This window comes from Heterocephalus glaber, unplaced genomic scaffold, assembly GCF_053883595.1.
Source record: "Heterocephalus glaber isolate CG9 unplaced genomic scaffold, H.glaber_assembly_v1.0 deba00001745, whole genome shotgun sequence".
In the NCBI taxonomy this organism is placed as follows: Eukaryota; Metazoa; Chordata; class Mammalia; order Rodentia; family Bathyergidae; genus Heterocephalus; species Heterocephalus glaber.
The window spans coordinates 1,495,845-1,617,727 of record NW_028258451.1 but is presented as its reverse complement, the minus strand read 5'-3'; the positions used below and the strand labels follow the sequence as shown (position 1 = coordinate 1,617,727).

General features: G+C 54.3%; 6 protein-coding genes and 1 non-coding gene across 30 annotated transcripts; 6 read left to right on the top strand and 1 right to left on the bottom strand.

Annotated features, from left to right (window-relative positions):
* The first annotated feature begins 424 nt into the window (after window positions 1-424).
* On the top strand, window positions 425-4,610 carry Tnni3 (troponin I3, cardiac type). 2 transcript variants are annotated; one of them, XM_004866670.4, is made up of 8 exons: window positions 425-566; window positions 950-962; window positions 1,098-1,184; window positions 1,492-1,533; window positions 1,748-1,879; window positions 2,280-2,369; window positions 2,795-2,971; window positions 4,473-4,610. In XM_004866670.4, exons 1-8 carry the CDS (start codon window positions 556-558, stop codon window positions 4,554-4,556), a joined length of 636 nt encoding a protein of 211 aa, XP_004866727.1. In that variant the 5' UTR covers window positions 425-555; the 3' UTR covers window positions 4,557-4,610. The 2 variants fall into 2 exon arrangements, with proteins under 2 accessions (XP_004866727.1, XP_004866728.1); XM_004866671.4 differs by lacking the exon at window positions 2,280-2,369.
* Window positions 4,611-5,711: 1,101 nt separating this feature from the next.
* Tnnt1 (troponin T1, slow skeletal type) lies at window positions 5,712-12,481 on the top strand. 5 transcript variants are annotated; one of them, XM_004866680.3, is made up of 14 exons: window positions 5,712-5,836; window positions 6,728-6,770; window positions 6,862-6,875; window positions 7,229-7,261; window positions 7,372-7,404; window positions 7,987-8,008; window positions 8,547-8,610; window positions 8,716-8,832; window positions 9,214-9,291; window positions 10,592-10,705; window positions 10,891-11,000; window positions 11,747-11,837; window positions 11,920-11,960; window positions 12,349-12,481. In XM_004866680.3, exons 2-14 carry the CDS (start codon window positions 6,739-6,741, stop codon window positions 12,392-12,394), a joined length of 795 nt encoding a protein of 264 aa, XP_004866737.1. In that variant the 5' UTR covers window positions 5,712-5,836; window positions 6,728-6,738; the 3' UTR covers window positions 12,395-12,481. The 5 variants fall into 5 exon arrangements, with proteins under 5 accessions (XP_004866737.1, XP_087057154.1, XP_087057155.1 ...); XM_087201028.1 differs by having other exon boundaries at window positions 5,713-5,836; window positions 6,728-6,771; window positions 6,854-6,875; XM_087201029.1 differs by lacking the exon at window positions 7,372-7,404 and having other exon boundaries at window positions 5,713-5,836; window positions 6,728-6,771; window positions 6,854-6,875.
* Window positions 12,482-16,830: 4,349 nt separating this feature from the next.
* Ppp1r12c (protein phosphatase 1 regulatory subunit 12C) lies at window positions 16,831-34,164 on the top strand. Of its 8 annotated transcripts, none has more exons than XM_087200970.1 (22): window positions 16,834-17,274; window positions 20,331-20,461; window positions 20,536-20,654; window positions 26,384-26,543; window positions 29,387-29,531; window positions 29,605-29,679; window positions 30,327-30,400; window positions 30,489-30,616; window positions 30,752-30,825; window positions 30,987-31,154; window positions 31,226-31,293; window positions 31,772-31,849; window positions 31,991-32,081; window positions 32,201-32,284; window positions 32,355-32,415; window positions 32,539-32,621; window positions 32,704-32,744; window positions 32,823-32,925; window positions 33,015-33,119; window positions 33,240-33,290; window positions 33,456-33,506; window positions 33,581-34,164. In XM_087200970.1, exons 1-22 carry the CDS (start codon window positions 16,927-16,929, stop codon window positions 33,665-33,667), a joined length of 2,325 nt encoding a protein of 774 aa, XP_087057096.1. In that variant the 5' UTR covers window positions 16,834-16,926; the 3' UTR covers window positions 33,668-34,164. The 8 variants fall into 8 exon arrangements, 7 of the variants coding, with proteins under 7 accessions (XP_087057097.1, XP_087057096.1, XP_021101786.1 ...); XM_021246127.2 differs by having other exon boundaries at window positions 32,536-32,621; XM_087200969.1 differs by having other exon boundaries at window positions 31,769-31,849.
* A 2,347-nt stretch (window positions 34,165-36,511) lies between these two features.
* Eps8l1 (EPS8 signaling adaptor L1) lies at window positions 36,512-50,224 on the bottom strand. Of its 8 annotated transcripts, none has more exons than XM_021246120.2 (20): window positions 49,876-50,222; window positions 45,687-45,836; window positions 44,440-44,480; window positions 44,175-44,233; window positions 43,679-43,840; window positions 43,318-43,470; window positions 43,050-43,132; window positions 42,543-42,819; window positions 42,150-42,276; window positions 41,859-41,947; window positions 41,699-41,773; window positions 41,465-41,613; window positions 40,427-40,517; window positions 40,319-40,347; window positions 38,545-38,779; window positions 38,324-38,455; window positions 37,944-38,055; window positions 37,402-37,576; window positions 36,918-37,050; window positions 36,512-36,833 (listed from the first exon to the last, which is right to left on the bottom strand). In XM_021246120.2, the coding sequence occupies exons 1-20, from the start codon at window positions 50,214-50,216 to the stop codon at window positions 36,747-36,749; spliced, it is 2,700 nt and encodes an 899-aa protein (XP_021101779.2). In that variant the 5' UTR covers window positions 50,217-50,222; the 3' UTR covers window positions 36,512-36,746. The 8 variants fall into 8 exon arrangements, 7 of the variants coding, with proteins under 7 accessions (XP_021101779.2, XP_087057082.1, XP_087057083.1 ...); XM_087200956.1 differs by having other exon boundaries at window positions 40,427-40,568; window positions 49,876-50,221; XM_087200957.1 differs by having other exon boundaries at window positions 38,545-38,659; window positions 49,876-50,221.
* A 3,477-nt stretch (window positions 50,225-53,701) lies between these two features.
* Rdh13 (retinol dehydrogenase 13) lies at window positions 53,702-70,842 on the top strand. 5 transcript variants are annotated; one of them, XM_087201036.1, is made up of 9 exons: window positions 53,704-53,891; window positions 54,088-54,195; window positions 54,317-55,098; window positions 57,639-57,757; window positions 59,138-59,293; window positions 65,158-65,262; window positions 67,891-68,103; window positions 68,880-68,981; window positions 69,819-70,842. In XM_087201036.1, the coding sequence occupies exons 3-9, from the start codon at window positions 55,019-55,021 to the stop codon at window positions 70,061-70,063; spliced, it is 1,020 nt and encodes a 339-aa protein (XP_087057162.1). In that variant the 5' UTR covers window positions 53,704-53,891; window positions 54,088-54,195; window positions 54,317-55,018; the 3' UTR covers window positions 70,064-70,842. The 5 variants fall into 5 exon arrangements, with proteins under 5 accessions (XP_004866744.2, XP_087057162.1, XP_087057163.1 ...); XM_087201037.1 differs by having other exon boundaries at window positions 53,732-53,891; window positions 54,085-54,195; XM_087201038.1 differs by having other exon boundaries at window positions 53,759-53,899.
* Trnak-cuu (transfer RNA lysine (anticodon CUU)) lies at window positions 59,998-60,070 on the top strand. The gene has a single exon. It is a non-coding gene; the product is annotated as a tRNA-Lys (tRNA).
* Window positions 70,843-74,646: 3,804 nt separating the features above from the next.
* Window positions 74,647-116,768, top strand: Gp6 (glycoprotein VI platelet). The gene is given in 18 exon segments (XM_087200911.1): window positions 74,647-74,995; window positions 75,218-75,253; window positions 76,644-76,928; window positions 77,307-77,594; window positions 88,816-88,915; window positions 89,633-89,718; window positions 91,646-91,734; window positions 96,697-97,126; window positions 97,500-97,787; window positions 99,854-99,961; window positions 100,041-100,074; window positions 100,260-100,297; window positions 100,490-100,542; window positions 100,619-100,761; window positions 100,991-101,118; window positions 109,773-110,030; window positions 111,659-112,033; window positions 116,520-116,768. Coding segments are annotated over 18 exon segments (2,931 nt in total). The 5' UTR covers window positions 74,647-74,961; the 3' UTR covers window positions 116,678-116,768.
* Window positions 116,769-121,883: the final 5,115 nt, after the last annotated feature.

The window sequence follows — 121,883 nt, the reverse complement described above, 5'->3', positions numbered from 1 at the left end:
TAAATAATAAATCACATGCATCAAGCAGCCCACATATTTGGGTGCTGAAGCTGACCCAACACGGTGGAAAAGATATGGTTCTAATCCTCATGAAGGGTTAAAACTAGCAAAGGGTCAGGAGGCCCAAACTCCTGGGTCTGAGGGGGAGGCTGGAGCCAGGCCCTGGGTCTGAGGGAGGAGGCTGGGCCTGGACCCTGGGTCTGAGGGGCAGGGCCCTGGATGCCCAGCCTGTTTCCCAGTCTGAAGGTAGAGGGTACCAGCACTCCAGGTCAGCGGGAGGAAGGGTCCGATCCCTGAAGGCCAAGGTGAGGGTGACCCGGCTGGCGCCCAGCCCGTCCCGCCCCACACGCGCCGTTATCTCCAGTCCCGTCCAGGAGGAGGGGACAGCAGTATATTTAGTCCCTGTCCTTGCCCTTTATCTCAGTGTCCTAGTCAGGCCTGAGCAACCCAGTAAACCGAAGGGGCTGAGACCTCCAAGGTCACCCCTGCACCCCGCACGGAGCCCCAGGAGACCCTGCCTGGTCTCTGCCTCCTACACCCCAGCCCGAGTCTTCTATGGCGGACGAGTGAGTGCCTCTTGGGGACCCTGCTGTCTGAGGCCCGGAGGGAGGGTTGGTGTGGATTTCCAGGGCTCCCGAGAGGTGGGAGCTGTGAGCTGGACATCTGGCCCAAAACGGGAGGTAGCGTGGGGATCTTGGGTAGAGATGAGGTAAGAATTTGGGAATCAAGCCGAGCTGGGGATGCTGAGGCAGGAGGATCTCAAGTTGGAGCCCAGCCTGGAGAACTGGGCTTAGGGAGACGCTGTCTCAAAATAAAAAAATAAAAGAATGTGGGATCAGACTCCTGGGACCTTAGCAAGGGCAGCTGGCGGCCCCATCCTCTAGTCCCTTTGGAGACAGACAGGACCCAGGTCCACCATTAATCCGCTTTCCCCGGTTTCTCTCTGCAGGAGCAGCGACGCGGTGAGACTGCGCAGAGGCGCGGGCAGGGACCCAGGGCCGGGTGGCGGCAGAGAGGGGTGGGGCGGAGGCTGCAGCCCTAGAGAGGCAGCTGGAAAAGGCGGGTCCCGGTGGTGATGCGCCGCCTCTTCTCCCCAGGCGGGGGAGCCGCGACCCGCGCCCGCCCCGGTCCGACGCCGCTCCTCTGCCAACTACCGCGCCTACGCCACGGAGCCGCACGCCAAGGTAGGGACGAGGGCGGGGCGGGGCTTCAGAAAGGGCCAGATTCTCATTGGTGGGAGTTGCCTGTAGGCGGAGTTCCCTTGTTCCCAGGGTTGCTTAGGGGATGAATGGGTGGTGCCTGGCTGAAGTCAGAGCCCGAGATTGGTGGATGGGGATGAGGGGGTGTGGCTTTCCCTGGACTCCCGAGGCCAAGTTGAAAGCGGTCCCAAATCTAGATCTACGGAAGAGGTAGGGGCTTCTTGAAGTCCTTTCCACCGCTCACCTTTGGATTCCTCTCCTTGATCTTTTCTTGCTCCACGCATCCTGGCAGAAAAAGTCTAAGATCTCCGCCTCCAGAAAGCTGCAGTTGAAGGTGAGGCCGAGCGTTCGGGTGGGCGTGGCCGGGGCGGGGCTTTGCCTGGGGCGCCCCTGAGGGGTGGGGCGTTTGGGGTGGGCGTGGCAGGGCGGGGCGTGTCCCCCCCCTCCGAGGGCCGGGCGGAGCTTTGGCGTGATGGGGTCCACCTGAGGGACCAGGTCTCCGAGGAGGAAGTTTTTCCCCCACCCTGGCGGCTCCGCACTTCCCGCAGACGCTGATGCTGCTGATCGGGAAGCAGGAGCTGGAGCGCGAGGCGGAGGAGCGGCGCGCAGAGAAGGGGCGCGCGCTGAGCACGCGGTGCCAGCCCCTGGAGCTGGCCGGGCTGGGCTCCGCCGAGCTGCAGGTACGGACACGGGGGCGCCCAGCCCGGGTCGGCTCCAGGTCTGTGTCCCTGCCTCGCGCGGGCTCGGGAGCACAGGCCTGTGCCCCTATGCCCAGGACCTCGGGTCCCGTACAGCAGCCCTTCCCCGTGGGATGCAGAGGCCCCATGGTAGCCGCCCGCGGCCCAGACCCAAGGTCAGGCCCTGCATGCCTAGATGTGCCAGAGTTCAGGACTCCGGGCTTCTGCCCACCCTTCCGTGCAGTTCTCTGGAGTCCAGGCTTCAGTCTACTCCTTCAGGACCAGGTCTTCGGGCCTCAGCCCTCCTCCCTCAGACCCGGGGTCCTGGCCCGGCCTCCTCCCTCAGACCTGGGGTCCGGGCCCAGCCCCTTCCCCGAACATACACACAGGACTTCTCCACCAGGACTTGTGCCGGCAGCTCCATGCCCTGGTGGACAAGGCAGATGAAGAGAGATATGACGTAGAGGCCAAAGTTACACAGAACATCACGGAGGTGGGAGCCCTGGGCCTTCACAGTGGTGTGAGATGCTGGCCTTGGTGTCCGAGCCTGGGAGCCCAGGCAGCTGTCCGAGGGGGTGGGGCAGAAGGATGAGTTTGACCTGGATCAGGAGTATGGTTCCCAACGGAGAGAAGAGCAGGCGCAAGGCCAGGGCGGAAGCACACCGCACACGCACGCCGTGGACATCGCGCTGGAGCGGAGTCTGGGCGAGGGTGGGAGTTGTAACTCTAGTGTTGCTGAAGAACAAGCTGTGGGAGGTTCTAGAGGGGAGGCTGGGCTCCTCAGGGCTCCAGGACTGAAGGCCTCTCCACAGGCTGAGCTGGGGGAAGAGGGCGCCAGGCCCCGGTACGGAGGGCAGGGAGCTGGGGGAGGGCTGAGGCAGAAGGGGCAGCGTCCACTGCCCATGCGGCTGCCCCCAGATCGCAGACCTGACCCAGAAGATCTTCGATCTCCGTGGCAAGTTTAAGCGGCCCACCCTGCGGAGAGTTCGGATCTCTGCAGATGCCATGATGCAGGCCCTGCTGGGAGCCCGGGCCAAGGAATCCTTGGATCTGCGGGCCCACCTCAAGCAGGTGAAGAAGGAAGACACCGAGAAGGTGAGTGTGAGGCAGGGCCAGGAAAGGGGGTGCTCAGGAAAGGGCCGAGGGGGACACTGAGCCTAGGTCTAGCCTGAGGCAGGTTGTGCTTGGGGTGGGGAGGAGCTGAGAAGGGGTCCTACTGAGAATTACAGGCGACAGGAGATGGGAGGGAAAGACAGGAAGCGGGAGAGGAAGACAGGGCTGGAAGAGGAGAGGAAGATACAGCTCAGGAGTACAGTCTTGTCTAGCATGTGTGAGGCCCTGGGTTTAATCCCCAACACCTTAATTAAAACAGACTGGGGAATCCAGGTGTGGTGGTGCACACCAGTAATTCCACCACTCAGGAGGCTGAGGCAGGAGGATCACTGCAAGTTTGAGGCCAGCCTGAACTACATAGCGAAACCCTGTCTCAAAAAACAAAACATAGGGCCGGGGATTTAGCTCAGTGGTTTCGCCACCTGCTGCGCAAGTGCAAGGACCCGAGTTCAACCCCCAGTACCAAAAAAACAAACAAGCAATCAAAAAACAAAAAGTAAACAAGAAAAAAATAAAAAAAGACCCAGAAAGACAGTGCCTTAGGGAAGAAGCCAGGAGCCTGGAGGAATCTGAGGGCTACAGGAAGTCCATGATGGAGAAAAGAAGTACATGAGGAAGGCAAGAAGAGAAACATAGGACTATACAATAAAGAGAAGTGTGTGTGGGAGACAGGAAGTGTGGGAGTGAGGAGCAGGAAGTACACGAGGGAGATAGGAAACTATGAGAGACAAGAAGTGTATGTGGGAGACCAAGATGTATGAGGGAAAGAGGAATTGTGTGAAGGAGACAGGGAGTATATGAGGGATGCAAGAAGGGAAGAGGAAGAGAAATAGGAAAGAAAGAATATCACAGAAGGCAGGAAATTTCCATACAGTATTTCCATACTGCCGGAAGTGTCCTGGAGTTCTAGGGGCCATTCTGCTCGCACCACATGGGTGACTGTTCTTGCCTGGGGGGGGGGTGACCTCGCCACGGGGTGGTCCAAGAGGCTCTTCTTTTCTGGAACTGGAACTGCTGAGATTGCAGGTTTGGAGACTTCAAGCCGTTGCTCCAGGGTGGCCTGGAACCAAACATCGTAAAAAGCTGGAATATTTTTTTCTTGAAGTATGGGGGATTGAACTCAGGGACTTTGGACTGAGCTACATCCCCAGCCCCATTTTGTTTTTTTATTTTATTTTATTTTATTTTATTCTGAGTCAGAGTCTTGCTAACTCTCTAAGTTGCCCAGGCTGGGATTGAACTTGCCATCCTCCTGCCTCTGCCTGCCCAGTGCTGGGATTGCAGGTGTGCAATCCCAATCTTTTATCCAACCTCACTGTTTCAGGGGGAGAAAAAGCAACTTCAAAGGGGCCTCATTACTACAGAGTGTCTGAGGGCACAAGAACTAGATTTTTGGGCAAATGCCCAGAGCCGAGCCCTTGGACAAGCTGGAGGGCGAAGGGCGATGGGGCCCAGAGCCCTGACCTCTGACCTTGCTCCTCAGGAGAACCGGGAGGTGGGCGACTGGCGCAAGAACATCGATGCCCTGAGTGGCATGGAGGGCCGGAAGAAGAAGTTTGAGGGTTGAGCCGCCCAGGCCCTCGGGAAACCAAAGCCCTGAGAAATAAAAGTTCTTCCTGCAGGAAGTGGTCACGTGTGCTCCCTGGGGCTCAGTCCTGGGAAAGAAGGCTGGGATGCAGGGCTTGGGTGGTCCCTGGTCATCTGCAATGGTGCCCCAAATACAAGGCTAAAAGAAAGGGGGAGGCAGAGATGGGGAAACTGAGGCAGAGGCCAAAGATCGAGGAAAGGAAAGGACCGATGTGTAGGAAGAAGGGCAAACAGTGGAAAGAGAGAAGCAGATTATCCAGAGGCACACAGATGAAGGAGACCCCCAGAGAAGAAACCCAGCCAGGGGGAGACCCTCTGGAAGGGCCAGGCAGCCCAGTGGTGGCATACGCCTATAATCCTCTGCATTCAGTAGGCTGAAGCAGGAAGATCACCAAGAGTTCAAGGTCACCCTAGAATACATTGCCAGACCTCTCAAAAACAAACTAAAAGTAGACAAGCTAAGGAGACACACCCAGAGACACAGAGGCAAAAAGAGGCAGGAACAGTGACAGAGACAGGGCCCAGATAGGGACCCCAATCGGACAAGTATGAAGGAGGCAGGTGCGAGGGACTCCAGAAATGCAGGCAAAACCCAGGGGGTCCTGTAAGGTCTAAGTTGGGCTGGAGGGGAGGAGGATACCAAAAAGAGCAGTGTCAGATGCAGGTGGGGGTTGGGAGCCTAAGGGACACCCCCTCCCCGCCCGCCACACCTGCTGCTCCACTTTAGCGCCTGTTGTCACCAGGGTGGAATCCGGTGGCAGACAAAGGGATGGGGGTGGGGAGGGGGATGCAGAGAGACGGGGGAGATGGGAGGTAGAGAAAGACTCAGAGCCGCCTTGGAGGTGGAGGCCAGGAGCTCGGAAAGTGGGTTTGGGAAAGGAGAGGTGGTGGCCAGAGGGATACAGGAAGAGGGGACAGGGAAGTGGAAGCAGGAAGCATCCCTTGTGCCCCTTCTGTCACTAAGCACTGTCCAAGACCCCACTGGGTTCCCAGCCAGGGCTCCAGGCTCAGAAGCTGTGTGCTACGAGCAACCCCTGCGTCTGCCCCTGCCCTGGCTCAGGTGGCACCTGCAGGGTGGGAGGGGTCTTGGAGCAGGACCAGGCGTTCGTTCCCTGAGTTGGGAGTCTGGGCCCTTGAGTTCTCTCCCTCCCCCTGCGTCACCTCCCTGGGGCGGGGCTGTGTCCCCCTATAAAGCCCAGGAAGCCGCAGTACCCAGGCCAGCCAGCCTTCACCTCCAGCTCTGCACACCCAGCCTTACAGGTAAGAGCACCGGGGCCTCCGTGGGTTTGGGGTTACTGAATCTAGGGTATCTCTTTAGGACTGCAGAGGTTGCAAGGCTGGGCGAGCGCAGAAATCTGTGCTGGGAGTCAAGACAGTCTGAATGTTAGGGTTTGGGGCTCAGACTCTGAGGGTATCAGAACTGGGGAGGGGCTCAGAAATGGGGTTTTAGGGATGGGGCCTCTGAGCTTGAGCTTGGGTATGGGGTTTATTGGTTTTTTTTTTTTTTTTTTTTTTTGTTGTTACTGGGGATCGAACTTGGGTCCTTGCGCTTTTGAGGCAGGCGCTGGAACCACGGAGCTAAATCCCCAGCCCTATTGGGGTTTCCTAACGTGAGGTTTTACAGTTTAGGAGGCATAGGACCTGAGGCCTGAGGATTTCCGGGCCCAGGCCTGGACCATCACGGACTGGGGTTGACAGGGATCGGGGCCTAAGTATTCAGGTTCAGGATGAGGCTGTTCTCCACGGTGCTCACCCGTCATGGATGGGGCGAAGGTGAAAAGGGGGAGCCCTGGGAGGAGAAGCAGCCGCGGGGAGAGCAGCAGAGGTTGGAAAGGGCCGGGTGACTGACTGTCCCCCAGGCCTTCTTAGGAAATGTCCTCTGTCCCACGTCTATGACATCGCCCCAAAATAGCACTGCAGTAGGGCAGCTATTGTATTCAGGCCACTGTCCCCATCCACGCCGCTAATCCCCAGGATCAGGTTCCCCCAGACCCGACAGAGGACAAAAGAGGACAGCTGTGCTGAGGGGCGGGGTGCACCTGCTGCTGCACTGGAGCCACAGGATCGTGTGACCCCGGCCTCCTCCCTCAGGGCCAGGGTCCTGGCCCGGCCCTCAAACTCTTCCCTCAAACTCTTCTCCGTCGCCCTCAGGTCCCAGCAGGATGTCGGACACCGAGGAGCAGGACTATGAGGAGTGAGCTGTGTTCCACAGGGACCGGGGTGGGTAGTGGAGCCCCGGAGGCCCTAGATGTCTAACTGTCCCCTTTCCTCTCCCGGGTCCCCAGGGAGCAGGCTGAAGGTGAGTGGATGGGGCAGCCTGGGCGAGGTCGCCCTGGCATCTGACACCGGGCTTGGGCGGAGAGGACACTGGGTCTGGAGTCGGCCCCTGGTCCCGCCCCCGGGGACCCCCATCTACACCCGGGCCTCCCCACCTCGCCTGGCCCCGCCCTTGGACTCCGCCCCTCCCCCTTCCCCATCTTGGCCCCGCCCCCGGGACCCCCTTCTCCACCGGCCCCGCCCACCTCCCCCCGCCCCGCCCTTGGACTCCGCCCGGCCCCGCCCCACACATTGTTCCCGCCCCCGCCCCGCCCCTCTCTCCCCGGGACCCTCTCGGCCCTGGCGCGGGCCCCCTGACGCGCCCTCCGCCTGCAGAGGAGGAGCCCGCCGAGGAGGAGGAGGAGGAAGGTGAGCCGCGGGAGGCGGGCGGCGGCGGGGTCCCGGCGACTGTCCTCTAACACTGTCCCTGTCTCCGCCCGCCTGGCCTCCCCGCTGTCCGTCCCGCTTCTCCCCGCCAGCCCCCGAGGAGCCGGAGCCGGAGGCAGAGCGAGGTGACCGCGGCGCTTCGTCTCCGGGAGTGACGTCGGGCCCGGTCGCCCCCGCCGGCCCTTTACGCCCCGGGCGCTGCGCCCCCTGGTGGCCGCGAAGGGAAAGGGTCCGCGTGGCTCAGCCCTTTCCCTTCCTAAAGGGACCGACACCCAAGCCTTCCACCGCGCCCGCCCGGGGCTCCAGCAAGGCTTGGGTGTTTGCGGAAGCGCCACCCCGTGCCTCCGCCATATACATTCAAAGGTTGGGGACAACTGGGGGTGGCCAGGTCCCAGAGGGGGAGGGGCTGGCACCTAGCCGAGAGGGACGGGAGTCCCTCGCCGCTGGGTCTGCCTTATACCTGCGGGCGGGTCTGGGGGTCTGGACGCTTGGGTTCCAGAAAGGGGGGGTCCCCATACCAGTGCTGAATGTATATCTGATGCGTGTGACCCTTCTCCTCCTCCTGTCTGTGCTCCCGACTTCCCTGACCCCTTCTCCCCATGCCCTGCCCCAGAACTGCACTTGGGGGTCTTTCCCTGGCTCCTGGGGCTGGGGGCTGCACCCCTAGACTCTTGCTAATGATCTCTTTGTATCCCCCTCACCAACAGAAGAGGAGCGCCCCAAACCAAGGTGAGAGCTTGGGGGTGGGGTCCCTAGCCCAGCCTCCTAGGTGTCCCCACCCCCGAGACAGGGTGCGACTGGAACAGGGGTTGCAAGTGAGGAGACGGCCGCCCGCCCTCCAGCCTTAACGAGCCTCTGGGGCCCCCTGCCGGCCGGCCAGGGCCACCCCAGGCAAGGCCAGACAGAACTTTGAGTCCTGCAGGGAGCAGGCGGCAGCTGGTGGGGCCGGATGAGGTCAGGGCCAGAGAGGCTGCGTGTGTGGTTCAGTGTGCGCAGGCAGGGGACAGTGAGACCCGGCCGCTCTGCTGTGAGCACCTTGAGCTGGAGGAGGTGCTACTGGGATAGGGCTTGGAAACAAGGAGACAGTCCAGGCACAGGGGGCCACAGGACTACAACTGCCCAGGCACATGCAAAGGCCCTGGATCGTGAAAGCTTGGGGCACCACCACTTGGAGGAGTGTTCGCTGGGGAAGTTGGTGGGCCCATGTGGGGAAGGTTTTCCCCCTGGTGGGGGTCCCCTGCTCATGGCCTCTGCCCTCTGCACGCAGCCGTCCAGTGGTGCCCCCGTTGATCCCCCCCAAGATCCCAGAAGGGGAGCGCGTGGACTTTGATGTAAGTAGAAGCACCACCCGGGCACCACACCTTAGTGGGCCCTGCCCCTGCTGGGTACCTGTGAGGCCAGTGCGGCAGCCCGGGCCATCCCTCGCTGTCCCCCAGGACATCCACCGCAAGCGCATGGAGAAGGACCTCCTGGAGCTGCAGACGCTCATCGACGTGCACTTTGAGCAGCGCAAGAAGGAGGAGGAGGAGCTGGTGGCGCTGAAGGATCGCATTGTAAGTGGGCCATCCAGGGCCTCAGGCCTGTCTCCTGGGTCTTGTCCATCCTGGGGATTGAACCTGGGGCCTCTGCACTGAGCTGTATCCCCAGCCCTTTTATTTTTTATTTTATGACTTTTTTTTCTTTTTTTGGTACCAGGGATCGAACTCGGTTCCTTGTGCTTGCGAGGCAGGCAGTGGCACCACTGAGCTAAATCTCCAGCTTATTTTTTATTTTAAGACAAGATCTCAATAAATTGCTAAATTCCCCAAGCTGGGCTCCAACTTGTGGTCCTCCTGCCTCAGCCTCCTGAGTGCTGGGATCACAGGTGTGACCCACCTGGAGAGGCTGGCTGGCTGGGGGCCGTCTCTGCATCCCTCACTCTCCTGTTTCCCCAGGAGCGGCGCCGGGCGGAGAGGGCTGAGCAGCAGCGCTTCAGGACTGAGAAGGAGCGCGAGCGGCAGGCCAAGCTGGCGGTGGGTGCCGCCCCTCCTGGGGAGGCCGATGTTACTTATTCTTCTAGGACTGTATTTCCTTTTCTGATCCTCTCTGTGCTTCTGAGAAAGCCCCTCTTCTGTGTGACCTAAGGATCTTTCTGTTAGAAGGGATGGAAACCCCAGCAAGGGGACTTCATTGCCTAATACATAAGGTCAAGGGCTAGCTTCAGGCATGGCTAGATCAAGGCACTCACAGGATGATGCAAAAACTGCACTTTTCTCCTAACATTTCGCCATTTCTGAGAATACCAGGCTGACCAGTTCCTCTTGGTCCAGCCCAGGAAATCCTGGGGATCTGCAGTGGCCACTTATCCTCGCTCCTCGGCCATTAGCCTGTCTCCTGTGCAGACCTGGGAGGTGCCACACCGTGTGGCAGCCTCATGGGGCTGGCGGGTGTGTGTGAGGAGCAATCCTCCTGTCTCAGCCTCCCAGAATGCTAGGATCACCAGTGTGTGCCACTAGGCCAGCAAAGACCTTGACATGGGGAGACTGCCCTGCATCATCCGGGTGCCCCAGGTCATCACAAGGCCCTCTGGATGGAGAGGCAGGAGGGGCAGAGCCAGGAGATTTGAAGATGGAAGATGGGGGAGGAGCCGCAGGCCCATCTTGCCCTCCTGTAGGGGACACAGGGGTGGAGTCTCCTCTGGAATCTGGGGAGGAGCCAGGAGGCCCCCAGTTCTGGCCTGCAGAACTGTGCAACAGCTTGCACCCCAGCCATCCTGGCACTCGAGGCTGAGACAGGAGGATGCTAAGTTGGACCTCAGCCTGGGCAACTTAGCCACTTAGTGACAAAATAAAAAAGGGTCTGGGATGTAGCTTAGTGCAAAGGCCCTGGGTTGACTGCCCACCACCACCCCCCAAAAAGAAAATCACATTATCTTTGGCCACCAAATGTGCAAAGTACAGTGATGATAAGAAAGTAATTACAGTAGGGGTGTGGGATGTGTAGGATACCGTGCCCCCACCTCCCGCCCCCGTGGGGACGGGAGCCAGTCGAGCCCTACAGCTTCTGAGCCTGGCACTGTGGCATCAGCCTCCTCTGCCCGCTGAGTCCCTGCTCTGACCTAAGAGGACAGGCATCATCATCTCCCCTGGCAAAGGGAGACTGAGGCCCAGAGACGTGCAGCGTCTGCATGGAGGTTACACAGCAGAGCTGCCTATTGCCACTGTGGGCTGGGGGACAGAATGAGTGGTCTCACGGGCCTGGCATTGCCCACTTTGCTCAGCCAGGCCTCTGCCCTCCGTCTGGAGGTGCCTGGCTGAGCCTCTGGTCCTGCAGGAGGAGAAGATGCGGAAGGAGGAGGAGGAGGCCAAGAAGCGAGCAGAGGACGATGCCAAGAAGAAGAAAGTGCTGTCCAACATGGGGGCCCACTTCGGGGGTTACCTGGTCAAGGTGAGTGCGGCTTGGGAAGCCTGAGGGTTGTGTTCGAGGGAGGAGTGAGGGAAGGCCTGGGCTTTGGGTTCTGGAGGGCGGAGGCCGAGGTGCAGACTCCTGTCTGGGGAGTGCTGTCCCGTCAGACAGCTGGGGAGCTGACCTGGGTGGCACCTGCAGGCTAAGTCCCCTGCCCCTCTTCTCAGGCAGAGCAGAAGCGGGGGAAGCGGCAGACTGGGCGGGAGATGAAGCTGCGGATCCTGTCTGAGCGGAAGAAGCCCCTGAACATCGACCACATGGGCGAGGAGCAGCTCAGGTCAGTGTGGAGGCTCAGTGTGGTCCTGGCCAGTGATAGGGAGCCCTGGTGCTGGGTGACTGGCCCATGGGCCCCGTGGGCCCTGCATCCTTGAGCACAGTCTCACCGGTGACACAGGTGAGGCTCCCAGACGTGGAGGACTCTGTTCCTTCACGATGTGCACAGTGCTCAGCACACGCCCTGTCTCTGAGGTAGCATTTTCCAGCTCCTGTCCCTTCTCTGTTCTGGGCCAGGACGGCCTCCTGTGAATCAGCAGGAGCCACCCAAGGCTTCTGCTTCAGGGGCTTCACTGTGTACTTTAGGGGTGGTGGCGCATAGTTGTGATCCCAGCACTCTGGGAAGCTGAGGCAGGAGGATCTTGGGTTCCAACCCAGCTTGTGCAGTAGTAAAAAAAAATGCTGAAAGCTGGGGACGTAGCTCAGTGCAAAGGCCCTGGGTTCAATGCCCCTACCATTTCCCATGGAGGGAAGGAAGGAAGGAAGGAAAGAAAGAAAAGGGAAGAAAAGGGAAGAAAGGGAAGAAAGGGAAGAAAGGAAAGAAAGGAAAGGAACGGAAAGAAAGAAAGAAAGAAAGAAAGATAGATCATCCTCCCAGGAGGAGGCTGCAGTACAGGCTCTGTCCCTCCTGTCCCTGTGACCAGCCCCGCGGGGCCCAGGACCCCAGTGCCTCTGGGCCTGGCCATACCCGGCTCCCCTCGTCCCTGCCCCATCCTCGGTCCTGTCCTCCGTCACTGCCCTGTGCTTCAGGGACAAGGCCCAGGAGCTGTCAGACTGGATCCACCAGCTGGAGTCTGAGAAGTTCGACTTGATGGCGAAGCTGAAGCAGCAGAAATACGAGGTGGGAGCCGCCTGTGCGGGCGCTGGGCCGGCGGGGTGGGCGCTGTGCCCGGGGCTGTCCCAGCCTGTCCCTCTGTCCCCAGATCAATGTGCTGTACAACCGCATCAGCCACGCTCAGAAGTTGTAAGTGTGACTGGGAGCCAGCGGCTCCACCCCACCCTCATCCCGGGAAAACCCTGGCTCCTGTGGCGGTGGAGATGGAGACCGTGGGCCCTGGGGACAGCTGGCAACGCCAGAGCAGCTTTGGCTGGAGGGAGGTGCTGGCAGCTAGTGGGCCGCTCAGTGCCCTGCCCCATCCCTACCCCTGGGGTGGCCCCCACCCCTTCCTCATGATGGGCTCAGCCCCGGGTGAGCCTGGAACTCACCACAGCTCTCCCCTGCCACGAAGCCAGCAGCCCCAGCCTGTGCCTCGCCTGGCGTGGCCACCTGCAGGCCTTTGCCATCTCCTGGGGGTGGGCTTTCTGGGACAGGGGCCTGCGGAGCCCCTTCTGACTTCGCGTCCTCCCCCCAGCCGGAAGGGTGCAGGAAAGGGCCGCGTCGGAGGCCGCTGGAAGTGAGGGCCCCTGGATGTGACCCCTGGGGCCACCGGGAGCTGTCAGAGTTTGTCTCATCAGTAGCTTGAAATAAACATTCTCCCTGCAGCACCTGCTGAGCGCTCTGACCTTGTTATTAATACGCAGCTGGCCACTCATGGCTGATTCATGATCACAAGTGGCTATCGCTTGGGAGAGTCATGAACAATCAGGAAAATGAAGCTGGGCATGGTGGTGCACACCTGCAATTCCACCACACAGGAGGCTGAGGCAGGAGGATCCCTGTGAGTTCAAGGCCAGCCTGGGCTCCATAGCAAGACCTTGTCTCAAATAAGCCAAACCAAACCAAACCAAACCAAACCAAGTGTCCTGGTGAAACCTCATGCACGCTGGTGGGAGCACCACATGGGCAGCGGTGGGCTCCTCCAGACGGAAGCAGACTTCACATAGGGCCCAGCAGTTCCTCTGCTTGGCAGCACCCATGGGAACTGAAAGCTTGTACACACGCAAAACCTGCCCTTCGCCGTTCACAGCCCCATCCTTTCCGGAGGTAGACCCAGCCCGAGTGCCTGTCACAGATGGAAGGGTGAACATGGCTTGTCCACCCCAAACTTCAGACTTGCTCCCTGTCTCACTGCCCTCACAGACACCTCGCCCTACTCAGGTGCAGGGGATGCTGGGAAGTGTAACTTATCCTAGGCGGCCTGCTGAACCCCACTTAAAGTCTGGGTTCCAGCTGGGTGTGCTGGTATAACACTGTAATCCTAGCACTCAGGGAGGCTGAGACAGAGGGATTGCAAGTTTGAGCCCAGCCTGGGCAAATTAGCAACTGGGTGAGGCTGTACCTCAGTGCAAAGGCCCTGGGTTCAGTCTCCAGTACTACACACATGCGCACACACACACACACACACGTGCACACACAAATCCAGGGCTCTGCTGCTGGGGCAGTCTCTCCCTTGGCGCCCGTCACTGAAACTACCGCTTCTCTGTCTGCTACAGGCAGCTTGTCTTGCAACACGATTGCCAGAGCTCCAGCAAGCACATACATTTGCCAGGAAGAAAGACTGGCAAAGGCAAGAGGCCAGAAATGTGCACCCTTCGGTGGAGTCAGTGCTGTGACAGAGCTGTCTCACTGTCCTCCTCTTGCTGTGGAGGAGACTGGGACACTGTCCTGACCTTTAGTTAGCTGGGGCTTTTCCATCCCAGGAAAATCGGCTCAGTCATTGAGGGAGGCGACACCAGGTCGGGGTCTGGAGGTAGCAGTCCTCTACCTGTCGCACTCAGGTGCACAGCGAAAGGACACAGGCCTGCACATGGAACTCAGACATTACCTCGGCATCGGGGGTCAGGGCAGACCTCTGTGCAGGCTTGGCTCTGTCTCTGGGTGGCCTCCCACCCTGCGCACAAACACATCAAACAGCTGCTCCCTGTGCCCTGAATCCACAGAGGGGAAGTGTGATAATAGCAATAAACACAAGTTGGGCATGGTGGTGCTCACCTGGAATCTCAGCACTTGGGAGGCTGAGGCAGGTGGATTGCTGTGAGTTCAAGGCCAGCCGGGGCTACATAGTTAGTTCAAGTACAGCTTGAACTACATAGTGAGACCCAGTCTCAACAAACAAACAAAACCTTGGAGCGGTCCTCCTGCCTCAGCCTCCCAAGTGCTGGGAATACAGGCGTGGGACATTGGGCCCAAGTGTGAAAATGTGGTTTTACACACTGGAATCCAATCCTTTTCTGCAATCGTGGTGGCCCTGGCCCTGCCTGGGGGAGGGCTTCTTTCTGTTCCCATATGGCACCTGGAGGTGACCACTGGGACAATGCCATTCTTAGGAAGACTAATTATGTCAAAGCCTCCTTCCTGGCTGTGTGTCTGGGGACTCAGTTTTAGGGTTCTGACAGCCATAGGCAGCTCCACCGTCTGTGTTTCTAAAGATAGAATTCCTTCCTCAAGTCAGACTGTTCCTTTGTCGAAGGACCTCTTCTGGGGACAGCTGTGAAATGACAGATCGGAGCAGGCTCATCCTGCTCGCTGTGTGTGCACGGACAGGCAGATGAGAGTTTCTGTGGCATCATGAGGGAAGAGGGAACACCCGCTTCTCAGCTTTCTGAGGTTATTTTCACCAGCAGGGGCCGTCTCCAGTTCTCAGGCTAAGCACTGAAATTCCACTGTTAGAGCTGAGAGGAAACAGCCGGCCAAAGAAGCGAATGAACCTTCACCATCAAAAAGAGAAGGACAAGCTGGTTGTGGTGGGGCACACCAGTAGTCCCAGCACTTGAGGGGCTGAGGCAGGAGAATCACTGAGTTCAAAGCCAGCCTGGGCTACACAGTAGTTCAAATCCAGCTGAACTACATGGTGAGATCCTGTCTCGAAAAACCCCAGCAACAACACAAAGAGAAAGACAGGAGACAGTCTTATCAAGTGGCAGGTGAAGGTTCCTGCACACAGCCACGGAGTCACCTGTGTGTCTGAGAGCTCATCTACACCATGTCTACAACTGTAGGAGGCTGAGATGGAGACTAGCCTCTGGTCCCAGGAAGTAGCAGAGATGAGTTTCAAACCCAAGATGGTGAAATACAGAGCAGGAATTCCTAACCACTGTAGTAGAATAGGAATCTAAAAATAGCAGGCAAGTTGGGTGTGGTAGTGCATGCCTTCGATCCCAGCACATGGGAGACTGAGGCAGGAGGATTGCTGAGAATTAGATGCCAGCCTGGGCTACATAGTGAGACTCTGTCTTATAAGACAAACAAGCAAACAAGCAAACAAATAAAGTCAAAGCCTAAACCTAGCGGTCAAACTAAAGATTCCTAAAAGTTTATGGTCAGAGCTCACCCCACAGATCAATAGGTGGTGTAGGTCAACCAGGTAACCTGTGTTATCTGCAAGTAATTGTAGTCATGAAAACATAAACATTCATAACACACATAGCCACAGACAGGATTGCAAATACACAATTATAACATGTCACAATTATTCTGGGCACAATAACACATGTAAGATTTAGTACCTGCACCTGAGGGAGGGTGTTGGTGTGCATGTGTGGAAAGTGTCTATTGAGGGGCCCCACAAGCCAAGAGCCACAGGAGTATCTCCTTATGACTAAGGCCAGCCCTCCCAGGACTCAAGGGATTTGTAATTTATTTTTCTGCACAAGCCCGAGGACTTCAGAGCGGATTGGCAACTCCAGTGTTCTTTTGGGGAAAACTTTGTTGTCTCCAGATTTTGGAAGCTTTTTTTGTGATTATTGTGGGGTTTTGTCCCAGAGTGTTTTTATCCTCCTTGTTTTGGGTTTAGGGGCAGGACACTTAAAGTCAGGGTCAAAGGGTGCTTATCTCTTCGTTCTATTATAAGAAGGCTGAGCTTCCAAACCTACTGGAGACCCTTGCTGTGCACTACAAATCCCAGCAGGTCATGAGAGTGTGCTAGAGCCTAGACTACACTTCCCAGGGTGCTCCATGGCCCGGGGTGGGCCAGGAGGGTACTGTCATTGAGAATTAGCCGCTTGGGTGCCTTTCCCCATTGTGAGTCAAGGAATGCCATTAGGGCCTTGGGCCTTCTCTTGCCTTGGACCCTGATTTCCTAAGGTGCTTTGGACCCCGCTCGGGACGAGGTGGGCCTTTGGGGCATAGCGTCGTGGACTACATTTTCGAGCGTGCACTAGGTTGTTGGAAGAGGGCCCGGAACTTTGCCCCACGCTGTATTTCCCAGCATGCCCCGGGCGGTCACGGAAGAGGTTGGGAGTGATGGTCTTTAACGACTTGCGCGTTAAAGACTCAATTTCCCACGGGGCTCTGGTTTTTCCCATGATCTAGGGAGTCCATTCATTCATTCATTCAAAAGTATTTTCCTTCCTATTCGTAAGCTTAGCCCGAGACAAGGACTAGGTAGTGGACACAGAAGTCAAAAATCCATGCCCTCTTGGAGGTTATTTCTAGTTGAAGGAGGCAGATAAAAGAACCAAAATAGCCTGTAGAAATTTGATAAGATGTAGGGAAAAGTTAGTTCTACAGTATACCTTTTTGGGCTCCTCCTTCTCCCTCCTATCTGGCCGTCATTCCCCACCAGGCCTTGTGTGTGTGTGTGTGGGGGGGGTCCTGTCTTGTGCCCTTTAAACGGGGGGACTACATTTCCCTGCAGGCCCCGGGGCCCCTCTTCTCCCTCTAGTGTTTGTTTCCCTGCGTTCCTCCGGGCGTGCCTTTACCCAGCCCGTTTCCATTTGACGCCTTAGAGTTTCAAACTTCCCAGAGTGCCTTGCGGGACAGCGAGTTTAAGTAACTTCCTGATAGACTCCATTTCCCAGCACGAATCGCTGTCGGCCTCCTGCCCCGCCCCTACCCTATTAGGCGACCGCCATTCCCTTCTCCACGATGCGGACTCCATTTCCCAGCGTGCCCTGGGGCGGCAGCGTGACGTCACGCCCCGGGCGGGGTCGCGACTCCCTGGGCGGGGTGGGGCAAACGGCAGTTCCCGGCGGCCCCAGGGGCGGGCGGTCGGCGGCGGCGCTTGTGGGGTTTGCTCGCTCGCTCGCTCGCTGGGCGAGCGGGCGGCGCGATGTCTGGGGAGGATGGCCCGGCAGGCGGTCCGGGGGCCTCGGCGGCAGCCCGCGAACGGCGGCAGGAGCAACTGCGACAGTGGGGGGCGCGGGCGGGCGCCGAGCCGGGCGCCGAGCCGGGCGCCGAGCCGGGCCTCAGGGAACGGCGCGCCCGCACGGTCCGCTTCGAGCGCGCCGCCGAGTTCCTGGCGGCCTGCGCGGGCGGAGACCTGGACGAGGCGCTGCTGATGTTGCGTGCGGCAGAGCCGGGCTCCTGCGCCGAGCCAGACCCAGACCCCGCCGCCCCGCCGCCCGCCCTCGCCGTGCTCGACTCCACCAACGCCGACGGCATCAGCGCCCTGCACCAGGTCAGCGTCCTGTGCTCCGAGGCCGCCGCTGCCCACCGTCGTGAGCCCCGCTCGCCATCCCTGGCCGACCCACTCCAGCTCTTCCCCTTCCTGTTTCTGCCCCTCTGCGCTGCCCTCCCCTGGGCCCGAGCTGTGGCTCGCTGTGGTCCACCATGCGTCCTGCTCGGTGCCGCTCCGCGCTGCCCTCTTCCAGACCCTGAGCGCCCTTTGCTCGCCTGTCTGTGCCGCCCCGATTGTGCCGTTTGATGCTGTCATCCTTTTCCCGGGCTTGTACCGCGTCCCTCTTACGCCCCCCTTGCCTCTTTCAAGGGAAGGGTGGCATCTCTCTCCGCCCTTGGCCGGTGCCCCCGCCCACCCGCAGTCTCTGGCCTGGGGCATCTCTGGTTAGAGCCCCTGTCACCTTTGGCCTCTCTTTTCCCAGGCCTGTGCTGTTTGTTGCTGCCTAAGGATGATCTTTCCCGAGTCACTTCCTTGTAGACTCTGTAGCACCGTGTTTCCTGAAGCAGATGCTTCCCGCGTTGGGTCACCTCCGTTAGTGCTCTTCCCCACCCCAGCCCCATGTCCTCTTAACTCAGATGCTTCTCCTCACCCTCCTTTGGGGAGCTGTGCCACCTCTTATCTCCCACCGTGGGCCTTCCCTAGGCATGCTTCTGTTCTCCACCTTCTCTTTTACCAGGCTAGGCCTTCGTCTTTGCCGTGTTTCTGGGCAACCTAAGGGCAACCCCTCTCCCTGGCTTCGGGCCGCTTCTCAGCCCTCTTGGCCATCTTACCCAGACACTGCTCCTTCTGTGGATTTGAGTCACCACTTTCTATTTGGGCAGCTTCTCTCTGTCCTGTCAGGCTGTCTTCCCAGGTGCCCCTCTCCAAACCCTCTGTTCCCTCCAGGACGCTCTGATTGCTGCCTTGAGTCATCTTGTGCCCTTCTTTCTTGCTAAAGCCCCTGACCTTTGGTTACTGACGAGGCCAGAGGGGACCCTGGAAAGAGAGCTTGGCTGGGGTGGAGAAGAAAATGCTCTTGACAGGGCCCAGTTTTCAAATTCTCAGGAAGAGGGACAACAGAGTGTTGAGACCCAGAGACCTGTCTCAAGTTCTGATGTCTGTCCCTTGGGTGTCCTTCCTCGATGTGCCTCTCGTTTCCACCTCAGAATGGGCCAGTAGTGAATCCCCCAGCGGGGCTTGGGGAAAGGAGGTTCACATGTGTGCTCTCAGAGAGGCGCTGCCCTGCCCTCCTCTCTTTTCCCAGCTCTGCCTGGGACACCCCCTCTACCCGGAGCAGGCCCTGCTTCCCTGAGCCCCCCCCAGGCCTACCATCCTCACGGCCAAGGAGAGGGCTCAGGCTGTGGTGTCTCCTCTCCTCCCCTTCCACCCTCCTGGCCCTTCCCCACAGGGCCTTCCAGCCCTGCTCTTCACACCACGCCCCTTCCTCAGGGTTCCCCGGAGGCCCAGACCATCCTTCTGGTCTGGACTCTGCAAGAGGCCTCTCTGGCCTTGCTGGCCGGGTGGGACTTCCTCCCACTGTGGTGGCTCTTGATGAATTCACTCAGGGCCTTCTGAAGACCTGAGGATTCAGGCCACTGAGGTTCAGAGAGGGAAGGTTCCTATCTCAGTCACAGGGCCAGCGAGAGGGGGGCAGGGTAATGAGCTAATGCTGTTTGCCTAGGACTGACCTGGTTTCAGCACTAAAAATCCTGGGATCCAGGAAAACCCTTGCTCCCAGAAAGTAGGGACAGTTGGGCTGAGGGACTCCAGACTTTCAGCTGGTTTCCCTCCCAGGGGCTGGTCCCCAACATCAGCCCTCTACTGTGGTGTGGTCCCTGGGTCCACCTGCCTCAGCCTCTACCTGAGGTGTTCATCTACCCTTGCAAGGCTGGTGGAGGACCCCCCATTGTCTTGCATATTAATGGCTGGCCTTTGGGTCAGGACTAGGATAGGAGGAACTGGGAGCCAAGATTGTGTGTGTGTGTGTTACTCGGGATTGAACCCAGAGCCTTTGCACTCAGCTGCATCCCTATCCCTTTTAATTTTGAGATAAGGTCTTGTTAAATTGTACAGCAGAGACTAAAACTTTTAGTCATCCTGCTGAAGCCTCTCAGATGCTGGGATTACAGGTATGTGCCATTGATTCCAGATTGTGAACCTGGATTCTTAGGTCTGAACTGGGAGAGACCAGGGCTCTAGACCCCAGGCTCAGATGGAGGACCAGGGCCTGGACTCCTGTGTTCCGGTGCCCAGGCCGCAGGCATCTTTCACATGGATGCCTGTGCTGGGCCAGGTCCTTGAAAGGGAAAGGCCTGGCTCCCTCCTTGCCCCCCCTCCCATCGCCATGACAACCAAGTGGAAATAAACGGAGCCCAGAGTTCATCCCGTTCCCAGGGCACGCGTGGCCCCCTCTGGCGGCCTGAGTTTCCATGACTTCATGCTCTTGGCCCTCATAGCTTCCTCCTCTCCAGATAGGTGGTTTTGGGGAGGTGAGGGAGTTGGAGGGTTAATTTACCCCGAGGACCCAGGAGCCCCCGTCAGACTGGGCTGAGGTCCCAGTGCCCACCTGGCCCCCAGGCTGACTGCTGTGTGCCGTGCCTGCCTGGGGAGGGCCTTGGTCTCCTGAGGGAGCGTTCCTAGAAGACGTGCCCGTGTCCCCTCATCCTGCACCCTGTGTGGAACAGCCCTCAGCCTGGCTCTGGGGCACAGCCTGCCCACCCCTCGGGTTTCACAAGCCCAGCACAATCCTGGCCTCCCCTCAGGGTCCGTCCCTGGAGTGAGTCTGCGGGTGTTTGCGGCCTGCCTCGTGGCTGGCCCTGCTGGGTCTGAGCGAGGAGAGGCTGAGCCTGGGCGACCTGTCCTGCAGGCTGTAACAGGGTTCTGGGTCCTTCAGGAGCCCAGCCAGGAGGAGAAGCCCTGTCTCTTCCCTGCCCGCTGTGGCCTGCTTTAAGCTCCCGATGCCAGCTGACCCTGCCCTGGGGTGGCAAGGCCACCATCACTCACACTGGGCCTTGGGATCTACCCTGCCGAGCCCTGTTGCTGGAGAGATGAGGGCTGACGCCTGTCCCCACCCCCAGGCCTGCATTGACGAGAACCTGGAGGTCGTCCGCTTCTTGGTGGAGCAGGGCGCCACCGTGAACCAGGCGGACAACGAGGGCTGGACGCCCCTGCACGTGGCCGCCTCCTGTGGCTACCTGGACATCGCCAGGTGAGGCGAGGGTGTGCAGGCGGTCCTGGAGTGGGTGCCGTTCCTGGACAGCAGCCCTGACCTCCCGTCCCCAGGTACCTCCTGAGCCATGGGGCCAACATCGCTGCTGTCAACAGTGACGGGGACCTGGCCCTGGACCTGGCCGAGTCGGATGCCATAGAGGGGCTGCTGCAGGCGGAGATCGCTCGCAGAGGTGGGCCTCTGGGTGTGCGGCCTGGGAGCCTTGGACTCTGGGGCCCTGGCTCGCAGGCGCAGTGGGTTTGCTGGGCTTCTTGGGTCCCCTGCCTCAGTGTCCTCCCGTGTGGAGTGGGACACGGAGGTGCTTACCCTAGGATCGCTCCAGGAAGTGGTGGGGGTGGGGTGGGGTGGGATAAGGAGCTGAACCAGAAGTCTGGTAGGAACCTCAGGAGGCGCTCACCAAGGGGAGGGGGAAACAGAGGGCTTTGGGACTGGTCCCCCGAGCTCTGAGGCTTTTCAGGGGGTTCCAGAACCCCCAAAGCTGTCTGGGCATTCACTTTTGTAGGTGGGGGAGGATGTGTTGATAAAGCGAGTTCTCCCTGGGGCTTGAGCCTGCCCCCCAGTGGATGCTGGAGCCTGGCTGGCGTGGCCAGGGGCTCTCAGCCCTGCCCTCCAGGGCCTAGAAGCAGGGGCCCGGGGAACAGTTGGGTGGGGAAGCTGAGCCCCCATGAGCCCTGGGGTAGAAATGTGGCTTCTGACACAACTCTGAGGCCAGCTCCCAGGGCTGCGGGTGACAGTCTAGCCGTGTCCCTAAAGCTCTGTTCCCTTGGGGTGATGAGCTATACAGCTCGGGGTGATGAGCCGCAGTGTGCTGGGCTCAGTGGGGGCTCAGTGGGCACAACAGCACCATGCCCGGGTGTCCTCTGCCCGGGAGAGGGAGGCGAGGATGACAGAGAACAGATCTGGAGGCCCTGCCCAGCTTTCTGGCGTGGTCCTTGGCGGCGGCGCCCGGGATGGAAAGGCATGAGGCTGGCGCCGGCATGCGGGTGTGCTGGGATCCGTTATGGAAAAGTTCTGTTGTGTGATGAGTGCCCTCGAGGCCTTTGTGGGACTCCCAGTGTTCATTTTTGGGAATTTTTATTAGGACATGTTTGCAGTAATAATGATTGCATTTGTGGGGCAGTTGGTCCATGTACATAGCACACCTTAATTTTTTACTTCTCTTTCCCCTTCCTCCCCCCAATAATATGTCCGCTTTTTGACATATTATTCATGTACCTTGTGCTCACCCAGTTAAAGCGGCTTGTAGCGTGGTTACAGTGTGCATTCGCCACTGCATTGCTTGTAAACCCGCGCCCAGCCCTGCACAGCTGCAGGTCAACCTTGCCTCAGACCCGCCCCCCGGCGGCATCTCCTGGGGAGGGTCACAGTCTGCGACTTTGCGTGTGGCTCACGATGGCCTGGCTCTTCCTCCTTTCCTCCCACACACAGCCTGGACACGATTAACTCTCTTCTCCTCCCCCCTCCCTCCCGCTTCCTGTGAGCTGCTGGAGGACGTCCTGACTCCCGCACCTGCAGCACTGTGCCTGACCTCAGCGCCCGGCTGCTGTGCCCTTGCGGGTGGCAATGTTGTCCGGCCCTGCCTGGGGGCTCGTGACCTTCGGGTGCCTTAGTTTTCCTCTGCCTGGACCGGCCCTCGCCTCCCCTTGTGTGCCTGGCTGGTGCTGCTGATAGAACGTCCTCCGCTTGGACCTGAGCATTTGCTCTGCAGGAGACTGAGCTCTGCTGTATTTTGGCCAGGGTCTGTGCTGGGGATGAACCCGGCCTGTGTGTGCTCGGAAGTGCTCACTGCGGAGCTGCACCCCCGCCCTCCCAGGCCTGGCCTCAGCCCGATGATCCTCTCAGAGCATGGTGTGGCCAGGACTGCTTACATTGCGTGGCAGCCTCTCGGGGTCTCTGGAATCCCCAGGGTGGCTTCCAGGTGACCCATGGACTCTGGCTCTCCGCTCTCCGCAGAAGTTGCCTGCAGCGATGAGGAGAAGGCTGTGCAGGGTGTATTGTTGGGGGTGCTGGCTTACAGGCTGTGCCGGAGCAGAGGCAGTGGTGCCTCCCAGGGCTCCGCTGTGAAGGCCGCTGCCCCGTCCCAGGCCGGCTGGGTCCGTTGCCACGATGCCTCCCCTCACTGGGCACCCTGGGGTCACTGGGCCAGACCCCTTGGGACATCGTCTTCAGGGGTGGCCAGTCCTTGGGGTGCTAGGCGTCTGCACAGGCTGTTCCCCCACTCTGCTGTTCCTGGGGAGGATCCGCCTCAGCCAGGTACCAGCCCCAGTGGCTCTGCAGAACCACGCGCCGCTCTTGCCCAGGACTAGGCGTTCACTCCAGCCTGCTGCTTCAGGCTGCAGAAGCAGTGTCTGCACCGTGTGTTCACGGAGGGAGGTAGAAGGAACCGAGATGCCCTTCGCCGCATGGGCAGGCAAATCGTGACACACACGTGACAGCGTTTTCAGCTGGGAGGGGAGAGGGCTCTGGGCCACGCTGCACAGGAGCTGGAGGACCCAGGCTGAGCAGTCACCTGGTGACAGGCAGGGTGTGGGCACCACTCAGGGAGATACTGGAGTCGTTGAAATTACGGAGACATAAAAAAGTCCAGAGCCAGTAGAATGGTGGTCGCCAGGGGCTGGGGAGAGGGAGTAGAGGTCATTTAAAGGGCGCAAGGTTTTGGCCTGGGTGTATTGGTCTGTGGCGATAGTCAGCAGTGTGACTGTACTTAATGCCACCAGGCTGCATGGCTACTGTGTGAATGATACATTTTATGTTTATTTTGCCACAGTTCATTTATTACTTATTATTTTTCTGTGTTACTAGGCATTGCTGCATCCCCAGCCCCTGTTTATTATTTTATTTATTTATTTTTTTGGTACTGGGGATCGAACTTGGGTCCTTGCGCTTGCACAGCAGGTGGTGAAACCACTGAGCTAAATCCCTGGCCCCCTGTTTACTGTTTAACTTGAGACAGGGTCGCACTAAGTTGCCCATGCTGGGCTTGAGCTTGTGGCCCTCATACCTCAGTCTCCCGGAGTGCTGGGATTACTGGCCTGCACCATCATGCCCAGCCACAATTTTTCATATGGCAATTTACAGACTTGTGTAACCAAAGTCCACAAGTTATGTGGATTTCAGGCATAGTTTGATCAGGGGCACAAGGGGAGTCAGAGCATCGCTTTGTCACCACTGTGTCGCAGCTTTGCTCGGCGAGGCCCAGGCGGTGGGGGCTGACACCCCAGCGGAAGGAGAACAGGAGTTGAGCTGCACTTCTGCCACATGCTCCTTGGCTGCCTGCGTCCCATGGCAACCCCTGTGCCCGTCACAGTGGCAGGGGCGGCCAGGCCTGGAGATGTGCCCCTCCCTGGAGCCAAGCTGTGGGCTCCATCAGCTTGGAACTGCTGGGGGTGAGCACCAAGCTGTGGTTTCAGGGAAGGGAGCAGGACATTGCCAGCAGATCTGCGGCACTGGGATGCCTTGTGGCCATGGCCCTTTCTGTGTCCCGATGGGAGGGGCCTAGGGTGGGCAAAGCCCAATGCTTTGGGAGGTGTGAAGCAGTCTCACTAGGAGTCCCAGCTCCCGGAAGTGTGGGTGAGGGTGTCACCCCAGGGCCTGGCAGCTGTGCCAGCCACGCAGCCCCTGTGCTGTCGAGGGGGAGCTGTGGGACTGTGTGTCTCAGCCCCTGTGGGTAGCCCTGGGCATTGGCGATGGTGGCTGAAGACCCGGTTCTCCCCTGGCCAGTCCTGGCCAGTCGGCTCCTGGGCCTCTTGGAGCGAGAGGATGGGCGGTGTGTGGCCAGGGAGGAGAACCAGCAAGCAGAGGGCCATGGGCCACCTGCTCAGGCAGGGTGGGGTGCGGCGTCCCTGCAGGACCACTGCCGTCCGAAGATGGCCAGGGGCAGGAACGGGCACAGGCAGATCCCAGAGACCGGAAGTGGATGGTGCTGCTGGGCCAGGAGGACAGTGTGGGCAGCAGCACCCAATGGGCATTTCATCTGGGGTGACAGATGCCCGGCAGTGAGACAGCATCCTGAGTGCCACGAGTCACGCACCTCAGGGCAAGGCGTTGGTGTGTTCACAGCATTTTACCAGCTACAGCCAAGAGTAAGGGTGGTCCCTGCTGTGACCCTAGCCGAGCGAGCCCGAGCCGAGCCGTCTAAACGGAAGACCAGCCTAGCTCCTGTCCTCCGGGAGAAGTTTGGCCTGGATCTGCCCTGTGGTGTCTTGCTTTAGGGATGTGGCCTGGGGGAGGGGGGGTGGTGTCCCGGTATTGCCCTCAGCCTCCAGGATCCACGCCCCAGGCGGGCTGTGAACCTCCCTCCCTCCCTTCATTTCCTTTCATTCCTGCCTGGGACTGACCTGAGTGCCGCCTGCCACCAGGGGGCGCCAAGCCGCAGCCCCAGCCGGGAGGACCTGCTGTGGCAGGGTGTTGCGGGCTGCCTGCCCCCGAGTTAAGGGTTGCGTTTCTTGGGTTGCATTCATGGTTTTCTGGCTGTGTAGTAAGCATGCAACGGCGGGCCGGAGATGGTGGCTGCCTTCAGTGAGGCAGCCGAGGGGCTCCTGTCGGTTCTGCCACACTTGGTTTTTAACCTGGGTAGAGAACATGAGGCTTCTGTGCCAGTGCTGTGTAAGCCACAGGACACACCTGTGATCCCAGTCCACAGGAGGCTGAGGCAGGAGGATCGCTGTGAGGCCAGCCTGAACTACATGGCGAGGCCCTGTCTCAAAAAAACAAAACCAAAAAAACTTTTTTCTGAGTTGATAGATTTAAAACAATAAAAGCAAACAGGTGAAATTAATTTTAATAATATGTCATATTTAGATGTGGGATGTGGCCCAGTGGTAGAATCCTTGCCTACCATGCCCTAGTTTGATCCCTAGCACTGTACAGAAACCCACACCCAGTAGTGATAATATATCTCAATCTGATATGCCCAAATATTGTCAGCATGCAGTTAATAAAAAACTACATGCAGGCTGGGCTGTATCGCTCAAGAGAGCGATAGGTAGAGCACTTGCCTGGTGTGCAGAGGCCTGGGTTTGATCCCCAGCACCTCAGCACACACACACACACACACACACACACACACACACACACCACACACACGTATACGCACATGTACAGCTGTTCACATGACTTTAACTCCTTTTCCTGAGCTTCGAGATCCAGCCTGCACCTCGAGGTCAGGGCGGGTCTCCCTTGGGCTCAGCTGCATTTCAGGTGCTCAGGGCTGCATGGAGGCTCAGCATGAGACAGCTGGCACTCTGCACCTCTTGGGGCAATGGGAAAAATTCCCCAACTGAGAAAATAACGGGCCACCGCCCCCATCCCGGGGAGAGGCACCTTCACCAGGAGAGAGCTCGTTGCCCTGCCTCAGTTAGGCACATGGGAAGGAACGTCCTCGAGGGCCCTGCAGAGTGACTAGGATGCCAGCCCACCAGGCCGCCCGCTTGGGTGAGGGTCCTGAGCTGACCTTTCAGCTATCACTTGCCTGGCCCGGGGGTCCTTTGTGAGGTCCTTTGTGAGGCCCTTTGCGAGGTTGGAGGTTGCTGTGGAGACGCAGGGACGCTGTGAGTGAGTGCCGGGCCTGGCCTGCGCTAGGGGATCGGGTGGCGGTTGTGACCCTGTGAGGGTGCCGGGCGGACTGTGTCGGTAGGGACGGGTCAGGTGAGTGGTCACCAGATGCAGGGTGTGCTTCGTGAGCTTAGGCTTCCTGATCGGGATGGGGAAGACCCCATCTCTGCCCTCCTGGCCGGTAGCGGTGACCTTGAGAAGCTCCGTGGCTGGGACTGCACAGCACATCTGGGCACCTGGGCGCTCCAGGCTCCTGAGCCCAGGCAGGGGCCCAGGCTGAGCTGCGGCTGGGGTGCAGCCCTGTACCCACCCAGGGGCGAGCCCGCCTCATCTGTTCTCCTCCCCCAGGTGTGGATGTGCAGGCAGCCAAGCGGGCGGAGGAGGAGCTGCTGCTTCATGACACGCGGTGCTGGCTGAATGGGGGCGCCATGCCCGAGGCCCGGCACCCACGCACGGGGGCCTCTGCCCTGCACGTGGCCGCCGCCAAGGGCTACATCGAGGTGATGAGGTGAGCGCCCCATCCTGTTTGCGCGTCTTGGCCTTTCCTTTGCAGGCTCTGCACCTGAGGCTGTCGCTCCCTGCAAGCACAGCCGGGCTGCCGCTTCCTTGTGTGGTCTCCTTCGTTGCGGTTCAGTGTAAAACATTCTCTAACTGATGGTCTGTCTTTCTTTTGTTTCCAGTGCTGGGAATTGAACCTAGGACCTTCACACTGAGCTCATCCCCAGCCCTGTTTGTTTGTTTTTTGCTTTTTTTGAGAGAGAGTCTGCTATGTATTTCCAACTAGCATTGAACTCACTGTGTAGTCCAGGCTGGCATGGAACTGTAGTGATCCTCCTGATTTAGCCTCCTGAGTGCTGGGATTACAGGCGTGCTCCACCACGCCTGGCTTTTATTGTTTATTTTGAGATAAGATCTCACTAAGTTGCTCTGGCTGGGATTGAATTTTTTTTTTGTTTTTGGTACTGGGGATGGAACTCCCAGCTTGGTCCTTGTGCCTGCACAGTAGGTGGCGAAACCACTGAGCTAAATCCCCCAGCCCCGGGGGCTTGAATTTTTGATCGTCCTGCCTCAGCCTCCTGAGTGCTGGGATTAACAGGTGTGCAGGACCGTGGCCAGCTCCATGAGCCTCTTCTGTGGCCTGTGGATTGTTTAGCAGTGTGTCCCTGACTCCCAGTTACTTCATTACCGATTCTCCGGCTTAATTGCAGTTGGATCAGACAACAGGGCCCGCATGGTTTGCTCTTGCTCAGTCTGCCCCGAGCACCTGTGCTGGGAAGGGCCGGTGTCGGGCAGTGTCCTCCCCGCCGTCCAGACCTTCCGGATCCTGGCAGCACCTGCCTGGCTGCTCCTGTTCGCTTCTCACTGTGGTGGTAGACTCGGCCTATTTCACCTGCTGGTTTTTTACACATTTGAAGTCTGGGCTGTCTGGGACATATGTACTTTAAATACCACAGTGCGCGTTCCTCTTCTGTCATCCTCCCACCATCTGGGGTCTTCCTTTGTCCCTCATCAGCTGTTCTCCCCTTTCCAGTGGTGTCAGGCGCCTCCACCTGTACTCCTGCCCGTGTGCACGTCTGATCCCCGCCAGCAGGAAGTGGGGAGGAGAAGGGGCAAATGTCTGTCCTTTTTTCTTTTGCAGTGCTAGAAGTTGAACCTAGGGCCTCGTGCCTGCTAAGCCAGCGCTCTCTTGCTGAACTGCACCCCAGCCCTTTTAACATTCTGCTTTGACACGGGTCTCACTAAGGTGCCCAGGCTGGCTTAGGACTTTTCATCCTCTTGCCTCAGCCTCCCAGGTAGCTGGGGTTACAGGAATACACCCCCACGCCCAGCTTGTCTGACCCTAAGAAGACAGCAGTGCCAAGGGGCGTGTCCCACTTCATTCAGGTGTCCCATTTACCAGGCCCTCATCACCTATGAGGGATGCTGGAGATTCCTCATTGGCTGAGTGACCATGACCATGTGTCCACCTAAAAATTACGTGTGGTTAATAGAGAGTTGACGTGTGTGTGTGGTGCTGAGGATTGAACTCAGGGCTTCATGCCTGCGAGGCGAGCAGTCTACCCCTGAGCTGTGCCCTCAGCCTGAGAGAGTTGATGTTTGCGAGCAGCCTCGATCTGTCACAGAACTGAAGCTTTGAGTGTAGAATGGCCAGGAGGCTCAGGCTTAGTGGTAGCACACGCACCCGGCATGTGTGAGGCTCTGGGTGTGATCTCAGCACGGGAAAAGTGAATCCCCGTTCTCTGTGGTTTTGTCACTGCTTATGGAGCTGAGCAGGGTCATGGAGAAGGTGAGAGGTGGGGAGGGACTGCGGGTGGTGACTGAGGGTTGCATCGGGAAGCTCAGAATCCCCACATGGCTGGAGCGGAGCGGCTGAGGTCCCCATGTGACAGCTGTCACTCTGTACGCACCCTGCTCCCCAAGAACAGCCGCATCTTCCCATGGTGGGTTTGGGGTTTTTTTGTTGTTTGTTCGTTTGTTTGTTTTTGGAACCAGGGATCGAACTCAGGACCTTCCACTTTCAAGGCAGGCGTCAGAACCAGTGAGCTAAATCCCCGGCCAGCCTGCTGGGTTTGGAAAGTTCCCTGGACTTCTTTTTTCTGTTTGAGATAGGGTCTCATTTGCTAAGTTGCCAAGGCTGGGCTCAAACTTGCGACCCTTCTGCCTCAGCCTCTGGGAGTGTTGGGATCGAAGGTCTGTGCCACCAGGGCTGGCAGTTCAGTGGACCTGTAAGCCTGCCTCTGCCCAGGCTGAGTGCCGACTACTGTTTCCTGGGAGCACTGGCTGGGCCAGGCTTCTCAGCCTGAGCATTGTGGACATTTGGGCTCAGGTCTTTCTGAGGTTGGAGGGCCTGTGGGTTGTTGACCCTTGTCCCTGCCCCCAGTCACTAGATGCCACTGGCTGCCACCCCAAGTTAGAACAGCCAGAGAGGTCCCCTGTGTCCTGGGGGGGGGCAGTGCCACACTCCTGAGAGCCACCTCCAGGAGCCAGCAGGGTCCCCACAGGCTGCAGCCTGGAGCCTGCACCTTGGGGTCTCATTGTCTTCCTAGGCCTGGAGCCGGGGGGAGGGGGTGCAGGACAGGAGGACAGCGTCCTTACAGCCACTCCCCCACAGGCTCCTGGGGCCCTGTGGGAAGGAGGACCCAGTTCCTATAGCCACCCCAGGCCAGGGTTGACTGGCTGCTGCCTGCTGGTCCCTGGAGGGTTGGAGGCTGGCGGGCCGCAGGGTCCCTGGGGAGAGCCCTGGTTTGGGGCCCTTGACCGTTGGCCAGGAGCATTTGCCTGTGTAAGGTTGGTGCTGTGGGAACCAGCTTCGACCCTGCTTCGGCCCTGACCCACCTCCCTGGCCCCCAGGCTCCTGCTGCAGGCCGGCTATGACCCGGAGCTCCGAGATGGGGATGGCTGGACCCCCCTGCACGCGGCAGCCCACTGGGGTGTGGAGGACGCGTGTCGCCTGCTGGCCGAGCATGGCGGGGGCATGGACTCGCTGACCCATGCGGTAGGGCCGGGCCCGGGTGCTGGGGAGGGGGAGCAGAACCCGTGCCCCTCTGTTACTCCCTCCCTCCCCCCAGGGGCAGCGGCCCTGTGACCTGGCAGATGAAGAGGTGCTGAGCCTGTTGGAGGAACTGGCTCAGAAGCAGGAGGACGTGAGTCTCGGGAGGGAGGGAGGACCCTCGTGCCCAACAGCTTCTGCCTCCAGGGCCCAGCCTGGTGGAGGGGCCCCGCTGGGCAGCCAAGGCAGGAGGCCCTGGGCACAGAGCTTTCTGTCGATGGTTGCTACCTGTGTCCACCTGGACCCAGCTGGGCTTCTCACCTGACGCCCCCATGCAGGCCCATTCCTGGGGGGTGCAGTGCAGGCTCCAGCTGGCCTGGCCGGGTTGGAGCCTCGGTGCCTGGTGAGGTGGCCCAGGTGTCACTGGAGCCCGCCTGGGCATGGGAGAACCCTCCTGGGGACATGTGTTCGCAGCAGCTTACTAGAAGAGGCAGGGGCAGTGCCATTTCTGGGGGCACCGCTGTGAGTCTCCTGGCTGGGCTGAGGAGGTGGCAGCCAGTGGCCGCCTGACTGTACCAGGGCGGCAGAGGGAGGGCCGGTCCTGGGCGTGCTGAGGAGTAGGTAGGGAGGCGTCAGACTCAAGATGTCCCTGTGTGTGGGAAGGCCCTGGGGCCAGGCTGGGCTCCTCACAGGTGGGGGCATGACACGGAAGGCCGCGGCACGGCTGTGTGTGGTGGCACCGCGCTGGGAGGGGCCCGGGACCCAGTGGTGAGTGCTCTAGCAGCCCTTCCCTTCACACAGCTTCGACACCAGAAGGAAGCTGGCCGGAGCAGAGGCCAGGAGCCCCAGGTTCCATCCAGCAGCAAGCACAGGCGGTAGGAAGGAGAGAGCCTGGCGGGGCGGGGCAGGGCGGGGATGACATGGACCCACGGACACGAACACCGACACCCGCTCCTTTCCCAGGAGCTCTGTGTGCCGCCTGAGCAGCCGCGAGAAGATCTCCCTGCAGGACCTGTCCAAGGAGCGCAGGCCAGGCGGGGCAGGGGGGCCGCCCATCCGGGACGAGGAGGAAGGGGAAGAGGGCCATCCCGGTAGGTAGGGGCCCGGGGGAGGCTTGTGACCTGAGGGAGGAGGCTGGGCCTGGACCCCGGGTCTGAGGGAGGAGGCTGGCTGTCCCGTCTCCAGAGACACCTGGCGTATTGTGGCACCTACACCTTGTCCCGTAGAGCCGCCCCCTGCAGAACCCAGAGCCCTCAATGGCGTGTCCTCCCCGCCCCTCGCCAGTCCCCCGAGCCCTGTGGTGAGTCTGTCCCTGTGAGGGCTGTGAGGCCGAGGCGGGCATGCGATACGGAAATCTGTTACCTCCGCTGCCTCTGCGCTGCTGGCAGCTGCAGCTGTCCGGCTCCCGCTCCAGGGACAGATGCTTCTCTGACGGAGACCGACCTCCCTCCCTCCCTCCAGCTGCCTGCCGCCGCCACTGCTGCACCCTGCTCTCAGCGTTTTGGCCTCCAGAAGACTGGGAGCTCTGGGGCTTTGGGGCCTACAGAGAGGCGGGGGGCCGAGGCAGCCACTGGGGCTGGGCTGCAGCGCTCGGCCTCCTCGTCCTGGCTGGAAGGGACCTTGGCGCAGGTGGGTGGCATGCAGTGGCCGGGCCAGGAGCTTGTCCCGATGGGGAGAAGACACATCCTCTCTCTCCACAGGCCAGGGAGCCCTGTCTTGCCGGGATTCCCCCCACTCTCTCCCGGAAGACCCCGGAGCCCTGTCCCCTGTGAGTCCTGGGCCTGGATGGCAGGTCTGGGGTCCTGTTCTTCCCTAACACGCTGCCTCAGTTTCCATTTGTTGAATCAAGGGAAAGCTCCCAGTGGGACTTCTGGGCCACAGTGACCGGGCCTCTTGGTTCCTCCACTGGATCTCTGCCCTCCTGCTTCCCTGCCTCCCTCAGGTCTCTGATCAGATGTCGTCCTCTGCCTGTGGCCCACTGAGACCACCACACTCCCGCCCCGAGTCCCGCACGCACACCTCTCGCCCGGCCTGGGGCCCTTCTTTAGTCCCGTGTCCCCATGTGCCTGGTCATGCCCTGAGAGGCCTGCGCTTGGTCGTCCCCATCTTCTCTGCTGGGGACCTAGCTCTGGGTTCTCGCCTGTGTCTCAGTGCCCGAGCGCTGTTTCCTGAATGAACGCATTCAACAGGTCTGGGGTTGCCAGGCCCCCACCCACCTTGTATAACTGCACTCCTCCCTCCAGCAGGGAGCTGGGGTCCCCAGCGAAGCCAAATGTCCCCCCAGCCTCCACCCCGGCCCCAGCGGACTCCCGTGACCGGCGGAGGTGAGGCGGCCAGGGAGGAAGTTGCCTGTCCAGTGGAGAGGAGTCACCAGGGCTCCTGAGGGAGCTGCTGCCTGCAGGGGATGGGGATAGGAGCTCAGGCCCTCCCTGAGTCCGGGTCCTTCACGCGGGTCCTTCACGCAGGTCCTACCAGATGCCTGCACGGGATGAGGAGTCCGAATCCCAGCGGAAAGCGCGCTCCCGCCTCATGCGCCAGTCTCGGAGGTCCACACAGGTGTGGGGTGGGTGGGTGCCGGCCCCCGGGTCTGATGGAGGAGGCTGAGCCTGGAGCCCTGGGTCTGGACTGTGTCCTCATAGAGCCTGGGCCCTGGCCCTGTCTCCTCTGCCTGGCAGGGCGTGACTCTGACAGACCTGAAGGAAGCAGAGAAGGTGGCAGGAAAGTCCACTGAGGCAGCGAAGCTGTCTCTGCGGGGCCTGGTGAGCAGGGTCAGATGAAGGGCGGCGGGTGGTGCCAGGCCCCTGGTCCTGACCGTCTCCTCCCTGGCAGGACCCTTCCCCGAGGCCCAGAGTCCCTGGAGTGGAGAACTCTGAGGGCCCTGCCCGGAGAGGTGAGGTTTCTCTGGAAGTCTCCTGTGCAGCCTTCCTGTGTCCTGGGGATAGGCCCTGGGACCCCACCCCTCAGGGAAGGTCCCTGAGGGCTGCCCAGGCTGATGGCTCCCCGTCCCCAGCAGAGGCGCCTGATGGGCAGGGCCAGGGACCACAGACTGCCAGGGAGCCCCGCAAGGCTGGCAGGGAGCGGTGGGGGCCTGCGGAGGTGAGCAGGGCCCTGGTGGCCGGGCTGGGAGAGGGCAGGATGCATCCTGGGGCTGAAACTCCTCTTCCTTCCGTCCTGGCAGGGGGAGGAGGCGGAGCCCGAGGAGCACAGCTCCGAGTGCAGGTAGGTGGGTGGGGAGCAGGGTCTGGGACAGGGCCTGGACCCAGCCCCCGACCCCACTGACAGTGCCCCTCTGCTCAGCAACCGTGTAGATGCCCTCGTGGCCCGGAGGCCTCGGCCGAAGCAGAACCTCACCCCAGAGCCCGAGCTGAAACCAGAGGAGCCAGACGGGGGCTTCAGGAAGGTGCAGGACCCCTGCTGGCCCAGTTGGTGGCCCGGCCTCCCCAGGCCCAGGTCTGCCCTGCCTGACCCCGTCCTCTCTGGTGCCCTCAGCTGTACTCGGAGCTGCGCAGGGAGAACGAGCGGCTTCGAGAGGCCCTGACCGAGACCACACTGCGGCTGGCACAGCTCAAGGTAGAGCTGGAGCGGGCCACACAGGTGAGGGCCCAGGGCATGAGGGGCCCAGCGGGCTCTGCTTTTCACAGGGTGGCCTGGGCCCGGAGCCTGGCCCCTCTCCCACTCTTCCCTCATGCCTGTGCCTTGCTCTGTCCTCGCCAGCGGCAGGAACGCTTCGCAGAGAGGCCCGCCCTCCTGGAGCTGGAGAGATTTGTGAGTCAGGGCCTCTGGGATGAGGGCCCCCGTTCCCAGCCTTCCCTGTGCCTTCCCCGTGCGGTACCGACCCACAGGCCCCACGCTGACTTGACCCTCCCCTGCCCCCGCCCACCACCCCCAGTTCTCCGCCCCACGGCTCTGACCTCGCTCCCTGCATTCCAGGAGCGCAGGGCCCTGGAGCACAAGGCTGCCGAGCTGGAGGAGGAGCTGAAGGTGGGTGCTTGGGGGGCCACCGAGGGCTGGTGCAGCCCGGCCAGGCCCCCTGCTGACCCCGCCCCGTGCCCCAGGCCCTGTCTGACCTCCGCGCTGATAACCAGCGGCTCAAGGATGAGAATGCAGCACTGATCCGAGTCATCAGCAAGCTGTCCAAGTGACGCTGGAGGACTCGCCCGCACCCATATTTATACAGCTGCTTTGCCACACGCACCCTTCCCACGGGAACACGAGTGACGGCTCTGGGGAAGCCGCCGAGAAGCCATGGACCCCATGAGGGACCCGAGGGAAGCACAGGTCCCCAGGGCCTGGGGTCCGCCAGAGGCTGGACGGAGGGGAGGCTGAGCCAGGTGGGGGGATGTCGCTGAGGGGCCAGGAAGGAAGCAAGGCCAGTAGCCGAGGACCAGAGGGGCCGCCCGGGGTCCCCGCCTCACGTGTGATGCCACCCCAGCACCCTCCCCTCCTGAGCAGGGTCCAGGAATGTGCCAGGAGTCCCGCCGGTCCCCAGGTGGGCCTTTATGTAGGGTCCATGTGCAATAGGAGGGACGTCTTCTATTTTTTGCTGCCCCCTCACTGACTGTTGTGTGAGGAGGGGGAGAAGGTATTTTCGAGACAAAGCACAGGCACCACAAATAAAAGTCGTGATGTTGCCACTCAAGGACTTGTCCCCAGCCAGGGGTGAGGGACAGGGCACTTGCTCCTGCTTCTGTCCCTGGGCTGTGTGCGCCTGTGAGTGGTGCCGGGCGGGGGGGTCGGTGTTTGCTGTGTGGGGAGAGGCCCCAGGCCTGGCTGACACAGTGGGACTCTGAGGAGGGAGGGAGGGAGGGCAGGGACGACCTTGGGGCCATGAACTTGGAGCTGAGGAGCCTGGGTTTGTTTAGGAGACAGGGTCTTGACTGCGTAGTCCAGGCTAGCCTTGAACTCTCTGTGTAGCCCGGGCTGGCCTCAGACTCATGGTGATCCTTGTGCCTCAGCCTTCTGATTGCTGGGATTAGGGATGTGCACCACCATGGCTGGCTCTAGGGAGCTGGGATTTGTGCCCCGCACCTTTGGAACAAATTAGAGCCAGTTGCCGGCATTTAAAATCTGGTTAACGCACATCCCAAACTGGAGTTTGGGCCTCCCTGGGAAAGTCGGAGGTGTGGCAGTACTCAGTTCCCAGTCCTGCCACAGTGGAGGTGGAGCCGAGCAGGAGCTGCCCCAGTCAGAGCTCGCTCATCCACTCAGTGATCCCTGGGCCTGTCCTGCCTGCCAGGCCTGGTGGTGTCTGCTGGGTACTGTAGTGAAGAAGACGGGCAGGGGTGGCAGCACATGCCTGAAATTCCACTACTCAGGAGGCTGAAGCAGGAAGGTTGAAAGTTTGAGGCCAGCTTGGGCAAGTTAGGCCCTGGCTTAAAATGGTAATCTTTAAAAAAGGCCAGGGATGTAGCTCTGCGCAGGATTGCTTGGGTGTGTGGGGTGGGGTTCAATCACCAGCACTGCAAAAAACCAAAAACCAAAGGTCTGATGCATTTTGGGAGAAGAGGGTGGACACCCAAGAACAGCCCAGGCAGAGGACAGGGAGATGTGTGCTGTGTGCAGGGTGATCTGGGAGGCCTCCAGGGAAAGGCACAGGTACACCCTCGAGGTGGCAGGGAGTGAGCGTGTGCCTGAGGGCTGTGCAGAGGCCCTGGGTGTGGGTGCAGGACAAAGCAGCTGTGGCTAGACAGGAGTAGGGGATGAGGTTATGCAGCAACATGGCACTGAGCGGGACCCGCTCTGAGGTCTTGCTGGCTTCTCACTGACAGACGGGCTGGGGCTTAGGGACAGGGGGACTGGCTGAGGTTGAAGTCCCAGCACATTCGGTGGTGGCTGGAACGGTGGTGAAGATGGTGACAGACGCAAGATCCAGGAGGCTGGAAGGCCTGGCCTCTGGATGTTTCCACAAGGCCCTGGTGTGTGCTTCCTGAAGGAATTTGATCCTCAGCCCCGGCTTGGACGGGTGGGATGTGGAGCTCGGGGACTGAGGCTCGGAGGCCTGGGGGACTGCTTGGTTCCTGTGAAATGTGTGGCAGAGCCCGTCAACACTTAGATAAAAGGCCCCGTGGTGGCAGGAAGAGGGTGACCCTGGCTGGCATGGGCCTTTGGCTACCGAGCTGGAGGGGGAGCCAAGGGAGGTGTCTGGGAAGGGGACAGGAGCAGGATGGTTGTGGGAAAGCGTCTTGGAGACTGGAAGTGGCCATTGTCCCAGAAGGAAACCAAGGCCAGAGCATGGAAGCGGGGCTAGAGGCGGCTCCTGGCCGTGCCCGCAGTCCCTGGCCCATCTGGTTTCAGGGCACCATCTGGTGGCTCAAGTGGGAACTGAGCCTCAGGAAGGCCGCCACAGGTCTAGAGGCCCGTGGGGAGCCTGGCAGTGGGTGCTCTGGGGACGCTTGGGAAGACCCACTCTCCATAGTCAGAGGGGTGTGCAGTCTGCCCAAGGGTGTGAGCCAGAGAAAACCACACCGATAGTGGGGCAACCTGCAGGCTCCCAAGGACAGCATGGCACGCTCCGGAGGCAGCCAACTCCCCAAGGCTGGACCCCTGGCAGAGACACGGATACTGGGAGACTAGCCAGGGGGTGCAGGGCAGGCTTCCCTAGAGTGGGCATTCGAGCTGGGCCAAGAAGGATGAATGAGTTCGCCAGAGAAAGGCTGTTGTGACCAGCAGAAAATCAAATGAAAGACGCCTGTGCTTGAAGGGGCCTGGGAGAGAGAAGGGCAGGATCAGCGTGCGTGGGGAATGAGGTGGGGTGGTGAAAGATGATGCCCGAGAGGGAGGAGGGAAATATATACTCGAGGGCACTGGGGGAGCCACAGAGGAATTCTGAGCGAGGGACAGGTGTTCAGAAGACGGGCGAGCTGGAAGACAGAGCGGGATCCCCGGGATGCAGGGGAGGGCCCTGGGAGGGAAATCTCAGAAGGGGGCCAGAGGCAGCTTCCCTGGCTCCCTGGTAGCCAAGCAGAGAGAGGACAGCGTAGACTCGGTAACTGAAAGGAGGCTGTTTATAGGCTAGGGTATACGTCACGAGGCACAGGGTTGCGGGGTGCCCGCTCCCAGGGAGGGCCCCTTGAGCGCTCGGCAGGCAGGGAGGCAGGACTCCAGCGGGGCCGTGCGTCTGCGCGGGCCCGGGCCAGCTCGGCGGTCCTCCGGGACTGGAGTCCGCGGTCCCGCGGGGCAGGCGCCCCGTCACGGTCACGTCGGCGAAGGGGCCGGCGAGGGTCAGATGACCTCCGCTTTCATCTCGCCTTCCACCTTCTTCTTCTGCTTCTCCATCACCGCCTCCAGCTCGGACACTTTCTCTTTGTCCTGCGGGGCGAGTGGGAGTCAGGCCGTGGCTGCCGAGCTCTCGGCGCTACCCGCCCGTCGGCCCCGGCGAGCGGCCGCCCTCACCTCTAGCAGCGCACGCTGCACCGTGAGCTGGCTGTGCACGCGCGCGCCTTCCTCCGGGCTCACCGCCCGCAGCTCCTCCTTCCGCAGCGAGAAGAGCTGCGCACCTGTCAGCACGCCCAGCGCGTCCACAGTCCTGCACCGGGCCGGGGCGGGCGGTCAGGCCTGTGGCCCAATCATAGCTCAAGCCCCCTCCAGCCTCGCCAAACACGTCAGGACTGCTTAGCCGCTTGTCCAATCAGAGCAGCGTCCCCACCTCTCAATCACAGCCCGCGGTCCTGGGGCGAAAGCGCGCCCTCTTCCGAGATGGGGCGGGATTTTCCTGGGGGCGCCAATCGGAATCTGGGAAATCTACTAGCGGTACACCCAGACTATAAATTTGGGCCAATCACTGCTCCCCGTGGGCTCCACGCCCCACTCCGAGCCATTCGGAACCTCCGCTCCCAGCGCCTGGCCTCTCCGCGCATGCGCCTGCGATCCCACTCACCCAACGCTAAACCCCTTGGCCTGTAGCCAGGCGCGGACCTCCGCGGCGTCGGAGCTCCGGCTGAGCTGCGGCTCCGGTGCGCGGGGTCCCGGGGCTACGCGGCTGGGAACCGAGCGGCCCTGGGCCAGGCGCGCCTGCAGCTCCTCGTTCACACTCAGCATCTGGGAGAATTTCTCTGCAGGCGAGGAGCCGGGAGGGATGCAGTACGCATAAAGGGCGAGGGAGTCTGGGCCGGGGCCTCTAGCGTCCCAAGGATGGGTCGATTGAGAATCCATTCTCATTCTTTCTCTGGAACCCAAGGTCTTCGCACTGAGCTACCCCCTACCCCCTTGCTTTTTAAAAAGTTTTGAGCCTGGATCTCGTTAATTTACTAAGTTACTGAGGTTGGGCTCGAGCTTGCGATCCTCCGGGCTCACCATCCCAGGGTGCTGGGATTACAGGCGTGCGCCATCAGGCCTGGCTTCATTTTCTCTTTCTAAGCCACCGTTCCCGGAAAAGAGAGGACAAGGACCGCTCCTCCGAGGGGCTGCCTCAACACTCACCCTTCTCGCTAGGCTCCAAGTTGCTGAGGCTGTCGCAGCTGTCCCAGTGGGGCTGAGCGGGAGCTGGGGCCCGGGCTGGAGCTGGGGGGTTAGGAGGAGGCGTGCTGTTCTCCTGGGGGCGAAAGAGGCTCCCTAGGTCAGGGGGAGGACTTCGAGTCCCGCTGCTCCCTCTGAACTTTTGTTTTTTGTACCAGGGATTGAACTCAGGACCTTGTGCTTGCAAGGCAGACTCGGTCCCACTGAGCCAAATCCCTGGCCCTCCCTCTGAACTTCTGGGCCCCCAGTCAGAACTCTTGACACTGGGTCCCCATGCCCTTCATTCTCAGAATCCAGGATCTGGCCCCCACCTCTCCCTCAGGATCCCAGTCTGCCTGGCTCACCGGGCTTCGCGCAGGGCTCTGGCTGTGGTCCGCTCGGGGTCCGGGATGGGGTGTCAGGATATTATAGGGTACATAACCCTCCCGGCCCTGTTGGTCCCGAACCTTCCACCACTTGCGCCTGTCATCCAGGACCTGGGTGGGGTAGGAAAAGCCTCAGGGCCTGGGGCTGCGGCTGAGCTGGGTTGTGCTGGCCAGTTCGACTGGAAGCCACGGTTCCTAACCTCCAGCACTGCTCGCTGCTTGATGGACAGTTCGCTGCTGTTGCGGGCCTGGAAGTCGTAATTACAGAGGACCCACTTTCCTGCTGGCTCTGGCCCTGGCTCCGGCTCTGGGTGACTGAGAGGAATTGGGAAGGTGGAGATGAAAAGGCAGCCAGCCCCACTGGTCTGGGCTGTGAGGTGCTGGTGCGAGTAGAGGTTAGAGCCAAGCTGGGGAGGGGGCCAGGTTAACTGGGATCTGAAATAGTAACAAAGATTTGCGTAGTTTGCTCCTTCCCTTTCCTGGCCTGGTGCTGGCCTATGATGTGGGTATTAGCAACACTTCCATTTATCGGGGAACGACAGAGTGCTCAGGAAAAATAGCTGCCATTTATTAAGCACCTGCTAGGGCCCCGGCTCATGTATTATGGTGATTCGTAGTAAAAGCAATAGCTGCAGCTATGTGTGTAGCAATACAGGCCCGGTACTGTTCAGAGTATGTAGATTAGCTGATTTGATCCCCCTGAGGACCCGTGGTAGAACCATCAATTTGGACCCCACTTCCTTCCTTCTGTGGACACCTCTTATCCGTTTTCACAGGCAAAGATGCTTTGGCACAGTAATGGAAAGGCCAGGGAGTGAGGAAGCGGCGTTGGGGGACTGGGTCCAGGCACTGAATGTCGCTGTCCCTCTGCCCTGCTTGTGTGCAGCTGATGGGAGCCCAAGTTCAGCCACGGCGTTGAGCTTCACCAGCCCCTGTTTCTGGGGCTTCCTGCGCTTCCCCAGACACTGCCATCCCCCGTTTCCTTTGTAAGCACTCAAGGCTCAGGGAAGTGAGTGGAAAGCTAGAGGGGTCCCAAGCCCAAGCTTTGGAAGCCCAGGGGTGCAGGGCTGGGGGGGGGGTTCTGCGACACTAGGCAGCTGAGGGGCCTCAGCCTGAATCAGGCCTACCTGTGCAGGGGAGAGGGGGGGTCTTCAGGGCTGCGGCACCCCCTGTGTGGGACTGGCAGCTGCCAGCATGCTGTCCTTGCAGAGCCCTCTGCCGGGGGCCCCCAGCCAGACCCCCATTCACCTCTGGTTCCTTCCCGTCTCAGGTTGGCTCCCTCTGATCTGCCCCTTGCTGGCCCAAGGACCCTAGACTTCTGGCTCTGTCTTCTTCTTCCTCCCAGAACCCAAGACCCTGAGTCCCCATAGTGTGGCAGAACCACGAGTTTGGATCCCTGGTTTTTTCTTTCCCAGGAGTCCAGGTCTCAAGCTTCAGTTTCCTCTTCCTTTCAGCTCCAAGTCTGGAGGGACTTGGAGTATTGCTTTAAAGCCTTTGGGAAACTGGAAGTCCCACTTCCCAGCTTCCCTGCCAGTGGCCCAGAGGCACTGTCAGGTCCCAACTCTACCAGCAACTTGACCCCAAGCCCTTGAAGCCCCAGCCTGCTCCTCCGAATCCCCAGTGCCAAATCTGAGTTTTTCAAAACACAAACATCCATCCCCAGCCTCGCCCTCTGACACCAGGACTCTGTCCCCGCAGGAACCCAGGCATGACGCGCCTTCCAGACTGTGCCCCTCGAGGACCCGGTCCAGCCTCCAGGACCACCCACTCCCTGCCCCAGGGACCTGCCCCCCCACCTTGCCCCTCCCCTTCCTCCAGCCCCTCCCCCACCCCTCCCCGCCCCTCCTGTCACCACCTCACCCACCTGTGAGCAGTGAGGAGACAAGAAAAAGACAGAAAAGGGGGCCGGGTCAGTGCCAGGAGCCGGGGATGCACCCCTCCTGAACACCCTGCCCACCTGGAGCGGACACTCACCCATTGACGGCGACTTGGGGTGCGCTTTGCTGCAGGGAGGGAGATAGCCTGGGTCAGGTGGAGTTCGTGCCCGACCCCCCTTGGGCCTGGGGAATTCCCCGGCCTCACCTGCTGGCGCTGCCGCTCGTGTTGGAGCTGCTTCTCCACCGAGTCCTCCCAGGCACGGCCCTGGGGATCGGTGGCCGGCGGCTCCCAGCCGCTGTAAAATTTGGGGCTGTAAGCGGGTCCCTCCTCTAGGGGCAGCTCCAGCCTGTGGTCCGGGACAGCGGTGGCTCAGAGATTCTGGTCCGCGAGGACACAGGCTCTCTCTAAGCACTGTCACGACTTCAGTTGTTTTTAGGTCAACTCCCTTCTGATGGCCCGCTCAACTTGTTTTGAGACAGGGTCTCGCTATGTAGCTCAGGGTGGCCTTGAACTGTGTATCCCTGGCTGACCTTGAACTTGAGGAGATCCTCCCGCCTCAGCCTCCTGAGTTCTGGGAGTACAGGTGTGCACCACCACCCCTGGTTCCTCTCAGCTTCTATCTCACCTCCCACCCCAAAGCAATTTTCTAGCTACTTTCATCCCTCCCTTTCACCCACGTCAGATCTCTTGTTCTGCTCCTACACTGAATCTCGAAGTTCAGGCTTGGTCTTATCCATTTTTTTTTTTTTTTTTTTTTTTTTTGGTATCGGGGATCAAACTCAGGACCTTGCGCTTGCGAGCTAGGGGGCGGCAAACTGAGCTAAATCCCCGGCCCCAAGTCCTACCCTGAAATCTACAGGAGGCACCTTCAAAAAAGCCCCGCCTCTTCAATATAGCGACGCCCACTCACCTAAGTCCCGCCCCTGCCACGCAGTCCTCTAGCTTTGCCTTTTTTGGGTAGTACTGGAGATTGAACCCTGAACCCTGAAATCCTCCTGCCTCAGCCACAGGCGTGCCCTAGTCCTTACCTTTTTCAGCAATCCGACTGATCGTCTGGTTAGATTTTAAACTTTTCCTTCATGCTAATTTCTAGCCTTTCCTCAATCGGATCCTGCATGTACCCTAAGCCCCGCCCCATCCTCAATGTCCTTATCCACACCCCCTAGCTAAGTCCCGCCTCTAGCCTGACCTGCCCAGCCCCTTTCCGGTTTCCACGCCCTCTGTGCTCCGCCGGTCCCTTACCCGGGGCGGGTCCAGGAGTCCCCGAGCGAGGTCCACAGCGCGTTTTCCCGAGGGGTGACATTGTCTCGCAGCAGCGTCACAGCCTCGGAGGTCAGGTGCGGCCGCCCTACGGCGCTGGCGAACTCAGGGCCACCGGATGTGTTCACGATCTGCAGGGCGGCAGGGGTCGGGATGGCATCAACCCCTCTGCTCTGCCCCGGCCTGCGGGGGACGCAGCGAGCAGCACCGGCTCACCATCTGCAGCGGTCCGAACAGAAAGTGCAGCAGCTCCGGGGAGGAGGGGTTGGCGATGTTGCCGCGCAGTCGGGCCTAGGCGGGGTGGCGCCGGGTTAGTGAGGGAAGGTAGGGGTCACCGCCCTCTGTCCCCGCGAGGCCCAGGGCCGCGCGTCCTCACCAGCAGGCTGAAGGCATACTTGATTTTCTGAAGCACGTCCGTATACTCGGATTCCGAGGGTGGCTTGGCCCGCAGCGTCAGCAGGCCCTCTGTGAGTGGCAGGCACGGTGGTGGGGCCCCGGGGCGACTGGTGACATCGCCAGAGAGGGGCGGGCACCCAGGGACACTCCGGGAGGACACCCGTTAGAAGCCAGGCCCCACCGGCGGAGGGGGAATGGAGATGCTGGAGGGGAGGAATCTTTGGGAGCGACCCAGGAATGGGCGCTCTGGATCCTTTGGGGCGTTCCTTACCCCCAGCCGCCCGGCGCCGGGTCCTTCGGCCACGCTCCCGGTGCTCCAACACGCGGGTGGCCTCCGCAGACTTCTGCAGCCTCGACACGAAGGTCTCTATGTCCTCAAACACGTGGTTCAGGATGTCCTGGGAACCAAGGGAGAGGGACCCTCATCACCTTCGACCTCGACCGCATAGACACGCCCCCGGGCCATGCCACGCCCCTGGTGGGACGCACGGGTGAGCACGCCCCCGGAGCACCGGCCAGGCCCGTGGAGCTGAGTGGCACTCAAAGGCCCAGCACCTCCACTCACGGACGAGCTAGAGACCAGTGCCATAGCCTCGACCCAGAAGGATGGCTTGACTGGCCCTGAACCCGACAGCCCCGCCCCAGGCCCTGCTCCGCCCCTCACCACTTCGCGCTCCGCCTGCAGACCGGCCAGCTCCGGGCCGCGCGGGCCCAGGTCCGGACTCGCGGGGTCTGCCCTGCTCGCTGCGGCGCTCGCCGGGCCGGGCTTCGCCTCCGCCTCCGTTTCCGCCTCCGCCTCGGGGATGCGCTGCACCGGGGGCGCCCAGCGCCCTGCGGTGGGCGCCGCTGAGCTGATCACCGCGCGGACAGACGGGCGGCGCTGCAGGGGCGGGGTCTGGGCGGCGGGCGCAGTCCCGCGCTGCAGCTCCTCCTCCGCTGCCCTGTGGAGAAGCGGGGGTAACTGAGGCCGGATCAGCGGAGAGGGCCAGCGAGGGAGAAACTCGTGGCTGGGGAGGAGGCCCTGAGATCGAAGGGGCCAGACGTAGGCTCGGTGATGGGCGGAAACTGAGGCCAGAGGGAGAACCCGAGGGCCAGGAGAGGGGGTCTTCTCGTCTGGGAGGGGCAGGAGACCCCTTCCCCTCCCCCTCCCCCTTCGGGTGCAGCCCCTCACCTAAGCGCCGCTGCCCTGCGCTCCCCACGTCCCGAGCGGTAACTATGCAGAGCCCCCTGGATGTCCTCTCGGATCAGCTCCGCCTGCCAATCACGGAGTCAAGCCCCGCCCACTGCCTTCAGACCACGCCTAGGCCAGACTCCACCCTGCCCACAAACCCTCCCCTCCAGAGCGGCTTCCCAGGCCACGCCCCTCCCTGTTTCCCAGACCCCGCCTTTGCCAGCAGGCTACGCCCCATTTCTGTCCAGGTGGGGACACAGCCTCTCACCCCTAGCCGTAGGCCCTGGAAGAAGTGCACGTCGGGCTGTGGGCGCTCGGGCTCCTGACACACCAGCAGCAGCAGCAGCGAGCGGCTCCGGCCCGGCAGCGTCACCGCGTCGCAGCGCACTATGGAGCCCAAGGGATAGGACTCCAGCTCCTCCTGGAGGCAGGATAGCAGGGTAAACTGAGGCACAGGCTGCTACTACTGCACCACGGCGACTGCAGTGCTCAGTGGGTTCAGGAGCGGGGCAGGGCGGCTCTCGTTTAATAGGAGCGGCTGGCGGGCTGGAAACGGACGCTTGCCACCCTGCGCTCAGCCCTCGGAGTCCTGGGTCAGAGCCCAGCCACTCCTCCGCTCACTTCCTCACCTTGGAGGCCGGGTCGAGCAGCGTGACATGGCCAGGGGACACGCGCAGCAGCATCTCCTGGGTCCAGACGCGGCCCTGGCTGTCCATGACAGCCAGCTTCCTGGATGCATCCTCCACTGTGTGCACGCCGTCCTCCTCGCCCAAGCAGAAGGTCACCAGGTGCTGGCACCGCAGAGACGGCAGTGAGTGGATGGGGCCCTGGGACACAGACTTCCCACCTGAGGCCCACCGCACCTGCTCCAGGAAGCCGCCCCATCACCTCTGGAGTCGGCCCCTCTGCCTGGGGCCCCTGTCCTGTTCTCCCTACCGATGGTGGGCACCCGACTGGGGAACAAGGGTCTGGATTACAACTACTTCCTCTCAGCGCCTCCTGAGACCCCAGGTCGCCTCTGGGCCGTGTCCCCCACAACCCCTGCCTCAGTGCAATTTGTCTCTGTTCAGCACCAAGCTGATACAGAAAAAGCAGACTCTCCCTGCAGGAGCAGACCAGACTCACATTGACCTGGTACTGGGACACATCGGCCATCACCACTGTGGAGTAACGCTTCCTCTGCTCTGTGTGGGAAGGAGGAGGCGCACAGCAGTCAAGCCCAGCCTTCTCCCTCAGACCCAGGGTCCCAGGCCAGGTCTCCTCGCTCAGAGCTGGGGTCCGGGCCCAGCCTCCTCCCTCAGACCTGGAGTCCAGCCCAGGCCCTCCTCCGACACCAGACTACAGGCCCAGGCTGCCTCGCCTGGCCCTGGATTCCAGGCCCCTCACTCACCATAGATAGACTTGGCACTTGGCTTTGGGGCAGCTTCTGGGCTGGTGAAAGAAAAGAGAGTGGGAGAGGTTGTGGGAATTTGGGGCAGAACCCACCGAGTGCCAGGCAGCACCACAAGGCCTTCACGGTGAGGGTGCTGGGAAGCCATGGAGGGCTTGGAGCAGGGAAGGCCAGGGCCATCCTGGTATTGGAGAAGATAGGTAAGCTGTGGTCATGAGTGAGGCCCCACTGGCATTCAGACCTGGGTTCAAATCCTCTGTGCTACTTCATTGCCATGAGCCTGGGCAGGAGACTCATTGTCTCTGCCTCAGTCTCCCTTGCTGTAAGATAGCATCCGGCTGCTGGGGCTGTCGGGCACATCAGTGTGATGATGCCTGTGCAGTCTCCTCGGCCTCCGTAAGTGTCACGACCCTTACTGGGAAGGCCTTAGCCCAAGCAGTTCCTCTGTAAGTGGGAACTGGCGCAGTAGCTTCCGGAGCACCTGCCACTGCCCCGGGTTCGCTTCCCTCCTCCTACCCTGCGCGCTCTTTCCAGTGAATCTCCCTCTGTCTTCCGCTCTCCCTGGCTGCTCTTCAAGGGCGCTGTCTATGAGAATCCATACATGCCCTTGTCCACGGAAATAAGAGGATCTCAGACCTCAGGGGAGGGGCGAGGAAGGCTGAGGAAACTGTAGCCAAAGCCCTGCTCTTCATGCTGCTCCTGCCATTTAGGGGTCACCACAATTTGATTACCTCTGATCTGGGAAGCTCACTACCTACCATGCAGCTCTTTAGATCCATCTCTCTCTGTCCTGCCTGCTCACCATAGCCTGGAGTCCTCATCCTTAACAGCCCTGATTTTCTAGCAGAAGGTCAATATTTAATGAGAAGATAACTTCAGGGGCCCAAGCAGTCCCACAGATGGAGTGCCTGCTAGGGACCTGCTGTGAAATCCCCTGGCCTGGTGCTCCCGGGTCAGGGGAGAGCCGGGCTGAGGGTGTGGGGCTCTCTCCGTGAACCTGGGCTGGTCCCTCTAACCACAGCGGGAGGGAGGAGGGTGCTGGGCTCCTGGTGTCCTGGCCTGGGTGCTGCAAACTGGCTCTGCAGGTGTGGGGGCTGGGCCCTGCTTCTCCTCCCTCAGACCCGGGGTCTGGGCCCTGCTTCTCCTCCCTCAGACCCGGGGTCTGGGCCCTGCTTCTCCTCCCTCAGACCCGGCGTCTATCCGGGCCCAGCCTCCTCCCTTAGACCCAGGAAGGCAGTATCACTTACCCAGGGGTGACAGAGGTGGCAGCTGTGGTGCTCATGGTGCCCTTCGTGGGAGCTCTTGACCACCTGGAGTCTCCGGAGACAGCAGAGAGGTGAGCACCTGCTTGTGGCTGCTGCCCAGCCTCCTCCCTCAGGCCTCTGGTGCAGACGGCCCTGTGAGGTGCAGAAGTCCTGCCGCTGCTGGCCTGGCTCAGCTCTGGGTCTGGCCCTGGCTCCTGTCCTCCCAGCCCCTCCTGGTCCCCTTGCTCCTCCCTCCCTGCTGGCCGCAGCCTCTGCATACCTGAGCTCACTTGCTCACTGCTCACCTGGCAAGCGCTGAGGTGGCCGGGTGGGGCTGGCAGCCTATGCTAAGCGGGGTGGGGGAGGCCTTAGGGGAAGCGGGAAACTGATTTGTGTTGGTGGTGAAGACAACAGAAGAGCAACAACAACAATCTGATGTCACCCTTGTTCACGGGGCAGAGTCACAGCCTGCGTGTGCGTGTGTGCGTGTGTGTGCATGTGTGTGTGTGCATGTGCGTGTGTATGTGTGCATGTGTGTGTGCGTGTGCGTGTGTGCGTGCGTGTGTGATACTGGGGTCTGAACTCAGCTCTAGCACTGAGCTCTACCCCCAGTCCCTTTTTATATTTTAATTTAAAACAAGGTCTTGCTCAGCTGCCCAGGATGGTCTTGGACTTGGGATTCTCCTGCCTCAGCCTCCCAGAGTATTGGGATTACAGGTGTGTGCCACCAAGGTTCAAAGCTCTGTCTTTGGCTTCTCCCAACACCTGCAGCGGGGTCCCCTGGCCCTGCACTGCCACCTCCTCCGAGGACCGTTTTGTCCACAGTTGGCCCTCAGCCTCCTGGCCTGGCCCTCACCTGTCTCCCCCTCTTCTTCAGAAAGCTCCCTCCTTAATCCTCTGCCCCCAGGCCCGGGATCTGGCTCAGTAGGTGCCCACAAGGCACACACGGGCCCAGCCCTTCCCTACAGCGCTTTCCCTTCTCCGGACTCCCCTGAGGGCCCTGCTGGCTCAAGAGCTCACCTCTGCCCCCAAGGCTGGCCAGTGTGGTTTCCTGGGCCTGGCCACCGTCCCTCACAGAGACCCCCTGTGTGCGCGACCCTGTCCCTGCCTGACCAGCTCCGCCCGCCAGGGCCTCCCGGGTCCCTGGACAAAGGGGGATCCGGCTCTGCCCCTGGGGTGAGGCTCGGATTTCCTGTCTCCTCAGGATGCGATCAACACGTGTGTGCAGGCATGGCCCTCACAGCACGCTATGAAATGGGTCCTGTTCTGTTTTCTAGATGGGGAAACTGAGGCACGCTCAGGCTGAGTGATAGGCCTGGTGTCGTGGGGACGTGGTTGAAGCCATGCTATAATATGCTGTAGACCTGAGTACTTCCATGCAACCCGGTGCGACACTTTTTTTTCTTCAATACTGGGAATTGAACCCAGGGCTTCACACTGGTCTGCATGCCCAGCCCTTTATAAAATATCTATCTTTATTTCTTGTGCAGAGTCTCACTAGGGTGCTGAGTCAGTCGACCAGGATGCGTCCAACTTTCGGTCCTCCTGCCTCAGACTCCCAGAGTGCCACGAGGCCCGCCCGGCTGTGAGGTTCACTTTGTCGCCCTGCCCTTTTTTGGCTGTGTGACCATGGGCAAGTCACTTAGCCTCCCTGGGCTGCAGGACCCCAACTGTCCAGGGAGGACAGCAAGGCCGGGAGGGTAGCACAGGACACTGCAAAGGAGACAGGTCGGGGTGAGTGGCGGCAGGGACCTGGGCTTCTCCCTGGTGCAGTGATGGGCACAGGGGTCACTGCTGGGGCCGGAGCTGCCAGGTCGGCACTGAGCCTTCGAGAAGGGGCGCTGAGCCCGCAGGGCCAGCCTGACAGGCAGGTGCCGGGAGGAGGCATGTCCGAGGGGGTGACACGGGAGGGACCACAGCTCCTGCGGCTCAGCCCCGGCCAGCTCTGTCACTCTGGGTCTCTGTCACCTCAGGCCAATAATGGTTTCTGAGCTCTGTCCTGTCTAGATCAGGGTTTGAGGGAGGATGGGAGCCCCGAGGCCTCAGTCCAGGCACAGGAACACAAAGGCTGCAGCGGGGAGGTGCATAGCCAGGGTCACTGCGAGGCTGGGCTGTGACACAGAGGCCTGACACACAGGCTCCGGTCTGGACGGGAAAGGAGTGACTCAGAGGCATAGGGTCTGAGGGGGAGGCCGGGCCCGGGCCCTCTCCTGGGGTCCCACAGGAGGCTCCACAGGCTGAGCCCACGCACACAGCTCGCCTGCCTGGAGTAGCAGTGGGGGAGCTGAGAGCACTGGGGCGCTCCCCCGCCCAGCTGCCTGTGCCCCAGGAAGCCGTGTCTCTCCTAGACCACGCCTGCCCCTCCTGCTCAGCCCGCCCTGTCCTTGGTCCCCTCAAGCCCCTGGGTGCCTCCTGCAGCTTCCTCTCCTCCCTGGGTCACCAGGTACCACATGCAGCTCTCCACAGGACTTGTTTAGGACTCCCCGCACGTCCTCCCTCCTCCATCACCTCTGGCCGGGTGACCACACAGAGAAAGGGGGCATTCACCAGCAGCGGGAGCCATGGCCCGTGGTAGGGCAGGGAGGGGTCACAGACTGATGTCTCCACCCGCACAGACATGTAATTTACTCATTCCACGCGTAGTTCCTGCGCCTAATTGTCACTTCCCATTTGCCCTCAGAGGAGAGTCTTACCCAAGAAGTGGACGGAATGGAGGTGGCATGCATGGCCATTATTCATGATGACACATGCAGTAATGGAGGCAGCACGGGACGTTGTGTATCCCAGGGAAACACTGCAGCCTGGCTGATGTGTGTGTATGGGGCAGGCAAAGGAGCGGTCTCTGGTTAAACGATAACTGGATGGGGTTTTGTAGGATGCATAGAAGTTCTCTAATGAAGACGAGGCCAGGAATAACATTCTGAGCATTGAGAGTGGGATATGCGGTCCTGAGGTCTTGTCATTGGCAATACTTAAGCTCCTCCTGCGTGCCAGGCCTGCCGTAAGTGCTGGGGACGGAGGAGGCAGGTGAGGTCCTACTCCACGATACTGTCATAGGTGGGTGGAGGCACGTGTCAATAGGGCTCCAGGTGTGGTGAGCACCCTGGAGGAAAGATGCAGGAGAAGAGGGGGTGTGGGGAGTGGCTGCTGATTGGACCTGGATTTGGAGGCTGAGGCAGGAATGTGGCTGGATTTCAGGCTGGGATTCCTGGGGCAGCAGGAGAGCCCTCACGGTGTGGCCCGCCTGGGCGGCCCAGCGGCAACAGTGACGAGTGACCTAGAGACAGCCACAGGGGCCGCCCAACCAAGCCTCAGGTCCCGAGCTGCCGGCAGCTTGGGGCGCCCCTGCTGCAGCGGGGGGCGGGGGGCCGGGGCGGGTCCGAGAGCCAGACCAGCCCGCCAGGGCAGGGTGAGAACCGGCCAGGCCGGAGTGGGGAGCGCGGGCGGGTGGGGCTGTGTGTTCTGGGCGGGACCGGCCTGGCCTTTCCCTCCCGAGTCAGGCCTGCGTCCAGGGCCCCGGAGGGCTGGCGGGGTCGCACGTGTCTGCGCACGCCTCCCATCCCAGCTCTCTGGGAGGTTGAGGCAGGAGGACCCAAGGTTCAAGCCCAGCCGGGGCAACTTGGCGACTTAGCGGGACCCTATCTCAAAATAAAAAATAAGACAGGTCTGGGGATGCAGCTCAGCGAAGGCCCGGTTATCCCCGCCCCAAAAGCCGGGGAGGTAGAGCTCAGTCGACGACGAAACAGAGGACAGAAAGCACGACTGCATCACCAAGGCGGCACCAAGGGACAAGGACGGCTGTGCGGTCAGAGCTCTGCCTCAGGGTCTGCTCGACACCCCAGCCCCCGATGCCTCAGTTTCCCCAGCCTACACATTCACTACCTCATTCTTTCCTCCAATCAGTGTTTACTGAGCATGTGCTCCGGCCAGGCTGGCGGGGACCCAGGCCAAGCACAGGCGCAGCGCTTGGGAGCACGACCTCCAGCCTGCTCCAGGACTCGCGCGGACCACAGGGTCAGGAACGGCGCCGCCACGGCCACGATCGCGCACGCGCAGTGCTTCGGGCGGCGCCCCACGCTTCGGGGCAGGGTCCGCAGCATGGGGCCTTGTGCCTGCCCCTCCTTCCCTTCCTCCCACCAGGCTGTACCTGTGTGGCAGGGGACAGGCGCACTGACTAAACAGAACAAAGCACCTGCTCCAGGCACTGCGGCCAGGTGTCAGATGATTCCAACCTCTCGTGGCTTCAAGCGTTTGTTTGAGCCGTGGATCTGCTGTGGATGCCACTGAGACTCCGTGTGACAGACAGGGATCCAAGCACGGAGGGCGGCAGCGGCCGAGCACAGCACACAGGCAGCAGGAGCAGAGCTGGGCCCTGGGTAGGAGCCGGGCCGTGGGCGCGGCCGCGGGCGTCACCTCAGTGCATCGGGCTCCTTCATGACGCTGGGCAGGCGGGAGCCTGTGACTCGGTGCATTGTTCTCTGTAATCACCTCAACAGTTGGCAGGCTCTGCTTCTCGTGGTTAGGCCTGGTCATGAGTTACTTCCTGTCCTCCTTCCATATTCTACAACATGGCTGCAAATGATGGCCTGCTGCTTGTTAATAAAGTTTTATTGGAACACAGCTGTGTTCACTTGCATGCTGACAGCACCGACTGCCTGGCTCTTTCTCTGAGATAGTTGCTACTAAAACCCCAGTTTCCAGAGGAGCAGAAAAGGCACTGATCAGGACAGTACCTTTTCAAGGTAGAGGGCGCCTGCTTATGAACTGAGTGCCTATGTTAGTGAATTTTTACTGTTTTACATGTGAGGGTCAAGTGCTCTACCATGTGCTACAAACCCAGCCCTTTTTTGTTTTAAAACAAGATCTAAATTGCTCAAGTTGTCTTGGAACTTGTGATCCTCCTGCTTCAGCCTCCTGAGTAGCTGGGGTTACAGGTGTGTGCCACCATGCCTAGCTTTTCTTTATTTTTAATTGTGATAAAAGACACAGAACATAAAATTTATCCTTATAGCCATTTTGAAGTGAATGGCTTGCTATTGTTAAGCACACTCCAATTGTGCAGCTGCCACCACTGTCTACCCTAGAACTCTTTTCTTTTCTCATTTAATTTTTTTTGAGACAGAGTCTTGCTCTGCAGTCCAGGCTGGCCTTGAACTTGCCACGATCCTCCTGTCTCAGCTCCAGAGTGCTGGGATTACAGGGTTGTACTAGTATGCCAGATCCAGAACTCTTCATTTTGAAAACCGAGTCTCTCCCCATACCACAAGGATTGTTCCTCTACTCCTGCTGGCCTGGCTCCCACCTGTCCTGCTTCGGTCTCTCTGGTTCCCCTCCTGTAGCCAGCTCACGTAGGGGGAATCACGCCGTATCTGTCACGTGCTGACTGGGTTATTCCACCCCACCAGTCCTCAGGGTCAGCCCCCTAGCACCGTGTCAGACTTCCTCCCTGCAAGGCCAGTGACGTCCCCTGCTCTGACGGTGTGTTTGGTGGACCCATCCGTCTGTAGCCCCCCTGTAGTTAACCCCGCAGCTTCCTGCTCTCACAGGACGAGTTACCCCGCAGCCAGCACCCGTGATCCGGGAACGCCGAGAAAGCGCAGAGGCGCACAGCATGAGGAAAGGGAACAAGGAAAGCACTCAGCACTCTGTCCAGCAGGGACCCCACACAGAATGTTCCCGTACCGCTTTTCTGCAGTCTGAAAAACACGTGAGTGCACAAACTTGAAAAAGAGAGGGTGGGTGCCCCTCAGCGGACTAGGTGAGGGCGTCACACATGTTCCTGGGCTTTTGTGCCTTGTGAAGCCGGGGCTCGTCTGTCCAGACCCACACAGCAGGGCAGGGACCCTTGTTCTTTTTTAGTACGATTTTTTCCTCTTTTCAAAAAATTACTGCATATTTGTCATACATAATGATCACATTCATGGTAGGGAATTTGCACCTGTACATAAAATATCTCAATTCTTCTTTTTTTCCCATTTCCCTCTCCTTCCTTCAACTCTTTTCCCTTCTCCATTTACAAGACAACTTTGTTTCCATTTTTTTCTTCCTTCTCTTTTTTCTTTTCCTTTCCTTCCTCCCCCTATTCTTCCCTTGTTCCCCTTCCCATTTGAACATGTTCTTCCTACTTCCCAGTGTCTATCCTCCATTACGTTTCTCATTTACCCTTTGAGTTTCTCATACAAGAGAAACAATGTGATATTTAAACTTGTATGTCTGATTTATTTGACTTAAGATTATGGTCTCGAGGTCCATCTAGTTACCTAAAGCCAACTCAAGTTTATCCTTTATGTCAGAGTAGTACTTCATTGTATAAAAAAAAATCACATTTTGGGCTGGGGATTTAGCTCAGTGGTTCCGCCGCCTGCCTCGCAAGTGCAAGGTCCTGAGTTCGATCTCCGGTACCAAAAAAAAAAAAGAAAATCACATTTTTTGGGGGGGGGTACCGGGGATTGAACTCGGGTCCTTATGCTTGTACAGCAGGCAGCTAAACCACTGAGCTAAATCCCTGGCCCCAAATCACATTTTCTTGGGCATCTGGGCTGTTTCCAAGATTTGGCTATTATAAATTGTGCTGCTATAAACGTGTGTGTGGATATAGCACTGTGGTATAATGCTTTTAACTCTTCTGCAAAGATACCTAGAAGAGACACAGCTGGGTCAATTGGAACCTTTAGTTTTAATTTTTTGAGGACTTTCCAACTTTCCAACTTCCTTCTTCCTTTTCCTTCCTTCCTCCCTCCCTCCCTCCTTTCTTTTCCTTCCTTCCTTCTTTCCTTTCTCTCTCTCTCTCTTCTCTCTCTCTCTCTCTCTCTCTCTCTCTCTCTCTCTCTCTCTCTCTCTCTCTTTCCAGAATCTCGCTATGTAGTCCAGGCGGCCCTTAAACTGGTGGCAATGCTCCTGGCTCGGCTTCCCGACTGCTGGGACCTTTTTCTTTTCTCTCTCTCTCTTTTTTTTCAGTGGTGGGGATCAAACCTCAGGCTCACGCACCCATGGCAAGGGCTTTGCCACTGAGCTACAATCCAGCCCTTGCTGTTAGTGTTGGGGGTCTGGAGGGCAAGGTCCTGTTGCTGAATTCCCAGGGTTCAGCTCAGTGTCTGGGACACAGCAGCTTCTAAATAACTGCCGAAGGCAGTGAGTGAGCCCTCGCCTACTCACTGACAGTGAGCTTGGTTCTACTCGGTTCTAGTATCTTGTGAGAGAGAGATGGGCGCTGGAGAATATTTTCCTATTATGTTTCTTTTGGAAAAATAACCACTCCCCGGCATGAGTTCTGATGGGAACGGCCGGGGCGCACACGCAGACATGTTGTCACAGAGGGCTCGGCTCTCAGGAGTGCTGTGCTCACTGGCACTCCTCCCAGCGGGGAGTCCCCAAATCCTGGCCAAGACCTCCTCTTAGCATTGTTTGCAATCCTGCCCATCAGATAAGCGACATATATCTGTAATCCGATAAGTGAGACAGAGGTGCCAATCACATAAGTAAGAAAATACCACCCCGTCAGCGTCTGAGTGAGCTGCCCAGGTTTGGCACATGCGCGGCAGGTGCTGCACCAGGGCTGTGTTTATATTTTTTGTTTTGTTTTGCTTTTTAGTGAAGTACTGGGATATACAGTGCACCTGTGTCAGTGAACATCATTCAACGCCCTCATGCCCAGAAGTCCAGTTCTCAGGCCCTCCTCCCTCAGACACGGGGGTCCAGATTCCCGAGTCTTCTTCGTTGTAACCCAAGTCTATTAGGTGTAGGTTTCATAGAAATCTCAAATTTCTCTATAAAATCTATGAAGAGGTACTGTTTTGTCTGGAACATGGAGCAGCAGGAATCAATCTCCGAGCTCACGCCAGAACTGGGAGGTGCGTTTTAGAGAGTTGGGTGTGACGTCATCCCACCTGGCACTAGGCCCCGCCCCTTGACTCGAGCCCGCCTCCGCTCCTGAGGTTCCCAGAGGTCATAGCGGTGGGGCCCCGTTCTCATTGGCTCTCCGATAGTCCCCGCCCCCGCGGCTCCCGAGCCACCCCGGGCCCCGCCCGCTTCCGGAGTCCCGGCGGACGGTACTTGCTTCTGCGTGTGGTTCCGGTCGCACTGTTGCTCGGTGCCACTCGTCGCTCTCTGCTGCCGCTCCGCCTGCACCCCGCTCCCCGGCGGCATGAACCGCTACTTGCTGCCGGTGTCCGTGGTGGGAACCGCGGTGGGCGGCGCGGTGCTGCTGAAGTGAGTAGGTGCGACCGGCGTGCGCGGAGGGCAGGCCCGACCTCCGAGTCCCCGGCCCACGGTCCCCGAGTCCCCGGGCTCAGCGCAGAGGCGGCGTCCGGCACCGGGGCGGGCGCGGGCCCAAGGTCACCCAGGAAGGGCGGCCGCGCCGGAGTCTTGGTCCTCCAGGACTGTAATTCAGTCGTTCACTTAGCAGATACTGTTGGTCACTTCCCGCTCGTACCTGTGGTTGGACCAAGGAAATGTGTGCACCTCTGCTGCACCCGAAACCGGGAGGGAATTGCACAACTCAGTAACCGACGAGGTCCGTTACGCTCGTAGATCTATATTGTCTTTTGTCTCTCTTCCTCCTCTGTCCTTTTCCTGTGAAATCGGGATTATATTGAATGTGCAGAATAGTAACTACTGTATCGTTCATTCTGCAGCCGGGGAGATGCCTTTCCGAGTGAACTCGGGCGGTGCAGGGGTCCCACGCGTGTCTGACTAGGAAACCAGTCTTTCCACGGCCCTGTGTGCTTTGAATCCTGTTCTGTTTCACCTTTGATTCCATGTTAGTGGGTGAGGTTGGTACGTGTTTTTGCAGACTGTCTTGGATGTAATAAAGTTTCATCCTGTGGCTACACTGTGCCCCATCTCTCCTTACTGATTCTTGGTTGGTGGTTTTCTTTTTGCAGTTAGACTTGGCAGTGAGTGAATGTAAATCGTGGATACATACTAGCGTCTATAGGAGTTGTGTAGAGGAGAAAACATTTGTAGTTGACACTTTGAGGCTGTCACCTTCTTTGGCTTGAGTGGCAGCTGCTGGTTTCTTACCCTAAACCCTAATCCTGGGCTTTATTATTTATGGTTTTTTTTTTTTGTACCGGGGATTGAACTCAGGACCTTGTGATTTCGAGGCAGCACCACAGAGGCCCATTCTTTATGTTTTCGGCAGTGCTGAGGATTGAACCTAGGGCCTTGCTTGTGCTAGGCAAATGCTCTACCACTGAGCTACACTCCAAGCTCAAATCATTATTATTGAAAAAAAATCCTTTTATCACTTCCCATGTGGAAGTGATCTCTTCCCTGTGATCAAAGGCAAAGAACAGCAGTTCCTAGGAGTATTCGTTTCTTTGGGTCCTGTGAAGATGACCACTCTTCATGTGCTCCTCTGCCACCCTGTTGCCCAGCCCCACCCGATGTGTGTGCAGCACCCTCGGGAACAGAGGTGAGCTCAGTGTGCCATGCCTGGCCGAGCTTCAGCAGGAGGATCTGACTGTGCTTTCGTGGCAACTCTCAAGACATTACAGTGAGGGGAAGGGAGGGCGCAGAGGGGGTGTGCGTGGAGGACGCTCACTATGAAGGTGTCCAGGTGTGGGCCCCTGGGGATGAGGCTCACGCGATGTCCTTAACATGATAAAAAGTTATGACTGAGGTCCTGGATTCACAGAGGCAGAAACCAGGGCTGGGAGGGTGGGGAGTTGGGATGGAGTCGGGAGCTGCTTCCTGGGGATGGCCTCAGCTATAGAAGATGAAGGAGTTCTGGAGGTGGGTTGTGCTGCTGCTTGTATCGTACCACGCATGTATTTAATAATATCTCGCTGTCTACTGAAATTGGTCGTGGTAGCCCGGTGTGGTGGCACGTGCCTGTAATCCTAGCCAGGTGGGTGGCTGAGGCAGGAGAGCCATGAGTTTGCACCCAGCCTCCGCTGCATAGTGAGGCACTGTCTCAAAAATCAAAACAAAACAAAAGTGGTTATGGTGGTGAGTTTTATATGCTCTGTATTTTCATAATACAAAACTCAGAAAATATAAAAGTAAAGGTGGTGAGAAAAAACTATTTGAAACCTGACAGTGTAAATTGGCTGTAGAGAGGAAGGTCGGTTAACTGGAAGGAAGATTTGAGACCTAGCGTTTTGATCTATATAAATGTATTTCTACAAAATAAATACCTGAATGTATTGTACAACACACTAAGTGTAGTTAATGATATATTCTTTTTTTTTTTTCCAGTACTGGGGATTGAACTCAGGACCTTGTTCTTGCAAGACAGGTGTAGCACCACTGAGCTAAATCCCTGGCCCTTAGTAATATATTCTTAAAAATCACTGAGAATACTCTCACAGTACTGGAATTGAACCCAGAGCCTTCACACAGTGCTACATCCCCAGCCCTTTTTATTTTTCACTTTGAGTCAGAGTCTTGCTAAGTTGCTGAGTTGCCTAGGTTGGGGTTGAAGTTGTGATCCTCCTGCCTCAGCCTCCCAGAGTGCTGGGATGACAGGTGTGCACCACCATACCGGGCTGAGAGAAGCTTTAAGTGTACTCAGCACAAAAATAACTACTATGTAATATAATGTATAGATTGGCTCATTTTAGCCTTTCCACAGTGTTTATATATTTCAAAATATGTTGTAGAGATAAATGTATAGTTTTTGTCAATTAAAAATATATCCAATACAAACTGGGAGAGGTGGCACCCGCCTGTAATCCCAGGACCGAGGAGGCTGAGGCAGGAGGATTGCTGTGAGTTCAAAGCCAGTCTGAACTACCCAGCGAGACCTTGTTAGTATATAAAAAATAAAACTACAAGGAGTGAATGTGTGGAACTGCTGTAAGACAGTTGTATAATAATGAGCTGTGGTTGATTGGCCTAAGGCATAGACCAGCAGCCCTGACAGCAGCCCTGACAGTGGCTCTCGGCTCTTGGCTCTCAGCTCTCGCTGGGTCCCAGCACTGTGGCCCACCCTTCAGCTTCAGGCAGAGCCCTTAGGTAGAGACTGTGATGTCCCGAGCTCAGCCATGTGCAGGGCCACCTTGTGGCTGCTCCCTGGGTCCTCCCTGAGCCTTGGGAGCTGTCCTTGCCCAGTGTCACTCAGTTTGTGCAGCGTCTTCTTCTAAGCAAACTGTGGCTCCTGGGGTAAGCCTGACCCTCCACCTGTTGTACTAAATAAAGTTTTATTGGCACACAGCTGTGTCTATTTGTTTATTTACTATGTGATCCTTTACTGAAAACTTTTACTGAACCCTGGACACGTCACTTTATTTTTTTTATTTTTTATTTCTTTTTGGCTTTTGAGTCAGGGTCTCACTATGCAATTCAGGCTGGCCTTGAACTCACTGGACACCTCACTTTAAAACAAAACCAACAGCAAACAAGCTATCTGGAACTACAGCAGCTCCATGCAGTAGAACTTCCTGTGGTGAAAGGAGTGAGCCATCCTATGCTGTCCACTAGCATAGCCCTGACCACATAAACATAATTAATTTAAATTTAAAATGACTCTCAAGCTGGGCGCTTGTCACCCCAGCACTCACTGTGTAGCCCAGGGTGGCCTCAAATTCATGGTGATCCTCCTGCCTCAGCCTCCAGAGTGCAGGTGCGCACCACCACACCCAGCATGAATTTGTGTGGTTTTACCATTCTGTTTGTGGCCCTCAGTTACAGCAGCTGTAGGAATAGTCACTCGTATGCAGTGGGTGTTTATTTATTATTTATTTTGGTACTGGGGATTGAACTCGAGACCTTGCAACGGGTGTTTATAAAGTAAAGATTGTCCCCTCATGGGAGCCTCACGCATGGCAGGCCCCAGGCTGAGCCCTCTGCAGAGGCTGTGGCAGGGCTTCCCAGTCCCCTCCGTGTGACCTGACTCCTCCATCTTCTGGTTGGGGCCTGGGAGCCCCGTGGCGTCGTTTGCCCCAGATCACACAGGGTGGGGGGCACACAGGCAGAGTGGACAGAACTGACAGAGCTCTTTCTCACCACCAGGGACCATGTCACTGGTGGCACTTGTCCCAGCAAGGCCACCATACCCGGGAAGACTGTCATCGTGACGGGAGCCAACACGGGCATTGGGAAGCAGACTGCCTTGGAACTGGCCAGAAGAGGTAAAATCCCCTGCCTTGTGTTGGGAAGAGTTACTTGTGCACTGTGTTGGCAGCAGCGGTGATCAATCACAGTGACCCAAAGGTGGGAACAGAGCACGCATCTGTCCCCAGATGAAGGGACCAGCAAGATGCCACCTGCCACAGAGTGGGCAATTACTCAGCTCTGTAAAGGAGGGGCATTCTGACCCAGGATGGACCCAAGGGTGTGGGGCTCAGTGAGACAGCTGGACACCAGGGCAATTCCACTGAGTTGTGGCCCCTGGAGTTCGGGTGCAGACAGACAGGAAGTGGAGTGGTGGGTGCTGGGGCTGGGAGGGGAGCAGGGGGCCTGTGTTAAGGGGTGTGGGGTTTCTGTTGGGGAAGATGAAAATGTTCTGGAGGTGCGTAGGGTGATGGAGCAGTGGTGGTAGATGCGTGATGGTGGTGGAGCAGTGGGAATGTCCTCAGCGCCACCATGCTGGACCCCGTCTTGGTCACCTTCTCAGTGCAGGGACACAGTACCAGGCACTGTAACTTAAAGGAGCAGAGGTTATTTTGGCTCTGCTTTTCAGTCCATGGTTGGCAGCTCCAAGGCAGAAACAGGATGGGAGCAGGGCATGGAGGAGGGAAAGGTGCTCAACCCATGGCAGCCAGGAGCAGGAAGTGAAGGGAGGAGCAGTTCTGGCTGGCCTTGAACCCACTAAGTAGCTTAAGCTGACCCCGAACTCATGGTGAGCCTCCTGCCTCAGCCTCCTCAGTGCTGGGATTGCAGGGATGGGCCACCACTCCTGGTTTAATTAGATATTTTTTTTTCTTTTTTGAGGCAGGGTCTCACTATATAGTTCAGGCTGGCCTTGAACTTACTGTGTAGCCCACGCTGGCCTTGAACTCATGGTGATCCTCCTGCCTCAGCCTCCTGGGTGGTGGGATTACAGGAGTTCGCCACCAAGCCCGGCCTCTGAGCATGTTTGAGGTGGAGGAGGCCCAGCTAGGATGCTTGGAAGGTGTACTCAGTGTGTTTTCAACTTCGACGTTTTCGGTTTCTCCCCCACGGTGAGCTAAGGAGCTCCTGATCCACAGCCACTCGGCTGCTTCTGTGCCTGTGCTTTTCCGTGGCAGGCGTCACACAGTCAATCTTAGAACATTTTCATCCCCCCAGGGGGCGCCGGGTCCCTCTGTCCTGCCCGCCGCCCGCCAGGCCCACGCGGACTCCCGCCTGCGTGGCTGCTGTGTCCTGGGTTGCAGTGTCCAGGGCCGTGGCGCCTGGTGAGGATCGCGGTCCGGACTGACAGCGTCTGGCCGGCCCTTTGTGCAGCCGAGACAGCGGGTGGAGCTTTGTGTGGATGGAGGTTTCCCTTTGCCCAGTGGCTCCACTTGCGCTCTCTTGTTTTGGTTTTGCAGGAGGCCACATCATCCTGGCCTGCCGAGACCTGGAGAAGTGTGAGGCGGCGGCCAAGGACATCCGCGGGGAGACCCTCAACCTCCATGTGCACGCGCGCCGGCTGGACCTGGCTTCCCTCAGGTCCGTGCGGGAGTTTGCTGCCAGGATCGTCAAAGGTAGGGCAGGGCGAGGTCTGCGGGCAGCCGAGACAGCAGGTTCTCCAAGTTCTTGCCAGAGGGACACCTGCTGCCTGGTTTTAAAAATTCAATTTATTTTTTTTATAGCAGTGGGGACAAAACCCAGGGCCTTCACACTGGGCTTTATTCCCAGCCCCGTTTTCATTTCTTATTTTGAAGCAGGGTCTCACTGAGTTGCCCAGGGTGGGCTTGAACTTGAGGTCCTTCTGCCTTGGCCTCCCAGAGTGCTGGGATTACAGGCCTGCTGCACTGTGCTGGGCTCCTTCCTAACATGTTTGTGCATCTATTTATGTATTTATTATTTATTTATTTATTTTGTGTGTGTGTTTTGTGTGCATCTATTTATGTATTTTTATACAGAACTGGACTATACTCTGTACTTTTCTGTTTTTACACATCTTTAAATGGACTCGAGAACATAATTTTAAAACATGTTTATTTTTAAATTGACAGAAGAAAATTGTATTAGTGATGTACAACATGAAGTTTTGAAATACGTGTATGTTGTGAAATGGCTAAATTGACCCAATCGATACATACGTGTTGCCTTACATAACCTTTCCATTTTTTGTTGTGAGGACATTTGAAATGTACTGTCTTAGTGATTTTATTTATTTTTTTGGTACCAGGGATTGCCGCAGACCAGCTGCAGTCGATGCAGGGTAGGAAGGGGAGAGGTCTCAGCCCGGCTAGCTCAGTCGGTAGAGCATGAGACTCTTAATCTCAGGGTCGTGGGTTCGAGCCCCACGTTGGGCGCCACCTGCCACAGACCAGCTGCAGTCGATGCAGGGTAGGAAGGGGAGAGGTCTCAGGCCGGCGAGTGAGAAAAGAACCTTCGCAAGCAATGTGCAGGTTCCCTCTGAGAAGTCTCAGGGTCTGATTTATTTTTATATCTTTAAGCAATGGCTAGGAGGCATTGGGCAGAACATGTTTACATTTTAGGTTGCCTTAGCAATTTCTATAGAAATAAAGGTTATTTTTTACTAAACAAAGTATATTTTTCCTAAGCTGATTCATTTCATTGAACATCATGAATACATTTAAAAATTACAATTGTCCCCTTATTTACCCACACCTAAGCAGAACAGAAAGTAACTTAATCAAAATCTCTATATCAGCAGGGATACAAACAAGATTTAGTTAATTAAATGTCAAACTTGTGGTCGTCAGCTGGCCCTTGAGAAACTGTACAATGGTTAATATAGTTTGCTATTAGCTCTCTATTTTTTCTATACCTCTATTCATCTTGCTTAAATGTTATTTGGGTTCATGGTCCATGAGCAGGAAATGTTTACAGTACTTTGAGAAAAGCTGAGTAACTTGCCTCCTTAGTGTATTTATCTGTCTTAACTTTCTTTCTATTTCCCATTTTCTACTGTGTCTTACATCTAAAATCTGTCCTTTCAATCTCTTTATAAGACCCCTTTAGTAAAAAGAAAGTCATCAATAGAAGAAAGGAGTTACAGTGTCAGGAAAACAGAGGGAGTTTTAGGAGGGGTTTCTTTAGAAGTGGGTGTGACAATAGAACTGAGAGAAACAGGAATTTGGGACTTTTGAGCCAGATCAGATTTCAATACAACATTGCCAATTTGCCTCATGGAGAATATGTTGTTAGTCACAAATACAATGATTCCTGTGACCAGAGTAACAATTGTAAACATTAGGGCAAGAAAAAATAAAACATGAGGGTACGATGTGTTCCACCCTCCTTTTCCCCCAGCTGGAACTTTGTCAAGCAGCATTGGAGGTTGGTCGGGCTTCGCCAAGGGATCAAACTCGGGACCTTGCTCCTGCAAGGCAGGTGGTGGAACCACTGAGCAAAGTCCCTGGCCAATTTTATTTATTTTTATTTTTATTTATTTATTTATTTTTGGTACTGGGGATCAATGTCTTAGTGATTTTAAAGAATACAGTACATGGGCCGGGGATTTAGCTCAGTGGTTTTGCTGCCTGCTGCGCAAGTACAAGGACCCGAGTTCGAGCCCTGGTACCAAAGAAAAAAAAAAAGAACACAGTACATGAGTCCTACACAGTGGTGCACACCATAATCCCAGGTACTTGGGAGGCGGAGACAGGAGGGGGATCTCAAGTGCCTAGGTAATTTATCAGATCCTGTCTCAAAGTGAAGTTTAAAGGCTGGGGACCCAGCTCAGCGGTAGAGGATCGATTAGGGTGGTCAAGGCCAGGGCTCAATCCCCAGCAGTGCCGAGCAGGAGGGGCTGGTAACAAAAGGAATGCACAGGCTGTTGTGAACTGTAGTCCTTTTCCTGGGAGAGGACACTTTTAGTGAGTCCAGGTGAGTGCTGCAGTGATGCGAGCCTGTTATCTCTCGATTGAGGTTGCTGATTTTCCTCCAGATATAAGGCCATGGGGGTGTCATTCTTTTTTTTAAGTTAGTACGTGTTAGTGATTCAGACTGATTTGTCTCGGGAATTGGCTATGTGCATTTACCGTGTCTTAATCATTTCAATGCCGCCACCCCTCTCTCCCTTCCCTCCTACGCCCCCCAACCCTTCTCCCTTCTCCAAAGCTCTACCTTCTGGTTTCCTGTCATCTCGCCTTTGTTTTATTTATTTGTTTAGGTTTCTCATGTGGGAGAAAACATGCAATATTTAGCTTTCTGAGTCCGCTAAGTTTGCTTAACATGATGGCTGCAGCTCCATCCAATCTCCTGCAGATGAGATGATTTCATCCTTTATGGCAGAGTAGTGCTGCACTGCATGTAGATCCCCTTTTTTTTGTCTTTCTGTCCATGGGCATCTGGGCTGTTGTGAGCTGTGGTTCTGTAAACATGGCTGTGCACGGATTGCTGTGAAATGCTGTCCCTACCTCTTTGGGAGACAGCTGACGGGGACTGCTGGGTCACATGGAATTTCTGAAGAATCTCCACACCGATTCCCGCCAGGCTGGACCAGCTTACCTCCCACCAGTGTAGGGAGGGGAAATGTCACTCTTGACCCACTCTGTCCGGTCTGCTTTCTGGACTGGTCCTGGATGGGTTTGGCAAACTTCCTTGTCCTGAGCTGACGTGCCCCGCTCATAAAACAGCCCTGGGTTAAAGAATGAGAGAAGAGGCAGCCATGGAGTCACATTTATCCAGAACATTTTCCTTTTTGGTACTGGGGATGGAACTCATGACCTTGTGCTTTCGAGGCAGGCGTGGTGCCACTGAGCTAAATCCTGGCCCTTATCCAGAACATTTTCTGGTGGGGGGTAGTGGTGCACGCCTGCAATCTGAGCACTAGGGAGGCTGAGGCAGGCGGATACCCATGAGTTCAGAGCCACCCTGGCCTACATAGTGAGTTCAAGGCCAGCTTGAACTACATGGTGAGACCCTGTCTCAAAAACAAAACACAAAACAGAAAAAACAAGAACATTTTCTGAACCCCCATAGAGTCCTGGTTGTCATGGGGATGAGTTTGGGCTGTGATTGGGGAGCTCAGTGTGCAGGAGGGAGGGAGGCACAGGTTTTACCCTTCCTTCCCTTCCTTCCACCGCCCAGCACCCACCCTTTGCCCATGGGGCCACGTGGGCTGTTCCATGGCGGAGTGGGTGAGGCGCTTTGGTCCTGGGTGGCAGAGCGGCAAGGGGCAGGGCCTCTAGGCCTAGCGGGTGGCGGAGATGGACAGTGAAGCGCCTTCTGTGTCCCGGAGGAGTGTGCCCTTAGCGCTCAGGGTCCCGGCTGATTGCCCCAGAAGTCCCACACCCCATCTCTAGCTGTGGATACAGGAGCCCCAGAGATGCCCTGGGGCTGTGGGGATGGCAAGGACCCGAGGCCGACACCCTGGGCAGGTGATGTCTCCTCACTGAGCCACCGTGTGCTCTTCTGGAAATGCATTAGTGTTTTTTGAGACAGTATCTCGCTGTGTAATCCAGGCTGGCTTTGAACTCACTCTGTAGCCCAGGATGGCCTTGAACTTGTGACGATCCTCCTGCCTCAGCCTCTCGAGTGCTGAGATGACAGGCGTGTGCCACTATGCCAGGTGGAATATTTTATGTTACATGTATTTTACCCCATTTAACAAAAGAGGGGGTGGGGGTGCAGCTCAGTGGTAGAGCACTGGCCCGGCATGTATGAGGCCCTGGGCTCCATCCTCAGCATTGGAAAACAAGGCTTTCCCACGTGGAACAGCAGAGTCAGGGAGCCCGCCTGGTGAGAGGAGCCTCAGGGCCTCCGCCCGACCTGGATCCCTGCCTGGTTTCCTTCGCTGGGGCTCACATGGCTGCCCTGCCTCTTCCTTCTGGCCTCCCAGCACCCCTAGTGCTCTTGGTCACAGCTTCCATGGCAGCTTTGGCACCTGAGAATCCTCTGCCTGTCCTTGGCCCCGCCGGAGTGTCCCTCCCCACGGTGGCTCCCACTGTCTCGTCCTCCCTGTATTTCCAGTGCCCAGGAACTGGGGCTGAGGATACACCTGGTGAATAAATGATGATTATATGTTTCTGCAGGGCAGGCACTATTGTCCTTTTACACAGGGGAAACTGAGTCACCGAGAAGCTATGTGATGGCCAGGGCCACCCACCCGGCGGGTGGAGCCTGCCTGGCCGGAGCTCCTGTCCTGGCCCTGGCTGGGCCTCCTCCAGGTGCCCGTGCCCTGGTGGGTGCTGTGCAGGCACTGACTCCTGTCTCCACCCCGCCTCCTGGAGGGTGTTACGGGTTCAGTAGTCTGCCCAGTCCCCCGTCCCCAGGCTTGGGGGCTCCTAGGGCTCAGGGTCTGTGCAGAGCCAAGGTGAGGCAGGATCGGCGGGGAGCCGTAATCCTGTGTCCTCCCTGAAGGGAGGCTGGGACTCGGAGACACCCAGAGGAAGGGGCTGTGACGAGACCGAGACCAGAGAAGCTGGTGTCTGTGCCCTGGGAACGCCGGGACTGGAGGAGGAGCCAGCCCCGAGCCAGGCCTTGGTGCCTGCGTGGGGCGGGCAGGCGGGAGGCTGTGGATTGTGCGGTCTCAGCCACCCTGGGCCTGTGTCTGTGCTGCAGGCAGGGGGCGCTGTCACTTGTCCATCCACAGAGGAGGAGCCCTGGGGTCTGCTCCTAGGGTCCCTAGCCGTGCGCATGTGAGGTGTCAAACCAGGCCTGAGTCAGCCTGTGGCCTGCAAACACCTCAGCTCCTAGGAGCGACCCCACTTGGCCTCAGGAGGAGTTAGGGTCAGAGTGTGTGTGTCTGCCCCAGGGCTGCCATGACCCAGGGCCACCTGCCAGGTGGCTTAGGACACCGGAACTGCATCGTCACAACCTGGAGGCTGCCCTGGGCCTGGGGCCCTGGGCTGAATTCTTCGCTGGCTTTTCAGCCTCTGTCTCGTCCTCGTGAGGTCTCCCTGCCTGTCTCAGCCTGCATCTGTGTCCCTTCACAGGAGGACACCGGTCTTGCTGGGTCTGAGTCAGGGCTTGCCTTAAGGGCCCCATCCTCAGGCATTACACGACAAAGACCCTGCTTTTTGTTGATTTTTTCTTTTAGGGTACTTGGGATGGAACCCAGGGCCTCAGCCCTGATCTGCCTTTTTTTTCTTTCCGGTACTGGGGATTAAACTCAGGACCTTATGCTTGCGAGGCAGGTGCGGTACCACTGAGCTAAATCCCTGGCCCAAGCACTGAGGTGCTTTTTAAGAAAAATTTGAGACAAGATCTTGCCAAGTCACTAAGCTGCCCAGGCTGGGCTTCAACCTGTGATCCTCTGGCCTCAGCCTCCCTGAGAGCTGGGATTGCAGGTGTGCAGCCCCAGGCCTGGCAAGATCCTGTTTCTGAGAGGGCACCTTGCAGGCCCCAGGGGACAGGGAGGTGTGTAGGTGTGGTGTCTGCTGCCCGGCGGAGCTCCAGTCCTTGCTCAGCCCCATCCTCTGTGTTGCAGAGGAAGAGCGAGTGGATGTTCTCATCAACAATGCGGCCGTGATGCGCTGCCCACAATGGGCCACCGAGGACGGCTTTGAGATGCAGCTGGGCGTCAACCACCTGGGTGAGGCCGGCACGGGCTGCGCTGAGGGGGGGTTCTGGGGGTCCCTGCCCTGAGGGTTCTGCTCCATGCTTGGGCCAGTCACTGGCAGCCCAGGCGCCTGCTGTTCATTGCTTGGATGCTTGGTCACTTGCTCATGCCCTGCATCAGCCCCTTGTCCAGAGACTGCGATGCTGCCACCCAGCTTCCATCCCTGGTCTCCATCTGTCTGTCCCTGGTCTCTGTCCATCTGTCCCCAGTCTCCATCCTTCTGTTCCCCATCTCAGTCTTTATGTCCCCCATCTCCATCCATCTGTCCCCTTCCTCCCCAGGACCTGGGGCCTGGCATTTGCCTTTGCTTCTGCATGCAATGTCCTTGCAGCGTCCCCGATGTCTGCCCTTGGTGTCACGAGATTGCAGCCCACGTGCCACATTCTCTCAGTGAAGCCTTCCTGGCTGCCTCATGCAAAGCTGGCTGACTGGTCCTTTCCACCCCTTCCCAGCCTCATTCGTTGTTGTGTTCCTTGACTGCATCTGTCTTCCACCGAGGACGCAGGTCCCTTGGGAAGGGTACTTGCTCCATTGCTTCAGGCCTGCAGTGAGGTGGAAACATCATGGTGGAAGGGCATGGAGGAGGAAGCTGCTCACTTCATGGCAACCAGGAAGAGTGAAGGAGCGAGCCAGAGAGAAAGCAGCCAGGGGCAAGATACAGGCCCCAAGTTGGTGCCCGCATGACCCGTGCCCTTAACTGGGTCCTTCTCCTGTGTCCACCCTTCCCGTAATGCTGCAGAGTACGAATCTGTCAGTGGATTAATCTACCGATGAAGTTAAGAGCCCTGTGATGCGGTCACATTCTGAAAGCCCCACCTTGGAACCCATGAGCCTTTGGGGGACATATAGATCTGAACAGCCATGACTGAAAGTGGTAGCGTGGATGAATTTTGCAGAGCTGCCACAACAAGATGTCATGGGCTGGGAGGTGTGGACAGCAGAACTGTATGCTCTTAGTTCTGGAGGCCAGAAATCTACTCTCAAGATGCCAGCAGGGCTAGTTCCTTCTGGGGCTATTCCAAGCCTCTCCCCTAGCTTCTGTGGATTTCTGGAAAGCTTTGATTTTCCCTGGCTTGTAGTCACATCACCTGGATCTCTGCCTTCATCTCTGCCTCCTCTTCTGTGTGTGGGTCTGTGTTCCAAAACGGAGAACCTTTATTTATTGATTTACTTTTACACTGCTGAGGATGGAGCCCATGGCTTCATGCCATCTAGGCAAATGCTCTGCCAGTGAGCCACATCTCTAACTTCCCCCCCAACCCAAGCATTTGAGACAGGATATCACCAAGTTGCCCAGCCTGGCATCTGACTTGTGACCCTCTTGCCTCAGCCTCCTGAGTGCTGGGATTATAGGCTTGTTCTACCACACCAGGCTTGGTACCCTTTTTGTAGACACCAGCCATAACTGCAAGGGAGCCTGGGAGATGTAGTTATTCATTCACTGGGCATCTTGTGCATGGCTAAAAATTCTGTTGCTGAAAAAGATATGAAGAAAGGATTTTGGGAGACAGAGGAATGACTCATCCCCAAATGGCCTCACCGGGTTACTGCATGACTTGACAGTCTTGGTGGGGTCTTTTGCCTGTCTCGGGCCTCATGGAGTATTTAGCAGTGCCCATGGCCTCTACCCAATCTGATACCAGTAGTGAATTCTTATTGTCTAACCAGATACCAGTAGATTTTTTTTTTTGAGACAGGGTCTCACTGTGTAGTTCAGGCTGGCCTTGAACTTATTATGTAGCCCAAGTTGGCCTCAAACTCGAAGAAGTCTTCCTGCCTCAGCCTCCCAAGTGCTGGAATTGCAACCAGTAGATTTGAAGTGTTCTCACCCCTTATTCTTTCAGTTAACTCATAATGTCACCAGACATTGCCAAATGCCCCCTGGAGAGCAGAATTGCCTGTAATTGAGAATTGTGTATTGTTGGGAGTGTAGTATTCTCACAGTCCTAAGCATGTAGTAAATGCCCAGTAAAAGTTATTTTGATCCCACAGTCCCATTCCTGGGTACTGTGTAGATCAGGCTAACCTTGAACTTGCAATCCTTCTGCCTTAGCCTTGTGAGTGTAGATTATAGATATGCACTATCATGCCTCATTTAGTATGTGCATACGTTAATTAACTTGATTTAGCCATTCCATAGTGTATACATATATCAGAATATCAGGTTGTATGCTATAGACATACACAATTTTTACTTCTCAGTTTAATTTTCTTTTTTGTGGTACTAGGGATTGAACCCAGGACCTTGTACTTGCCAGGCAGGTGTGACACCCCTGAGCCACATCCCTGGCCCTATTTCTCAATTTAAAATTTAATTAATTTAAATCAACCAGGGCTGGGGTTTTATCTCAGTGGCGCCATGCCTGTCTGGCAAGTGTAAGGTCCTGAGTTCGATTCCTGATACAAAAAAGCCAACCAAATTAAATAATGAGAGGCCATTTCACCTCACTGGAATGGCTAGGAAGATAAAAAAATAATAAATACTGGCAAGAGTGTAGAGGAACAGGAGGCTCATGTTACCCATGGGAATGGAAGATAAAGTAGAACAGCCACTTTGAAGACAAATGTAAATAAAGGTTCTTGCTGCTGCCCTTCGTCCAGGTCATTTTCTTTTGACAAACTTGCTGCTGGACAAGCTGAAAGCCTCAGCCCCTTCGAGGATCATCAACCTCTCATCCCTGGCCCACATTGCTGGGCACATTGACTTTGATGACTTGAACTGGCAGAAGAGGAAGTACAACACCAAGGCTGCCTACTGTCAGAGCAAGCTGGCCATCGTCCTCTTCACCAAGGAGCTGAGCCGGCGGCTGCAGGGTGCGTAAGGGGCAAGCCTCACTGGTCTCCCTTTTCCCTCCCCTCTGAGCCAGGAATGGCTCTTCCGTGTCCCTGGGCTGATGGCAGGCAAGAATATTGCCTCTGGGCAGAGTAGACTGAAAGATGGCACTCGTACCACCACTCTCCCTTCTGATGCTTAAGGCAGACATCACTGATCAATTACTGCTCTAATGATGCTCTTCAGTTCTTCACCAGGCAGCCTTCTCTGCTTTTCTTGGATGGGCATGTAAGCCTCTGGTCTTAGCTAGTAGTTCTCAACTGGGAGTGATTTTGGCCCCTAGCAGGCAAGTGTCAATGCCTGTAAGTGTGATTGTCACAGCTTAGGTGGAGGCAGAGTTGCTTCTGGTATCCAGTGCCAATGGGTGAACCCATGGACACTGCTCAGCATCTTACCGTGCACTGAATGCCCTCATCAGATGTCAGTGCTGAGGCAGAGAGAGCTGCTCTGGCCACTGTGTCTCACAGGTGGTCTGTGGGTCAGTAGGGTGGCCTCATCTGAGGGCTGGTCACAATTGCTGCATCTCGAACCCCACCCCGATCCCCTGCTTCAGCCTCTGGGATGGTGGAGAGCCAGGCTATGGGTTTATCAGGCTCCAAGGAAGCTCTGCTCTGGGACACAGAGATTGATGTTGATTCAAATATGGGAAGCAGTGTAGGATGGAGAAGCCCCACAGCTTGGTGTGGGCAGCCTTCTGGGTAAGTTGTGCACCTGGTATCTGCCTGCCACCTCCTCCATTGTTGTTGTTTTTTTCCAGGCACGGGTGTGACCGTCAATGCTTTGCATCCTGGTGTGGCCAGGACAGAGCTGGGCAGACACACTGGCATGCACAACTCCACCTTCTCCAGCTTCACACTTGGTGAGTCCCTCCTGGCATGAGCCCCTTCACAGAACCTTCTGCCCCTGCCTGCTTACTTGGGGCCTGGGATTCTCCCTCTGAGTTTGTCTCTAGCTTTACTTCTTTCTGGCCCTCCTCTGTGTCTTTGTGTGTTGGAAGATGAGTCACTGTTCTGTTGATTTGGCCTGCCAGCCTGAGGACATCCCCAGGAAACAGGCCAGAGCCCCATGGGCCAGTGAGGGGTGGGGGAGTTGTGAGCCAGCTCCTGGAGTCAGGCTGTACTTGGGCTGACTCTGGATTCACCCCAAACTAGGTGAGCCACCTGAGGGAAATGTCTTCCCCACTTTATGCTTCAGTTTCCTCATCTGTACAGTGAGGGCCATAATGGGACCCAACTCAGTCATGGGGAGGATTAGATAAGACCTCCCATAAAAGGCCTGCACAATACCTGGCCCAGAGTTAGGCTGAATAACTAGAACTTTATAGCTAATATTTATGATTCTGAGAAACATTTAGTGGGTGTATGCTAGGTATCAAGAATAATAAGCTGTGACTGCCACCAGATGGATTCAGTAAGTAAAAATTTATTTTAAGGAAAGATGGGGTAGATGGGGACTTAGCCTGACCAGAGGAGTAAGGGCTTCCATTTTCCTGGGGAAAGCCAGGGAGGCTTCCTGGGAGAGGCAGGCTTTGTGCTGGTCCCTGCATGTGGAGGGCCCTGCCTGGTGGAGGGAACCACAGGGTGAAGGCTGGGGGTGGGGGCCTTCTGGCCCCAGGGGTTGGTCTCCTAGAGGGTGGAGCTGGGCTCTGTATCCTCCCGGGTGAATGTGGACTGAAGATTCTGTTGGCTCATTGCAGGGCCCATCTTTTGGCTGCTAGTCAAGAGCCCCCAGCTGGCGGCCCAGCCCAGCACCTACCTGGCTGTGGCGGAGGAACTGGAAGGTGTTTCTGGAAAGTACTTTGATGGACTCAAAGAGATAGCACCAGCCCCTGAGGCTGAGGATGAGGAGGTAGCTCAGAGGCTTTGGGTTGAAAGTGCCCGCCTTGTGGGCTTGGACATGTCCCATGAGTCCCGTGTGAGGGGACAGTCCTGCCCCAGATAACCTCAGGAGCAGGTTTTCCAGGACAGAGCTGCAAGATCAAGGATGCTGACAACCGTGCATTTTTCACCCACTAGGGGGCGGAATGGATCTTGTGAACCTCAAGACCAGGGACATGGCTGCTATGTCTTCACCTTCCTCTAGGCGCAGTGCTGGCACCATGTGAATTTAAAGACATAGGGATGCTAGCTGCTATGCCTTCCCTATTCTCTAGGGGCAGTGTTGGTCTCAAGACAAAAGGCACTGGGTACCATACCCTTGCTAACCTCTAGGGGGCAGTGTTGGCACATGTGAACTTCAGGTGTGCTGGCTGCTGTGCCCTCACCATCCTCTAGGGGCAGTGTTGGCAATGAACTGCAAGGGTCCTCCAGGGGCTGTGTTGGCTCCATCTCTGGTAGCTGTACCTGCAGACTGGACCAGAGGTGGGCACCTGACTCAGGGGACTGTGGGGCACGGGCTTTGCGTCCCTTTGGGCCTGGGCTTGCCACTGTGGTGTGCACTGTAATGACTGCCTCTTGGGACGTGTGGTCAGTGGCTCTGCCCGGCTCAGGTGGGGCACCGCTGGCTTCTTGGAGTTTAGTCTACTGAGGGCCTCTGTGTCAGAGCAGGCTGTGGTGCTGGACTTCTGCCTGAGGGGGCTGACACAGACCCTGGCCCGATCACTGCGTTGTGAAGGACGGTGGACCGTGATCATCTGGGCCGCCACCTTCCCTCCGGTTCCTCTGCTGATTTTAGCCTCAGGCTCTCAAATGTGTTCCTCGGTAATAAAAACCCCAAACCTACCTGAGTCATGGGTTGTATTTTCCCCCACGTTTCTGGGAGTTGTGCACACACGCTGTGTACCTACCCCTCTTGGGGAGCTAGGATACCAGCTGACAGGTCACCAAGGCAGCAGACCATGCAGCCTCCAGACGAGCCGGGAGCCGGAGCCGCCTGCCTGCTGCGTCCAGGCGTCTTCCAGACTGGGAGTGGCAGGGTGAGGGCGAGGGCGGGGCCTCTGCCTGCATGCCGGTGGCGGGGATGCCGTGCCATGTGCTGAACACAGGACGGCCTGCAGCAGGCAGGGCCAGGGCCTGGGTGTCACTGCCCAGGGAGAGGCCTTACGGCTGCCCGGAGCTTTATAAATGCAGCTCATTTTCTTTTTTCCCTTTTTCGTTTTAAAATCAGTACATGTTGCAGGACATAATGATCACATTCCTCATGGGAATGTGGTGGATGGATGCAACATGTCAATTTGATTTTTCATCTCCTTGCCCTCCCCCCCAGCCCCTCCCTCAACTCCTGGACCCTTCCCATTTGCAAAAGATCCTCCTATAGTCTATATTTTATTTAGCTTTTTATTTTTACTCTGGTTTCTCGTATAAGTGAAACAATGCAATATTTAAGTCTGTGTCCAGTTTATTTCACTTAACATTATGGTCTGAAGGTGAATCCATTTCCCTACAAATGCCTCAAGTTTATCCTTCTTTATGGCAGAGTAGTGCTTCACAGTGTGTAAATACCACATTCTATTTATGTACTCATCTGCTGATGGACACACAGGCCACTTCAGGGTTTAGCTTTTATGAATTGTTCTCATTTTCTTTGTTACCACACCAGACCAGAGTGGCTAAGGGTGTGTTTGGGGTGACCTGACCGGCAGGAAGCTTCCCACCCTGCCCCAGTGATATCCATGTCCCTGTGCTCCTGCCCTCTGTCGTCCTCTCCCTGTGAGTGTGTCCTGGAGAGGACCTGGGCGGCATCCTGCATCTGTGTTGCTGGCTCCTGTAGAGGCAGCAGCTATGGGGCAGCTGCCCGGGAGCATACAGCCAACAGCCACCTGGGGAAACCAAGTCACAGTGACCATGTGAGTTACTTGTATTCCACCGGTTAGGAGCAAGTGTCAGGCCCAGCTAAAAACATGGACTAGGGGGCTGGGGATTTAGCTCAGTGGTTCTGCCGCCTGCCTTGCAAGTGCAAGGTCCTGAGTTCGATCCCCGGTACCAAAAAAAAAACAACAAAAAACTTGGAAAACTAGAATTCAAATCCAGGACTAATGAAATCCAAAGCTAAAAACATGGACTAGGGCCAGGGATTTAGCTCAGTGGTTCCACTGCCTGCCTCGCAAGTGCAAGGACCTGAGTTCAAACCCCAGTACTAAAAAAAAAAAACCAACCAAACAAACATGAACCATTCCAGGAGGTGGGAATCGTGTGGACCTGCGGAGAGCCAGCCCATCACGGCAAGAGCATACCCATCTGTCTGTCCCCCCATCCATCAGTCATAGCTGTCTCTACTGTCTGTCTCTGCCATCTCGTCTGTTTTTCCATCATCTATCTCTCTGTCATCTACCCCCATTCTAAATGTGTGTATTTTGCACTGGGGGAACATGGAAGAACAAGTTTCAGAAACACTTCTACTGGCTACTCGATGTCCTGAATTGATTTAAAACCTTTTATGGCCAATTTGACTTTGGGGATGAGCCAGACATCACAGGATGCCAGATATGGTGAATGAGGTGGGTGAGGACACAGCCTTTCTGCTGGGTGGTGCCCTGCAGTGGCATTCACCATATTTTTGATCACACCTTGTAAAGTCACTTGGAGACGTGGACTTTCAGAGCTACTTCAGAAAGTGGCTAGAACCATGGGATTAGTTTCAAAGCGAGGAGGAGGATTTTGGGTAAAATTAAGGCGATGTGTCTTACTGCAATCATTCTTTTGCTTAAACATTCACTGTAGTATGTCGATCACATCTTGCATTTTACTTACGTCTTAATAAAAGAGGGATTGAATTCATGTCATCCCACAACCATGGTCTGGAGTTGGTGCTCAATTTGGGGTGAAGCCAGGTCATAAGAGCAGCTGGTCACACAGGGACTTATCATTTATGTGGATGTGTGAAATGTGGCTGATTCTAACCGCAACTCTTAACCAACACCTGCTTCCTTTCCTGAAGCGAGGAACCCCAAGTACCACAAGTGCTGACTCACATCAGGAATGCTTTAAGTGGCACAAACCTAGCTGCACCCTTAAAAGAGTCGACAGATGAAAAAAAAAAAGGTGTCCAGAGAGATGGTGGGAAAGCAATAAGAAGGCTGAGAAACCCAATATGGAAGATGCTTTGTGTGTGGTTAATCACAGAAAGGAAGTGAAGTTGGTGCCAGAGACTCCCACCATGATGTGGACCAAGGAATTCTGCCTGGCTGCTGGTGATGGGGGATGCCAAAGCGGTGAAGCTGTGTGGGGCCTTAGCGGGGATGCACTGGTACAGCACTGGTACAGCTTTGCAGTTATAACAACACTGTTAAACCCGCTGGGTGAACAGCAACTTCCCTGAGCCCCTGAGTGTCCTCCCCTGAGTCCTCCCTCCCATCTTCCTGGATCTCTCCATGATCCAGCTGCTTTTTTTTCCTGAAATCTGGGTGGAACTGTCTGTGATCCTATAATATTTGTATTTTGCATGCCTGAAAAACCAGCACCACACGGATGACATCAAGGTTGACTACCAGACTGAGCAGTACCAGGGCTCTCTTGGACTAATAGCTGCAATGACCTCTCACGGCCTGGATAGCTGGACTCAGAGATACCTTTCCCTAGGTCACTATGAATGAGCAGGCATACCTGGGATTGTCTCCAAGATGAAAGATTTACAGTTTTTGCACCCTTAATCCTACAGCGGGTGAAACCTTGCTGAATCTGAGGTACCCTCAAGTCATCATTCTTCTTGTTCCTTTACAAAGTTATTGACTTCTTTTTTATGTTAATCTTTTCAGTAACCAGGCTCTACTTTGCCCCAAATTTTCTCCTTTGTGGAGAAACTGCAAACTTTTAAAATCATTCAGCTCTGTCATTTGCTCCTGGTTCTCACAAGACCTGGCTAAAAGCAGCCAGCAGTACCCATGCCAGAGCCTGAATGTTGGGATGTTCTGAAATTTCCTCTGCCAGATTAATTAGTCTGATGCCCTTAATCTCAATCTCTTGCAAAGTTTCTGGATATGGACAAAATACAGATAAATTTTCTGCCAGAGCACAACAAACATGGCTTCTAGTCCAACAGTCAATGACATTCCTGTTCCCAATGGAAATCTCCTAAGCCTGGCCTTTGCTGTCTGCATTCCTATCAGCATTCTGGTCTTCTGAGCTCTGGTCAGTATTGCACATCAAACACTACTTATAATATTATAGGGCTTCACCTTTAACTGTCAAAATAGAACCTCAATTTTTCACCCAGCCCTGCTGCACTCTAGAAAATGGACAAGTCTCAACTTTTCAGAGCTCACCATCATAGGTAAAAAAGATGCAAAATCATTGGTTTCGTCTTCACAAATAGATTCATGGCCCTGCTTGAGATTTTCTCTTAATAATGGGACACATTCTAATCACATCTCAAGAATAAAACCTCACACTTCATTAACGTATTCAACCACCACATCACCCTGCCTCTCTGCTCTACCTCTAGGGTTGCCTTTCTTCAGGGTGGGGTTGTGAATATGTTGCATTTTGTGGAAATTGTTACTTCAAATGTATCCCAGGCTCTCAGTTGCACATGGGAGCACACCTTCATTTCCAACAGCAGGTCTGGGGTGTGTGTGGGTGCTGTGCTCCAGGTACAGGCTGGGGTCACGTGCATTCCCTTGATCTTTTCTTCCAGCACCGGAGGCAGGGTCAGCCCTAGCTTTGGAAGCCCTGTGGGGTCAGAGCTGGAACCCACAGAGGAACTCAGGCCCAGTCCAGATGGGAGGAGGGTTATGGGCAGAGCCTGGCATTGTGCAAGAGCAGTGCCCCTTCCTGTTTAGCAGCTGATGTTGGCTTCCGGTTACATAGACTTGGGGCCCAGGCTGCCCATCCCCTGGTGAGTTCCCTATGTGCTGGTGTGACCACCAGTGGAGCAGGTGTGCAGACCTGGGCTGAGGCGGCACCATGGCCCCTGGGATGGCTCTGCTGCTTGGACTTGGTGAGCACAGCAGGGGAGGGAGGAGGGCAGTGGGAGGCGTGAAGAATGCAGACGCTGGGTCCATGCCCTGGGCCCCTCTCAGGGCTCTTCCTCTGTGTGCTCCTGCCCAGGGGGTGAGAATGAGACCCCTGAGGCCTTGGGCCCAGGTCTGGTGTCCTGAGCCCAGGGTTGGGGGTCCCTGGGTCCCAGGCAGATGCCTCTCACCTGATCTCTGTGTTTCAGTGTCTGCTCTGGACCAGAGGCTCTGGGCCCACAGTGGTGAGTTTCCCTCCCTTCAGTCCTGGGGCTCTGAGTGAGGCCCGGCCAGGGTGGGAGGAGCCTGAGGGTCTTGAGCTGACTAGGAGGAGCCTGCCCTGCTCTGTCAACCACACTCTTCCCTGTGGCATCATTTTGGGGTGGGATCACCAAGGGTGTTAATAATGTCAACAGGAAGCACTGCTGATGTGGACTTTCCAAATGCAGACAAAGGACTAGGGGCAAGTTCACAGGACCCAAGTTCCCCTTGAGGGTGTGGACCATCAGTTTTTGTGTGTATCTGTCTTTTTCCATTTGCTCTCACCGGGGATGCTTGCTGTCATCTCTGAGAGTTCAGCTCAAGAGGACCTGTCCAAGAGACTGATTGAAGTAAAATGCAGACTGCAGCCTCAGGCGATTCTCTGACTGTTCGGAAACTATCCCCCCCCCCCCCCCCCCCCGTTAAGACCTAGTTCCTCATTCTCAAATGACGAAACCACAGGGTGTTGTTTAGTGTAAGTCTGGAAGTAGGGTTTTCTCTTTTAGGAGAGTCATGTAAAATTTATATTTGGTGATACCAGTCATTGCATTTCTACATTCTCAGGAACCATTCCCAGATCATGGTGTGTATGACATTTATATTTTACATGCAGCTCCTCCAAGAGGCAGATTAATTTCTACTTCATACAGATGTTCTGAGCCCTGGCTGAGGGCCCGGAGTTCTGCGTTCCTGGGAAAGGGCTTTGAGCACATGATGCCCTTGCCCTCCAAATGAAGGACAGCAACATGGACATGTTGGATCACTTACCCATGTGCCGTGTTAGGAGGAGGTGGATGCTGAGGAGAAGTGAGAGGGTAGAAGGGGTGCATGCTGTGCTGGAGACAGTTGCAGGTGTGAGGAGTGTGGCAGGGGAGCTGTCCCTGGTGTTGAGATAGAGCAATGTCCTGAGGGAAGGGAGGCTGGAGCCACCATGAGGACTCCGAGCTGTGGCAGAGAAGCTGATGATGCTGACCTGGCCTTGAGGAGTGCCAGGGCCCACAGAGCCGCGTGGACCAGATTGGTGCTCATGAGCCTCTGAGTGACAGCAGAGCCCCCGCAGGCTGTGGGCAGAGGACAGAGGTGAATGACACATGTAACAGGTTTCAGGGAGAGGAGGAGGGTGGGAAAGGGGTTGGGGCTCATGTGAAAGAAGAAGACAGAGGGAGGCCCACACAACGGTGCAAGGAGACGCAATGTCAGCTTGGCCCAGCGGAGCAGGGACAGTGGAGGTGATAAGCTCACCCTGAGGAGAGAGAGGCCACAGCTGATTCTGGTCTGTCTGCTTCCCAGTAAGCGGCCCCTCCAGAGCCCTCAGAGTGAGGCGTGCAGTTTCTGACACCACATGAGTTGGATTGTTGTTCTCTTTCTCCCCAGGGTCACCCTCCCAGCCCTCCATCTGGGCAGAGCCAGGAGCTGTGACTCCCAATGGCAGCTCTGTGAGCATCTTCTGCAGGGTCCCTCCAGGGGTGACAAGGTTGTACCTGTTTCGTGGGGAACCCAGCGACATGTGGCATGACATCAGCTCTGAAGGAGCCCAAGATGTGGTTGAGTTCCTCCTCCAGAATGTGGTACACACGAACGCAGGGACGTACCACTGTGTCTACTGGGAGCGAGAAGTCTGGGTAGGATTCAGTGAGTCATTGGAACTGACGGTGACAGGTGAGGGATGGTCCCAGGACACTGTCCCCTCATGTTAGTGTCCACCTAGCTGGACCGGATCTTCTGGATCACACACCCTGCCCTCTGTCCCTGTCCCCATCTGTCAGGGTCTGGGCTCCCTCTGCTGACTATTCTGGGGTCCTTAGGTGGCTGGGGACCCCAGAATGCACCCTACAAGGACAGACAATAGCCCTCCCTGTGCACATCCAGCCACCACCTGGGTCATGGGCAGTAACACCAGCATGTTTTGTCTTTGTGATCCTGTAAATTATGTAGCGGCAGATTTCTTCCCAGTTTCATCCTTGTCTCAGTTCAGACCAGGAGAATAATGGGGTTATTCTAATAGAGATTTTAATAGCAGCCTCTGTTCTCTTCCAGGCATCTACAAGGACAAACCGTCTCTGACTACTCACCCAGGTCCCCAGGTGGCCTCGGGAGGAAACGTGACTCTCCTGTGTCAGGCGCCTCACTTTTATGACAACTTCATTCTATGCAGGAACAGAGGAGCTTCCCTCCCCCAGGACTGCTCACACCAGGGCCACCACTCGTTCCTCATCTCCCCAGACAGCCTGGCCGAAGGTGGGACCTACACGTGCTATGTGTCTCATAGAACGTACTCCTGCCTCTGGTCCCTGCCCAGCGACCCTCTTGACCTTTCTTTCACAGGTGAGTGAAGTCTGTGACTGGCAACATCATCTCCATCTTGGGACATCCTGTGGGCCCGAGGAGGAGGTTTCAGCATAGGTGTGAGAACCACTTCCCGTGTGGTAGTGGCGTACTGGGGACACATGCCATGCTGGGGCCTCACCTTACAGGGATCGGGTTGGATTCTTCACTCTGGACTCCTGGGGGCCGCACCTGTTTGTCTCCTGGCAAGTTGGTGACATTGGCCTGTGTGAGTGACACTGACTACCAAGTCCAGGAAGGGTTGGACAGAAAATGGCCAAACAGTGACTAGGGTGGATTATATGATCATTCCTGTGGTCCCATGAGAACATAAGATCTTGTGACCACATGCAGTAGGGCTGTTCCTGCTTTTCTGAGTAGGGTTTTATACTCTATGAGAAGTGTTCTATTTTTTTTTTTTTTTGGTACCAGGGATCGAACTTGGGACCTTGCGCTTGTGAGGCAGGTGGCGGAACCACTGAGCTAAATCCCCGGCCCAGAAATGGTCTATTTTTAAAGACCATTTTCAGAAGGTGCCTGCAGTTTGTTGAATTTTCTGCAATAAGTTGAAAGACATTTTAAAAATTAGTGTGTATTATTATAATTACAGTATGTGTGCTGCTGAAGCAAGCACTATAACTATAGAGTATGCATTTTTCTTTCTCTTGCCTAATCTCTCTCTCTCTCTCTCTCTCTCTCTCTCTCTCTCTCTCTCTCTTCTTCTTCTTCTTCTTCTTCTTCTTCTTCTTTTTTTTCTGCTAGCAGGGATTGAACTCAGGGCCTTGCACTTGCCAGGCAGGCATGACACCACTGAGCTACATCTCTGGCCCTTGCCTAATTTCTTTTCCTAAAATTGCAGGTAATATATTGAATAGAAGTGGTGAGAGAGGATACTGCTTGTCTTGTTCCTGATGTTTGAGGAAATGCTTTCAGGTTTTTTTGTCATGTAACATGATATTGGTTGAGCATTTGTTGGATATTGCCTCTATTTTTCTGAGGTAATACCCTTCTATAACCAGTTTCTTCAGAGGTTTTATTGTGAAGGGATGTTGGAGGGATGTTGAATATTGCCAGAGATTTTTTTTGCATCGATTGGGATGATTATATAACTTTTTTTGAGTCGGAGTCTCACTATGTAGTCCAGATTCGCCTTGAACTTGCTACAATCATCCTGCCTCAGGCTCCCCTGTGATGCAACTACAGGATGCACCACCAGGCCTGGCCAGAGATGGTCACATAACTTCTATCCTTGACTTTATTGGTGCGGGGCACTATGTCTCTTGATTGAAGTGTATTGAACCTTCTTTGCATTCATACAATCAGTCATTGCCTGTGATCTTTCTATATGCCCTGAAGTCAGCTTGTACATATTCTACGGAAAGTTTTTATATCTCTGTTCTTTAAGGATATTTTTCTGTAGTTTTCTTCTTTGTTGTGTCTATAACTTTTTGGGATCAGAGAGAAACTGACTCTAGAATGAATTTGAAAGCATTCCTTCCCTTTGTGTTTCATGACATAGTTTCAGAAACACTGGTGTTAGTTCTTCTTTAAAATTTTGGTGAAATTCAATGTAGTCCTGAGCTTTTCTTTGTTGGGAGACTTTTTATTACTACTTTTGTTTCATTGCTTGTTGTTGATCTATTTTAAGTTTTTGATACCCTCTTGGTTCATGTTGTACATCCGATATGTGTAGGAAATTATGTTTCTTCTAGATTTTCTCATTTACTGGAATGTAAGTTTTCAAAATGGTTGCTGATGATATTCTGGATTTCAATAGTAACTTTTATAACATTGCTTTTTCACCTCTAATTTTATTAGATTGGGTATTTACTCACTTTCGGTTAATTTAGTTAAGAGTTCTTTTTAATCATTACAAAGAACCAACTTGTTTTTTTTTCATTACGCTTATTGGTACATTTTAGGTATAAAATACAGTTACATTCATCATTCGGATCTTGTACCTTTACATGAGTATCTTGGTTCTTATTTTTTTCCCCTTCCCCTGCCCTCCCTTCACGCCCTCCACCCTTCCCTATTTGGAAAAACTTTGTTTCCATTTTTTTTCTTTTCTCATATTTTTTCTTTTCCCTTCTTTCCTTTCCCCTACCCCTCCCACTTCCCCTGCACCTTTAGACCTTTACTTCCTATTACACAATATCAATTATACATTTTTAAAATTACAATATCAAAATTTAGAGGACATTACCACAGATTTTTTTTTTTGGTACCAGGGATTGAACTCGGGTCCTTGCACTTGCACAGCAGGTGGTGAAACCACTGAGCTAAATCCCCAGCCCAACATTACCACAGATTTTACAGAATTTAAAAGGATATAGAAAGCATATTACAGAAATCTTTTTTGAAATAAATTTGACAACTTCTAAGAAGTATCTTGGAAGACAAATTAATGAAATGGACTCTGGAGGAAATATAAAATTTGAATAGCACCTATTAAAGAAAGTATATTCCTAGCTTGAAAACCTACCTATATGACAACAACAGGCTCATATACATTTTAACTGATGAATTATATTGAACATTTAAAGCAGAAGAAGGAACACTTCTCCCCTCATTTTAGGAAATCAACATTGTGGTAATACTAAAACTGGATAAAGATAATAGAAGAAAAAAGAATGAACATAGATAAAAATTTGTTTAACAAAACAAACTATTAGAAGTCAGATCTGGCAGGATGTAGAAAGTGGTTTTATTATAGGGATGGCAGGGTTGGTTCAGCATTGGAAGATCCACCCTCAAAAGTCATCATTTTAACAGAGGAAAGGAAAAAGCCCTCTGATCCTGGCAGTAGTTGGAGAAAAAGTATTGAACTAAATTCTACAGCTGTTCATGGTAAAAACTGTCAGGAGACTAGAAGTAGAACAGAACCTTCTCAACAGATTAAAGACATGTACTCCATACTTCCAGCAAAAGCACCTTATATGAATGGAAAAGATACAATGCTTTCTCCCTAAGATGGGTAACAAGGCCAGATATGATTAATCTTCATCTGTCCATTAAACTTTGAAACATAGGCCCAAACCAAAATAGTCTGGCAATAACAAGACACAATTAGCATTTTATTGGCAAGGTAGAAGTAAAATCTTTATATGTAGATGAAATGATCATCTACAGAGAAAATACTAAGAAATCTCTAGGAGCCCCTAGAACTTGTATTTGAATTTAGCAGGATTAGAAAACACAAGGTATATATAAAAATTCAGGTGTATGTATACTTGCTATAAATGAAGAATTAGATATTGAAATTAAAAGTTATGTAGGAGTACAAAGGACCTAGACAAATTAAAAGAAAAAAACAGTGTTGGAAGACATTTATTGCCTAATTTTAAGACTTCCTCTAAAGCTACAGTAATCAAGGCAGTGTTGGTGTAAGGAAAGATGTACAGATCATTGGAATAAAACAGAGAATCTAGAAATAGAACCATATGTATATGGTCCACTGAGTTTTGAAAGATTATTTAACATTAACATTTTATAGAACATAAATTCAATTCAAGAGCAGAGGAAAAGATAGTGTTTTCAGCAAATGGTACTAGAACACCTGGTATCCATATGTAAAAAATTAACCTCAACCCTTTATTTCCATACATAAAAATAACTCGAAAGGATCTATGAACCTAAATATGAAAGACTAAAACTATAAAACTTTAAGAAGAAATTATAAGGCAAAATGTTCATGAATTTAGGGTAGGCAAGAATTTCCTAGGATACAAAAAACATAGTGGATAAAAGAAAGAAATTGATAAATGAGATTCCATCAAAATTTAGAACTTTAAATGATATCATTAAGAAAATGAAAAGTAGTCCTTAAACAGACCATATTTATAATACATATAACCTAAGACCAGAATATATAAAGAACTCTAACAGCTCATTAATAGACAACCCAATTAAAAAGTAGACACAAGAAGATGATAAATAGCCAGTACAGCACAAGGAAAGGTGTATAACACTGGAATCAGAAAAATACTAATCAGTACAATAACAAGATTGTATTATGCACTCATTCGGGAGATGAAGTTAAAAGTTTTACAAGAACAAATGTCAGCTTAGTTGTGAACCAGTTAGAACTGTCTAATACTGTTAATGTGAATGTAAAATGACAAAACCATTTTGGAAAACAATATAGAAATTTCTTGTATCACTATTAAGAACCAACAGTTCTATTCTTAAGTTTTCACTTAAGAGGAATGAAAACACATGTTCACAATAGGTTTGTACATACCAGTTGACTATCCCTTATCTGAAATTCTTGGGACCAGAGGTGTTTCAGATTTTGGTTTGAAATCCACTTGGTCTGCAAAGAGGATAGCTACTCCTGCTTTTTTTTGGGTTCCTGTCACATGGAGTATTGTTTTCCACCCTTTAACTTTCAGTCTATGAGTTTCTTTTTGAATTAAGTGTGTTTCTTGTATGCAGAATATTGTTGGATCTTGCTTTTTGACACATTCTGCCAGTCTATTTCTTTTGATTGGTGAATTGAGACCATTAACGTTGATGGTTATAACTGATACATATTGACTTATCATTGTCATGACTTTTTCTTTTTGTTGGATTCTCCCCCTTTGCATTTATTTCTTGTCACGCCTGACAGGTTCATTCTGCTGGGCTTCTTGGGGTTGTGATCCTTATTGCCTTTTCCTAGGATATTGTCTAAAATTTTTTTGGAGTGCTGGTTTGGTATTCATGAAGTTCCTAAGGTGCTCTTTGTCATGAAAGTATCTTATTTCTCCATCCATTTTGAAAGATAGTTTTGCAGGGTACATCAATCTGGGTTGGAGGCTGTTTTCTTTTAGGGCTTGAAATACGTCACTCCGAGATCTTCTTGCCTTGTGTTGAGAAGTCTGCTGTGATTCTGATGGGTTTTTCTTTGTATGTGTTTTGTTTCTTTTCTCTAACTGCTTATAGAATTTTGTTCTTCTGTTGGGTTTCTGGAATCTTAACTATTATATGCCTTTGTGTAGATGTTTTTTGATCACAGCTGGTTGGAGTCCTATATACCTCACTTATTTGTATGTCAAGTTCTTTTCCCCTGCTTGGGAAGTTTTCTACCATCACTTCTGTATACATTTTTTTTAATGTCATCTGTACTCTCTCCTGTTTCTACATTGACTCCGATCAGTCTTATGTTATTCTTCTTTGCATCGTCTAGCAGCTGCTGGATTGATTTCTCATGGTCCCTTACAATTTTAAAGCAATGTTTCTTTTCCTGGTCACTAATTGCAATCTTCTCTGTCTGAGATTCTGTCTTCACATTGGCTCATTCTGCTGCGTAAACTTTCAATGGAGTTTTTAATCTCCTGGAAATCTGTTTGTATCTGTTTTATGGATTCCATTTGTTTCCTGTGTTGGGATTCCATCATGTTCCTCAGCTCCTCTTTTTTTTTTTGTTTGGTACTGGGGATTGAACTTGGGTCCTTGCGCTTGTGCAGCAGGTGGCGAAACCACTGAGCTAAATCCCTGGCCCACTCTATTTTTTTAAATCTGTGTCCTCTCTAGATTTATTAATTGTGCTTTACACTATGGGAACAATCTCTGCTGTTATGTGAGAAATTATTTCTGATTTCATTTTTCCCAGATCCTCTTTTGTTGCCAGTTCAGGGAGTCCAGGTGGTTGAGTATCAGAGTGTTCCATCTCATTTCCCTTTGGAGTTGCTTTAGATGATCTGGAAATCTGGTTTTGAGACTTTTTTATGTGGTTTCTCGTTTTTATGGAGGGTTTGCTGTTGGCACCTGCGCAGTGGCTCACCTCCTCTGTGCCAAGGGTGGTGGTGGTATGGTGGCCCAGAAGCCTCCTCCTGGGCACTGGGAGTGGCTTACCTCCTCTGTGCCCCTACTTGTTGCATATATTATTTTATTGTTCTTTCAAGTTCATTTTATAATTTGAGCTCTGATCTTTACTATTTCTTTCCTTCTAGTGATTTTAGTGTTGGTTGTTGCTGCTTTTCTAAGAACTTGAGATGCATTATTAGATTGTTTATTTGTAATTGCTTTGATATTTTAATATAGGAACTCATGCACCTACTGACTTTTTGAGTGTATATTATTCGATCTTCTTGTGTTTTTATAATTTCTGTAGTTTTTTTCTGTTGATTTCTAGTTTCATTCTGATGTGATCTGACAAGATGCAAGTAATTACTTCAATTTTTCTGTATTATTAAAACTAGCTTTATGGCCTAATATGCTCTTTTTTTCCCCCTGGTACTGGGGATTGAACTCAGGACTTTGTGCTTGCGAGGCAGGTGCAGTGCCACTGAGTTACATCCCTGGCCCTATTTTTGAGAAAACTCTATGAGCTGCTGAAAAGAATGTTTATTCCTCTGTTTTTGGATGGAATATTCTGTATATGTCTGGTAAGTGTATTTGGTCTGGAATGTAGTTTAATTGTGATATTTCTGTGTTGGTTTTTTTCTGGATGATGTATCTTTTTGTGTGAGTTGAGTTAAAGATACCCATTATTTTATTGGTGCTTATGTTTCTTTTATATCAAGTAGCACTATTAAAAATGAAATCAGTTGTACCATTATTGTGTCTTCTTTGTAGTTACAAGTGTTTGCTAATATGCAGTATGTCTTTGTCTGGAATGTCTTGAAATCTACTTTACCACATATGAATGTAGCTACTCCTGCTTGCTTTTTTATTCCATTTTTGGAATATCATTTTTCCATCCTTTCACTTTCAGTCTGTGTGCTTTGCCAGTGAGATGTGTTTCTTGAAGGCAGCACAGTTGGGACTTGCTTTGATTCTTTCCTAATTCTCACTTGCTAAAGTACTCTTCTGTTTTTTTTTTTTTTTGAGACAGGGTCTTGCTATGTAGTTCAGGGTGACCTTGAACTCACTATGTAGCCCAGGCTGGCCTTGAATGACAGTAGTCTTCCTGCCTCAGCCTCCCGAGTGCTCGGATTGCAGTCATGCATTACCACACCCAGACTCTCATGCACTCTTCTAATGAGACTTAGTTTTTTCTGTGCTCTCTTCCTCTTCTATATGTAGAATTCCTGTATGTTCTGTGATGCAGGTTTGGTCATCATGAATTTTCTTTGTTTATATTTATCTTGGAAAGTGTTTCTCTAATCCTGAAAAATTGCTTTGCAATTAGTAATTTGCTATGGCAGATATTTTCTTTCAGGCTTTGAAATACTTCATTCCTTGCTCTCCTGGCCCTTTGTGTTTCTGCTGAGAAATTAGTTGCCTCGATAAGTGACTTGGTATTTTTTCTTGGAGCTTTGAAGATTCTTTCTTTATTCTGTACTCTTTTTTTTTTTTTTTTTTTTGGTACCGGGGATTGAATTTGGCTCCTTGTGCTTGTGCAGCAGGTGATGAAACTACTGAGCTAAATCCCTGGCCCTTTATTCTGTACTCTTGATATTTCAACTACAGTATAACATGGAGGATTTTTGCTGGTCGTGTCCCTTGGCTGTTCAAAACTGTCTCTTGTACTTTTACGTGCATATCTATCTGAATTTTGAAATTTTTCTATTATTTCAATAAATAGACTTTTATACATTTGTCTGTATCTTGGGTCTTTCTTTTCCAAACATAGTAAGTTTCATCTATTATAGAAACATTTGACAAATGAGTTATGATCCTGTGACTAGGTTGTTAAATGAGTTGTTCACTAAGTGAGGAATTGTGTATAGTATGTACAATACAATATTCAGAACAAAGAAATGGTCAAAGGAAACTCCAACTTGATGATTTTGCTTTTATTTGCATAACTTTTACATGCAGTACTGTAATATATAGCAGGACATAAAAGCACAGTACTGTAGTGTACAGTTCAATCAACAAAAATCACAGTATTGTATAAGCAAGGTGTACTGTGCACAAAAAGACATTGAGGCTCTACAAACAAGATGTTCAGAACTGTACCAAAAAAAAAAGACGGGTTGTAAGTCTGGTGGGTTGTAAGTTTGAACAGTGCATGCCTTAGTGGAAGTCTGATCAGTCATTAAACAGGTCATTAAACAAGGAATATCTGGGGCCAGGGATTTAGCTCAGTGGCACTGTGACTGCCTCAGAAGTGCAAGGTCCTGAGTTAGATCTCTGGTACAAAAAAAAAAAAAGACACACACAAAGAATATCTGTAATCATTCCTATAAGTTTTGCATGCTTTGTTCATATTTTCTTTGTTGATGTTTGAATGTAATAATTCATCTTTCTTATCTTCTGGCTCTAAATGTCTGTCTTCTGATTGATCTAGTCTTTTTATTTATTTATTTTCTATTTATTACATTCATCTTGGGGAATTTGTACATATGTATATTGCATCTTGATCATTTATACTTTCATTTCCCTATAGCTTCTCTTCTTCTCTCTCCCCTAGATCCCCTTCCTATCTCCACAGAGCCTACTTCCATGTTTCCTACAATTTCTCTTTTATTTTGGTCTTTCTATTATTCATATTTGGGGTTTTTCATATTAGGGAAACCATGTGGTGTTTAACCTTCTATGTTTGATTTATTTCACTTAGTATTATGCTCTCAGGGTGCATCCATTTTTCTACAAATGGCCTAAATTTATCCTTTATTGCTGAATAGTGCTCCATTGTGTTCATGTACTGCATTTTCTTTATCTGTCCATCTGTTGATGGGGATATAAGCCATTTCCAAAATGTAGCTATTGTAAATTGTGCTGCTATAAACATGGTTATATAAGCATCACTGTAATATGATAAGTTTAACTCTTTTGGGAAGATACCCAGAATGAGTATAGCTGGGTTAAATAAAATTTGTGCTTTTAGCTTTGTTGAGAAATATCCATATTGATTTCCATAATGAGTGTGCTAATTTACATTTCCACCAATAATCAATAATGTAGAAGGGTTCCTTTTCCCCTACAACCTCACTTAGTTTGCTGTTTTTTGAGTTCTATTTCTTTTTCTTGGGTTCTTTTGAGACAAGGTCTTGCTATGTAGTTCAGGCTGACCTTGAACTCACAGCAGTCTTTCTGCCTAAGTCTCCCAATTGCTGGGGTTACAGGTGCATCTGACCACATGCAGCTTGAGCTCTTAATTATGACTGAATCTCAGTGTTGTTTCAGTTTGCATTTTTCTAATGGCCAAAGGTGCTGAACATTTTTACATGTACTCATTTGTCATTTGCACCTCTTTGTTTTGGTACCGGGGATCAAACTCAGGACCTTGCACTTTTGAGGCAGACGCCAGAACCACTGAGCTAAATCCCCAGCCCTGCACCTCTTTTGATAAGTGTCTATTCATTTCATTGCCCATTTTTTGTTTGGGTCTTTTATTTTGGGGAATGTCAAATTTTTTGAGTTCTTTATATATTCTAGATATTACTCCTTTGTCCAAGGAGTAGCTGGCAAAAACTTTCCCCCATTCTGTATATTTTCTCTTCACTATGTTGATTTATTCCTTTTCTGGTCAAAAACTTTGTAATTTAATATGATCCCATTTGTTAATTCTTTGTTTTGTGCATTTGGCAATCTGTTCAGAATGTCTTTGCCTATGCCTATGACTTCAGTAATTTTATGAATTTTTCTTCCAGCAGATTTTTTTTTTTTGTACTGGGGATTGAACTCAGGATCTTGAGCTTGTGAGGCAGGTGGTGGAACCACTGTGCTAGATCCCTGGCCCCCTTCCACCAGATTTAGTGTTTCTTTTTTTAACATTTAGGTCTCTGATACATTTTGATTTGATTTTAGTGCAGGATGAGAGATATGGATCTGGATTTATTTTTCTGCATATGAACCACCAGTTAAAGATAAAATCAGTGAACCACAGAGCTGATTCTTTGAAAGTATAAAGAAGATTGATAAGCCCTTAGCCAAACTTATCAAAAGAAGAAAGGAAGAGACTCATATCAATGCAATGAGAGACAAAAAAGGCCAAACCGCAAAGGACACAACCAAAAATCTAGAGGATTATAAGAAACTACTTTGAAAACATATTCCAAGTTGGAGTAAATCAGGATATGTCAAAGAAATGGACACTTTCATAGGTTCATATGAATTACCAAACTAAACGAAGAAGACACAAAAATCCTACACAGACCAAGACTGGCATTGGTCCAGTCTGTTGATGAGAGTTTCCACCGAGTTTTTTCATTTGATTGAACTTTTCATTTCTATGATTTTTTTCTTTGTTTTGTTTTCAGAATCTGTATCTTTCATATTCTGCATTGTCATTTTTATTTCATTCAATTTTTTATCTGTATCTTCTTTGAGTTTGACAATCAGTTTTACAATTGTTCTTTTGAATCCCTTGTCTGTTATCTTGCCCATTTTGGTATCCGTTGGATTCAGCTCCTATAGAAGTATTGTTCTATTTCAGTCATGTTACCTTGTTTATTTATATATTTTTTGTTTCTTCATAGAGACTTATATAATTGCTAGAATGAGGATCTCTTATTTTTTAAGAGAAGGCCTTCTTAGGGGGCAGGCTTCTCTTGCAGTTGTGCCCTTGGATATTAGTCTGTTGTGTAGTGCTAAGTTTAGTTAAGTGAATTCAATGCTGCAGGATCTCCATTGCTGATGAATGGGGGTCAACCCTTGCATGGAACGTCTGAGCCTAAGTAATCTACTCTCTCTGAGCATCTCATAGAAGTGTGGACCCTCAGGTAGTTAAGCCACATGTCCTTCAAAAGCAGAGTATATGGGGTGGATGGCCGCTGCATATTTTTCTAGTTTTGCCAGGACACTGTGCTACTAAAGGTCATGGGTAAAAACTTGCTAGGAGGATATTTCACTGTTGTAGTATCTCCAAATTTGTGCTGCTTCTCTCTGATCTTGGTTTGGCAAGAAATAACCAGAAGCAGGATTTCCATTTCCATCTTGTGCCTATTTTGGGGACAGTTCATTGATGGTGGTATTTATTGCCCTGGTTGTTTAGGTTGAATTAACTGCTAAGGCTAGGCTCCTGGGAAAATTTAGCACCTTGTGTACTTTCCTTGGGTTAAAAAATACCATTTTAAGGCTCTTGAATTAGGCAGCCAGTTGTGGTCTTTGTCTTACTCTCCAATTGTGTACAGTCTGGGTGTCCTTGATATGTGATCCACTATGTATCCGTTATTCCTGAAATGGAAAAAAGGCACGTTCTGTTCAGAGTGACAGTGTGGATGAGACAGCTGCACAAATCAACATCCTGTTTGGATTCTGGGTGGTTTACATGTGACCTTCATGTTCCTCGGGGAGAGCTTGTATGCTGGTGGCCTTATCCTCAGTTCTTTTTCTTTTTCCCCAGATTACAGAGCAGAGAATATCATCCAGTTGAGTCTGGCTGCCCTTGTCCTGTTAGTCCTCATGGCTTTGCTGATGGATGCCTGGAAGAGCAGAGGAGACCTGTAAGATGCAGCCAGGGAGCCCTGGCTGGGAGACTTGCTAACCCTTTCTAGTCCTCATCAAAATGCTGAAATACAGAATCTCCAAAGACATGCAATCCATTGATTCTGTGTTCAGTATTTCAGGATGGTACAGAGTCCCATAATTCTTTTGAGATTTCTTTAGTTTTTGGGTTTTTTTTGTGGTACCAGGGATTGAACTCAGGACCTTGCGATTGCAAGGCAGGCACAGTGCCACTGAGCTAAATCCTCAGCCCAAGATTTCTTTAGTTTTTTCAATTTTTAGTTTTCATTAGTCCATGTTTGCAGTACACATGTTTACACTCCTTGTGAACAGTTGGTACATGCACACAAGACATCTTAATTCCCTTTTCTTACCCTCCCCGGCCTCTTTTATCTCTTTGTTTCCATCCATTTTGCACAAGATCTATTTCCTGTTTCCTAGTATCCACCTTTATTTTGCTCTTTATTTATTAGTATTTCCTTTGAGATTTTATAATTATGCTTGGAGGAATGGATCTCCACACACCACAGTATTTTTTCTTGTTTGTCTTCTGGCTTGTGTCTGATATTGGTCTCTGATGCCCATTTCTCATTCCTGCATTAGTCTATGTGAGTCTTTCTTTGTAAAACTGTTTTCCTATCCCTCCTTCCAAATTTTCTGTACTTCATACATCAGAGCTCTCACCCTAGTTTCTCCTTATTACTCCCTTCCCCCAGGATGAAGGGACCACACTGCCCCCCTCTTCAGCTTCAGCTTCGTCAGAATCCAACTCCAGCATTAACAGCGATCATGTTCTCTAGCAGCATGGACTCTTAGGAAGTCTGTGTGTTCCGCATTGATGAGGCAAGGGGCTCCCTCACCAGGAGGAGCAGGACTCACCAAGTGTTGATTCTGCTGTAGAGGAACCTCGTGGTGCTCAGTGTGGTGTTATACACACACCTGTCCTCAGTGGTTGTGAAATTAAAGTGTGAACGTTGCAGGGCCTTTCCATGTCATGTTAGGAAAAATCTATATAGTCCATTTTTAATCCCATAGCCATACCTGCTTTTACTTTTGTATGTGCTTGATTTCAGTCCTTCCCCAATTCATGACTCTCATGCGAGGAAATTTCACTAAGTATCTTTTGTATTCTTCAAGTTGTAGAAGCCTCATTCATCAGTAAGAAACAAAGGAAGAGCTACATTAAAAACATCTGTAGTCTTGGTGGATGGATTCTCCAAGCAGCGGAGTCTTCTTTCTCTGGTTTGTCTTCTAGCTCCTCTCTGATGTTCTTCTCAGATATCTCTTTCTTGTTTCTGCATTTATCTGCGTGGTTTTCCTCCCCATATGTCGGCTTCCCTCTGTTTCCCAGTTTTCTATTCCTCACTCCAATCCTTCACCATGGCCTTTCCCTAGTTACCCCCCCACCCCCAGCGCCCCCAGCACCGAGTCTCAGCCAGAGCTGCCCCACAGGAACGCCGGCTTTCAGATTATCAACATTTCCTCCCAAGTGCAAACCTGGTGAACACGTGGACCTCACTGAGCTTCACGGGGATGGGAGAGAGATAGGTGGAACTGACGCTGTGATCTGCTGGGGCTGTGCTGAGCAGGAAGTGGTCTGCCGGGAGCGATGTGCTGTAGATCACTTCAGCCAGGCTCAACTCGCCTTCTCCCGCGAATGAGGCAGGGCCGGGAGGGAGAACAGGCGACAAGAGGGCGTGGTGGACCAAGACCTGGCAGAGAAGAGGACTGTCTTCCTCCCAGCCCATTCACCAGAGACCGTCAAGCATGAGGTCCTGCAGACCTTAGCCACTCTCCTGGCTCCTGTTACAGACCAGCTCCCTACCTCTCCACTATAAGTAAATGCACTGCCTTTGCCTGGGGTCTTTTTCTCCCATCAGGAGGAAGAGCCCCACCTGGTCCCACCTTTTGTGTCTCTTTGTCTTTTCTTAATCTCCCACCATCATTTCTCACTCCGTGGATCCTTCAGCCATGCAGGCCATGGCCGTGGTCTGTTCTGCTGATTCCCTACTTCCTCTCACAATAAAATATCGTTTGCTATGGAAGGGTGTTGTAAGAGGCCAGAAGTCTTAAAGATGCTTTGGGACTGGCATGGGATGCATCTCAGCACTTCCAACTGTGACCTCCGGGGCCCTCCTCATGCTGCTGTGTCCTTTCGGGCACAGTCAGAGCGACAAGCAGGACGGTCTCATCCCGTGTTCAGGGTGCTGTGCCAGGGACTGGTGACGTGAGGCACCAAATGTGGGGACAGGGAAGGAAATAATTAGGTGAACCCTAGTAGGTTCTGCTTCAATAAATAATTTAATGTTCCATTCTGCATTTGGTTGTTCTGCTTTTGCAGTACTGGGCCAAATTTTAAAGATTTTCAAGACTTAAAAAGGAAAGCAGAGAACCAAATAAAGACAGTTAACTTCCATCTTACAGCTCAGTTTTCTTGTAATGAAAAGAAGACACGGTGGAGAAGTGTTAATCTGAGCATAACATGTGACATAATAATTACTTGTTCCAAAGATAGGGAGACCAATGACTGAGGTGATGATAAATGAGTCCTCACTGAAGGGCGACTTTAGCACAATCTGCATGTTTTTTGCCGTGTATGATCCCCAAACACTTCCAGATGGACAAGGAATGGAACCAGGGGAGGAGACAGCTGAGCACAGCAACATGGCCTCAGGAGGGCTTTTCCTTCTGGTCGGTGCTGTGCAGTGAACACTTCACTTCCCCTCCAGTTGCTGTGGCTGTGGTCTTCATCCCTTTGATCCCAGACATGCGCCCCCAAGTGGACAGAGTCACACTCATCTCCCTTGTCACTGTGGCTGTAAGGTCAGGGCAGGAAACCCAAGGAGGGACCACGGATGCAGAGGAGGGTTAGAGCTGCTTTCCCATCGTGACATTGCAGATGCCTCTCACCGGGGTGGCGTGAAGGGAAAGACACACAGAGTTCTGGCTGTGTCAAAGGAAATTTCAGCTTTTACCTTTTGTGTGATCTCCATGCTGAGATTTGTAGCATTTGTACTAGTTTACCTTCTCATACCATGCAGGAGGGCTCATGTCCCCCGACATTTTTGCCAGCGTTCATTTTCTTGTGTGTTCCTGACAGCAACCACACTGTCTGGGATAAAATCAAGTCTCACAGTTGTTCTGATTTGCCTTTCCCTAGTGGCTGAAATGTTGAACACATTTCTTGTATACTTGTCGACCATTTGTAATTCTATTGAGAAGTGTCTCTTCAGCTCATTTGTGGAGTTTTGGCTGGGTTGTTTCTTGACAGTGTGTTTCAGGTGTTTGCATACCCTAGATATTAGTCCTGCACTGGAAGAGTAGCGGTCAACCTTTTCTCGTTGTGTAGGTTGTCCCTCCAGTGATGTTGCCTTGGCTGTGCAGCAGCATTTTAAGTCTGATGTACCTGGATTCCTTGAAGCTTGCTATTATCTCCTGAGCTCCTGGAATTCTATTCAGGGAGACTTTGCAGGTGCCTATGGCTTCACGTGTATCCCCTGTGTCTTCTTCCAACAGTTTCAATGTTTGTTCTATTATTTCTATGTTACTGTTTTATAATAAAATTGTTATTTTAATTGGTGTAACGTTTGAGAAACAGTAAACACGTTCATTTTGGAAATTTGATACTGGCACTGATATAGCCATGCTGACCCATGGACTAGAAATGGGTTTTCCTGTGGCTTCCTGGCCCAGCTTGAATCCCCAAGGGCTGCAGGTCCATGATTCAAGTCAGTGCCTGATCCTGAACCACTTCTGTGGTCACAGCGGCTCTCTTTCTGCTCTTGAAGAAGCAGTGGTACTGGTTGTTACTTGAAGAAAGCAGCCCAGTCTCTGGAGGCTGTAATGGGGCAATGGGGTGAGCGGCTTTGGGTTGGCTGAGGTCGTGCTGCAGTGGTGCCTGTTTTTGCTTGTGGCCAGGCGGAGGCTGGGCAGGGTGGGTGTGGACAGCGACAGTGCCCATGGTGGTGGCTGCTGCAGGGAAGGGGAGGTGACAGCTCCTGCTGGTGGCTGTGCTCTGGGATTCAAAGTGCAGGCTCAGCATAGAGCTCAGGCCTGTGGCTTCTCCCCGGCATTGCTCTCCTGGTGCAGCGCCGATGGGGCATCCCTGCCTTTGGGTGCTACTCCTGGAGGGCATGGGCCTAGAGTGTGGCCCAGGCTGGCTCCTCACAGGGGGCACAGGGACAGCAGCCCAGAGGTCCCCACTCTGACCTGAGCATGCATGGACCCTCACGGAGCTGCCACATAGCCCGAGTCCGGGGTCTGTGAGTGGGGATGAGCTTTGGGGACTCAGGGTCCGAGTGCCCCTCAGCGAGTCCAGCGTCCATGGTGGATGTCGCCCTGCTGCTTGATCCCAAAGTGCCACAGCAGGGGGTTCTCAGGAGTTGGGTCCCCTGGAGGAGGCTCTAGGTGAGCGAAGCCTCTTTGATCCACCAGCGTGTGGCCCTCCACATCCACAAGAACTCGGGAGTTCACATACTTTGCAGTTACAGGGAGGTTCACGTGCATCCCAACAGAGTTCAGATTCCCATTCTAAATGACCCAAGATGAGGAGCCGTTCTGTAGAAGACCTGGTCACTGGGAGCAGTGAGTCATGGGGTGTTTTTGTTTTTAAACAGCTTGTTGAGGAGTCACTGCAAGATATGAAGCTGTGCCTTTTCTTATGGAGGCTGACGCCCTCTTCACTCTACAGGGCGTGTCCATCCCTCCAGAGTTCCTCCTCTCCCTCTGCTGTCCTTACAGCTTTGGTAGTTTTGTGTGAAACTGTGAGAGCTCTCTTCTTAGCACATGTTATGTTCGAGATAGAGTTGTCCTCTGTGAGCGCTAGGTTCCATCGTGGGTCAGGAAGACCTCAGACCGCCGGACTGCTGCAGAACACTAACCAAGCCGCCTTCCGTGGCCCTGTATTTCCTCCTCCATGTTCTCAGATTTGGTGTCTGCTGAAGGCCACTCATCCTACACTGCTCCAGGTGATTCCCCAGATGGACTCAGTCTTTCTCGCTCCATTTCACCTCTTCTCTGTAAATCCTGCTGCAGATCTCACACAGATGTGCAGATCCCAGTGCATAGCACACGCATGCATTTTCCTAAAGTTCCTTGCTGCAAACTCAGAGCAGGAAACCCACAGAGGAACTGAGACCCAGCCTAGAGGTGTGGGGGAGGCTTAGGGACAGAGCTCGGCCTTGTGCAAGAGCAGCTCCCTTCCCATTTAGTAGCTCATCCATCACCCTGTGACACAGACTCGGGGCCCAGGCTGCCCATCCCCTGGTGGGTCCCCCGTGTGCTGGTGTGACCGCCAGCAGAGCAGGTGTGCAGACCTGGGCTGAGGCAGCACCATGGCCCCTGGGATGGCTCTGCTGCTTGGACTTGGTGAGCACAGCAGGGGAGGGAGGAGGGCAGTGGGAGGCGTGAAGAATGCAGACGCTGGGTCCATGCCCTGGGCCCCTCTCAGGGCTCTTCCTCTGTGTGCTCCTGCCCAGGGGGTGAGAATGAGACCCCTGAGGCCTTGGGCCCAGGTCTGGTGTCCTGAGCCCAGGGTTGGGGGTCCCTGGGTCCCAGGCAGATGCCTCTCACCTGATCTCTGTGCTTCAGTGTCTGCTCTGGACCAGAGGCTCTGGGCCCACAGTGGTGAGTTTCCCTCCCTTCAGTCCTGGGGCTCTGAGTGAGGCCCGGCCAGGGTGGGAGGAGCCTGAGGGTCTTGAGCTGACCAGGAGGAGCCTGCCCAGCCCAGCCCTGCTCTGCCCTGCCGGCCACACTCTTCCCTGTCCATCTGCAGTGAGGAATCGTGCTGGGGTGGGGACCATCCTGGGCACTGACGGTGTCAACAGGAAGCCTGGGTGGGGTGGACCTTGCAGAGTAGACGCAGAGCTGGGGACTCATGCCCGGATCCCCAGCCCCTGCGCACTAGGTCTTCACTCTTTGGATGGTCTCTGCTGTCCCATGGGCTGCTTCCACCTCTCTTCTCTCTGACAGGTCAGCTCAGATGAGGCTCCCATGTCCCAGTCAGATATGAAGTAAAATGTAGACCTCAGTGTGTGTCACTTCTGTCCTTTTTTTCAAGTTACCTTTTGCCTCTGAGACCTGGTTCCTTTTCCCCAAATCATAAAATCACCTGACATTGCCACAGTGAAGACAGAATCCATGTAGTGTGAGGGATAATGCCCTGCTCCTCCTCTTATACCTGCTTGTTAATGTTCATTGTACTCCTGTTTCCCCACGGTAGGCAGTATTTTCAGCTCAGTGTAATATGATTTTGATTTCTCCTCCTTGCTCCCAAGGAAGCTATGTTCATTCCCACTTGATGCAGGTATATGGGGCCTGCCTGTGACCCCAACACTGCTGTGTGTGATGCAGACACCCAGAAACCCTTGTGGCCTCTATCTGAAGGAAAGAAGTGTGAACACATTGAGTCATTTACACATGTGATGTGTTAGGAGGAAGAGGATGTGAGGAGAAGTGTACAGTTTGGAAAGTCATGGAGTGTGTGTTGGGGGCAGATACAGAGGTCACCACTGTCGGTACTGCGTGACAATAGATGTGTGTCCTGAGGGGAGGGACTGGAGACATCTGGGGACCCGTGCTGGGGGAGAAGCTGGCTGTGCTGCTGTGTCTGTGGCCATGGCTGTGGGCAGAGCGTGCGCAGTGCTGGGGATGCATGAGGACGAGATGAGGCATGCAGTCAGGGCCCCAGAGCCGTGTGGAGCAGGCTCCATGCTCCAAGTCTCCCTGAGTGACAGCAGAGTGCCCAGGCTGCTGACAGAGCACAGAGGTGACAGACACATTTAAATAGGGTCCCAGACTCCAGGGTGCGGAGGGGTGGGAAAGGGGCTGGGTTTCATGTGGGAGAAGATAAAGGAAGCCAGAGGAGAGGGGCTCAAGGAGATACAATGTCCACGGGCCCAAGCCAGCAGGGGCAGCAGAGGTGAGGGGAAGGTGGACACACAGGAGACCTTCCCAGGCTGGGAGGAGAAGGGAGAAGCCAGCAGTGCAGTGCTAGGGAAAGACGGCGGTGGCTACATGGACAAGGACAGCAAGGAGGGGTGAGGTCTTTGTGAGTATGCAGGGGTTTAGGTTGGCATAGAGTTACTTAGAACTCAGCGGAGGTGACTAAACTACTGTTGAGATCAGGTGTGTGTGTGTGACACGGACATGAACATGCACTCACACAGTGAGAGACACACAGATGCTGGATGCAGGTGGGAGACCCATGGTAGATGGGTGGGTAGATCCATGGGTAGATAAACAGATCGCCAGGTGTCAGATGGTGGATAGATAGGCATCTGTTGGAGAGGAGTATATTTATATATATTATATATAGTCTGTCAAAAATTGTATTTGCACGTCAGGAAATGAAAAACTTGTGTAAACATTTAGCACCTAATTGATTGAGCCATCATGAGATTAATCCCAGTTACCTTTGGCCTCTGTAGCTATAAGAGCTGCTCTAAGTGGTGGCCCTGAGGTTCCAGACATTTATCGGTACAGCCACCTGCTGAAGTGTGTGTACATTTCTTTGGCAGACTCTGCATATATGAGAGAGAGGTTGAAGGCACGAGCCCAGACACTCTGTAGACAGGAGGGTGTTAGAGATGACAGGAATGGGCCCGGGCACAGCGCCTGCCAATCCAGGGGACTGAGCGTGTGCACTCCTGGAAGCCAGAGGAAGGGCTCCTGTCACAGGCAGGTGGTGTCCCTGCTGACGATGTATTCAGGCCTCATAGCCTCTCCCCTCCCAGGTGAAGGACAGGAGTGGCTACCTGCCTGGAGTCCCCTGTCAGGCTAGGGAGCAGGCTGGATCCACGCCCAGGGCACGGCGAAGTCCTGGACCCTGTCCATAGCCCCAGCATTAGCAGCCTCAGGGCCCCGGGAAGGAGGAGCAGGGCGCTGCTTACCTCACAGTCTTTGGGATCTCGTCTGTGTCTCTCCAGGCTCATCCTCCCAGCCCTGCATCTGGGCAGTGCCCGGAGCTGTGATTCCTCATGGCAGGCCTGTGAGCATCTTCTGCAGGGGCCCTCCAGGGACCACCTCATTGCGTCTGCATCAGTCCAAACCCGGAGGAGAGCCGTATGACAGGCATCTAGAGGGAGGCCAGGAGATGGTGGAGTTCTCCCTGCAGGGGGTCACACAGGCCATGGCAGGGGTCTATTACTGCCATTACTGGAAGAAAGAAATCTGGTCAGAATGCACTGAGTCCCTGGAGCTGATGGTGACAGGTGAGGACCCCAGGGACACTGCCCGGCCTGGCTCTCTGCTGCCACCTCACTGGACCCGATGTGCCCACCCAGGCCCTGGCCCATGTCTGCCCCAGCTGTCGGGCTCCCACCTCCCTCTGTGCTGCCTGTGGTCCCTGCTCCCTCAGAGAGGCGGCTGGGGTCCCCAGGAGGCCCCTCACGGGACAGACACCTGCTCCTCTCTGGTCTGGGTTCATGCAAAATCAGAAAGGAGGGAGCTTAGTTTTCATCCTTCTGATCCCTACACATCAGTGTGCTGTGAATTTCTTCTCACCTTCTCTGCCCTCGCTCAGGCCATGAGAAAGGTGAGGGTATTTCAATAATGATTTTAACATCAGCCTCTACTCCCTTCCAGGTGTCTAGAATGACAAACCCTCCCTGACTGCTGTCCGAGGCCCCCAGGTGGCCTCAGGAGGAAACGTGACTCTCCTGTGTCACTCGCTGTACCTCTATGACTCCTACCTCCTGTGCAGGGGAGGCGGGGCTTCCTTCCCCCAGGCCTGTTCACGGCAGCAGCACAGCTCATTCCTCATCTCCCCTGTGAGCCTGGGCCAGGCCGGGACCTACGTGTGCTATGGCTCTCTTGACCTCAGCTCCTATCTCTGGACTCTGCCCAGCGACCCCCTTGTGGTCTCTGTCACATGTAAGTGGCTTTACTTTGTGTTCAGGGCAGGCTCTAGGTGTTGAATCTGGGGCATCTCAGGTGCACTCTGTCTGTTGTTACCGTTGTTGTCAGTGTTATTGTGCACTGTGTCGCTTGTCCTCTCTAAACCTCTACTGTTGACTCATAGACCTCAAACATCTCCATTCGTTACCACAATTTATGGCACTCCAAGTGAGTTGTTTTTTGGCAAGCTATCTTTACCTTGTCATAGAATTGATGTGTGATCTGGCGATAGCCCTGGGGTCCATGTGAGTAGTGATCCCCCTCAGATGCTGCCTGTGTAGCCCCTCCTTGGCTCCCTCTCTGTGTGTATGTGAGACATAAGAGCATCACCAGCTGTTGGCGACAGGAATATTAAAGGGGCCTCTCCCAGGGTCTTCATTTTTGATGAGCTTGTATGTCTTTGTGTCCCCTGCACCCTTGTGGGATGATGCTGGGACCACAGTGATGTCTTTTGGCCACCAGGACAGTGGAGAATGCAGCAAGACAGTCATGGCAGGATTCCCAAGATGGATTTATGGTCATGATCCTTTGGAGTCATGCAAGAAGTGAGAGCTCCTGCCTTACTGGTGGATGGGGCTGAGCTCTGCACACCTCAGCTTTTCCATGTAGCTGGGGCTTCTCAGGGTTGAGGGAGAGAAGAGAGGACCAGAGCTCAGAGCTGTGAGATGGCTCTCCAGGTGCATTGTAGGAACCCTAGGAAACTGGGTAGGACAGGGGACAGACAGGAGGAGGCAGGAACCCCAGGAAGACATGTCAGGGATGGCACAGAGAAGGGAATGTGCAGTGCTGAAGTCAGTGGAGGAGTGTTGGGTGGTCTGAGCTCATTCAGTCATCTGATGATGGCTGTTGATCTTTTCACCCCAGCCAGAAATGCGCCGGTGAACCTCAGTGTTCTTTCTCCAGTGGAATGTCTGACATCCACTCCGGCACCCAGTCAGCATCTCCACAAGGCTCTTCAAGGAGACATTTCCCCACCTCCTCTGCATCTTGTGACTCCATCCCAGCAGCTACCTCATCTAAGCTTCCTTATCTAAGTTGTGTCCATCAATGTCCTTCCCTTCAGTGCCCACCCCTCAGATCTCCTCCTTTCTGTCCTCAAATATTCTCAAGCCCAGGCCTTCTTGGTTCTTCTCGTGCCAAGATTATCTGTCACCAGCCACCTGCAGCTTGGTCCCTGAGTATCTGCTCTTTCCACCTGGCCTCTTAAATCTACTCATCACCCATAAAACCCAGTCTTTTACTATTTTTTTAAAGTTAATTTCATTGGTACATTTTAGATATACATAATGATCACATTCACCAAAGGGAATTTGCACCTGTACATGATTTGTCTTCATTCTTTTTTTTCCATTTCCTTCCCCTCCCTTCAACACCTATTCTCCTCCTTATGCACAAAAGCTTTGTTTCTATTTTTCCTTCTATTCTCGTTTTTCCTTCCTTCCTTTCCCCCTCCCCTCTACCTAGTTCCCCTTCCCATTGGAATATTTTCTTCCTATTTCCCAATACCTAGTATACATTTTGGTCCCTATTTACCCTTCTGGTTCTCCCAGAAGAGAACCCATGTGGTATTTGAGCCTGTGTGTCGGAGTTATTTCCCTTAAGTGTATAAGCCCTGGCCTAAAGCAGCACATCACTCACCGCCTGCCAGTCCCTCTGCAGCCCCTGCTGCGCTTGGACTCTTCATCCTCCAGGTTCTGACGGGGACCGAGCCCCTGGGGTCCGCACGTGCATGTGGAAGCATCGTGCTCCTCTGGCCCCGTTCACCTTTGCCTCTCACCTGTGTGCCGCTCCCACCTTCTTATCCTTTGGGGCTTATGTGTCCGAGTAAATCTTCCCCGGTGGCATTCAATCATCTCATGGAATTCACCCCGCTGAGTAATAACTTGTCTAGCTAGTGCCCTGATTGTTTTGGCTGGGTAGGTTTGCTACAGTTTCGCAAGCAGTCAACAACTTACTTGGTATAAGATCAACACTCACAAGTGCTTCCTTGGATTAATCCGCCAGGGTTCAGCAGCAGCTCTCTCCCCTTTGCTCATCCCCAGGTCCAGCCCATCCCACTGTCATTGTGGTCTCCTCCACTGCTGCTGCCTTCCTTCTCCTTGTCCTGCTCCTGCTCCTCCTCTGCCTCTGCCGGCGTCGGGCCAAACGCAGTATGTCCCGGGTGCAGGGTCCATCTGGAGGTGTGTGGGGTGGGCGGGCAGCCTGAGGCTGATCACTGTCTCTCTGTAGGGGCTGCTCACCACGGGACCAAGAGCCAGAGGAGGTATGGGGGATTTGTACCCATATATATATTTTTTTGGTACTGGGGATTGAACTCAGGACCTTATGCTTGCAAGTCAGGCATGGTACCACCGAGCTAAATCACTGGCCCCAGACCCCCATGTTTTTTAAATCCAAGTTTTTACGATTTCTGGACCTACATTGACATTTATGTCTTCTTTCCCTCAGCTTTGGCCCATGCATGCAGATCCAGGGAGACAATAAAGGTAGGGGCCTGAGCAGCACAGGCCACCTGGATGGGGAAAGGGGACCTTCCAGGTGGCTGGGAGGTGGCCGGGGGCAAGCAGAGAGGCTGATAGATGCCGCCACCTTGCTGTGATGGCTCTGAAGTGGGAGCGCAGGGCTGCGGGGTTAGACACCCCTGTGCAGGTCGCCTGCCCGCTCATCTTTCCTTGCAGAGGGTATCTTGGAGGACCTTGAGCCTGAGGCAGATGGACAGAGGGACACACAGGTGAGCAACTCCTTCCACCTCCTCTCTCGCCAGCCCCCACCCAGGCTCAGCTCCACGATTTGCCTCTGCATGGCAGGTCTCCATGGCTGAGGACCCCAGGGAGGTGACCTACGCCCAGCTGTGGCCAGAGGGGCTCAGGGAGAGTGCTGCCCCGCTCCCCTCCTGTGAGCCTGAGGAGCCGTCCACGCAGCCCTGTGTGTATGCCACCTTCACCTTGTCCTGAGGGGCAGCTGGGCTGGCGGTGTGCATGGCTGTGGGCAGGAGCTCCTCAGCCAGGTTGGCTCCTAGAGGGGTCCTGCCCCCGTCCCCAGCCATCTACCGGCTCCCAGCCCCTCAGAGACTCAAGTAGAGAGAACTTCGTCAGCAGTGAGGAGTCCTGTGGCTCTGCCCTCTTGGGCCTCTGAGCAAGGTTCCTTGTGTGCTCGCTCCCTCGCTCACTCGCTCTCAGGCTGCAGACCCACCTCGTGTCTCCAGAAGCCGACTCTCTCCTTGGACCCTCAAGGGGTGGAGATGGAGATGAAGAAGACCGGGCTGCTGGTCTCAAGGAGCTCAGCATTGCTGCAGGAGGCAGGCCTGGTACCCAGCCCGCGGGGTGTGGGGGGCAGCTGGGGAGCACACGCAAAGGGCTCTGGGCTTCTGATCACACCATGCAGGCGTGGCCAAGGAGAGCCCCAGGCCTAGTGGAAGTCGAGGAGGAGTGGTGTGTGTTTCCGTGGCTTGGTGCTGTGATTAATGCTGCCCTAGCATGTGGCACGGTGTGTTTACGAGGAAGAGATTCCTTTTGCTTGGCATGTTCGGGAAGTACGGTGCCTCTATTTTTAGTTTCTGTAGGTGCTTTCTCCTGTTTTCCAGAGCGGCTGCACAGTGCACACTCCCGCTGTGGAAGGGCTCCACTCCCTCGCCAGCACCTGTTATTTCTCCTTTTTCTGTAACAGCCACCTGACGGGCGCGTCAGGTCCCAGTGGTTTTCTTTTATGTTCACTTGATGGTTAGTGATGTCGAGCACCTTTTCGTATACCTGTTGGCCGTTTTTAGAACTTGTTTGAAGAAATAAATAAAATTGGGGTCTTTTGCCCATAACCAAATAAGGTTATTTATTTTTTCCACAGTCGAGTTTGAGTTCTTATTGGCTCCTTCTTGGATGGAAAAGTGGATAAAGTGGTGATGAATATATCCATGTACACAGGGTAATGTTGTTCTGCCTCTGTAAAGGAAGAAGTCCTGCCGTGCTGCAGCGTGAGTGAATCTTGAGGATGATAGACCAAGAGAGATGATCCCAACACAGACAGGCAGACAACGCATTATCTCTTAAGCATGGAATCCTACAAGAAGGTCAGGTACACAGAAAGAGAGAATGAAAGCATTTACCAGGAGCAGCGCTGAGGAGGACCTGAGGGTGTTGTTCAAAGGATCCAAACAGCAACTGCATGGGATGAACAGCCCCAGAGAGCTGATGCACAGCTTGCTGACTCTACGTATCTATTGTGGCTAGGAGTTTTGCTGAATGAACGCAATTTACTAGCATTTGCCACATACAGGAAGATATGTGTGATGATGGATATAACCTACTTCACTATGATAACCGCTCACTGTCTAGCTGCATCTCAAACATCAGACTGGATACATCAAATACATAAAACAGGCCAGGCATGGTGTGCCATCCTGTAGTCCCAGCACTCCGGACATGGAGGCAGGAGGTTTACAAGTTTGAGCCCCGTCTGGGAACATCAGCAATTTTAAAATACAGAAGGGCTGGGAAGCTTCTAGGTTCAATCCCCAGTGCTGCAAACAGACAGATATGTGTAGTAAACTTTATGAAAATAAAAGAGAAGTGAACCGCAGCTCAGGCAGGGAGGAAGTTCCTAACGGGATTGTGGTCCGGTGTCCCGGGCTCTGCCGAGAACTGAAGCCTTCAGGGTAGTGGGAGAATGAGGAAGCGGTTTCTGAAAGGCAGCTAAGGCCCTGAGCTCTCTCTGCCCTCCGTTGCCCCATGGGTGCCTCCATAGGACAGGGGCCGAGCCACGTTGACAAGGAGTGTACAGAAGGTGTTCGATGGGCGACTCACGGTTTCCCCACAGGTTTAACAAGTTCCCCAGTTCGATTATGCGATAAGAATTAATAGAGCATAGTAAAAAAGGAAATGTGAACAGGAGGAGAGGAGCTAGTGTTGGTATGAAGCACGAGGCTCTGACTAAGTTTCAACAGAAAGGTGGAGAAGGCGGACGTGGTGGGTGGAGTGAGGCACAGGGACGTCGTGTGTGGGTCGGGAGAGGAAGAAGCAGGGGGGAATGAGGCAGCTGCTGGGGTGGGAAAGAGAGCTGATGCTTGGCGGGGTGGCTCAGGTCCTGGGTAGGATGGGTGGAGCCCGGGTAGGATTCTGCTTCTGCACCTGCCAGCTGCCCGATCACGCGCATAGTTCATAAAGTGTCCTCCCAGCTCGGACGAGCAAGGAGGAGAAACTCAGCACTGTTAGGAATTAGAGAAGGGGAAGTTCCGGCAGTGGGGCTACCTTACTCCACACCCATCCATCCTGAGAGTGTCCTACTCCGCACCCATCTGCGGGAGGTGATCTTATCCGCGCCCGCGCCTTCCGCGGTGATCCTCCTCAGCGCCCTTCTCCGGTGATCCCACCCCGCACCTGTCTGTTTTGAAGTAACACTGCTTTGCCCCAGTGTGTTCTGAGCGATCTTGCTCCAGGTTCACCTGTTCTGAGGCGATCTCACCCCGAGTTCATCCTCTCCGAGGGAGCCCACTCCGCCCCATCGTTGTGAGGCGATCTTACCCCGCACCTTCCCACTCCGCGGTGATGACTTTAAACCACGGCCCCTTCCTGGGATGCCCTTACTTCACACCCTCGGGAGTCTCGCTCGCACCCACCCGTCTGGAGCCGCCTTGCTGCACACCCGCTCGGGCTGAGGTGCTCTCTGCAGGGATCCGTGCTGGGTGAGAGGCCCCATCTTGTATTTTGAAGTCCTAATCTTCACCACCTCAGAATGTGACCTTAGTTTGAAATAAGATCCTTAAAGACACAGCTGGTCAGATTGAGGCGATCCCGGAGCAGCACGGACACCTAATCCGATAGGGCTGGCAGAGCCCCAGCCTCCACAGGAACGATCTTGATCTCAGCCTTCCAGATGCCCTGGCCGGGAGACAGCAGATCTCTGTTGTTTAGGTCACCTGTTTGAGGCACTTTGCAACGGCAGCCCTAGAAAACGGACACACTATTGGAACAGCGAAGATCACAGGTCCCACGGTCCCGGGTTGGGTTGGGGGTGTGGGGACCCTGGTTCTGCTGGGAGACAAGCACCTGTGTGACAGCTCTGGAGTGCAGTTTGGCATCGATGGAGTGAAGGACACTCAGTCACCTACCACAGAAGGCGACTTTCTGGTTTTGCTCTGTTTGCAGCATTGTGGATGGAACCCAGGGCCTTTCCTCTGAGCTACATCCCCAGGCCTTTCTATTTATTCGGAGACAGGGCCTTGCCAAGAGAATAAACTGCTCACACTGGGCTTGAATTTTTGATCCTTCTGCCTCAGCCTCCCAGAGTGCTGGGGTCCCAGGCTTGCACCACAGTGCCTGGCTGAGGACTCAGCATTTCGGTCAACAGCAGGCTGTGCGTACCGTGGTGTTCCATGAGATAACAACGGAGCTGAAAAATTCGCATCCATCATAAGCTTGCAGCATGGGTGTGAATTGTGTGCCGTGGTGAGGCTGGTGCGCTGCCAGTCATTAAAAGCACAGCACACAGGACTGTGTATGGTACATAACGCCTCACAGTGATTATAAATGACAGTGCTAGTGGTTTGTGTGCTTACTGTAGTTTTACAGTTATTTTAGAGTTTAGGGCTCTGTTTGTATTTAGAGAAAAGCTGAATGAGGGCCAGGGATTTAGCTCAGTGGTTCCGATGCTTGCCTAGCAAGTGCAAGGTTCCGAGTTTGATCCCCAGTACCAAAAAAAAGAAAAGAAAAAAGAAAAGCTGACTGTGAAGCAGCCTGCCGCGTTCACCAACCGCAGCCTCATGCACCTCACACTTGGTGTCTCCAGCTGTGCCAGTGACTTGCTCGGTCAGTGGCTGGCTTGCTGAGTGACATGGCTGTGTTTCAAACACACTCTCACACATGTCCAGTGAGGGTTTGTGTGGGATGACCCCGGGCTCAGCAATGTGCGCAGCGGAGAGTTTTGGACACAGTCTGGCTGCTCAGCACCGGGACAGTGAGGGCCAGTGAGCTGGGAGCAGGCGAGAGTCCCGTGCAGGTGCAGGGAGGCCACAAGGCACAGCATCCCCTGGGTGGATGAATGGCTTCTATGCCATCATGGGACTTCTCATAACAGCATTCACGGGTGGATGTGAAGCTCGGGGGTGACACTGTGAGGCCCTGGGTTCCATCCCCAGCACCACAAAAAAGACGAAAGAAGGAGGAGGAGGAGGAGGAGGGAGAAGAAGGAGAAGGGAGAAGAGGAGGAGGGAGAGAAAAAGAATACAATATAAATTTCAAGGTACCAAATAATGTTCATCTGTCAATTTTTTTAAAGGAAAGAAATTCCAAAGAGAAAAATATTTTGATCTCATTTACTTTTAACAGTTTAGAATTGTTCTTGGAGCTGGAGAAAAGACATGGGAACTGAGGGGGCATAAGCTCAACCAAAGGAGAGAGATTTTGCCTAGGTCGGGGTGAGCAAGGGCTAAGCCAGAGGAAGCAATTACTCTGCCCTCAGCACCCAAGTTTCCGCTCGAAGAACCATGCACCTGGAAGGTGGGGCCCAGCAGCACTCGCTTCCCAGGGCTGTGTGGCAGTGGAATGAAGTGAGTGAAGGGTGAGCGACAGGTTAAACCACAGATGTTGGGACTACGATGAGGGTCAGGAACCATGGGTGGATTATATGGCTTGTGAGTTATATCTCAGTAAAGCAGTTTTAAAATGAGTTAAACCAGCGTACTGGTTTAAAATATAGAGAAATGTGCCATTCTGGTGTTTTAGCTGCACCTTAATGAAATTACACATTTTATGTAGGTTTATTTTGCTGCAATTGACTTTGCTGTTATCTGCGTCTATCACAAAATGTTTTTTGAGTAAATAATTTTTAAAAGACAAAAACGAAGAACCCCACATGGTGTGGAACAGGGAAGTCTGTGCTGAGTCTCTTGGGTCTCCCTGGCCCTCTGTGCTGGTCCGGAGCTGTGCTGACTCCCGCCCTGCCCTTCCCTTCTGTGTTGCTTTCCTTTTCAATGTTGGCTGCTCTACTCGGGTGAGGGAATCTCGAGGTGCCTTTGCCATGCTTTTCCCTGACAGCTACTGGAGCTGGGCATTTTGTCATCTATTTGTTGGCCATTTGAATTTCTCTTTCCAAGAGGTATCCATTTATACCCTGTGCCCACTTTTTAATTGGAGTATTTGTTTTTCATTTTAAGTTCTAAAAAATTCTGTACATATCCTGGATGTCAATTCTCTGCCAGATGAATAATACGCATGTATGGAAGTATAATACTGTACCCCATAAATCTGAACAATCATTACATGTTAGTCAAAATTTAAAAAAATATTTAAGAAGGGGGCCAGAGATTTAGCTCAGTGGTGCCACCTCCTGTCTTGCAAGCACAAGGTCCTGAGTTCGATCCCTGGTACCAAAAAAAAAAAAAAAATTTAAGGAGATGGAAATGTTAACTTCCCTGAAGAGTGACCTGGGCTATTAAATTATAACAAAAATAAATTTATCTCCTAAAGCAAAAAAAAAAAAGAAATATTAACTACTCTGTCTTGATCATTATACACTGTACACATGTATAAAAGTATCACTCTGTACCCCATAAATTTTTCTAATTAAAATTAATTCTAATGCAAACAATTTAATGGCAGTGTCACCACCTGAGGGTGGGCAGGGACACAGGGAGTGGTCCTGGCTCTGGCCCTGTCCTGGGTCTTTGGGATTCAAGGAACATGCATGCAGCCTGTGGATAATTCCCACTGTCTCCAGGAAGCTCACGTCCCCCAATGCACCATGAGCTGCTTCCAGCTGCTGAGCTTACGACCAGAGCCTGAGCCCTCAAGTGGCCCAGAGATCCCACCCCTGCCCCCTCTCTCCTGTGATTCCTGCCCAGGATGGCGGGCGGGAGCTGGGCTTGCCTCTCACTAACAGGTTACGGCAAAGTGGGGGAAGTGGAAGCTCCTCTCCACGTCTGTGTGCGTTGGTGGGAATGCAGAATGGCACAGCTGCTGTGGAATCAGTACGGAGATCCTCAAAAATAAAAACTAGGATTGGCCACTGAGCAGGGTTTTCATTAGACAGGAGGAAGAAGGTGTTGCGTGTATCACAAATACGCGCTTTTCTGACAGGCTGAGGCATATTCCATGGATTCCATGGTATCCGTACACTCCTCTTGGGCATCTGCTGTCCCCTTGATGGGGACCCGGGCTCTTTCTACCCTGGGCTCTTGAGAACAATGCTGCTATGAGCATGGGGTGCAAATGCCCAGAGACCCTGCCTCAGCTCCTCAGGGCCAACCCAGAAGCGGGGTTTCTGGATCAGAGAGTGATGGGCCCTGCTTTCAGTAAATAGTAAATGCGATCACTGGGAGGAAACTGGATCCCACACACGTGGCTTTTGGTCCCTTCACATCCCCTCCTCTTCCTGTTCTCCCGTCTCCTCCTCCTTTCAGAGAACCAAGGCTGATTTATCAATCCTTTGTATTTTTTTTAGCTTCAATTTCATTCATGTCTGCTCTGATCTTCTAATTTCCTTCCACCAGTTTCAGATCTGGATCGTTCCTGTCTGTCAGGACCTTGCGTCGCATCCTGCCTGAGGTCACTTTCTGGGGATCAGTGTGTGGCACAGCTGGGAGTTTCCCCCTTGGGACTGCTGTCCTTGTGACCCGCGGGTTTCCGTACATTGCAATTCCTGTCCCTGGATTCTAGGAACTCTTTTTCTTCTTGATTTCTTCTGCGATCTCCCACACGGCCCCGGGCTGTTTCCCACAGCAGCCGCCCCGGTCACAGTCCTACCAGCCGTCGATGTTGGTTATTTTCCATCTTTAAAAATTGGTAGCCACCTTCATAAGCGTTGAAGTGAGGTCGCCCTGGGGCCTGCGTTTGCATTTCACTCTGTGGGAGCGGGAGGCACAGGCCCTGGCCCGGCGCAGGATGGAGGGCACCAGGCTGGGGGAGCAGATAAGAGACCGCCCGGGCTCTGGGCTTGCGGGCAGCCCCCCCCACTGCAGTCAGCCAGGAAAAGCGGCTGGGGGAGCAGGAGCGCGAGGACGGGGCGGGAGCCTTCCGCACCCTCATCAATCCTGCACCCTGCGCTCTCGAAGCCGGAGCTCCGCACTGAGGAACATGTCCCCACCCCCGACCGCCCTCCTCTGCCTCGGTGAGTCCTGAGGTCGCCGGGGAAACAGACCAGGCCAGAGTTTAAAATGTCGCACCATGAATTTCAGGGCGAGAGGGGACTCTGGGAAAGGTGCGCGCGGGGCGGCGGGGCTGGTCTGACTGAGCCCAGCTTCTCCGCGTCACAGGTGTCTCGTCTCAGCCTGGCTCCTCTCTGCTACCCCACGGCTGTGCGCTTTCCTTTCCCGTGGCTTGACGATTCCAGGACTAGTTCACAGTCTGTCAATGTCCCCTGGAGCAGCGGAGCAAACCAGTCCCCACTAGCTGGGCTTGGTGGTGCGTGCCTGTGATCCCAGCACAGGGAGCAGGGAGGCTGAGGCAGCAGGATGCCGAGTTCAGCTTCCATCTGGGAACTGAGCAAGACCGTGGCTCAAAATAAAACATTGAAAGGGCAGGGGATGTAGCTCAGTGGTGAGCACCCCTGGTCGGTACTGGGTGAGATCCCCAGCACCACAACGAAAGTCCTCAACTCGATCTCCAACAGCCTGATGAGGTTGCGCCTATAATTCCTCGTTTACAGATACGAAAACAGAGAGGCTAAGCAGCATGTCACACACCAAGGACTCAAATACAAACCAAAGAATTTTGCCGCCAGCTCCACACTTTAAAATAAATCTTTTTTTTTTTTTGGTACTGGGGATCGAACTTGGGTCCTTGTGCTTGCGCAGCAGGTGGCAAAACCACTGAGCTAAATCCCTGGCCCTGCTTTCTGTCATTTTTGAGAGGAGAGGACTGATGATCTCTTTTTTAAATTGATGGATACGGGGCTGGGGATTTAGCTCAGTGGTTTCGCTCCCTGCTGCATAAGTGCAAGGACCCGTGTTCGATCCCCAGTACCAAAAAAACAAAAAACAAAAAAAATTGATGGATACAAATTTTATAATTTATAGTGTGCAGCATGGTGTTTCCAGGTTCCTGCACATTGTAGGGAGGCTAGACCAAGCTTGTAACCTGTCCATGACCTCTCATGCTAATTTTTAAGATAGTGAGAACACTTTAAATCTGCTGTCATTTTCAAAAATACAACACATTTTGAGGCAGGGATGCCTGCAATCGCAGCACTCGGGAGGGTGAGACAGGAGGATCACTGCCAGTTTGAGGCCAGCCTGGGCTACACAGTGAGTTCAAGGCCAGCCTAGGCTACATAGCAAGGCCCTGTCTCATGAAACAAAAAACAAAGAACAAAAAGCAAAAAACCCACAGCATACAGGCATTTTAAAAAATGATGTGATACAAAGATCTCAGAAGGAAAACTAACCTGGCCCAAAGTGTGGTCTTGGGGAGGAGTAAGGAAGGAATCCCTGCTGGGCTTCAGACATATTTTTAGGCCCGGAAGGCTAGCTCGGGGCAGAGCGTGCCTGCTGTGCACAAGGGCCTCGTCCATCCTGGGCGCTGCAGGCAGGGAGCAGACCCTGTGGTAACAGCACACAGCATGGTCACCATGAGTGGCATTCTGTGACCACAGTGGGCCCGGCCCTATCTGGCCCAGCACACTCCCTGCCCGGAGGAAACTCCAAACCCACCGAGCAGCCCGCTCGGGACACCTCATGTCTGTGGCATCACGCGCTGCTGGCCTTTTATGACTTGGCTTCTTTCACTTGAAATACACCTGTGGGTGTCACTGGGGAAAGCGCAGTGGTGGTGACAGAGGAGGAGGATGCCCACAAAGCTGCTGTCCGAGACTCAGCGGCCGCTCTGTTTTCTCCCCAGGGCTGTGTCTGGGGCAGGCTACCCAGGTGCAAGGTGGTGAGTCCTCCCCAGCCCCTGTCCCTCAGCTGGGCCAGCCCTCGGGTGGCGCAGTGCCGGGTCCTGGGGCTCTGCCCTGATCTCAGGCTCTGCTTCCCTCCAGGCCACCTCCCCAAGCCCTCCCTGCAGGCTCTGCCCAGCTCCCTGGTGCCCCTGGAGAAGTCGGTGACCATCCGGTGCCGGGGGCCCCCGAGGGTGGACCTGTACCGCCTGGAGAAACTGGGGTCCAGGAGGTATGAGGACCAGGCCGACCTCTTCATCCCGGCCATGAAGACCAGCCACGCTGGACGCTACCGCTGCTCCTACCAGAACCGGTCACGCTGGTCGCTGCCCAGCGACAACCTGGAGCTGGTTGCTACTGGTAATGGGGGGGGGACGGAGAGTAGCCCACTGGGAGCCCAGGCCACGTGGGCCTCATTTCTGTGTCTGGACAGAGAGTGTGGGGTGTGGGTGACGCAAACCCCCGCATCCCATGGGGCTGGCATTGGGAAGAGACCCTGAATCTCGTAGGGCTGGGTCTGGCGGGCAGTGGCCTTGAGTATGGGATTTAGGGGCCGGTGCCTCCAAACACTCTTTAATCAACAGCTATCATCTTCATGTACTTTTTTCAAACATCGAAATCGATCCAAAAATGTCCACGATGAACAAAAGATCGCAGTTTGAAGTAAAGACAAGACCAGCAGTGCCTGGCCAAGCACCAGAGCCCAGACCAAGGGCAATTGTGAGCCCTCCAGCCTCGTTCCGAGCATTTTATTTTTATTTTACTTTATTTGTGTGGTACTGGGGATTGAGCCCAGCACCTTCACATTGACTTATATCCCCAGCCCTTTAATTTTTTTAAAAAAAATTTTGAGACCCCATCTTGCCAAGTTGTCCAGTTTGGTTTCAAATTTGCAATCCTCCTGCCTCAGCCTCCCAGAGTGCTGGGATCACAGCCATGTGCCACCTTGCCTGGGTTCGATGCATTTTTAAATAGCTATTTTCCAGAAGTAGATTTTAAAAATGTCACTGTTGGATTTGCTTCCATGAAAGCCCAGAATTACAATGATACTAAATATTTTTGGGGGAGGGAGGAGGTGTACATAAAATATTTGAACTTGGGATAATGTGGATTTGAAAGATCTACTTTTATATATTTTTAGTAAGCTTTCAACTGTGTTAACCACGTGGGGAACTTCAGTTCTGCATGCCAGGAGAGTGTCTCACTCGGCCCTGTACCCGCTGCCTCTCTTGGGCTCCATGACCTGCAGGCCTGGCCCCATCGTCTCCTTTTGGGTCCGATCCAAATGCTTTCTTCTCAATGTGTCCCTCATACCCCGTTTAAATATCACTCATCACAACCTCAGATGCCACACATCAACCTATGTATCTTGGGAATGCTTTATTTTTTTTCTGTCTGATGGGATTTTTATTTGTTAGAGCAGAAACAGACACATAGTAGTTCCTTAAGAAATTTTTAAAAATTGGGCCGAGTGTAGTGGCGCACACCTGCAGTCCCAGCATTCAGGAGGCTGAGGCAGGAGGATCGCCGGGGGTTCAACTCCAGCCTGCACTACATAGTGAGACCCTGCCTCAAAAAAAAAAGTTGTTGAATGAATGAATGACTCATAATGATCAGGCAACTGGGGGCGTCCTGTGGGCCAGGCCCAGGTCCCCATGCTGATGACAAGATGCCCAGTAGCACAGACCTGGGAGTCGGAATCCGCGATCGCCAGTCTCGGCTTTGCCACTTACTATCTTGTGATCTTGGACAAGTTATGGACTGGAAACGTGCGTGCGTGCGTGTGCGCGTGTGCGTGTGTGGCTCAGGGCAGAGACCCCGGGTTTAATCCTCAGCACGGAAACTTTGTGACGCGAACACTTGGGACTTCCATTCTCAGTAAATTTCAAGCACACAGTTTCATCTGTAGCAGAGGTCGGGGCGGCACAGACGTGGGGGTGTCTCGGGGCCCCAGGGCCCCAGGAGGCAGCGCGGTGACTCCAGCCCAGGCTCCAGGACGGGCGCTGCTCTGCGGCCAGGCCGGCGGGAGGTGGCTCCTGCCGCCCACTCTGGCCCTGCAGCCCAGGCCTCTCCCCCAGGAGTCTACAGGAAGCCCTCGCTCTCCGCGCACCCCAGCCCGGCCGTGTCCCCCGGGGGCGACGTGACCCTGCAGTGCCGGACCCAGTACGGCTTTGACCAGTTCGCCCTGTACAAGGAGGGGGACGCCGGGCCCCATAAGCGGCCCGAGAAGTGGTACCGGGCCGACTTCTCCCTCATCACGGTGACGGCCGCCCACAGCGGGACATACCGGTGCTACAGCTTCTCCAGCGCAGCCCCCTTCCTGTGGTCGGCGCCCAGCGAGCCCCTGGAGCTCAGGGTCACAGGTGAGGGCAGCTTCCCACCCTGCCTCCCTCCCCTCCTCAGGCGCGCACAGCAAGGGCTGCCGGCCCCCGTCCGACCACGCTCACTGGCTCAGTGCAGCCAAGGGGAACGACCCGCGGCTCCGGAGTCTGAACCCGAGCCGGCAGGGCGCTGCTTCCTGTCGTCCCGAGGCAGGAGGATGGAGCCCATCCTGGGTGACTTAGTGAGACCTTTCATGGACATGAAAAACAAGAACGGGGTGGGATGTAGCTCAGCGGGAAGGCCCTGGGCCCCAGCCCCAGTACTACGGGGTGCAGAGGTGGTCTGCGCGGGTCTCACTGCGAGAAAACAAGGTGGCTGCAGGTCGTGTTTCTTCTGGGGATTCCGGGGTCTCCTTCCCGGAGGGTTCCAGCCCGGAGGCCCCCGGTTCCTTGGCTGGGGCCCTCCTCCGTGTCCAAGCCAGCCGCAGCGCCCCGGGTTCTGCCGCCTCCGCCTGCCTCTCCCACTTACCAGGCCCGGGGCCTGGCCTCCCACCCGCTGGGGAAGCCAGGGCCGCCCCTCCGCGCCAGCTGCTCAGACTCCCTTGGCAACAGGAAGTAACACCCTCAGCCTGGGGCTTAGTACCAGCTGTGTCTGGGAGGCCTGTAGTTGGTCTTCTAATTCCAGTTTTAAAATTTTTAATTTTTATTAGTCCATGTGTGCAGCACATAAAGATGACAGTCATGGGGGAGTTGGTATATGTCCCTAGGGCATCTCAATTCTTTTTAGGTCCCTTCCCCTCCTCCCCTCCCTTCATCACTTGGCCCTTTTGCTTTTGGAAAAGATTTACCTCCCTGTTTCCTATTACAGATCCTGTACTTTGCTTTTTAATTTATTTGTACCTTGGGTTTCTCATAAAAGAGAAATGACATGGAATTTAAGCTTCTGTATATGGTTTACTTCCCTTAGCATTATGGTCTCAAGGTGTCCTATGAATGACTCAAGTTTATCCTTTTTTATGGCATGGTAGTAGTCCACACTGTGTGAAAACCACATTTCCATTATACATTCATGCATGGATGGACATACAGGCTGCTTCCGAGACTTAGCTATGACGAATTGTGCTGCTGTAAGCACGGGTGTGCATGGACCACTGCAAAATGCTGTTTTTAATGCTTTCGGGGAGACACCTTGAGGGGAAGAGCTGGGTCAAATGGAGTTTCTAGTTTTAGTTTCTTGGGATCTGGGAGGCATTATTCTGTCTTCTGCAGAGTATGAACACTAAGAAAAACAATAGAATAATGCCTCGTTTCTAGTCTGGGTTCAAACCTTAAACAAGCAACAACAAAAAACTTGCAGAACTTAGTAAACTTAGTAAAAAGAATTGCTACTATTGCAGGAAAGAATGACTCCTTCTGCCCAGGTCCTACACAGGGACCATCTGCTTTATAACAATCGAAGTGGAAGTTGTGTTGATGGAAATGCTTGCTGCTGGGGCCTTTCCTGCAATTTAGGACCTAGCATGGGTACTTCACGCTCGCCTTTGCTTTAGGATTATGTTCTTTCACATGAACTTGAAGCCACCCAGTTTTCTTAAACTTTTTTTTTTTGGTACCAGGGATTGAACTCAGGACCTTGCACTTGAGAGGCAGGCACAGCACCACTGAACTAAGCCCCTGGTCCCTCTTAAAATGTTTTGATATCGCGAAGGCTAACAATTCTACCAGGCCTGGGAGAATTCTCCTCCTCCCAGTCATCAGTGGATTGATTGTGGTCTTGGGGACTAAACTCAGGGCCTTCACATCAAGCTCCACCCCCAGCCCTTTAATTTTTATTCTGAGACAAGGTCTCCTCGCTAAGTCACTAAGTTGGCCAGGCTGAGCTTGAGGTAGTGACCCTCCTGCCTCATCTTCCTGAGTGCTGGGATCACAGGTGTGCACCACCATGCCTGGGTTGTCAGTTGATTTAAAAATTAGTACAGGGTTAAATGAAAATGTATTTACATTTACCTTATTTTCATTCAAGTCTAGCTAGTGAGGTCACTACTCACTAAATGTTTTACACTCTTAAAAAACAGCTTTATTGAGGTGCAACGTGCGTGTTAAAGTTCACCAATTCGCCTGTTTTAGGGGTCCCCAGCCTTGTGCAGTCTCTGCAATCCCACCTCGCTCGTTTTCCCTGCCCTGGACACACCTGCTGCCCCTGGTTCCCATTTCCAGTTCCCACCCAGCTCCAGGCCCCAGACCTGCTCTCTCCTGGGAGCAGATTTGCCTTTTCTGGACATTCTCGGAAGCGCAGTCGCATGTGATGTGGGTTTCCTAACTGGTTTCTTTCCCTCAGCACGGTGTTTCCGAGATTCCTTCCTATTTAGCATGCAGCAAACTTCTGTCCTTTCTGCTTTTTAAATGTCTGTGTTTCCACTTCCCAGATGGCTGCGGGTACTTGTGAGTATCACGTGGCACTTCAATGTGCCCATGCATTCACCAAGCTAATTGACACTTCCATCACCTCACATATCTTGATCGATCAATCGATCGGTTGATTGCTATACTGGGGATCAGACCCAGGAGCACTCTGTCACCCAGCTACACCCCCAGCTCTTTTATTTTACTTTTAAAATTCTGAGAAGGGTCTTGCTAAGTTGCCCACATGGGACTCAAACTTGTGATCCTCCTGCCTCAGCCTCCCTAAGTGCTAAGATTACAGGCATGCACCACCTGGCCTGGCTTCTTCACCTGTCTCTTTAAAAATAGAACATTTAAAGTCTATTCTTTAAGCAATGTGAAATACACATCATTATTAATTATGGTTATCATTTTAAAAGAGGGTTTCTTTCAAGAAAGGACAGTATATATCATAAAGAAAATGTGGTCTATATTTGCGAAGGAATACTATTCAGTCTTGAAAAAGAGGGGAATTCTGACATGGTACATCACAGATGACCCTTAAGGTGAAATGAGTGAGTCACAAAAGGACAGACACTGCTGGATTCCACTCCTGTGAGGCCCCGTGAGGCATGAAGTGTCGTTAAAATCTTACAGACGTGGTGGCCAAGGGTTTGAGGGGGAGGATTAGTGTTCGCCGAGCACAGAGCTTCAGTTGGGTGAGATGAGAAAGCTCTGGAGCTCCGAGCACAGCGTGGCTGCCGGGTGCTGCTGAGCCTCGCCCCTGAGATGTCAGCCGGCCAAACCAAACACGTCCCGAGCTTCTGGTAGGACAGTCCGTGCTACTCACATTGTTCCTTACAAAGTAGCATTTCTAAAAGTCTCATAATACACAATTGTCAAAAGTAAAATTTGAAGTTATCCCTTCTCTAATCTTCTAACCACCATTAATAAGTGGATTTTTAGGGCCAGGGATTTGGCTCAGTGGTTTCACTGCCTGCTGTGCAAGCGCAAGGACCCAAGTTTGATCCCTGGTACCAAAAAAAAAAAAAAGAAAGTACAAGGTTCTGAGTTCGAACCCCACTACCAAAAAAATTGGATTTTTATCCTTTAATATTTCTTCTGTGTGACACTGGGGAAGTGGCACCATCTGAACAAAAATTAATTGTTCAGTTTTCTCAGAAAAATGGAAATGAACACATGAAATGATAACAATTTTGGGGATTTGTGGATTGAAGTTTTATTACTTTTCTTCTATTTTCTGGTACTTCCAGATTTTTGATTTGAATTAGTTATAGAATAGAAAGAACATTAGTAAAGAAGGAACCTGGGCATGTTAGTCACACCTATAATCTCAACACTCTGGGAGGCTGAGGCAGGAGGATTGCAAGTTTGAAACCTGCCTGGGCAACTTAGTGACTCATCCAAACCGTTTCTCAAAAACAAAAAGAGTATTGATGCTAAGGCTGGTGCTACAGGAACTGGCTGGGACTTCCTGTCAGTACACACACACACACACACACGAGTGCTTGGTAGAGCCGACAGTCTTTAATCACGGATACATCTGACACACAGGTATAATTGTGACTATGGCGAGCACTATGTGCTAGGAGCTTGCACTGCTGTGAAGCCCAGAAGGGAGGCAGCCTGGGAGGGCTTCTCGGAGGAGGCCTCTTCCAACTGCATCTTAGGGCAGAGGGAAGGTTGACCAGGTGCCCAAGCAGGAGGCGTGGGCTGCGGTGGGTGGGATGTCGTGAGCGGATGTCCCGCATGGGAATGGGGCTGTGCAGGGGGAAGGGACTGTGACTGTGTCCTAGGTATGCCCCTCTCCCCACACTGTGACTCCCAGCCCTCTCCCCACACTTACAGTGAGGTTGCTGTCCCCGCCTCTCCTTCCCAGGAGAAAGGGCCGGGCCGCTCCCAGGGGCAGAGCGAGGGTGAAGGGACCAGGAGGGCAGGGCTGGGCTTCCCCAGGCAGGAAGCAGCTCGGGCTCACCAGGGAGGGCACCGCCGCTCCCCCAGTCGGTGATGTAAGAGTCTCGGTACCATTTCCTACTCGGGGAAACTGAGTCATGGAACAGCTTCATCATTTCCTCAGGACCCAGCCAACACAGCACCTGACTTCTCTCCTCTTCTGGTTTCCCAGGAGCCTCTGAGGCCCCCACCCAGTCGCCCACACAGGCACCTTCCTCCACGACAGGTAAGTCGAGGCAGATTCTAGCATTTGGGGACGGAGGCACATGGATTTTTCTCTCTTTCTTCCTTCCTTCAAACCAGGGATTGAACCCGGGGCCTTTGCACTGAGCTACTTTTTCTGTTTTCTGAGTTTGCAACAGGGTTTTGCTGAGTTCCTCGGGCTGGGTTTCACCTTACCTCCCGCTTCAGCCTCCCAGAGTGCTGGGATGACAGCTGTGCACCATCGCACAGCAAGATTTCTTGACTTACGATTCACTTGTCTCTTTCTTTGTCTTTTTCATCTGTCTGTGGTCCTCAAACTGCTGTGGGCCTAGGAATCCCAAGGCCTCTTCCAGCACTGCTTCCTGAGCCCCTAGAGCATCTGGGTCAGAGGGTGGGGTGGGGCTGGTCACCACATCTCAAACACTCCTGGCGGTGCTGGGGCTGCTGGCGCGTGACCGAGAACGGCCGTGTGGAGTTTTGTACACTGTCCTGCCTTCCGAGGCTCTCAGGTGAACGGCCGCACAGGAACACAGTGTGCGGTTTAGGAACTGGGGCACTCAGGTGTGCTACAGATGTGCACCCTGCCTCACTGGGCAAGGGACCAGCCCCTCACTGCCGCCAGCGCCACCCCTTCGCCAGCTCCTGTCACTGTGCCCCCCCCCCCACTGAGGTCTGGCCCCGTGTCCAGGGCGGGCAAGTAGGGCCTCTTGACTTTGTCTCTCCTCAGTGACTGTGCAGTGTGTGGCAGAGAAAGGGGTTTAGGGAGCCCTGGAATCTCAGAAGGATCTGGGGAGAAAGACATTAGCTCGACTTCTTACCCTGTCCTCCTTGGCATTCCCAGAATCCTCCAGGACACCCAGCATCTCGCCCATGAACATAGGCTCCACAATTGGTAAGTAACCAGCACTCAAAGCTCAGCAGAAAGGAGTGCCAAGCCCCTCTATCACCTAAGGCTTTGGATGCATCCACTGAGCCCTCCGCCCCTCACCAGGGAGGCCCTTGGTCTGAGGCCAGGATGGGAGGGTTGGGTCCCAGGCTGGTGCAGAGAAGCATTCTGGGAAGTGTGGCAGATCCCAGGCTAGGATGGCTCACAGGAGCATTCTGGGAAGTGTGGCGGTTTCAGAGATGGTGGATTACGGGCTCTGGCAGGAAGACTATCACCTGCCCCTACCCCTGCACTCCAGATGACACCTACAGGTTTCCCACTTGCCTCTGATCCAGTATCTTTGTTCTCCACTGCGTCCAAGTGGAGCCTGTGCTCCAGCCTCACAGTGCAGAGTACCCGTGCACCATGTGTCTTCTGACTGCTCTGGGCCACTGCAGATGCTCTTCCCTCACACTGCAATTTCCTGTCCTCTGCTTTTCCTGGAAAGTGTCACAGGTCCCCTGAGGGGAGCGTAGCCCTCTCCTGGGGCTCACATGCTCTGGCTCTCCTTATGCTCCTGACCGCAGGGAGCTCTTTCTAACCTGGTGCCGGGATTCTCCCTCAGGATGGGGCCTGGCTTCCGCAGCTTGCTACTCCCCAAGCTCAGACATCAGCCACCCTCAGCCCGCACTCCTTCCCGCAGCCACACAGCCCCCAGGCTTCCTGAGGCTTCGCGTCCCCTTCCGACTCCCCCACTACCTGCTCTGCCTTGCCTTGCACTTCCCTTGGCTTCAGAGCCTCAGGAAAGCCCTCTCGAGGCCCCAGGCGGGGCTGGTGGTCCCTCTGTCCCTGAGGTGTGTCCTGTGGGCTGCCCCTTGCAGCAGTGTCCACTCCACTCTACTTCTTGCCGGAGAACCACACATGGACCTTGTCTAATTAGTCCGTGGGTCCCTGCAGCCTGGCACGTGCTGAGCCCCTGGTGGCCTCAGGAAACACTTGTGGAGTCGGACCCGCCTCTTGGGCAGCTCTTGTGGTTACAGTTTGAGTGTCCCTATCTGAAATGCTTGACAGCAGAAGTGTTTGGGATTTTGGAATATTTGCACACAGAAATATTGCACACGGAACCCACGTCAAAACACAAAACTCATTTGTTTCCTGTGTACCTTCTACATACAACCTGAAGGCAATTTCATACAGTATTTTTAATCGGCATTTTGACTGTGACCTGGCCTGTGAGGTCAGGTGTGGAATTTTCCACTTGTGGCATCTGTTGTTGCTCAAAAAATTTCAAACTTTAGAGCATTTCAGATTTCAGATATTCATAGGAGGGATGTTCAATACATGTTATTTTAATTTTCTTTCTTTCCCATTCTTTTTTTCTTTTTCGTGTGTCACTGGGGTGTTGATCCTCCGGCTCTGCACTAAGCTCCCTCCCCAGCCCTTTTCTATTTTTTATTTTGAAGCAGGGTCTCCTCCCTAAGTTGCTAAGTTGCCCAGGCTGGGCTTGAATTTGCAATCCTGCTGCAGCCTCCCAGCATGCTGGGGTGACAGGCGTGATTTAAGTGGCATTGGCTTCATTGGACGGACGGGAAAGTAGGCTTAGAGATGCTGAGTCCCTTGTCAGAGGCCCCGCATCTGACAAGTGCTGGCCTCGGGTCCCACTGGGCGGCTGACTGGACAGTCCAGGGCCCTCGGCTCCGCCCCCAGGCATCGCCCATGGCACGGGAGATGCTTCTCTTCATTCACACCGAGCCCTTCTGATTGCTAGCGACATCTAGGAACAACGCTGTCTCTCCCAGGGGCTCAAGCCCTCCTCTGGGTAAGTGGGCCTCCCAGGCCTCTCCCTGCTCGCCGCCTCCTCCCCGGAAGTGCACCCCGGAAACGCACCCTTTCTCTGTAGAGGAGCCCAGGCTCCCTGGTCCCGTGTGTGCAGCATTAACGGGACAGGGTGATCAGCGCGAGCTCCAGACTGGGCAACAAGATCAGGTGGGGAGGTTAGGGTTTTCCTGAGGGTCAGAGAAAGAAGATCCCCCTCCCGCTCCCTGGCCCTTCCCACTGTGTCCTCCTCTTCAATCAGTCAGCCCAGCGGGGGCCCTGGGGTGGGCGGGGGTGAGTGGGGGCCCGTGGAGCCTCTCTGGGGGGAGGAGCTGCACCCCAGCTGGAGGGGACAGTAGGGTCTGGGTCAGGGATTCTGTGGCCTGCGCGTGTCCTGGTTTGGCCTCCGCCACGGCGCCTTCTCCCCCCAGGTTTCGCCCGCCTGCACTACGCCAAGGGCAACCTGGTGCGGCTGTGCCTGGGCGCCCTGGTTCTGGTCCTCCTGGCCGGGTTCCTGGCCGAGGCCTGGCACAGCCGGAAGAAACGGCTGCCGCTCCGGGTCCGAGCCATGCACAGGCCGCTGCCCCCGCTCCCGCACGCCCTGAGGTCCCCTGGCTGCCAGCACGGGGCCCCGCCAGGTGCTCAGAGGCAGGGGCACCATCACTAGGGCCCGGCGGGGACTTGAGGCATGTGTGTGTGTGTGTGTGCATGTGTGTGCGCGTGTGGGGTGCAGGCACGGCGAGGGCTGGGGAGGGGCCGTGGGCACCTGGCCAACGCCTCTGTCCCTGTGGGAGGCCCGGGCCTTGCACACCGCGGATTCCCTGCTGCGACCCCACCAGGCCTCTCCTGCGCTTCTCTCCAGTTTCCACCGTCCTCCGCCAGGGAGCTTCCTTCTCTCCTTTGTGCAGAGCCTCCCGTGTCAGGCCCCCTCTTTCCTCCCCGCTGCCCGCTCCAGCCATGGTCGGTTACCTCCTCTGTTCCCGGGCAGGCTGGGCTTTCACCAGGACAACATTAATTTAATAGAAGGTTAACTTTGTTATTTAAATTTCACCTCAATAAAAATTAGAGGGAAGCCGGGGATTTAGCTCAGTGGTTCTGGTGCCTGCCTTGCAAGTACAAGGACCCAAGTTCGATCCCTGGTACCCCCCCCCCCCAAAGAGGGAAAAGCCCTTGTTCTCTTCCACGCATCCGCCCGGGGTGGGCTCACCCGTCCCGGGAACCAGCAGGCCTGTCCCTCACTGTCCCCTCCCGAACACGTGACCCAGGCGCGCTGGGGCTCCGGTTCCGGCTCCCCTCAGGATGAGCTCCCGACCTTGAGGTGACCCCCAAGCTTGGGACGGGCTCTGCTGTGAGGATGAGCTGAGAAGCCGAAGAGGGCTCGGTCCTGGCTCTGTGGAGAAGAAGCACAGGGGCGACGTCGGCACCCCCCACTCTCCACCCCCAAACTCTGCCCCGGGAGGGGTCAGCCCTGGTGGCCCAAGCGCGACTGGATAATTTGGCCAACTCTGCAGCCCTCCGCCCTGCGAGCTGCCCTCCTGCCCGGTGTGTTGCAGGCGGCTTCACGGTGCAGGAGGAAGCCCCCGCCCAGACAGCGGCGCCCTGGCTCTAGAGCACCGTGGGGCCAGCGGGCACCTGGGTTTCTCTGTCACGTTTGGTCCTCGTGACCTGCTGCCTCACCGGCCGTCAGCAAGCGGGACCCAGGAGCATCAGGACCCTGGCCGGGCGAGGAAAGGCGTAAGCAGCGGGCTTACCTGTACCCCCATGCTCAGGAAGAGAGATGCATTTCCGGACCCAAGACTGGGGCTCTATGGATTCGGGGTCACACGGGGTCTGAGATCCTCCGTCTCGCTTCTGCGGGCCTTTGTGCAGGGGAAACCGCACTCCGACCCGCGAGGGAGACGCCGCCCACGACCGCAGTCCTGCTCCTCTCCCGGCGCAGGCGCCCTGGCCTCCGAGCGTCACGCCTCAGGCTTGCCATTGGCTGTTCAGTAACTCGGCCCTCGGTCTGCAGCCCAGCTCTTGTGGGCTGAGGACGAGGTCATTCGTATCAATTACCACGCGCACCTTAGTGAAACACACAGTGTGCGATAAACCAGCAAGTGCGAAAATAAATATGTTCAGCTGATGATCAGCACCTTGGGGAACCCAAAGAGGGAGGATGTGCTGCCACAGCCTGGAATCCCGGCTCCGGGTCCGGGTCCCAGGTTCTCAGCGAGTATCCCGGGGCCCTGTGCCTCGGTGCCTCGGACAGTGTTCAGAGGCGTTTCCGGGAGTTGCCACAAGAGGGCGCCGCGGGAGAAGGCTCGCGAGCCGAGGTTAGCCGCTGTAGGGAGGGAGCCGAGGAGGAGGGCCCGGCCGGGGAGCAGACTGTCTGGGGTCGCGGAGCTCCCTTAGGGTTAGGGTTAGGGTTCACTGGTTAGCATTATACAAAGAAGAGGCACTACTTCCCCTAGAGATAGATGGCAGTGATTGATATTCTAAATGGGAAACTCCTTGTATGTGACTTGTCTTCCCATTTGATCCCCATTTAATCAATATTACCTGGGTGACTGTACTTGTAATCTTATTGGTTGGTCATGGTTTTGTCCCATCTAATGCCCTCCTTGTAAGTTTCCATTGGGTCTTATAGTTTTGTTCCACTGTGTACCCGCC

Bases quoted from the DNA above. Each gene is read 5' to 3' on its own strand.
- Tnni3 (XM_004866670.4), top strand. The intron at 1,185-1,491 runs GTAGGGACGAGG...GCATCCTGGCAG, and splicing joins CCACGGAGCCGCACGCCAAG to AAAAAGTCTAAGATCTCCGC. The intron at 1,880-2,279 runs GTACGGACACGG...CTTCTCCACCAG, and splicing joins TGGGCTCCGCCGAGCTGCAG to GACTTGTGCCGGCAGCTCCA.
- Eps8l1 (XM_087200956.1), bottom strand. From the start codon at position 50,216: ATGACCAGGCCTAACCACGAGAAGCAGAGCCTGCCAACTGTTGAGGTG. The intron at 41,614-41,698 runs GTGAGCCGGTGC...GCCGCCCTGCAG, and splicing joins TGTTCGGACCGCTGCAGATG to ATCGTGAACACATCCGGTGG. The intron at 38,056-38,323 runs GTGAGCCAGGCA...TTTCGCCCCCAG, and splicing joins AGAGCCCTGCGCGAAGCCCG to GAGAACAGCACGCCTCCTCC.
- Ppp1r12c (XM_004866681.4), top strand. From the start codon at position 16,927: ATGTCTGGGGAGGATGGCCCGGCAGGCGGTCCGGGGGCCTCGGCGGCA. The intron at 20,462-20,535 runs GTGAGGCGAGGG...TCCCGTCCCCAG, and splicing joins GGCTACCTGGACATCGCCAG to GTACCTCCTGAGCCATGGGG. The intron at 26,544-29,386 runs GTGAGCGCCCCA...CCTGGCCCCCAG, and splicing joins GGCTACATCGAGGTGATGAG to GCTCCTGCTGCAGGCCGGCT.
- Rdh13 (XM_087201036.1), top strand. From the start codon at position 55,019: ATGACCACTCTTCATGTGCTCCTCTGCCACCCTGTTGCCCAGCCCCAC. The intron at 55,099-57,638 runs GTGAGCTCAGTG...TCTCACCACCAG, and splicing joins CAGCACCCTCGGGAACAGAG to GGACCATGTCACTGGTGGCA. The intron at 65,263-67,890 runs GTGAGGCCGGCA...CCCTTCGTCCAG, and splicing joins GCTGGGCGTCAACCACCTGG to GTCATTTTCTTTTGACAAAC.
- Tnnt1 (XM_087201028.1), top strand. From the start codon at position 6,739: ATGTCGGACACCGAGGAGCAGGACTATGAGGAG. The intron at 7,262-7,371 runs GTGAGCCGCGGG...TCTCCCCGCCAG, and splicing joins CGAGGAGGAGGAGGAGGAAG to CCCCCGAGGAGCCGGAGCCG. The intron at 11,001-11,746 runs GTCAGTGTGGAG...CCTGTGCTTCAG, and splicing joins ATGGGCGAGGAGCAGCTCAG to GGACAAGGCCCAGGAGCTGT.